The sequence below is a fragment of the Sturnira hondurensis genome, unplaced genomic scaffold, assembly GCF_014824575.4.
Source record: "Sturnira hondurensis isolate 20B ecotype Veracruz unplaced genomic scaffold, ASM1482457v3 Scaffold0003874, whole genome shotgun sequence".
NCBI classification, from domain to species: Eukaryota; Metazoa; Chordata; class Mammalia; order Chiroptera; family Phyllostomidae; genus Sturnira; species Sturnira hondurensis.
In genome coordinates, this window is record NW_028076505.1 from 2,413,632 (window position 1) to 2,555,081 (window position 141,450).

At 53.2% G+C, this 141,450-nt stretch overlaps 3 protein-coding genes and 1 long non-coding RNA gene across 16 annotated transcripts in view; all 4 read right to left on the minus strand.

The window, feature by feature from the left end:
• Positions 1–3,734: 3,734 nt before the first annotated feature.
• On the minus strand, positions 3,735–65,452 carry PRDM15 (PR/SET domain 15). 4 transcript variants are annotated; one of them, XM_037043007.1, is made up of 25 exons: positions 65,389–65,452; positions 50,992–51,037; positions 50,376–50,469; positions 48,767–48,920; positions 46,103–46,355; positions 41,007–41,108; positions 39,508–39,732; positions 38,065–38,194; positions 36,387–36,568; positions 36,152–36,246; positions 35,656–35,743; positions 34,916–34,975; positions 32,366–32,533; positions 30,044–30,138; positions 28,923–29,054; positions 26,903–27,037; positions 25,882–26,045; positions 24,936–25,015; positions 24,523–24,642; positions 14,506–14,637; positions 13,341–13,424; positions 12,797–12,972; positions 9,074–9,154; positions 7,379–7,588; positions 3,735–6,465 (listed from the first exon to the last, which is right to left on the minus strand). In XM_037043007.1, the coding sequence occupies exons 2-25, from the start codon at positions 51,026–51,028 to the stop codon at positions 5,986–5,988; spliced, it is 3,477 nt and encodes a 1,158-aa protein (XP_036898902.1). In that variant the 5' UTR covers positions 51,029–51,037; positions 65,389–65,452; the 3' UTR covers positions 3,735–5,985. The 4 variants fall into 4 exon arrangements, with proteins under 4 accessions (XP_036898902.1, XP_036898903.1, XP_036898901.1 ...); XM_037043008.1 differs by having other exon boundaries at positions 7,397–7,588; positions 65,393–65,451; XM_037043006.1 differs by having other exon boundaries at positions 65,393–65,451.
• A 5,602-nt stretch (positions 65,453–71,054) lies between these two features.
• C2CD2 (C2 calcium dependent domain containing 2) lies at positions 71,055–118,978 on the minus strand. Of its 2 annotated transcripts, XM_037043011.1 has the most exons (15): positions 118,288–118,978; positions 109,510–109,608; positions 97,656–97,775; positions 94,699–94,803; positions 91,717–91,839; positions 90,860–90,986; positions 89,286–89,394; positions 87,825–87,889; positions 85,983–86,107; positions 85,404–85,578; positions 84,230–84,340; positions 82,333–82,460; positions 80,216–80,525; positions 77,723–77,757; positions 74,086–74,183 (listed from the first exon to the last, which is right to left on the minus strand). In XM_037043011.1, exons 1-15 carry the CDS (start codon positions 118,558–118,560, stop codon positions 74,172–74,174), a joined length of 1,917 nt encoding a protein of 638 aa, XP_036898906.1. In that variant the 5' UTR covers positions 118,561–118,978; the 3' UTR covers positions 74,086–74,171. The 2 variants fall into 2 exon arrangements, with proteins under 2 accessions (XP_036898905.1, XP_036898906.1); XM_037043010.1 differs by lacking the exon at positions 77,723–77,757 and having other exon boundaries at positions 71,055–74,183.
• Positions 118,979–125,328: 6,350 nt separating this feature from the next.
• On the minus strand, positions 125,329–130,237 carry LOC118984850 (uncharacterized). Of its 2 annotated transcripts, none has more exons than XR_005066003.1 (3): positions 130,149–130,237; positions 127,522–127,629; positions 125,329–126,861 (listed from the first exon to the last, which is right to left on the minus strand). It is a non-coding gene; the product is annotated as an uncharacterized LOC118984850 (long non-coding RNA). The 2 variants fall into 2 exon arrangements; XR_005066002.1 differs by having other exon boundaries at positions 127,522–127,668; positions 130,149–130,226.
• A 6,648-nt stretch (positions 130,238–136,885) lies between these two features.
• Positions 136,886–141,450, minus strand: part of ZBTB21 (zinc finger and BTB domain containing 21) — a 17,799-nt gene continuing 13,234 nt past the window's right edge. For all 8 annotated transcript variants that reach the window (XM_037043017.1, XM_037043020.1, XM_037043012.1 and 5 more), the window contains one exon: positions 136,886–141,450. This exon is cut by the window's right edge. In XM_037043017.1, coding sequence (XP_036898912.1) covers positions 140,835–141,450 — 616 coding nt within the window. In that variant the 3' untranslated portion in view covers positions 136,886–140,834.

Genomic DNA, 141,450 nt, shown 5'->3' on the forward strand with positions numbered 1-141,450 from the left:
ATCCCCCCGCCCCAGCAGCGAGGCTCCCCGTCAGCTGAGAAAGCCCACGTCATCTCACAAGGAGATGACGGCCACTCAGGACCCGCTGGGGGACTGGCTGAGCTCAAGTCCTCGGAGGCCCTCCCGGATCTATGACTCATCTTACTCTGACCCGAGACGAGCTGGGCATTGAAGGCCGGGTTGTTTCCGTTACAGATTTTTACTGCTGCTTACATGATGCGCCTAAGAGCTGCCGATCTAGTCACACGCATTTCAGCTCTCTCGGAGTCTAAGGAACCAGAACAACCGATGTCCAAACTACAAAAAAATAACCAAGCGCAGTGAAAGAGATCTTCGCTGGGGACACCGGGGTGCTAAGAACACAAGGCACAGGGAACTGCTGTCGCTGTGGCATTGTTTGGAGACTTCCATCGTTCCTTTCTTTCATCCACCAAGACTCTAATAACCTGGTAAGGGAAGTCCCGGGACAGCAGTGCAGGGCAGACGGCTGCCTGGGTGCATCATCACAGGAGGTCAGGATTTCCAAAGGTCTCGGGAAGACTCGGAAATTCCAAGTGCCGATTCCAGCTGGATTTACCAAATGGGGAGCTTTTGGTTTTCAGTGCTTCAAAGCTTCGGGAGCCAAGGAGGTCTGTTTCTCCCGACACTCAGGGAAAACACCGTTAACGCAGATTGACGTCAAAGGTGGCGGGCGCCCTTCCTTTCTGCTGTGCGCCTCAGAGGGATGCACTCTTTTTCCGATTTCCCGAAGCCACGATCTCAGACTTTTAAGTTCTGCCCTTAGACAACAGCAGGAATACATCTCACCACCTCAGCTCCGTAAGATGCTAGTTACGTGGAAAACACAAACCACACGGAGACGACCCGACATCGGCTGTCGGGCTGGTCCACAGCCATTCCCCAGATGAATCCACATACTGACCGTGCAGTCCACTCACCCCACTCATCCTAATGGAAACTTACACCCCCCAAAATGTCAACTCACCAGTGTTCGTAGCAGCTTTTATTCACGACGGCCCCGAACTGGAAACAACTCCAAAAGCCCTTCCTCGGTGGGGGAGGGGCTCTGTTGTGCGGTACCTCGCCCAGCAGACTCCACACTCAGAGGGGCCACACAGCCTGGGCAGACCTCGGGGCTGCTCTGCACACTGAAAGGAAGACCATCTCCAAAAACGGCACACTTAGTGTGCTGACGAGGGGGGCAGACGCACCAACCGACACCAGCGAACTTGTGCGTTTAACACACACTCACGTGCACGCACACTCTCAGTCCCTCGGCCGGGCTGCCGTCACAGACACCATAGACTGGGTGGCTTGTTAAACACCCAAAATGTCTTTCTACACACTTCTGTGGGCTGGAAGTCCAAGATTGAAGTGTTGGCAGACGTCGTGTCTGGTGAGGGCCCACGTTCTTGCTGCCCTCCCCCCCGCGCCCCGGGGCAGGGGCAGAGAGCTTTCTGGGGTGTTCCTCAGAAGAGCGCTGACCCCATTCGTGAGGGCCACCTACTCACTTCCCAAAGGTCCCACTGTTATGGGCGAAACTCAGGACAGGAGAGATGCTCTGGAGTCCAGGCCACGCTCCAGATTGTCACACGAGGTGGTGACTCGACAGCGTTTGGGAGGAGCTGGACATCCCTGAGTGAGACAGGCCTCACGCAGCAGGCACAGAGTGTGCGCGGGTTCTCTGTTCTCCCCCTTCCAGGGAAGTGTGCTGGGCCGGGCTCTCTGTTAGACATAGGTGGGCCTACGTCCTGTGGAAAGGACACCTTTCTCTGTGCGTTTCCTGCTTTCCAGAGCAAACCTGGGAAGCTGACCTGTCTGTTCACTGGAGAGAGCAGGCCTCGTGGCTCCCAGGCAGGTGGGTGCAGAACAAGGCGCTTCAGGTGTCCTCTGGAAACACCAGCCGCCTGCGCCAGGGACTGTGGCATATGCATGCGAAGCCTCAGCTCCATGGAGAGCAGGGCCGGGCGGGGGTCGGGCCCAGCCTGCTCTTTGTCTGGGCAGCCGTGGCCACGTCTGAACAACTGTGCTGACTGCATCACCCCACGAGTCATCGCATCCCTGTCAGTGCAAAACAAGGACCCCTTTGATATTGATGCACTCAAGCCAGACACAAAAACTGAGGAGATGAAGCAGGCAGTGGCCCAGCCACCCCACCCCTTCTCTGTCAAGACTCATTTCCAACGCTTGTGAAGGGACAGTGTGTGGGTGGGTGCGGAGCACGGCTGCCGGCAGAGGGCATCGTTCCCTGGAGACCCGACTTCACCAGCAGCACAGGGTGTGGACGAACCGGGAGCCCACCACCACTCCCTGCGAATGCTCCAGAAGGCTGACCGAGTGCAGGAACCACGCAGGCCTGGCGCGCGAGGAGGCGCTCAGGGTGTGGGATGTGGCCAAATCAGCCGCTACCCGATGCTGTGGACAGCATGACTCAAGTGTCTATGGCAACATTTTGATCTCAGGTCCTTCATAGGTTGGATGACATTTCAGGTGTCTCACTAAACTGGCCATCCCTAACAAATCAGAGTATATAACAATATTTGATCAATAAGGGTTCGTTCCAGACCACGGACCCAAAGAAATGCCTGAACTAAGTTTTTCCCTCTGGCTAATCCTACTTTTTTGTGCCTGTCCTCACTTCTCTTTTTTTATCCTCACCTGAGGATGGGTTTATCAATTTCAGAGCAAGGGGGAGGGAGAGAAACTCTGATTGACTGCCTCTTGGGCGCACCCTGGCCTGGGACCAAACCTGCACCCTAGGCATGTGCCTGAGCTGGGAATCGAACTGCGGGGAAAGCTTCAGAGACCCCACTGAACATTTCAAGTAATCCCAGCATTGTATGGGTTCCAGACTGCAGAGAAGTCAAAATGTCATTATTGGCAATAGGAAATGCAACTGTTCTCCAAATACACAAAATCAATCAACTACTTGGAAAAGGCAGTTTGAGAGAGGGCCAGTGATTGAAAAGCATGCCACCCCTTCTCTGTCAAGACTCATTTCCAACGCAGCACCTTTTGTTTGTCATTAAACAAACTGATAAGACACGAAATATACCCAACTTCTCCAATCTCATCGCCTTTCAAAAGTCACTAACTGCCTGGAGCAAGGAAGCCACGAGCTTTATGCCTTTGGACATGGCAGCCGGAAAAGAAAATGCTCCAAGTCCGCAAACCTGCCTCCCACGCCGGGACCCTCCAAAGCCGTTTCCTATGGCACACAGGGAGGTGGCCCCTGGCCTGGAGAACACACCCCATGGGACAGTCCCCTCCTGGCCACAGAGCTCGGACACACTCAGGCGTCTGAACCGGGGTGCAGCTCGGCAAGCGCCATATCACCGGTGGCCCAGAACTATACAACATTATGAAGTCACAGACCCGAAATACATTCTCATGATTTACTAATTAGAATAACCAAGATGGATTCACAGAGCCCGGTGGTCACCGAGGCTTGATCTTATTTCTTCTCATGGACACAGCTGCGCACCTGGGCTCAGTTAAAAACTTCAACATTTCCATCAGCAAACAGGGACAGAGGCTCGGAAGAACCCAGAGGCAATGACACGTGGCTGAGCAGGACACGTGGCTGAGCAGGACACGTGGCTGAGCAGGACACGGCCTTCTTGCTCCCCGGGTTCTCAAAGGCACCTTCAGAGCAGCACCTGCAGACAACAGGCTGAACCCACTTTGCCCAACACAGTCACCCCATGAAGCCCAGACACATCCACGGGAAATCAGGAGTAAATTTCATTTTTATTTGGAGTTCTCACTTATTGTAACAAGGAGGATTCTTATGCATTCGTTATTTAAATAAACAGTGGTCGTTCACTGGGCCACATAACCTAAATTAGGTTCCTTAAAAACATTTGATGTATTCTTACTCTCGGCATGAAAACAACTTCTTTAAAAAAATAAAACTGTGATTTAAAAGGCCTTATTTCATAGGGAAGAAGAATAAAAATAAATGATAACGGGTGTTTAATCAATCATGTTTGGGGTTTTTTAGTTGGTCATCCGCCCTTTCTTCTCTGCAAATGCAAAAAAGAAATTGTCAGTGATTAAAAAAAAAAACCCTCAGGAACCCTGGCATTCTGGACGATTCCATGGACACCTGGACTCCATACAGTTGGAGAATGGAGACAATATTTTAGAAAATCTATCACCCCTCACCAAAATCCCTTTGATGAATCTATCATGTAAAAAGCAGTTAATTATATACATAAATAACATAAAAATAATTATCATAAATTAAAAAGTCAAACAATGTCCCACAATTAGTTCATCCGAGGTGAGACCGTGAGTGTGTGACTGAGCCGTGTGAGTGACAGGAACTCGGATGCCCCCTCCCGGGCCGCCGGGGGGAGGGGTCTCCTCAGTTCACGAAGGCGTGTATTGCACAAACACATCCTAGCCCTGCCTTCAAATCTTCCCCGCTGGAACAAAGTGAAGTGCTGAGAAAATTCTTTTGTGTAACAAATCGTCCTTAGCCTCGCTGGCAATGTCAGGCAACTCCGGCCTCGTTCACCCACTACTGACTTGTACGCAGTGTTTCTTCAAGATGGCCTCCCATGTCGTGCGGGGTCTGGGACAAAGAGCAATCAAGGATAAAATAAGGCAAATTTATCATTTCATTTTGGACATCGTTATAAAAAACATCAGGGGAGTGGAAAAAATCACACTTCTCTCTGTGTTCCCAGCTGCACAGCAGGCGGCTGGCTGCTGTGTGTTTCGGCCACATGCACACACACACGCACACATGCGCACATGGCAGCGGCGTCCCCAGGGGAGCGGGCTGGCTGCCCCTCCGCACACTCACAGGGGTACCGACGCGCCTCCAGGTGAATGAGCCCCCCTGGCGTCACTGCCCGCGGGACACAGCGGCTCCACCGCGGTTCAGGAAGCAAGGCTCCCCCAGCTTACTCAGCAGCCATGGAACAGAGCTCTGCAGCCACGCCGACCTTTGGGATTAAAGCTGAACCAGAAAGAAGGGTGAATTTCCTCCCTGTTCTTCAGCTCAGAGGACTTTGGCGGAGTCTTGGTCACGACGAGCACACGCGGCGGCAGGGCGTCCACGCCAAAGGTGCCACGGAGCAGAGACAGCACGGCGCCATCCTGCCGCACACAACGGTGGGCCCCTGCGCTCCGGGGCGTTGTGTGGGATGAACACGGACTGCCAGTCCTACAGTGCAAATGACTTCAGCACGTTCAAACGTAGAGACGACATGGCCACTACGGAGTCTCGAATACACTAACATGTGCTCGAAATAAAGTTCCTTAAAAAGTGAAAAAACGGTCCTGAAAATCAATTCATGAATTAAATTCCTAAGACACCTTTACGCCCGAGTCAGCGACTCCTGTGCCCCTCGCCTGTGATGAGCCCGAGGGCAGTGGAGGGCTGCCGGCTCTCACAGCCATCTGCTCACCCCTGGTTTCCCCCCAGAGTTGTGAAACAAAGCCCACTCAACTTGGGTGTGGAAGAAGGGACGCAGCGTGGCTTGAACTTCTGCCGGCTCCCTTGCAGAAGCCATCCCGAGGAGAGAGCCGCCTGTCACCGTAGCTGGCGTGCCACATGGAAGACTGTCTGCGTTCTGACAGGTAACTGAGCTCCTGACAGCACAGTGCTCACATCTGATGCTCCTGCTTCTCTCGAAGTTTCACTTCCCCAAGCCCGTGCATGCCAGACCCAGTCTGGTTGGGGAATGCGAGGGGCAGGGCAGGGCACAGCCCCGGCCAACAAGTGGCCTGGCTGAGCCAGTGACTGCCACCTGCTGGCACCTACGGCCAGCCTGCTAGGGCTCGCTTCCTGAGTCAGGCTGGCAGACCATCACAGTTGCTGGGGGATTTGGAGATAATTCTGCAAAAACTAAGTCCACCTCACCTACATTGCAACGTATGATTTTTCTCTTTGTTTGGTGTCCAGCAAACACATCTCAACCAGGACACGAGGACCTGCCTGAGGTTCCCTCTGCGAGTCCTCTGCCAGGTGCCTCAGTAGCTGTACATCTGCTGCTGCTGCTCAGCCTGCACCTGGGGCTGCGCTGCCGGCGCGGGGGCAGCCTGTGGCTGCGGGGCCGGCAGCACGTCGGTCTGGGGCACCGCCCGCCACGTGAGTGGGTGCTGGTCGCTGAGCTGGTTCCCCAGGGGCGTGATGGAGTTGACCAGGGTGGTCAGGTTGATGAAGTGGGCCACGGACTGCGGGTTCGGAGTTTCTGGCTGGGGGTGCAGCTGGATGTCGTTCTGTCGGTTGTGCAACATGGCGGAGCCACTGACCGTATCGAAGGTCACGGTCAGGATCGAGTTGTCCAGCTGCAGCTGACGTTCTGGGGTGGTAAGGTGTCCAACAGCCACCGGCTGGAGGTTGGTGAACTGGGTCCCGGCTGCCGTGGTGATGGGCGTCATGGTGATGTTGGTCAAGCCAACTGAGCTGGATGGAGTGGTCACGTTTGGGTCACCGAGAGTCACCACCACCTGGAAGAGTCAGAGACAATGTAAAACAGTGGAACAGACGCTGTGAAACAGAGATAGCACGGGCGGTGCTATCACGCTGAGTAATCACACGGCCTAAGGGGAGGGGCAAAGCCCCTTTGAGCGAACGATTAAATCACGTTAATTTTGTCCTGAAACAGCAACTCCAGTGAAAACAGAAACAAGATACAGATGTGATCACAGAGGCCACTGGGTAGGACCAAGAAACAAACTGTTTCACTGGCTAGAGGGGGTCAGAGGAAAGCCACAACGACAAAGACAGAGAGCGTCATCTTCGTTGTACTCTCACTCCTCTGAAGTGACGCTGGCCAGTGACAAGCCTGGAAAGCTGCAAGGCCGATGAACAACTGCAGCGCCAACCGCTGGTGCACCAGGAAGAAAGCGGGTTTCTTCCTCACACACAGGACGGAAGGGCGAGTCAACACGGATGTCTGGGCAGCATCAGACACACACCGATGAACAATTTCGGGGCCCTGAACCAGAGCGATGGCGGCTGAGCCAACGGAAGATTCCATCAGGGGAAGCAGACTGGAAGGCCACGTGTCCTCCCCTTCCTCTGACCCTTCCCCAGACGGCTGCTTCAGTTCACAGGCCCGCTGACCCTGACTGGTCAGCAGATGCAAGGGGACCACGCCCACCACAAAGGGACACACTTAGGCCAGTGACGATCTCCCGGTTCCCAGCTAGAGTGGCCAGCTCTCCTCAACACCCAGAAGGTCATGCTGTCATTCCCCGTGACAGGTGCAATTTCTAGGTCCCCCCGAGGATGCTTAGGTGGACAACAGGATGTGTGCTGGCGGCACCCGCAGGCATGTCAGACGGGGGATAAGCGGCACCCGCGGGCCCTCCCACCCCCCAGCAACGGGGCCCTGACTCCAGCGCAGGAAGCAGTGACCTGCTGGATGCTCTGTACCGCGGAGTCGGTCTCGTCACCCACGCCGCCCGTGAATGCGGGCTCCTTCTCTGAGTACTCGCTGAAGGCCGCGTCCTCGGGCACTGGTGGCCCCGCCTCCTCCTCTGGCTTCTGCTTCCTCTTGTGACCCCTCCTGGTGGCCTTCACTGGCTTCCCTTCTGCCAGGCCCTCCTGCTCCAGACCCAGTTCAGGCTGCAGGGAAAGAAGTGTCGGCAACATTCAGGTCAGTGGGGTCATGACCCCATGGTGACAGTTCTGGTCCCAGCATGGGCCCCGGACATGCTCCGGGGTCAGCAGCGAGGCTCTTGGGTCACTGAGCTGCCACAGGAAACTGAGTGACCACAGCTTATCTGCTTGGTTGCATTTCTAAAGACTGATGTAGTTTCAGGAGTTTTTGTTAAATGGAGCAAATTACCTACTAGTCATATTTTTAAAAGCTGTATTTTGTGCTAAAATATAAACACAAATTAAAAAAAAAATTTAAGCCACCATTTCAACTCTGACAAGCTCGGCCTGAGGCTGAAAATGTCTCCATGTCAGGCTCTCACCCCCTGAATCAATCTTGGATCAAAATGCATTTGACCACAAGAATTGGACTGTTATCTCCTTTGGGGACAGCAAATAGGGCCCAGGTGGTGTCACCCACATTCCTCTGGGAGCTGGGGAACTGTGGCCAGTCTTGTGACCCACACAGGGCTCACTCAGGGTCACAGCAGCCACTAGGCAGTGGTGGCCAGCATTGCACTCCACTCTGGCCATCCAGCCCCCTCCTGGACCTCTGGCGCCACACCACGGGACTTGGTCCGGTGCAGTGGCAGAGAGACCCAGAGGACGCCCGCCAGGCATGGTCATCGCCCGCATCAGGGCTGCTGTGGCCTCCAGGGCACCGCTGGTCTTGTGGTGCCCACACAGCCCAAGCCAGTGCCTGAGCACCACACTGCAAACACCATTTCAAGAGAAAGAGGTTTCACGTGATCTCAAAATAACTCCAAGTGAAACACACTCTCTTTATAGTAAAAGGAAATTTTTATAAGGATGTTGACTGAAAGTCCCTTTAAAAAAGTAAGTTCATCTATTATATTGAAAGTGAGTTTTCTCGTCAATCTAATCAAGCCAAGTTTCTCTGGAAACCATCAGCAATAGTTAACTTCCAGGGTCAGCTCGGCTGGGCCACAGTGCCGCTTGTCTGGTGAAACTGCAGTCCAGATGGGGCTGTGAAGGTGTTCTGTGGATGAGATTAACGTTTAAATCGGTGGACACTGGGTAAAGCATATGCCCGCTACATCCAGGGTGGGCCTGTCCAATCAGGCACAGGCCTTACAAGAATAGACTGTGGTCCCTGGAGGAAGAGGGAACTGTCTCTGTCGGCCTTCAGGCTTGAGTTGCAACATCGACTCTTGCCTGGGTGTCCAGCCTGCATGTTTCAAACTTACAGCCTCCATATCACAGGAGCTGATTCCTTAAAGTTCTAGAAGGTTACAGAAACTACAAGGCTCTTGGGGAGGAGACGGGCCAAAAAGACAGAGTGTGAGACAAAAGCGAGACCACAGGCACGGACCAAGGGCCTTCCCAAAGTGTGCCTGAGGCCCCCCTAACTCCTGGGGGCCCTGCCCTGCCAGTACCTGCGTAGCTGGAAGTCCCAGGGGACACCACCTCGCAGGGCCACTCTGTGCTCACCTGCACAATGCCGATGGAGGAGGCATCGATGGTGGTGGTCTCTGGGAGGTGGTCCAGGTCGTCAATCCTCACGGCCAGGACCTGTGGGAGAGTGCGGGGCGGTGAGCTGGGACGATTCTCCATAGTCCCTCATGGGCATCCCATGTTTCCAAACCGGTTCCACTTGGGACTGACCTTGGGACCTCGCTTCCAGAATCCCACTCTCCGCTCCCACCACGGGCCCTCATTGCGCACATCTGCGATGCTCTTGCATGTGGAGGGTGTTCCCTGAAACTGTCTAAGCCTCACTTCATGCCCACCCACCAATGCCCGAGAGGGGCACACTGTATTTGCTCCCTTTTACTGCCCATACTGTGTTTTCAGTCAGTAAAATTTCAGTGAATCTTGTGGTTTCAAATCTGTGTCCCACAAGGAATCACCAACAATGAGATGTTTACACCTTAAACACTTTACTCTTCAATTTGCCCCATGGGTGGGTACTTTCTCCCCAACCTTCCCTCCGGGAGCCACACTGCCCGGCCCTGAGGGTGCAGACGGCACACTGTGATTGCTCCCACCCATATGCCCACACGTCCCTCCCGCTGGTCACCGAGTCCTGCCCTGATTCTCGTCCCTGCTACTGTGATTAGTTAAGTGAATCAAGTCATACAGGAGGCCATGGAACATGCGAGCAGAGGGAGAATGAACCCTCCGAAGAGGCACAATGAAGGTGAGCTGCTAAAAGGGGAAACGGGCTGTGGAAACTACACGAGACTGGGGAGAACTTCGGCGGTCTGCCTGTAAGTCTCCTCCAAACAGCTTTGCAGGTATCTACATTTCTGCCCAACTAAAGCAAAGATGGAAAATTAAGGACTCCACACTGTGGGTGTGGCTTGCATAAAAAGACAACGGAGAAGCACAGCTTTGGGGTGACAGGCTGGCGCTGCCTCTGACAGGACAGCGAACAAAGGGGTGGGCACGTTTCAGGTGGACCGGAATGCCGATGGTGGCACCGAGGACCCTAGTGTGACTGGGGTGCTGTGAGACTGAGTAAAAGCAGCCAGATGTGGTTCCTACCACTGCCACTACCACCACGACCACCACCACGACCACCACCACAACCGCATCTACCAGCTTCATCATCATCGTTGTCACCATCATCAGGGTCCTAGTCACACAGTCCAGAAACTGATGCCACAGAGCAGCAACCACAGAAGCATTCACTGGCTTTACTCTTCTTAGGAGGTAAGACCATAAACGGAAACTGTTTTTGCATGCCTTAGTTTTTAAAATGTAACCTTCACTCATACCAGAACGATCCCAGGGTGAAGCCGTCACACGGCATCAACTCTGAAAGATCCCGAACACGTGGAAGTCGCACACGCCCAGCACCTAAACCTGAGTCGGCCCCCAGCGAGTGCCCGCAGCCCCGAGCCGGGGCACAGTCCTGGGACCGGCTGTGAGGCCCACCAACACCAGCACCCAGCTGGCCTCACACCACAGCTGAGCACCCCTCCCCCAGGTCCCTGCCCGCCCCTCCATCTGCCTGCCTTATTCTCCATCAGGTGTCGCCTCCTCCCCCATCACCTGTAATTACTTAACGGCTTGCTTACTTCCTTGTTCCCTCTGCTCCCACCCAAGACTGGCACCTCCAGGAGGGCGGGGCTCGCCCTGGTTGGCTGGCCCCGCAGCGCTCACCACTAGTGGGCGTTGACGATGCGTTTGTCTGAACCAATATAGAATGAAAGGACCGCCAAACGACCCAAAAGATGAGCCCAGAGAGGACGGGCTACCGGCTTGAGACCAAAGAGGCCGAGGACGGAGCTGACGACGGAAGAGTCACCGAGGCGCGTTCTTTCTCCTTCCTCATCTGCCTGGCGTCCCCTTCCAGAAGCCAGGTCTGCCCAGCGAGAAGTGGGTGATGGGGAGATGCGGCCCCAAAAGGTGGCCTTGCGGAGTGATCAGTTTGGAAGCGATCATTACCCCCACTGAAGGACTCGGCAGACAGAGACCCCTGCTGAGCCCCTCTGTGTGTGCCAGGCCTCTCTCCACCCAGCAGCGCCCAGCCAGTCGCAAACTCGGACTTGCACACGCTTGTGACACCTGGAACAACAGAGACCCACAGAAGGGTTCCGACTCGGCTCCTGGGATACCACTGGGGGCGTCCGCAGCGCCTGCTTGGAGCCCTCCACCCTGTGCCACCCTGAGTGCTGGCACTTCAGGGTCCTGCTTGGGACTGTTTTTCTGGGTGAAAGCACGGGGAGCTCTGAGGGAAGCCCAGCTCCACACCAGAGGATGCGGGCACCTCCAAGGACTAGAGAGCTGGTGACCCCCCCTGCCATGCCGGCGTGGGCGCCAAGGACACTGCACGTACCCCCCCCCCCCAAAGGGCAGACTGTGCTCCTGTAAGGGCAGAAGTGACTAACGTCCATCAGAGGACAATATCCGCACAGAGTAGAGCATGACCGTAACCTCGCCAGCGGGAGAAAACCGCCCTGTGCCGCTGTTTCCTTCCTGCCCTTGCCCGTGGTCTCACTCACGGTCAAGGTGAGCGTTGCAGACACACGGGCGACCGAAGAGGCACGCTGTGCACACTCGCTCAGCGCATCCTGCTTTTGCTGCAATACCCGTTCCGCAACTTTATTTAGAATTCTCTCTACAGAGTCCAGCGTGTCGCCAAGCTGACACTGATTTAACCCGCTCCTCGTGCGTGGCATGGAGGTGCCAAGAGAATCATTGCTCACGTAGTGGGAACCCGTCACGCTGCCTCCAGAGGACACCCACCACAGAGTGCCCCCACCGCAGAGGGCCTGGCTTGTGCAGCCGCAGGGCCACTTCAAATCTAAACCCTCCCTGATGGGTGGGGACAGCACCTGCTACGTCAGCAGCGCCTGCATCTGTGGGGTTCAATGAGGACAAGTGCTCCTTCCTGCTCCTTCCCCACGCGCGTTCCCTCACAAACTGCCCCTAGTGTACACACGGCATTTCAAGCGGTCTTCTCACCAAAAGCTGCCCTCTCTGCCAGTAAAGGCGGTGCCTGTGAGCAGCAGTGACATCACCCATGTTTCCCAGTCTGCCCTCTGCGTGTTCTTTTAGCTACATCGGTTCCAAGTGTGGTGTTGTTTATGCAGTCAAATCTACTGATGTTTTTGTTTGCGAGGTCCTTTGTTGCTTTTATGCATGGAGACTCTTTCCCTTTCTGTGATCTGAGAGCTGTTTACCTGCGTGTCCTGCTAGTTTTATTTTTCAGTTTGCTTCTCTTTAAAGCAGAATGAATTATTTAATGTCCTGGACCTTCTTTTAGTACGAGCTTCCAGGCAAGCCAGGTCTTCTCGCCTCTACAGTTTCTCCCTCTGGGTCCACAATGCCACCCTGTGATCGGCCCCCAACACCACCTGGACACTCCCTGTTCTGCACATTTTATTCGTCTCTCCAGAGGGAAGAACGGGGGAAACAGGGCAGGGCTGGACTTCTGTCTTGCAGTAACTCCGGGGAAAATTAATTTACAGCCTTAGCAAACGCCAGGCGAGGCTCTTCCGCTCACTCGTTCAGTGCCTCCCTCCTACGTGCGGGCCCTGCGGTCAGAGGGAACATGAGACCCAGGCCCTGTCTCCAGGAGTTCTGGGTCTGCGAAGGGACACAGGTCCACGAGCCGGGTGGCGGAGTCTCGGGGCGGCAGGGGCAGAGGGCAGAGGGGCCAGGCCAGTGTGGGGCAGGGGCAGGGGCGGGGAGAAGCACGCTCACCTCCGGGTGCTTGCGCCGCATGTGTCTGCTCATGGAGGCCCTGGTGGACACTTTGGTCCCGCAGAGCTGGCAGCTCTGTGCCTCCACCTTGTCGTGGGTGAGCTGCACGTGCTTCTGCAGCATGTACTCGGTGACGTATTTCTTGTCACACACGGAGCACGTCCACTGCTTGCCCACTTCACAAGGACACGCACACACACACGAGGAGGAAAAGACAGGCACAGGCCATGAGCGAGGCTGTCCCGAGGCAGGACAAGTGGGGAGGGTGCTTCCCCCACACATGCTGCAGAGATGGCCCCCCAGGTCAGCCCAAGGCCAGGATGACTGGTCTCCTCCCTCCCTGCGTGTGGAGCTGTGTCACTGTGCCAGTGTTTGGAAGTCCCAGACCTGATACCTGGAGGTTGTATCAGGCTGATGCCTAGGGGGCAGTGGGCTACCACTGAGGCAGGATGGCACCAGACATCCCCCAACAGCCGGACACATTACGGGGTCACAGAGCCATCCCCTCCGCCCGCCGGGACTCCCTCTGGCTGCACCCACTCACCTGTGTGGATGAGCTTGTGGGTCTCCATCGTGTTCCTCTCACTGAAAGTCTTCCCGCACAACTCACACATGAAGTCCTTAATTCCTGCGGGAAAAGGCACACTCACTTTTGGGGGTTTCACGGGCTGTAACTAGGCATGGCAGGTGTCTGGTCCCTGGCATTTTGGAGAGGCTGCGGGGGAAGGTGGATTGCCAAGGGTCACGGGCAGTGATCGCTCACTTCTAGTTATCGGAAAACTGAGGCTTGGAAAGGCTGCCCTCTGGGGGCGGCGGCAAGGTCCCTTCCTCAGAAAGGTGGCAGCTGAGTTTTGGCCAGGTACGTACGGAACCGCCAGACACTCCGAATGAGCTTCATTCTGCACAAGTTCACGACAAGGGAAGGCAGATGCCACGTTTGTGGAACTCGGGTGGGTACTGTTGGGGTTCCCATCAGCTCCGACCTAGACCCCAGAGCTTCCACTGGTCCCTCAGTCTGGGCCGATCATCCCACTTGCCTGCAACCTGGTGAGCACGTGGAACCAAGGCAGAGGCTCCCGCCAGATATGGCACTCTCCGGAAAAATCCCCGGCAGGCAAGCCTCCTCCTGTTCTCACGTCTATCTTAACTCCCTCTTACGCACAAAATTACCCACGTGTAAGTGGTTTATGAACAATGGGCGAGTACTTGACCTTGCACAGGCTGCTTTTCCTCCCGCTGTGTCATGACCGCTGTGCAGACTAACCGCATCTCATCACTTTTAATGGGCACATTCTTTCTTAGCCATTGCCCTAATGACAGACACTTAAGACGTCCCAGGATCTGACATCAGCTTGTTTACACCTCTGGACCCCTGTGTGATCACTTCCGGGGCACACACTCCCACAGAGCAATGGCTGAGAGGGGCAAGGGCCCTGCAGAACTGGCAGGTGTCGCCAAACTTGCGCTGGCGAGTAGGCAGTGGCCGGCTCCAGCGTGTATGTGCAATGACGCAAGTGACAAGGTGCCAGCAGGGACTGGAAGTTTCCCTGACGTCAGCTGCTTACCCACGCCTCCTGGAGTTCTGAGCTCGCTGGAACCCAGATTTAAGGGGAGCTAAAGAAAGTGAGAAGCCGTGAGGCGTTCTTATTGGGGTTGTTTCACCATGAGGCACGGCGGTTGCCGCACACGTGCACTCTGGCCGGACTCACCCGTGTGCCGCTTGTAGTGCTTGAGCATGTTGACCTTCTGCGCGAACTTGCGGTGGCACTCCTTGCACTCGTACTCCTTGATGCCCTTGTGCAGCTTCATGTGGTGGCGCAGCGCATGCTTGGTCTTCATGCCTGCGGACACAAGCAGGTGGCCGCCTGCCATGGCTGACCTGCACCACAGACCCCCCACAGCACCCAAGCCCAGGACCACCCCCCACAGCACCCAAGCCCAGGACCACCCCCCCACAGTGCCAGTGCCCAGGACCCTCCCCACAGTGCCAGCGCCCAGGACCCCCCCACAGTGCCAGTGCCCAGGACCCTCCCCACAGTGCCAGCGCCAAGGACCCCCACCCACAGTGCCAGCGCCAAGGACCCCCCCACAGTGCCAGCGCCCAGGACCCCCACACAGTGCCAGCGCCCAGGACCCCCCACAGTGCCAGCGCTCAGGACCCCCCCCATGCCAGCACCCAGGACCCCCCACAGTGNCAGCACTGTGGCAGGGAGGGCGGCCCTGAGGTCAGGCACTGCACAGGGGTCCTGGGACACAGTGCCAGCGCCCAGGACCCTCCCCCACAGTGCCAGCGCCCAGGACCCTCCCCCACAGTGCCAGCACCAAGGACCCCCACCCACAGTGCCAGAGCTCAAGACCCCCACCCACAGTGCCAGTGCTCAGGGTCCCTGTGCAGTGCCTGTGTCCCAGGACCCCTGTGCAGTGCCTGACCTCAGGGCCGCCCTCCCTGCCACAGTGCTGCACACACAGGCCTCAGTGATTGCAGAAAGGGTGAAGGGGAAGGACAGAGCTAGTGGTCCCTCTCGGGAAGGCTCACCCACCAAGAGGGACAGGCAGTCGCACCATTGAAGGTGCTTAAAATTTACTGTCAGCATCTGGACAGCTCATCTCAGCAGTGCCCACCCCACCCTGGCAGTCAGCGCTCAAGACAACGAGAGCTGTTGGTAAACGTGCCTACAGTGTGGTCGTGACGCAGTCAGGTCATTAGGAAAGGGCGGTATGAGCCTCCTGGAGTTTCCTGTAGACACTGGTGTTGTAACAGTAATGCAGATCAGGAATAAAGCCGCTGACGTTCTAGCTTTACAGTCTCAGCCCGAACTTTCAACCCACCCTTAGTTTAACCTCACGAAGTCGACCTTTGCTGAAGGCGGTGACATAAGCTACCACCTGACTTAGGCCAGCAGAGAAGGGACCCCCCGGTTCAGGGTGAATGAGGTGCTGGGGGTCTGAGCCCGGGACACCAACTAGGCAGGCAGTGCCACACAGGCAGGGTCGGCGCGAGGAGCACAGGGCGGCGGGCAGGGCCCCTCTGGAACAGGGGGCAGCCGTTCACAAGCAGCCAGTCGATGCAGCCAGTCCCCTGGCCACAGGCTGACCCGGGACCTGGCCTCTGCAAGGGCGTGGTGGGGACAGACGACTATCACCACCCTCAGCAACAGCCGTGGGAGGACACCTGCGCCCACAGAATCCTCTAGGCTTCATCTGGTCAACGGCGCCCTTCCAGGTTCCCTGGGAAACCCTCAGCCACCACCCACAGGGACGTGAACTTCACCCAGCTCCTGACTGGGCTCTGAACCCTGGACCCAGATGAACCGCCAGGCCGTTCCCCCCTCAGCCCGTCTTGTACGCATAGAAAGGGAGGCTGTGGAGGGGCAAGGTCATGTGTGGGCCTGGCACTGACTGTGGGGCAGCACCTTTCCGTTTAAAAAACCACATGCATTCACAGTGAAAAAAAAACCCAAGAGGTGACAAGAGGTTAACCAGGGGGATGGCTCTCCACACTCCTGGGTACATTCTGGCCACGTACCCCAGGACCCTCCGCTGTCTGGCCACTTCTGGGGGCCTACCATTTGCTGTTGCTTGACATCAGGCCCGGCTGGACCCCCACACTGCTCTCAAAAGTGCACCCCACTCACGGTGCGCATCGTTCGTTACAGACGCCGGAGCCCTTGCTGCCACGGCCCCCAGCACTGCACCAGGGGCCAGAGGCTGAGCAGGAGCCAAGCAAGGCCCCCAGCTCCTCTGGGGAGGGACAGACAAGCAGGGCAGAGTGTTACGTGGGACGGAATGAAGAGAAGGACAAAGCTATGGAGATAGCAGGAGCGCAGACAGCGGGATGCTGGTCATGGAGGGGCGTTACGTGATCTCCCTCAGATGGGCCTCTGAGAGTGGCCTGGGAGAGTGGGAGGGGCCGAGAGCTCCTGGGGGAACAGCACTCCTGGTCCAGGGAACAGCCAGTGCAGAGGCCCTGAGGCCTCTGGAACCAACTGCTCAGTGTTTTACCCCGTCTACCCCACCACAGGCAGTGCGGCAGGGAGCAGGCCTTTGCGCAGCAAGCACCCTCCGTCCTGCACTGGCCGCTCGCCCAGGCCGTGCCATCCTGGCGTGGACCCTTGATGAGGCAGTCGCTGCAGGGTCAGCACCCAGCGGCTGGAAGAACAGAAGGGAGTTGGTCTCTGCTGTTCGCCCCGACTAGCACCTCTCTCCCACGTGCATCCAAAACAAACTCATTCCAAATCACAGAAGTAACACACGGTCATTAAAATACAAAACAGAGCATGGACAGGAGAAAAGGGACGACAAAGCCCCCCGCCCACTCTGACCTCCCCATCCCAGCCAGTGTTGGTGCCGGTCATGTTTCTCTTTCCAGCTACATAAATAATTAAGTAAATAAAAGTCTGAGAACAGCTTTAAAATACACACGACTGCCACCTGGTGGCCATTTCAGGGCAGACATTTTAAGGCTGCATACTGTGGTTTTGATTCAGTCTGCATCACATTTACAACAGTCTTTGGGGAAAATAGATTATTTTTTAAATACTTAGAATTCCCGCCCTGGCTGGTGTGGCTCAATTGGCTGGGCATCACACTGCACACTGAAAGGTTGCAGGTCTAATTACCTACCAGTCAGGGCACATGCTTGGGTAGCGGGTTCGGACGCCAGTGGGGGCACGAGCAACATTTCTCGCTCACATCAATGTTTCTCTCCCCTTCTCCCTCCCTTCCCTTCTCTCTAGGATCAATTAAAAGAGAAAAAAAAAGAATTCCCAAACCTGGAATGGCTCCCTTTTTACATCTCTAAAGGCCTGGTGAGTTGGCGTTCCTGCAGGCTACATGGCTGTCTCACCAGGACTCGTCCTGAGCGTCTCAGGATACATGACATGTTTTTGAACAAGCTATTTTCCTGTGACCCTTGGCTACCACTGCTGCCTGGCCCCCCCACCGGGCCAGGCACAGTGGCCCCGGATGCCAGGTTACGGGACTCTCCTTACCTCTAACAGCCGCTCACCTGAAAGTCCCAGTCAGACCTCGAATTTCTAAGGAAAGTATAAAGGAACGCTGTGCGCGAGCACCCCAGAGACACCTGTGGTGGTAAAAGGCTGTCCACATAGTGCCCCTGATGCATGAGAGAGAGGGTCCGCCTACAGGGTGCCCAGGACCGAATCCGGGCAAGGTTGTGAGGAAAAGCAAAGCAGTATCTACCTGCCCTGAAAACGCAAAGTTGTCTACGGTGGGTTTTAGGTAAGTGAAAAGCAAGAAAGAGCAGGCAGGCATGGCACCTGCAGGGCCGCGCCAGCAGCCATGGGATGACAGCGGAAGGACAGCACCGACACTATGGGCCGCATAAAACGACGTGGCAGCCCGAGAATTTACACCGGTGTTCGCTGAGAGCATGCGGGGCTCAGGAGGGAACTCTTCAGGCTAAACATCCGATACACTTCAAATATAAAAATAGTAGTGTAAGCTGCAGCTCTGATCTCGGTGTCCACCCTGGGCCCCTCTGCCTGTCCTGCCAGGCCGCTAAGCAGCGCTTGGTGGGGAGATGGGGGCCAAGGGCCTGGGTGTGGTTTCTCCCTACCCACCTGGAAGGGACACCCACCCACGCCCGTCTACCTCTGACCCTCCCCACCTCCACACTGCTCTGCAGTCTCTTCCAGACCTGGCGGGGGAGGGCAGGCAGTGGGCAGCAAGTGGGGCAGGGGCCGGGAGAGCTCAGGCACAGGCTGAGGCTGCAGCTGCAATGGGAGCTGAGCCAGCATGGCCCTCACTAAGACAGGCACAGGAACTGCTAGAAACGTCCTCACCGAAAGATTAACAACGCATCTTTTGAAGAGCATAACCAAGGTCTGAGGTGGCAGCAGCAACTGCACCTGACACACCCACTTGTGCATGGTCGGGCGCCTGAGTTACCTCCTCAGTGAAACAGCCTGCAGGCTGCCCGAGCAGGAAGAGATTTTGGGAGACGGGCGAGAGGGCTGGGCAAGAGGAAGGACCCATGGTCTCACGTTTCTCTGCAGTTTGTTCTTTCCCCCTTGTACATGTGATCTAATCCTAAGTGGACCAGAAGGGTTATCCAGTGAGTGGAATTATGGGGCATTTCTGTTATCTTCATACTTTTCTATTTAATTTAAAAAACCAAATAGAGGAAGATGGTTTTACTGGTGATTTCTACCAAACATTTAAAGAATTAACACCAATCCTCTTCCAACTCTGCCAAAAAACCCCGAGAGGAGGCAACACCCCCAAACTCGTGTCACCAGGCCAGCACTAGCCGACACCAACGCCACGCAGCGAGACACCGCCAGGAACCTGCAGAGTGACATCCCTGAGAAACACGAATGTACAACTCTCAGCCAAGTATTAGCAAACTGAATTCGACCACACATTAAAGGGTCGCTCACCATAATCAAGTGGGATTTACCCCTGGGAGCAAGGAGGGCTCAACATCTGCAAATCGACCCGCGTGCTGTGCAGCACAGCAACAGAGAAAGGGTAGAATGGGCATCTCAACAGACGAGAAAAAGCATCTGACAAAACACAACATCCTTGCATGGTGAAAGTGCTCCACAAACTGGGTCCAGAAAGAATGTTCCTCAACACACTAAAGTCGAATCTGACAAACCCACCTCACACTTAATGGTGAAAAGTTAAATGCCTTTCCTTTAAGATCAGGAATAAGACAAGGATGGCCACTCTTACCGGTCCTATTCAACTTAACATTAGAAGTACCAGAGGGAGCAAATGAGCAAGGAAAAAAAACAGTATTCAGATCAAAAAGGAAGAAGTAAAATGATCTCCGTTTGGAGGTGACATGATCTGATGTTCAGAAAACCCCAAGCACCCCACTAAAAAACTGTTAGAATTCATAAAACTCAAGAGGAGGGGAGGCTTCCAAACACTTGTCACCGGGGATAAAGACACTGTGAAGAAAGAAAACTATAGGCCAATATCCCTGATGAACATAGACACTAAAATCCTCAACAAAATATTAGCAAACCGAACACAGCAATGTATCAAAAGGATCACACACCACGATCAAGTGGGATTTGTTCCAGGAATGCAAGGTTGGTACAACATTCACCAATCAATAAATGTGATTCACCACATAAACAAAATGAAGGCTAAAGACCACACGATCATATCTATAGATGCAGAAAAAGCATTTGATAAAATCTAGCACCCATTTATGATCAAAACTCTCAGTAAAGTGGGAACAGAGGGAAGATACCTGAACATAATAAAGGCCATGTACAAGGAACCCACAGCCAGCATCATACTCAATGGGCAAAAACTACAAGCATTCTTCTTAAGATCAGGGACAGACAGGGGTGTCCACTTTCACCTCTCATATTCCATATAATACGCATGGGAAGTCCTAGCTACAGCAATATGACAAGAAGAACTAAAAGGCACCTAAATTGGAAAGGAAGCAGTAAAACTGTCCTTATTTGCAGATGACATGATAATGTACATAGAAAACCCCAAAGATTCCGCCAAGAAACTACTAGAACTGATAAGTGAATTCAGCAAAGTAGCTGGATACTAAATTAATATCCAGAAATCAGTTGCATTTTTATATGCCAATAATGAACTAACAGAAATAGACACTAAGAAAACGATCCCATTCACAATTGCTTCAAAAAAGAATAAAATACCTAGGAATAAACCTAACCAAGGATGTAAAAGACCTGTATTTGGAAAATTAGAAGACACTGAGGAAAGGTGGAAGCGCATACCGTGTTCATGGATAGGATGAATTAACACCACTAAAACGTCCTCACTACCCAAAGCTTCTACAGATTCAACACCATCCCTATCAAGACTCCAATGACATATTTACTAAAACAAATATTTTGAAAATTTATATGGAACCGCAAAAGGCCCCACATAGCAACAGCAATCCTGAGAAAGAAGAACAAAGTTGGAAAAATCATGCCACCTAACGTCAAACTATAAGGCCATAGTGATCAAAACAGCCTGGGACTGGCATAAAATCAGACACATAGATCAATGGAACAGAGTAGAGAGCCCAGAAATAAACCCACACCTTTATAGTCAATTAATAGTCAACAAAGGAAGCAAATACATACAATGGGCTAAAGAAAGTTTATTCAGTAAATAGTGTTGGGAAAATTAGATACGTGCAAAAAAAATTAAACTAGACCTCCTTCTTATATCACACACAAGAATAAATTCAAAATGGATTGAAGACTTAAACATTAGAGTCGAAACCATAAAAATCCCAGAAGAAAACATAGGCAGCAAAATGTTAGACGTTGCTTGTAGCAATTTTTTATTGGATCGATCTCCCCAGGCAAGGGAAACAAAAGAAAAAACAAATGAGACATCAAACTAAAAAGTGTTTGCACAGCAACAGGAATCTTCAGCAAAATAAAAGGACAACCCACGGAATGGGAGAACATATTCGCTGATACATCTGATAGGGGCTTATTATCCAAAATTCATGAAGAACTTACAAGAACCCTTCCACACTGTTGGTGGGAGTGCAGACTGGTGCAGTCGCTGCAGAAAGCAGTGTGGAGATACTTCAAAAAATTCAAAACGAATCTGCCTTTTGATCCAGTGATCCCACTTCTGAGAACGTATCCAAAAGAATCCAAAACACCGATTTGGAAAGAACACAAGACTCCTATGTTCACTGCAGCGTTATTTACAGTCGCCAAGATATGGAAGCAGCCCCAGTGCCCATCAATAGATAAGCAGATAAAACAGCGACGGGACATTTACACAGTAGAATACTACTCGGCTGTAAAAAAGAAGAGACTTTTACCCTTTGTGACAGCATCAATGGACCTGAAGAAGATGATGCTCAGTGAAATAAGCTAGTCAGAGAAAGACAAATACCATATGATTTCACTCATGTGTGGACTCTAAGGAACAAACTGAACTAACAAGGAAAATGGGGAGATCCATAGAGAACAGATGACAGCTAGTGGGGGGCATGGGTATGAGCTGGTGGGACTGAGCAAAACTGAAAAAGGACTCATGGACATGGACACCAGTGTGGTGATTGCTGGGGGAAGGGAGGTCTAAGGGGACTAAATGGTAATGCAAAAAACACAATAAAGATGAAATAAAATACAAAAAAATAAAAAATAAAATACTGTTAGAACTAATAAATGAATTAAGTTGTAAAGTATAAAATCAATATACAGATATCAGTTGCATTTCTATACATTAACAACAAATTATATGGAAAAAGTTAAGAAAGCAATCACATTTACAGTAGTATTGAAAACAATAAAACACTCAGAAATAAATTTAACCAAGGAGGTGGAAAACCTGTATACTGAAAACTAACACATTGAGGAAAGAGATCAAAGAGGACACAAATAAGTGGAAAGGTATCCCATGTTCATGAATTAGAAGAATTAATACGGTCAAAATACCCAGACCAGCCAAAGCAAGCTAGAGATTCAATGCAATCCTGGTAAAAGTTCCAATGACATTTTTCACCGAAATAGACGACTCTAAAATTTGTTTAGAACCACAAAAGGCCCCAAGTAGCCAAAGCAATTCTGAGAAAGAAGAACAAAGTTGGAGATATCACTATACACGATGTATCATATTACATATCACAGAGCTACAGTAATCAAAACAGCATGGTACTGGCATAAAAACAGGCATATAGATCCAAGGAATAGAATAGAGAGCCCACAAATAAACCTTCCCTAAACAGCCAACTAATTTGTGATGAGGGCGCCAAGAACACACAATGGGGAGAAGGCAGTCCTTTGGATAAATGGTGCTGGGGAAACTGGGTTTCCACATGTAGAAAAATAAACGCCCATCTCACACCACTCACAAAGACGAACTCGAATGGATCAAAGATTTCAGTGTAAGACCCCAAACTTTAAACTCCTAAAAGAAAACACAGGCTAAAAGATGACTACTCAGCTAAGTCACAAAAGCACAGACAAAAGAAACTACAGCCAGCATGCGGGTTGGCATTAAAGAGCCCTGCACAGCAAAGGACACCACCACGAAGACAACTTACAGAGCCCGAGACATGGTCACAAACCACACACTGAAGAAGAGACACGATAAGGAACTTGTACAGCTCAATAGCAAAAGAAAGAGAGAGAGAGAGAGAAAGGAGAGAATCCAATTAAAAATGGGCTAAGGACCTGAAAAGGCATTTTTCCAGGCTTACAAACGGCCCACAGGCACATGAAAATGTGCTCAGTGTGACTGAGCACTCAGGAAAGCAAATCTAAACCATAATGAGATATCACCTCACACCAGTTTGAGTGGTTTTATCGAAAAGAGAAGAGATGCTAAATGCCAGTGAGGATGCGGAGAAAGGGAGCCCTGGAGCACTGCAGGTGGGAATGAGAAGCAGCTGGAGCAGACAGAATGGCAGTTCCTCAAAAGATCGCATGGTCCGTGTGGTCCCGCAATCCCTCCTCTGGGTACGTCTCCGAAAGAAACGAAACAGTCTTGAAGACACACTGCATCCCCATGTTCCCCGCTGCATTAGCCACAGTGGCCAAGAAAGAAAACCACCCAAGGGTCCATCACAGATGAATGGAAAAAAAGATGTGATCTACACAACGGGTACTATTCAGCCACGAGAAAGGAAATCCTGCCATTTGCAACAATGTGGATGGATGTTAAAGGTATTGTGTTAAGTGAGGTAAGTCCAACTGAGAAAGACAAATACTATGCACAACTTGTATGCGGATGCTTAAAAAACGAAACTCGTGAACGCAGAGTAGGGTGGTGGTGGTGGCAAGGGGCTGGGTCGGGGGTGGGGGCGGGGGAGGTGGTTTAAGGCACAAGGAGCAGACGAGTCAGTTCTGGAGACAGGACGCTCAGCGTGGCGTCTGCAGTCCACGCAGTCGCACTGGAAACCTCAGAGCCGCTAAGAGCCCAGACCTGAACTGGCCTCCACACAAAACGAAAGGCCAGTAACTATGGGGTGTGATGGGTGCCGACGCACTGTAGCCACTGCACTGTGGTGGCAAATGTATCAGACCGATGGCTGTACATGCCACACCTGCCCCATGTAGGGTGTCAGCGATGTCTCAGCTTAAAAAAGGAAAACATAAAATCTCTGTGGAATACAGAATTTCACCCAGACCCTAAGGGCAGAGTGGGTGACTTTGTCCGGAGGAGGACAGGCCTGCTGCTGTCCACGCTGTGGCCTCCGGAAGGGACCAGAGAGGGCGCCCCTGAGCAAGGCCTCTGGATCCTTGTGGTGGTTTTTTAAAATCAGAAGTGGATTAAAATCTTACCGAGTACTGGGGTTATCTGTTTTTAAATTTCACTTACTGGGAGATATTTTATGAATAGGCTTATTAGTTAACTAATTTCACCCGATTAAACGCAGGTCACGGTGACCACTGGTCAGAGCAAGTCACCGTCTTGGTGCCGAGTGGGTTGTACTCGGCAGTAGTTCACAGCTGAGTCTACACTCAGACCACATGGCGATTCTTAGAATTGTTTTTATTTCAAATAATTACATGTTGTACTATTTCCCCGCTTTTAAAGCAATCTGTGCCTTGAATTCTTCATGTCTGTGTTTGTTTTAGGTCCCTCATTTAATGCTGCCCTCACACCCGGGCTCCCTCTGACGGCCGTGGGGACCCCTCGCGCTGATCTGCCAGGTCTCGCACGCCCTCCGGTTAGAGCTCCACGGCCGGCAGCACACCTGTGACCCAGGTGTCTGCACCTGCGGCCCAGGCGCCCGGCCCCACACCTACCTTTCCCGCACTCGGCACACAGGTACTCCCGGATGTTGTCGTGCACGCGCATGTGTTCCTTCAGCATGTCCTTCCTGGCAAAGGACTTCCCACACTGCTCGCAGGCGTGGCTCTTCACACCTTACAGACAAACGTATCCAGATTTGAAGCCTGTGAGACCCGCATCCTTGGTCACAGCGCAAAGGCAGTAACCGGGAGGGAAGGCAGGCCCCCTGCAGCTGGAAGCAAGGAGGCATCCGAGGACTGCAGGGGTGATGAGCAGGGAGAGGCTGTGCTGGGAGTGGACGAGCTGGCCAGGACGGGAGAAGCCAGGGACGGAAGAATGCGACGGGAGGAGACAATGCAGGACTGCCCCACGGAGGAGGTCAGTGTGCCAGGCTGGCTCTAGGCCTGGGTCCCGAGGGGACACCTACCCGTGTGGATGAGTTTATGCCGCTCCAAGTTCCCGATGCTGTTGAAGATCCGCCCGCAGATCTCGCAAGGGTGAATGTACCTGGAACCAGACCACAGCCTCAGGGCGGCCCACAGCGGTGGGGACCGGCCGCAGCAGGGACCCCTTTGCTGAGCACCACCATCAGCAAAGGTGGGACCAAAAAGGTCCGACGGAGATGCCACAGACACAAAGATCCTCGGGCTATCAGGGGCTTAATGTGACCCCTGCTCAAACCCATATCTGTGCCCTAACCCTGACTCCCCAAAACGTGACTGGATCTGGAGGCTGGGCCTTAACAAGGGAGGAGAAAACAAGGTCACTGGAGTAGGCCCCAATCCAGTATGACTGGCGTCCTCGTGAAAAGGTGAGATTTGGACAGAGACACTTGGGTAACAGGGACGACTATGGGGACACAGGAAGACGGCCAAGTGCGAGGCAAGGAGAGGGCCCTGGAGCAGATGTTCTCTCACAGCCGCCAGAGGGAAGCAGCCCTGCAACGCGGCGATCGCAGACTCCGGCCTCGGGAACTGGAATGGCACGCTCCTGCTGTTCCTGCCGCCCAGTCTGCGGCCCTTTGCTACGGCGCCCATGCTGGCCACCGCAGCCTCTACCCGTCCACTCACTCGCTCGGGCTAGGGGCACCAAGTCTGGGCTGTAGCCAGACACAGGGCTGCCAGTCAGGGACCCTAATCACTGGGGGAAGGGCTTCTTCTGGTGGCTCCACAGGCCTGGAACGTGGCTGGTCACACAGAGTCCTGGCAGGGACGTATGCGGGCCCAGGGCAGGATGAGCGGAGAACAGGATCAATGGGGACCCAGCTGGGGCTCACAGAGCAGACGGACTGGCCCGTTCCAGCGGCGCCTCCCTGCACGGCCCTCGCCCCCCACCCCCGCCAGTGCTGCAGCCCACAGCCCTGGGGTCCTCACTTCTGCACGTTGGGGTCTGGCAGGTTCTCGCGGTGGATGACCATGTGGGCGTGGTAGGTGGCCTTCAGGGCGAAGCGCCGGTTGCAGGTGCTGCAGCCGTAGCCCTTCTCCTTGTGCACCTCCATGATGTGCTTCAGGTACTCCTTCCCACGGCCGAAGGTGAGCTGCGGACAGGCCCACCACAGCTCACCCCACGCACAGCCCGGTCCCCACAGCTCAGCATGCACTGCCACCCACCAGGGCACAGGGATGCCCGTGACAGCCCATCACCCTGACAGGTGCAGAGGGGACTCGCAGGGGCAGGGCCAGCCCGCAGCAGCAGAACCGTGAGGAGTGGACCCCAGCCCCTCCTGGGCCCCCTGGCACATCCTGGCCTCACGGCCTCCTCTCCAGACCCCTGCTCACTGACCCCGCCTCCTTCCACCCACGTGACCTCCCTGTCTCTCACCCCCACCTGAGGCAGGTGGAGGGCCAGGTGCCTGGACAAGTGCACAGGTGCCAGGGCTCACAGGGAACACGGGCATCTGCACTCAACAGGGCGTGCCCTGCATTTTCCTGAGCATCCAAGCCCCGAGCAGGGACCACGGCTTGTATGGCAAGCTGCTGAAAATGGAGCCCAGGGTTCCCTGAGAACAAAACTGCTGCCTCTGAGCAAGGCCCGCCTTCCATGTATGGGGCAGGTGATGGTGAAGGGCCACTGGCCTGAGACAGGGGAAGGAGAGGGGAGGGGAGGCCCCATCTGCAGCCAGCCTTCAGGGAGCCAGACATCCCCTCGGTTAGCCACTGGGCCAGTATGCAAGCCAGTCAGGGAGACTGGTTCTGAGAGGTGGTCCACGTGACAGCTGTGAGACCATGCGCCACCCTTAAGAACCAGTGACATGGGGTGGCCTTTCAGGACACCTGTGACAAGGCCCACGAGAATGGGACCACCACCTGGGCAAGGCTCCCCGAGCCTGAGCCTGAGGGGTTCAGCGGCCCTGTGCCCGAGCTTCCTGTCCTGACGCCCGAGCCGTCGGGTTACCTGACACCTTTTGCAGCTGTACTTGTGCGGCTCTGAATCTGCACTCTCATCGGAGTTGTCATCGTTCTCCTCCGAGGAGATGCCGATCTTGCCAATAAACTCTTCCCGTTGGTGGTCATCCATTAGCGCAATGTCCTGCAAAAGCCACAGGGCCGGCTGCCAACGCGCCCGGCGAAGCTTCAGCGGATTATTTACTCCACAGCCACGGGGAGGTCCCCCCACGGGGAGAAGGCAGCGCCTCCGTGACGGGCAGGCAGCCCTGCGAGCTCTGTGTGGAACAGGCATGGGCCCGATACAGCCGCTGTCCCTCGAGTCACCAGGGCACATCCCACCTCCCTGATGGCAAACCCACGGGGCCCCTGCCTGCATTCGGAGAACTGCCATGCCTGGTGCCAGTGCCCACTGGGGGGTGAGGGTGGCCAACAGCGCACTCCCTGCCCCCTGAACTTGGAAATGCCTAACGCCCCTGGCCTCGACAGTGGCTTCTGTCAGTGGGGGCAACTCTAAGGCCTCTTTCCACGTGACATGACATTTATTGCCCTCGAGTTCCTAAAGTTCCATTTACTTCTCTGAAAAAGAAACACTCCAACAGTTGTTCCAGAAACACCCAGGGAGGGGCAGCTGTGTGTGTGTGGGGGGAGCCTGGGAGCTGAGGGAGTGGCGTTTCAGGGGGTCGGCGGCCACGTCTGGAACAGAGGAGGCTGGCCATGCCTGGTGGTCAGCTCCTCGTCTTAGCCACTCCTTTCGACGACGGCCGCAGGGGCTCCTGGCCACTCTCGCCACCACCGCCGCTTTCAGGCAGTGGCTGCCAGGATGCGCAGCGCCGCTGGCCAAGTCCCATCGGAAAGCAAAACTTAGGGTGCTGGGGCAGTGGGCAGGCGGCAGGGGCGGGGATGGGAACAGCGCCCCAGCAGAAAGCTCGCTATCCTCTCTCCCCTGCTCCCTCCGGCTGAAGCACAGAGGTTTCCACAGGGGCCGCGGTTCCATTTCTTCNCGGCGGCCACGTCTGGAACAGAGGAGGCTGGCCATGCCTGGTGGTCAGCTCCTCGTCTTAGCCACTCCTTTCGACGACGGCCGCAGGGGCTCCTGGCCACTCTCGCCACCACCGCCGCTTTCAGGCAGTGGCTGCCAGGATGCGCAGCGCCGCTGGCCAAGTCCCATCGGAAAGCAAAACTTAGGGTGCTGGGGCGGTGGGCAGGGGGCAGGGGCGGGGATGGGAACAGCGCCCCGGCAGAAAGCTCGCTATCCTCTCTCCCCTGCTCCCTCCGGCTGAAGCACAGAGGTTTCCACAGGGCCCGCGGTTCCATTTCTTCTACGGGAAGTCCTCACGTCCGCACTAGCTGATCGCCTATTTTCCGTGAGTAGAGGAAGGGCAGCTCGAGGAGGAGAGCGAGCCCGAGGAGGACGAGCACCCATTCGAGGGCCACGCGCCGGCAACACTAAGACCTGCCAGGCCCTTCGCCCCCACTGGGTTTGGTCTGACCCCCAGAGAAACCCACCTTCCATGGCAGGGCTCAGGGCCCCGTTTCACAGAGGGAAATGAGGGGGCTCAGAAGGTGGTGGGACTAGCACCCGCAGGTCCCCACTGGGGGCCCCCGCCTGCTCCTGCCTCACCCCCACTGTCTCTCAGACCTGCTCGGTGAGCCCTCAGCCTGTGCCGGGGGCTGGGAACTGCCCCGACCACCATTGAGCTGCCAGCAGGTGAGGGTCTCTGGGGAGGGGGCTCCCAGCTGCAATCGGGTCTCAGCACCCCCATCACCTCTTTGTTTCCCCTGGATCGGCTCTCCTCCCCCCCTTAATGATGGCCCCAGGTGCTCGATGCCCCCCAGCTCCGGGCTCCTCCGCACTTTCCCCACAGGCAGGGAGCAGGGGAGCAAATGCCACCACTCCACCGCCTGGCCGGAGGAAACTTAACAGGGGCCCTGCGTGGGGCTGCACAAATACTCAGGGAGTTCGAATGAGCCCCAAGGGCCCGCCATGCCCCGTGGGAGCTGCCGGGAGAGGGCGCCGCTGCCACCACCTTGAAGTGGACGTGGATGTGGTCCCTGAGCACGTCCACGCGGAAGAACTTGCGGCCGCAGATCTCGCAGGTGTACTTCTTGTCGCCGTGGGTCAGCAGGTGCTTGTTCATGTTGCTCCTGCAGGAGAACACCTGGGGGCCGAGGGACCGGGCGTGAAGGCGCCTCACCCAAACGCCGGGCTTCGCTGGGGGAGCCACAACCACAAACACACAGTTTCCATTTTCTCTGGAAGAGGTCCAAACAATCTGGTAATGTTGCCACACGGCAGCAGGCTGGGCCGAGGTGCCACTGGCTGTCCAGCGGAGGCCATCGCTTCGCTAGTGTCCACATTGGGGCCCCAGCACCCCGTGGCTCACATGGGCTGCACGTGGCTGACTCAGAAACTGGACCCGAACACAGGCCAGTGGACATGCCCCCCAACCCCCCCTGCGTGCGGTGGTGAAGAGCCCCCTGGGGAACCCTCTGGGACCCCCCTCTGCAGCAGGTGCTCAGCATACTGAGGGGGACCCTAGTTCTCGTCCCAGGCACACAGCCGACCTCGGCACATTTGACAGTCGTGGGAGGTGAGTCTAAGACCACATGGAGACCAGGGAGCTCATTCACAAAGAATGCCAGCACTCTCTGTGGCCCAGACAGCAGTGCCAGCATGGGCTCCCGCATGGCAGGACGGGACCTGGGGCCCCGCTGACGGGCGGTGCACTTCTGGACATTTAGGGTCCAGTGTATCTGTGGAGTCGGCCTCTCTGCTGGCCCACCTCAGACGCACCCTGGACGAGTCTGCTCACGAGGGTGACATCACCTCTGCTCACACGGGGAACATGCCACAGAAACCAGTGGCCACGGGGCTGTTGGGCTGTCACTCAGAAATGCCACGGGGAGACCCGCCTCCCTCCTCCTAGAGCCTCGGGCCACCCACTTCTAAGCTCACTCACTGGAGACCCAGCCCAACGGCAAAAGACCAAAGTGACAAGGGGACTGATGAGTGGGCAGTGCAGCCCGGGGCCACCCGAGTGCCCATCTCCCCCGAACGTCACCCTGGAGACTCTGGGCAGGACTCTGAGCTGTAACGTAAGGAAACCTCGAGCACTGGGCCTCAGGCTGCCGGCCGCGCACGCGTTACCTTGCCACACACAGGGCATCCCGACGGCTCCTTCTTGTAGCGGACCGGGCTCTCACCACTGGTCTCCAGGTCTTCTCTCTTCACCCGCCGGACTCCTGAAAAGCCCGCCCGCCCCAGCGAGAGAGTCAACACATGACAGTGGTCAGTTCTGCTTCAGCCCAGCGTCACTTCCAGAGGACAGCAGACAGCTGCCTGCAGCGTGGGGACAAATGAACGAGTGGGTGGTGTCACCTGGGTGTGACAGGGGCCAGCACTGACCGCGGCGCCCACACGGCGAGAGCAGAGATGGTGTGTGCCTCCGGTTCGGTGACACGGTGTTTGCACCCGAAACACCTGGAAACCCGAGAGCAGTGAGCGGTTTCTGTTTCACGTGTGGAGGAGGAGTTACAACGAACGACCACAGTGGGGGGTGTGCACCCGACAGAAAGGTTCAGGGAAAAGCCAGGCTGCTCAGGGTGGCTCTGGGTACGCAGGCTTTTCATTAAAAAGGGGCCAATAGTCATCCTTCCAATTAAATCGGGTCAATCGGGATCGGGGTGCACACTCAGATGATAATAAAATCTGTATGGTTTTAAGGAATAACTGTTCATAAATGGGATCAAAACACTTTTAGAAGTTTGCATGAAGTAGGTTCTTTGAACAGGAGAGAGAAATTCACTTCTCATGGTCTATTTTTCTACACATTCTGGGACATTCCTCTGTAACATGGTGTGAAATGTGGGGCTGGATGTGAGAGCGCCTAAAACTACGTGGTCCCCACAGGCTGCCGTGCCGCGGGCACGCCAGGCCGGAGCGGGGCCTGCACTGACTCTGGTGGAGAAGGGGCCACAGAACGGCCACGGCAGCACTGCTCGCCCAGTGGGAAACAATGAGCGAGGCGTCACATGTAACACCAAGCTGTGACGCAACCCGGCGCAGGCATCTACCTGTCCATCGGGAAACACCAGCGGTGCTGATGGTGGCTGGCACGTAGGGCCGCACTCGGGACGTCACAAGCAGGCGGGGTCTGGCTCGACCACCCACCAGCCTAGGAAGTCCCAAAGCACAGGTCGGGACACAGAGGCCACCCAGGCACGACGCTTGGCTCGAGAGTCCCTGTGTGCACCCCGTCAGGAGTCAGAGGAAGAAGCAGTGCATCTGACGAGGCCACGTGAGGAACCGCCAGGTAAAGCGGCGGAGCAGTGGAGCCGTGACTCTGGGCTGGTTTAAGAAAGGCATGACGCAATGCATGTGCCCCTACACTTGCGTGGCACCGCCAGGCTTCATACACTACTTCCCAACAGGCACACACAGCAAGTCCCCACATAATGACGTCATTTCATCATAAGGTTGATGACGTGCGGAAGGATCTCGTTTCCATCAATTAGTCTGCAGTGGAGCTGGTTCCATGATGGGTCACTTCACTTAAAGCTGCAGAACCTGCCAAGAGCGGTGACTGGGGGCTTAACTGTACTTCATGTGCAATTCTTTAGAAAATGGTTTTTTCCCCCCAAACATTTAAGAAAAGGTGCTTCGCTCTGTGAGGGGCGACCAGCGGGGAGCAGTCTTGTTAGGGTAAAACGCAGGATGGCCAATAGAAACATGCCGCCCTGAAAGAAGGTGCACCGGGGCAGGCTCCTTACGGAGGCCTCTGGGGGAGGGTGCTCTACTCAGTGCTCACGCCCCCCCCTTCGGGGCGTTGCCCACACAGCTCAGGGTCGGACCCACCAGCCCCCAGCCCTTGTTTCCAGTCCTGACACGTTCCCCCGCTCATCCCATCACCGGACCCCTGAAGTCCACTGCTCTCTCCCCTGACCCCATCTTGGGGATCCACCGCCAGGACAGGCAGCCCCTGGGCCCCGAGCCTGCTCCAGATGGCAGGGCCAGGGGCCCCCACAGAGAGCCACGGAGCCAAGGAACATCAGACTCGGGCCCTGCCAGCGGGCCCGCCCGGAACACTGCTCCGTGCACGTGGCAGAAAGCATGTGCCCTGCACGTCTCATACACTGGTTTTCTCCTACCTTCCATCACGTCAAAAGCATTTGCTCACAATGTTAAGAAAAACCTCTGAGAAAAATGCTTTTAATGACTGCGTAACATGCAATCCTGTGAAGAGCCTGGTGTCCTTAACTCTTCCCCCCCTGGATACCTGGGGCACTTCTGAAGGGTCCCATTAGCACACGACTCTGCAGACCCGTCTCCCTGCCTGAGCCGAATTCCCACCACGCGATGACTCCGTTGGAGGGTGACAGAGCCAAACCACATCCAGAGAGCTGGTGACAACGTGGCTGCGGCCCACCCCCCCGCCCCCCAGGAGCCCAGCCCTCGGGCAGGTGTGCTCACCTTCCAGGTGCCTCCTCTGGTGGTCAAGCATGACATCCTTGCGGTAGAACATTTTGTTGCAGACTTCACAAGCAAACTTCTTGTCCCCATGCTTCTTCTTGTGCTTGGAGAGGTTGCTGTTGGTGGAGAAGAATCTGAAACACATCTCACATTGGAACGTCTTGTCATCTGTCCGGGAAGCAAGCAGACACAGCAGCTCTTAGGTGAGCAGTGTCAGATGGAGGCTCCATGTTGCGGCCGTGGCGTGGCAATGGGCGTGGGTGAAGGGCGGAGATGCGTGAGGGCCACCTGGCCAGGGAGCAGTGTCACCAGTGCTGCTGCAGCTTCTCCCCGGCACCAGGCCGGAGCAAACACCTAGCTCACCTCCTCCTACCACCGAACCCTGCCCCACTGCGCCGCCCAATGGCTCCTCGCCAGCGGTCACAGCGCTTCACCAGGGACTCTGTCAGTCCCCACACCTCGGTCCCACTGCACCCTCTCCCCCTCCACGTGCCAAGGACGTCCCTCGGCTCTCCTGGCTCCCCTGAAGGCCTGCTCTGGGTGGGTAAAGCAGCGTGACCATTAGGCACCTGCACCACGTGGCCACCTTTCCAGGTGTCTGTCTTTGCCTGACACACCTGGGCTCTCCCCTCAGCTCAGGGATCTCAGGGCCTCGTGCCCAGCATGAGCGTCCGGCCCTCTCTGCTTGTTCTCTGCTCCGCCCCTGATACCACTCCCACCACACCTCCCCCACAAGGCCAGTCATCTGCAGGCCAGTCACCTGCACAAGCCCTGGATGGCAGCCCTCACTGCCCACGGCCCTCCTGGAGCACCAGCACCAGGACTCTCAGGCCACAGGAACTCCCTGCAGGACCTTGTGCAGGTGGGCCTGCCAGTGTGGGTCACAGGACGCCTCCCCCTCCAGACCCAGACCCTCAGGTCATAGCACGTCACCCTCATTTCTGGGCCCTGGGCTCAGCCTGCTGACCTCTGTGAATGTCAGCAAATACCGCCAAACACGAGGACCCCTGAGGCCACCAGAAACCTGCTGTTTTCTGCAGTGAATCTGATGCAGGTCTCACTCTGCTGCAGTGGAGCCCTGGGTGTGTCAAAAGACCCCACGTCCAGGGCCCCTGACTGGGCTCTGCTGACAGGTGGGCCAGACCCTTTCCTGTGGGGCCGACATGGGCTCTGCGGGTGTCTGCAGCATCCTGTCCTGCCCCCAGCCGGCTGCGACAACCAACACATCCCAGGGGCTCAGGCCACAGTTCCCAGGTGGCCCCAACGCAGTCCAGATGTAGCCCAGGTGCACCGACATGATTGCCTGTACATACTCACTTGTACGCAGTGTATGTGCTTATGCAAACCTGTTCATCACCTTTACTTCGGTGGCTGCGTGACAGTCCACCTAGCTCACTTATCATAGTTGACTTCATTGTTCTGATACTGCAGATAACTCAATGCTCCTTAGCAACCCAGCTTTCCCCCCTTTCTGCTAAATTCCCCTAGCAGACCTTCGCAGGACTGGGACCACCAGACTGAGGGCGCCTGCCACCTGCTTTGTGAGGAGCCGTCTCCACCAGGCTGTGTTGTCAGATCACCTGCTACGCCCCAGTGAGCCCCACTCCGGGCGGCTGCATCCCTCCGCCTGGGGCCGGACAGCATGGGAGGTGCGGTGTGCGCTTGGGCTCTAGCTTTCCCTCTCACGAGTCCCTCCCAGTGCCCTCCCAGCCTGTGGCGAGAAGTCCCTGGTAACTGTCCCTGGCTCGGGCGTGGCCTCTGCCCACTGGGGTGGAGCTGCAGCAGAGCTGCCGGCGCCAGCACCCAGCCCAGGGCGGCTGCTCCCGCCACGGCACCCAGGCACTGTCGGGAATGCAGACTGTCTGGTGCCAACACTCTCTCCCACCAACAAGCCGGTGCCCTCGGGCTCCACGTTTATGATCTTGTGGAGTGAGTGCAGCAACAGAACAGAAGCCTGTTCTCTGGGCTCTGGCAGAGGGTGTGGGTGCAGGGTCACCTGAGACAAGATCGAGGATCTCTTGGGCAGCACCCCCCCCAACCTGCCGGGGGCCCGAAGGGCTATGTTTCGCTTCAGGGCCTGGACGGGAACCCTTGCTATTCTAGAGTCTGATGGCCAAGGGCAGTGCAGGGACAACTCAGAAGAGTTACCCCAAAGCCCTGTCACACCCAGGACAGGGTGTGGTGAGTGAAAGCTTGAGAAAAGCCCACCAGACTGCACATTCCAAAGCTCCTCCCTCACATCACACACGCTCTTGGTTTCACGGTCCATGGAACACACACATTTGCCTACAGTGAACAGGTAAAAAGTGTAAGGGTCTGCAAATACTGTTGTGCAGGAGCCCTCACAGCAGAACAGACAGACAAATGAACCGAACAAGGGGACACAGCAGACGCCCCGGGCCAGATGCTGGCAGAGGCAGGAGAGGCCGTGGAGCTTGTGCTAATGCTGCTAAGGCTCCCCAGAGACCCCCCGTAAGGAGAACCAGCACAGAAATACGAGTGATGCACACAGAGGGGTCGACAGGAAAGGGCTTGGTATCGGAGGCTAACCTGGTAGGTCTCTAAGCCGACTGCCACTGGTCCCCCCCTCTCCCGGGTGTGCTAGGGGTCCTAGAGAGAGGGAGAAGGCAAGTCACCCACGGCGCACAGGGAGAGCGCAGAGGGGACAGAATGGGGCTTTCTCAGCTGGCTGGGCTCCCACACCACTGCCTCCTGGCTGTGCGTGGGGATCTCTGTTTACGTGTGCTCGCCAGTCGCCGGCTCGTCCAGAGACGGTGCTCAGCACGCTTGTCCAGACCCAGGGAGACCCCTCCGCACAGGCTCACCCCAGCACGAGTAAAACAAGGTCCCATACTGGAGACTGGCGGGCAGAAGCGGGCTCACAGCAGCATGGTCTGGACACGGCGCTGCAGCGCCCTCTCCTGGCCGCTGGCGGTTCCACACCGAAGGCTAATGGCTATGGAAGACCCTGCCACAGGGGAGGGACAGGCACCCCGGCAGGCACTCCCCACCCCCTCTTCATTTCTCAGGTGGTCCTGGCACAACCGAAACCCCGCTGCTCAACACGCTTCTCGAGGGTGACGTGGGGCCTCAAATGTGGGGCATGTGCAACAGGAAGTGAGACAAGGAAGCTCCTGTGGACGCAGGGAGTTTCCCCCTGTGCCTTCAAACGAGCCGACGAGTGGTGGGAAAGGCTGGCAGTACGGCTGTTTGGTAACTCCATCTTTGCTCCCTTCTCGTGTCCGCGGGTTCCAGCCCGTCCCCTGGGAACCTGGACGGCGCCCGCTCACCTGTCCGGCAGTTGTGGAATTCCAGCGCGCTCTCGATGCGGAAGGTCTTCTCGCAGGTGCCGCACCGGTACCTGTACTCGCCGTCCACCTGGGCAGAGGGCAGCACGTCAGTGAGCAGAGAAACCCGAGGAGGTTGAAGCAGAACAAGCTTCCTGATGGAACATTCTAGCAACTGTCACGTGTGTGTGGTTTACGACGTTTCTCTATGACTCTCCTACTCAACTTGGGAAAATGACAATTTTTCCCTCTTCCCGACTGCCCTAGAAAGAGCACCCACATCCAGGTGCTGCACAGCCCGCAGCGGCCACCTGCTCCCCACCAACTCCTCCGAGCCTCCTCGTCTGTGCCTGGCCAGGCCACCGGAATGCGTCCCGAACTGCCAGGCCCAGCCATTTCGGTTCTTTCCTCTCTCCCGACTCCGGCTTCTCCCCAGGCCCTATTGGTCGAAGGCCCGTGTCACCCCGCGACCAGGAAGGAGACTCGAGGCTGCGCCCACCTCGTTCCTGCTGTGCTTGTACGAGACGTGCTGCTTCAGACTCTCCTTACGGCTGAACAGCTTCGCACACTCCTCACACTTGAACAGCTTGTCACCTACGCAACCAACAGTGAGAAGCTGACCGGACGGCAGGTGTGACGTGAGACATGTGTGCCCCGGAACCGCTGACCCGCAGGGGACTGGCAGCCCCTCGGCCACACGGCCGACGGCAGGGTGACAGACAGCGGGGACTCACCGTGCGAGCGCACGTGCCGGCTCAGGTTGCTGCTGTTCTGGAAGACCTTGCTGCAGGTGCTGCACTGGTAGACCCGCCGGTGCTCCCCCAGCTGCCGGACCAGCTTCCGCCGGATGCCGTGTCGGCTCGAGAGGATCAGACTCCTCTTGAGTGTGATGCTGCTGCTCTGATGATGGGGGAACCTGACCAGGGAGACAGGTGAACTGTGAGGCACCTGGGGCCCTGGGCTGTTGGGGGCCAGAGTTCAAGGCTACAGCTACCCTGGAAAGGGTCCTTCCAAACTGTCCCAACTTGATGGGAGAAGGCAGGTGACAAGCTCAGGCATCCCCCAGAGGCTGGGCATCCAGAGGAGGGGCACCTGGAACACAGAATGGTGCAGGAAGCGGTCTCTCCACCAGCCACACGCACTGGGCCGTTTAACTCCGGCCACCTGGGAGCCTCGGGCTCAGTCTGGGCTTCAGCTCAAGCAGCCACATCTGTGTGGCTTTCCTCACTGCTTTCTACTTTCCCTGGGCCTGATTTTTAAAATGTCTCCTCCTGTGAGTCACGGAAACCTTCGGGGCACTAAGATAGACCGTAAGTAAATAAACAGGTAACACCATTTCTAATGCGGCTTTGGTTTCAGTATTTCCACAGGTTTTCACCCAGGCACATTTGACAATGGTTAAGAGGAACTCCAAAAAGAGCCAGAGGGGAAAACAACTGCCACCAGCTTATTCAACTTCAGGGGGAAAAAATTACCCAGGAAAAACAACAAAAGACAAAATACACTTTTCTTGTTCACTAAAAGAAAAAGGGCCTGGCTAGTGGGGCTCAGTGGGTTGAGCGCTGGCCTGTGAACCAAAGGGTTGCCAGTTCAATTCCCAGGCGGGCGCATGCCTGGGTTGAAGGCCAGGTCAACTGGTCCATGTATCTCTTATACATCGATCTTTCTCTCCCTCTCTTTCTCCCTCCCTTCCCATCTCTCTAAAAATAAGTAAGTGAAATCTTAAAAAAAAAAAAAAAAGAAAAAGGAAAACACTGAGTAAGGTGCTGAATTTACAGAAGTTGAAATATGAAACTGCTTTATCATTATAGCCGAGAAGTGGAGGCAACCCGAGTGTGTGCCCACTGGAGCTGGAGTGGACAGCGTGGTCTGGCCACGTGGCGGAGTGTCACTCAGCCTTTAACAGAAGACCGCCCGACACAGGCTCCCACATGAGTGGACCTTGGGGGTCGCTCGCTGACTGGCGTAAGCCAGGTACAAAAGGACCATGCTGTGCAACCCCACTTACACGAGGTCCCTCCACTACTCAGATTCATAGACACAGAGAGTAGAAGGGGAGGGAATAATTGTTCAGTAAGTATAGTGTTTCAGTGTAAGGAAGATAAAAAAGTTACGAAGATGGACAATGGGGAATTTATGGGAATGTACTTAAAGACACTGAACTCTACTCTTAAAATGATTACGGGGATAGATGTCATGCTATGCCTATTTTACCAAAATAAAAATCCTTAAAAATTTCTCTCAGTGCCATTCAACTCCTGGGTTCTTGCTGCTTCCCCAGCTTGTCTGTCCCCACAAGACACAAACACCACCCCCGCCCATCATGAGGCCTTCCCACTGGGAGGCGCCCTCCCTCCCAAAAGGAGTCACGGCCACAGCGCTTCCGGTCTCCCATGCTGTGGCCGAACTCACTTGGGCACAGAAGTGGCATCGCTGGGGGTGGTGGCCAGCTTCCCCAGAACCAGCTCCACAATGTGCTCATCCGGGGTCGCAGCTGCAGGCTCATCTGGTGGCACCTCAGTGACGATCTCTGCCACTTGCTCTGTGCAGAAGGAAGGGGAAAGGCCACGTCACTGCCAGGGCGGGGACAGAACACAACCCAACCGAGACAGCACGCCCAAGGGCGCCGTAGCCGGGCCCATGACATGGGTTGCAAGATTTACACGGGTGAAAGGGAAGGAAAAGCAGCACCATTTTAGAACCCACACGTTTACCTGCACATACAGAAACACAAAACCATATTCTTAACTCAAAACCGGAGCTCACACCGCGACGCCTTTTTAAAACCATAGCAGTCATAGCGCCATTTCAATACCTCTCCAGGCCAACCGAAAAGACCACGTTGTGATAGTTTGTGGGATCTTGTAACTTAATACATTAGCCGAGACAGAGACTTAGAGATATTAATTTTATCACTAGATAAGCCACCTTGAGTACGTTCCAAAGCAGATAACCAGTCAGTGCAAGAGTGAGCTACAAAGCAACGGCAGTGGTAGGGGCGCCCAGACCTCTGGACAGACAAGGCGTGGGGAGACCACACAAAACGTGAGCACCGCTCCCACCACTTCGTCCACCGTGCGTCTTCCCAGCGCAACTCCTCACCGGGAAATAATCACATCACAGCTCTGCCCCTTTGCTGGCCCTCCCTGTTCAGACGGGGGGAGGGGGATCAACCTTCTCCCGCCCTACCAGCCCCACGCGGGCCCACAGAGTGGGCTGCGCACCGGCCAGCAGAAGGAACCCTGGAGTGTAACGGCAGCACAAAGAAAGCAGCCCGGGGGTCAGCTGAGAGGGCAGCGAGGGGCCCCATGGCACGAAAGGGTTCAAGGTCCCTCTAAACTCAACTGGGGATGTTGTCACAGAGAATCAGCTTCTGCCGGGGCCGGGAAACACACTATGTGCCCACACCTGCAGGTGACGGAGGAGTGGACGCTGGGGTGTCCACAGAGTGCACAACACTGCCTGGCCACCAAGGGGGAGTGGCTGAAACCCAGCATGGACGAGTCACCCCATATGCCACCTGCGAGACACCTCACACGGAAGGAGATCGTTCACATGAACTCCTGGGTGGGCAAGACCGATTCACAAGAGACAGGACAGAGGGGGGGAGTGGCTGGGAGAGGGAGAAGTTCTTAGGGCCAGGTGCTGCTTCCATAGGCGGACCTACCGGCCCAAGTTCACAACCTGCACACTTTGGAGTACAACTATATCATGTGTAAACCGTACTCCAAAAGAGCTAATTTACAGAAAAAGAGGACTTAGAGTCCATGTCCGTGTAGGCTCCCATTGCCCCATATGCAGGTGACAGGTGACATGGCCGCAGGTCCCTCCCAGTCTCCCAGGACCAGCCCTCACCTGCGGGCTCCTTGCCTTCAATGATGACCAGCGGCTGCTCTGGCTTTGAGGCTCTGGGTTTTCTCCCTCTTCGAGGCTTTTTCTTCAGCTCTTTGGCGGAACCGATGCTCTTGGGAACCGCGGGAGGCTCCCCCTGAGACGTGTCCGGCTCCTTGTCCGGAGCCCCTTCCTGTCGGCTGGCCGGGGCAAGGCTTTTGGTTTGTTCCAGGTGGCCCAGCAGGTGCTCTGCGGCAGAGGGAGGCATGTGCCAGGTGGCGTGAGGACGCCCGTCAGTGTGGCCGCCCCACCCATCGGTCTGTTGCTTTGGTTGTATTTGCCCATTGTGTGCCCTCTGCACAGGTGGGTAAACTTTATTTCCATTGCCTTTGAAAATAAAGCATTCCCGCTGTACCAAACGCGACTAGGACTTTAAAACGTCACCGAGGTGATAGAAACAGAGCAGGTTCACCGCACAAGGGTGTGTGCAAGCTAAAAGTTTGTGTGCACGCGTGTGCAAACAGAAATATCAAAGGATGCGTGAGGACGTGAATAATCTCCAGATGGAAACATGTCAGGCCATTGTAACTTTCTTCTTTCGACTTATCTGTATTTTGTAATTTTTCTACAGTAAGTATATAGTATGATTACTTAAAAATGTAACCTCTAGGAGGAATGAGAAACATTCAAGCAATGTCTTTAAAATCACTGCACAAAAGCAAAAAACCCTTTGCTTTATTTTCAACTGAAAAAATGGACGCCCTCAGAGACGCCCCAAGCCGAGAGACCCGGACGAAACACAGGAAACAGGTGGCAGAGGTGGGTGCAAAGGTGAGCGTGGCCAGGCTCCCAAGGGCAGGTAAGCGCGGTTCAGACTGGCGGGGTCTCAGGGCACCAGCAGGCAGGAGGAGGGAGGACCCACAGGACGATGGGGACTGACGCCCTCAAACGCACTGGGGCCACGGCCGGATTCAACTCAGCCATGTTGAACGGGTTCAACTCCGGCGCCATGTAGGAAGTTCATGGCACTGGTGTTGTACTTGGGGACACTGTGCTGGCAGAGTGCCCACACAGAACGAGTGAGAAAGAGAAACTCCACAACAAACGTGACACCGGTGGGAGAGAGGGTTTGGCAGCCGGGCGGGCCCCACGCAGCAGAGCAAGCTAACACTTGCCCAGCGGAAAACACTCGGAAAGACGAAATCCAATCAGAGCCTCCCCGGACTGTAACACACCGCTGAGCTTAATAAGCAAAAGACCGAGTGACGCCAGACGCCCAGAGGGCACCTTCAAGCCAGAGCACAAAAACACAAGCTGAGGGGGGCACTGGGCGGAGGGCCTGGTTTCCTCGCACGCAGATCTCGGGGCACAGGCCGTGGAGCCGAACTGCTCCGGGAGGCTGGGGAGCTCCCAGCAGCCGTGCGTCTTGCAGTCTAAAAGCGTGGTATGCAAATGACAGCACATATCTCAGGGACCAACCCAGGACTCTGAAAAGCCTGACGCCCGCCCCACGCCGCCCTTACCGTTCAGGAGCGGCAGCCCCAGGAAGGTGGAGGAACACACCTTGCACGCCCACTGGCTCGGCTCCGACTCCACCGGGGCGCTGTTCTCCGGGGCGCCTGCAGCTTCCAAACAGAGACAAGGCAATCCACAGTGGCTCCTCTGCCCCCGAGGGCCCCGCCCCGCAGAGGGTGCACCTGTCCTCCCAGGTGACAGCCACAGCGGCCATTGCTCACAAGCACTTTCAAGGGTCCAGCTGCCACTCTGTGCTGAGTTTTACACGCACGGACTGACTGGGTCCTCGTGAATCTCCCCATTTCTCAGATGAGGAGACTGGGTACAGAGAGGCGGAGCCACAGCAGCCTCAGGCAGGGTCTGTCTCCTGTCACAGAAGCCTGTCTTCCTCCGACAAGCCAGCCCCGTGGGGCCAGGCGGACCCTTCAAACGACCTCAAGGAAAAAATGCATCCTAAAGACGAAATCAAACTCCTCCGTCTCTTATCAGCTCACCACGAGAGAGTGGGACCCAAATAGGGGCCAGTGAGCCCTGAGGCCAGTGTGGCCATAGCTTCAGCCCGGCTCTGTCCACCACACTGGGCAATGACAGGAATTCTGTGCGACTGTGCAGTCCCAGATGGCGATGACATGTGCTAGTGCCCCAGGGGACTGAATTTTTAATTCTATTCCACTTGAATTTAGATTTAAATAGCCCCCTGGGGCAGGTGGCTGCTGTCTAGGGCAAGCCTCCGGTCCTTCTTCCTCGAAGAACCACAGGGGCCAAAGGAGGGAGAAGGTGACCAGGGTCCACGGAAGACAGAGGGAGACCCTGGCTGGGAGGAGGGAACTGCAGCCTCCTTTAAAAAATGCCTGAGGAGACCACCTGGAGGGTTATCAGCGGGGAGGGGGCGGAGGGAGGATGGGGGAAAAGGTGCAGGGGGTAAGTACCATAAATGGTAAGTAGAAAATAGGGGGAGGGTAAGAATAGTATAGGAAATGGAGAAGCCAAAGAACTTATATGTACGGCCCATGGACATGAACTAAAGGTGGGGGGGGGATGCTGGTGGGAGGGGGGTTGCAGGGTGGAGGGGAATAAAGGGGGGGAAATGGGACAACTGTAGTAGCATAATCAATAAACTACATTTAAAAATACTACTGATGCTCTTATGGGACCTAAATGTTGGGGATGGGACCTCTTGTCCCAGCCTGGTTTCTCTGAACCCCGCCTAGCAGCTTGCCCACGCTGGCCTGGGGCCCCAAAAGCCATCACCACCATGTCCAGCCCTGTCACTGTATAGCCTGTGTTGACACTCACAGGCCACGTACGAAGCAAACTCCTGGGTCCTTAATTATATCATCCAGAAATACAACTGCACAGGCTTTCAGTTTGGGGGGTGGGGGTGGGGCGGAAGCACAGCCCTTTCTGTATCAAAAATGAGCAACTAGGTCCCAAAGAATGGAAGAAAAAGATGTCAACCTTTGCTATAACTGTTTACATGCCCTTTCTGAGTCCTTACAAGATTTAAAAAAGAAGAAACACAAATGCACTATGAAAGTTTTGTTATACTAAGAACAAAGAGCCCACAGAGGGTTGGGAGTGAGCGGTAGGGGAGGCAGGAGGCTGTGATGGGCGGCCCCGCCCTGGCCTCTGCACGGCCCTCTGGGAATCCCCGCTCAGAGTATCGAGTATCGGGACATCAAGACAAACAGGGGTCAGAGCCAAATTCCCGTTTCTCACTCACCTTCTCAAACACACAGGCTTCTAAAAGGAAAACCACCCTTGCCCAGGAGAGTCCCAGAAAATGACGGGACACGGGTTGGCTGGAAGGTGACCCACGTGTACCAAGGCTCATCTCCTGAACAACGTCACTACCGTGAACGTGAGTTCAACTGACATGAAGCAAGAAACCCCTGAAGCTGGGTCAGCAGGACTAACGAGAAGAACTGGCCATGACGACTGTCCCCTCACCAGGGGAAGGGCTTCATGTCCCCAAAGGTAAGCATTTTTAAGGAAGAAAATAACCAACAGCCAGAAGGCAATGCCTAATGGCCAACAAAAGAGCAGTGTCTCCCCAAAGTGTGACACCGTGGCCATGAAGCAATGCCACAGAGACAGTGACAACAGGGACGTGCTCACACCAGGGGCGAGGAGAAGGTGTGCGGGCAAGTAAGAGTGAGCAGCACAATGGCACGTACGGCAGGACCCACCTGGGCAAAAACGCACGGCTTTTTAAAGCAGAAAAAGAAACGGCGGAACACGGCGGGCAGAAAGGAGCTCGCCAGTCTCCAGGGCGCTGCGGAGAAGCCGTCTCCGGGGGAGGAGCAGGTCCTGCCTGCCGACCATGGTGGGGCTCGCTCAGCTGCACCCACCTGGCAAAGCTCTCGGACCTGCACCCTCGAAGTCGCCAAGTTACTGTACGTCAACTACTCGTCCCCGGTGCTGCTTTAAAGAATACTGGACAAACCAGTCAAAAACGCCAAGCCACGGAGTTCGAATGTTCTGTGTGATTTAAAACACACGCCCACATGCACATGTGTGCACGCCTCACCTTTTTCTTCACAAAGGCAGTTTTGGAGGTCCAATGTTGGTGGCTGACCCTGAGCCCTATAGCCGTCTGCTCAGACCCACTATGGTGGCCAGTAACTTTCGCTATGTTCAAAATATGCTTGTCATTTGTCCCAAAACAGAAATCCATAAACGGTATGGCCAAAATTTCAGAGCACCTAAGTTCACTGTTCTGGGGTGACCATGCCTCCCAGCCTACGCTGGCTGTGCCATCACTAACAGCGTCCCACATTCTCAGAAGCCTGCAGGAGGGACCATAGTCGCCCTCGTAATCCTGACTGCCAGTGCTTGGACAACACAGCACCGGGCTCACATCCTCACAGTCTGTTCTCTCAATAATCAGCTCCAGGTGAAACATCTCTCCGGCAGGCAAAAGCAAATGGAACAACTGTAACTCGAATAAGTGGCACCAGCCTTTGCTTTGACCTTGACTTTGAACATCATGAGGGATGGACCATCATCCAGGACATAAGAGACAAGGTCAGCCTCTAATACCCCAAATCCTGACGTGCAGTCTGGGCTGCTTTCAGGCACACACGGTGTCAGCTGCTTGGGCCGTGAGGCATCAGGGACATGAGGAAACCAGGTCAGAAAGAGCCCAGCAGCCCTGGCTGGTGTAGCTCAGTGGATTGAGCATGGGCCTACGAACCAGAGGATCGCGGTTCGATTCCCAGTCAGGGCACATGCCTGGATTGCAGGCCAGTTCCTGGCAGGGGACACACGACACATTGTGTGTCCTCGGCAGAGGCAAACATACATTGATATTTCTCTCCCTCTCTCCTTCCCTTCCCCTCTAAAGACAAACAAATAAAATATTTAAAAAGAAAGAAAGAAAGAAAGAGCCCAGCAGTTGTGGGGAGTGCCTGGGGAGGACAGCGTGGCATGCTGGGAAGTGCCGTCTGACCCAGTGCAGTGCCACAGCGGTGCCTCCCTTGGGGGCCAGGTGCCTGGTTGTAGCAAATCCTAGAGGGTGGTGGAAAGCCATCGGTCTCTCCAAATTCTTTCTGTCCAGTTCACTGTTGAAGTAGGAACACCCCACAGAGCCCAGTCTTCCTGTGATACCTCTGGGCAGGGGTTTACCCCCCCTGCCACACTTCCTTTATCTCCCTGCTGCCACCAGACTGGCAGGGGGCCCTCTGGTGCCCCCAACATTCCCATGGACACCCTGGGGGCTCCCCACTCCACCAGTGCCCACCCAGCCTGCAGTGGGCTGGAGCGGGACCCCCCCATACTCAGGTCCACCGGAAGCTTTGGATAGAGCCTCTGCAGTCGTCATTAGAGGTGAGATCAGGCTGGTGTAGGGTGGGCCCCACACCCAGTGACTGTTGTCCTTATAAGAACACAGGGACACAGGGAGAGGCCTTGTGAAGCCACAGCAGGGACCAGAGTGATGGAGCCACAAGCCATAGAACACCAAGGGATGCCCGCAGCCCCAGAACCAGGAGAGAGGCTGGAAAGGATGGTCCCTGGGCCTCGGGAAGGAACCAGCCCCGCCCCCACCTGGATCCCGGACTCCTGGCCTCCAGGCCGTGGGACAATCTCTTCCTGTTGTTTGGGCAGCGTCACAGAGTCCTCCCCTCACACAGTGCCGGGCGTGTCACCCAGGGCAGCTCACCAGACCTCAGCCACATGAACACACACAGGACAGACAGACCTTCTGAATGAGGAGGCTCTTGCTCTGGAGCCCTTGCCTATCACACTGGTTTTGTGACAAAAAGGAAACAAGTCATTCACTGCGGCAGTCCTGCCACTAGGGGGCGTTGGGGCAATAATCTTCCTGGCAACCAGAAACAGGTCTCCCCGATGGCACCAGGTGGAGTGTGTGCCAGTGCAGCTAGGACGGGTGAAAGACGTCCAGCGTCAGCCATGTCCCCGGTCTCTCCAGGGGGTCTGTGGAGAGGGCCCACGCCACCAGCCACCAAGACCCACAGGCAGGAGAGATTTAAACTCAATGAATGGGTCTCCTTCACGAAGTGATGCCAGGACCCTGGTTCTCCAGACAGGACTGATTCGCTTTTCCAATAGGAAGGCTGGGTTTGGGCCAATTGCACATGTGATTCTCACCAGGTCTTTCTCTGAATGCACACACATACATGCTTGCACACAGATACACGTACCCCACATTCTGGAGACGGCTGTAAGGGGGACTGCACAGCCCCAGAGCCAGACCCTCCATCTCCTGCACTGTGATGGGGCAGGCTCCTCGCCCTCTCTGTGACTGGTTTCCTCTGCCCCAAACCAGAACAGCACCCAGCCTCAGAGGACCAGGAGGAGCTGCCGTGTGGGGAACCTGGAGGGGGCGGGGGGAGGAAGGACTGGTACACAGCTGGCCGTGTCCAAGGTTGGGGCTTATGGCAGCAGAGCCGAGAGGCATGACTCCCCACCAGCAAGCGTCTGGCTTAGGGGCGAGCTCTTCCGCTACCGGCCTAGACACTTTCCAAGCAGAACAGCAGACCCAGCCACGTGGGATCAAGACCGCCCCTTTGCCCTTCCCACACCCAGCCAGCACAGCCCCTCACTGACGTCAGGCCCCAGCCCGCATGAGGCCACCACATACCATGGGCCGCAGAGCAGGCCTGCTTCAGCATGGGCTTGTCCATCTTCTTGGCGTAGAAGGCTGCGTACCACACACGCAGCTCGGTGCCTGGTGGGATGTCCCTGGAGGTGGTGAAGTACACGTCACTGCCGTGCTGGTAGGCCGTCAGGTTCTGGTGCGCAGGTTCCGCCGCCGGCCGCACCAGCATCATCCAGTTGCAGTCGTCCTCGTTGGAGGTGTCGAAGCACACAGGGTGCCCGTCCTTCTGGAACACCTGGGAGGCACCCACCGAGGAGGGTCTGGTTACCACCAGTCTGCAAGTCAGCGTCTGTGTGTGTGTGTGTGTGTGTGTTGGGGGGCGGGGCTGAGCAACCAGTCCAGATGGTGCTACATTGGGGGCCAAGTCAGGCCCCATACCCATCCCATTTGGAGGGTTTATAGTAGTTCGGAGGGTCTCAGACAGGTCAGGCTGGTTGTGGGCGAGAGGGAAGTGGCAGATACAGGGAAAGACCCAGGTATCGCTGCGGAACCTGAGCTCCGTGCCTGGCCCAGGTGTCGCTGGTACACTTGAGTTCCATGCACGGTTCAGCTGGGGATCAGGATGCCTGATTTTGACCTGTGGTCCCGATGGGTGGCTGAGTAGTTCTACTCGTGGTTCAGGGGACAGCAGGACACCTGAGGCACACTCCAAGTCCCAGAGTTCCCGGGAGACCCGAGTTCAATGCTTGGCCGAGCTGGGCAGGGGGACATCTGAGGTCTCAAGGTCCACTCATGGACAAACTAATCAGCTGTCCAGAAGGCATGAAAACACCTGAGTTCACACTTGGTCTAGTGGCATTAGGACACCTGAGTTCTCTTCCTGGTCCACGTGCCGCTGGATGTCTGAGCTCTACACCTTGTCCAGGTGTCAACGGGACACCTGAGTTCCACGCACACCCTCGCTGGGAACTAGAATCACTGAGTTCTACTCCTCACCCAGGTGGGAAATGGACACCTGAGCTCGACCCCTGCCCATGCCCCAGCTGGGAATCGGGACGCCTGAGTTGTACTCAAGGTGCAGGTGTCATTGGGATGACATCCTTGGGATGACATCCTTGGGATACCTGGGCTCTACAGCTGGGCCAGGTGTCATCGATTCTCCCGAGCTCTATGCATGGCCCAGGTGGGAACTAGGGTGCCAGGTCGTACTCGTGGTCCTGATGGGCATCAAGACGACTGAGTTCTCCCGGTTCTGTTACAGGGTATTCAGTGACTTAAGCAAAGTCCCCTGTCTTTCTAAGATGTGCCCTCCTCTCTAATACAGCACTGTTCATTATGGATTCAATGCAAGCAGGGATCAGGGGGAGAAACAAGTGTTTTGAAGTTCAAAGCAAACACACAAGTACAGGGTTCCCGTGCCCTACTTTCTGATGCAAGTGTTCCTCCCTCACTGCAGGAGAAAACTCTCTCCCTTCTCCTGAGCTTTCCCCACAGGGGCTCCCCACTGCTACTGAGCTGGAGGCCCCTCTGAGGAGGGAGCCCTCAGAAACTAGGGAGAGGGCAAGAGGGCCACTGGGTACCTGGAGACCCCAGCTGCTGTGGGGGTGTGCTCCCAGTGGGCCTCTGCCCTCCCTGCAGGGGGCAGAAAGACGCCCCGGCACACAGGGCTAGGCACTGAGCTGGGGCCGGCAACAACTTGTGCCAGATGCGGTCCTTCAGCATCAAGTCACCAAAAGAAACCAAGAGGCACACAAAGGATGGTTCCAAGGGGCCTCGGCCCACGGAGACGGTCCCGTGTGGCCCGGGTGCCCTGCAGGCCAGTGGCCAGCAGCCTCGCTTTCCTCCTCTCTCTGGTAAATAAATCAAGTGCCCTTCCTTTTCCCTTGCTTTGCTGACATCGGCCTCGCAAGTTCCATTTTCCAAGGACTGCCCCAAACCTGAGGTCATCGACTTCGTCTCCGTCCCAAAACGTGGTTTCCCGCTCAGGGTCTCCAAGGCAAGTCCACCTCTGCAGGTAGCTGCGGCCCGACCAGTGCCCTGCCCTGTTCCCCGTGGTTCCTTCTCAGGCTTGCTCGGGGCTGGTACTGCACTGGGCATAAGGACAGCCCGCGAACAACACCTGTGTCCCCTGGCCTTGAGGGTGCCCACGGGCCACACTTTCAGTGTTGTAAGCCATCCCTGTGACTCTATTTCACTTTTCTCCATTTCACATAAGAGCTGCCCCATCCCAGTCTGCCGGGTTTTCAGAGCTGCCACACTCTGTGTCGGGGTCCATCATGATCTTCCCTTTGGGAAGAGCCGGGCAAAGGACATGCACTCCGCACAGGTGTGGTGGCAGCTGTACCAGCGCACTGCTGCAAGAAACCACAGAACTGCCCACCCCTACAGCCTGTCACATCCTCCTGGGTCATAACAGAAGTGAGGGCAGCATCTGGGTCTCCTGGTGCCTACGTTTTAAATACACTCTCTTCAGCGTTAGCGAGCTGGAAAATGACAAAATGCTGACTTGACTTTGATGCTCTGGTGTCATGAAAAATGAACTGAAAGAAAAAAGGGGGAGATTCTGCTGGAAAGTAAGCAGAACTGCACTAGTCGGAGCTGTTTCCAGGACACCTGAAGGCCACCAGCACTCTGGCCACGGTGCCCACTCGCACGGAAGATGGTCACGAAGCACCCGGTTCCTCGCACCATCGGCACGGCCTTTACCTTCAGTGGAAACGCGGACTCCTTCTCCCATTTGGCGACTCTCCGTGACTCGAAGGGACCAAACTGGGTCCGCTTGACGAGCTGTGTCACAGCAAACACGCCTTCAGCTCCATCTTCCAGTCGTCTGATCTCCAAGTTGGAAGGAAGGGACGACCTGAAAATGGAATGAAGTGAGTCCCTGAGCGCCACTGGCTGGAGCCAGGCCCGCACCCAGACACAGGCAGCGAAGCTAAATGAAAAGATCACTGTCACCCACCACCCAGGACACTCCACAGAGGGCCATTTGCTAAAGGACGGCCCCAGTCCCCACCCGTCCGAGGCAGAGCCAGCATACTCATGTCTGGGTGCGGGGTGCAATGAGCCAACAGGCACAGCGCAGACAGCCCTCGCCCACAGAAGCACACAGTCCGGGAAGGAGAAAGACCACAGCAGCCCCAAGACCAGGTGCCACATGGAAAGTTCCACAAGAAAGACAGGAAAAGCCAGGGCATTCCAAAGGCCGGAAAAGGGCTCCCACTGGGCTGAACAGGCTGCTTTCGTGGGAGATGCAGCCTTTTTGAGTGAACTAGGAGAACATCAAGGGTGCGGCGCCGGAGGAGAGGGCACGGGGCCGAGATGCTAGCGTGTGCCAAAGCCCCAGCGAGGGACCCAATCACGGACGGTCCTGCTGTGGGACTAAGCGTCCCCAGTGAGTTCTGAGGGCAGCAGCAGGCAGCTCTCTTTGGGGGAGAGCTGATCCAATCTCTACGAAAAGATAGGAATCTCTTTGTTTTGAGAAGGTAAGTCACAGTGAGAAAAAGTAAATAAAGAGGCTGGATGACCAGTTGGGAGGCTTCTAGAAATAACACTGATAAGTACACGTCTCCACGTGCCAGGCACTAGACCGCGTATGACACAGTGATTTTACAGGGGCACCGTTACTCTGCTTGCTCCACAGACGAGACAAGGCAACTGAGGTACAGAGAGAACACCTCATCCAAGCACAGAGAGTCAGACATAGCCGACCTGGGCCATGAACAAGCGGCCACTCAGCCCTTGCTCCCGCCCACCGGATGACCCGGCCCCCACAGGGACACACGGGGTGGCAGAGCCACCGAGCCCCCTGACGGGATCTGCAGGTACTAATCCGCAAGCTGCCTGCACTCACTGCCACGCCCGCCCCACTCCACCCAGCCAGGCCCACAGTGGACATCTGTCAGCAGGAGGGCAGGCCCAGATCGGGCCACAGGGGCACCCTGCGGGCAGACCCGCCACGTGGCCATCGCTCCTCAACCCGTAAACCAGTCCGACCAATCGGTCCTTCCGTGGTGCTGGTCCGGGTCTCGCCTGGCCCCTCAGAGGCACCAACCAGCTACGAGCCACCCGCTCTGCAGCCTCAGAAACATGCCTGGCTCCTCCTGGGGATGCACGACGCGGCCCCCAGGGGGACAGAAGTCACAGACGCCGTGCGAAGCCGAGGGCAGCCCTCCTCACTAGCGTCTGCCCTCCCCCTTCGGCGGCGTCCTCCCTGCTGGTGGACGTGGAGGCCGCCAGCCCCTCACTGCAGCCGCCACACAGACTGCCCCGTTGGCCAGGCGGAACTGTAGGAGCAGCCAAGGCAGTCACTCACCTGGCCCTGCTCAGCACAAAGGAGTCCTTGACCATGACCACGGGGCCCAGCTCAGGACACTCGGAGTCGTGGTACTGACTGCAGTCTTCACACCCTGCGGAGAGACGTCCAGCATCAGGGCAAGACACCACACAGACACCGCTCGGCTCCAAGCCCTGTTGGGACACTCGGACTCCCCGCCCATCGGGGGGACTGACCTGCCCCCCACATGGGACACGCTCCCCAGGGAAAGGCCCAGCTCTGTGATAGACCCATTCCAATGGGTCTTCCCAAGGAACTGTGATAAACGAAAACTCACCCACGTCACCCGTTTACGGTAAGTCTAACGCACTGTAAGTCGCTTTCCATAGCCCTGGGTTACTTTTCTAGATGAACCGCTGCCCCCTGCGAAGTGCCCTTTGCTGGGGATTCTGGGAAAGACGAACCTCTTACAACTACACCCCTGCCACGTGTCTCTCATGTAATAAATCATGTTTCTTAAGGCAAGTAAAGTCATTTCAACCAAAAAAGAAGCAGCGCTTCTGCACTGGAAAGACAGTGTGGACCCGAGGACCCGACTTTGCCCCGACAGCCAGCGCCACACCGCCGGCGCCGGAGGGCAGGCTCGGCCACTCACAGATGAACATGATCTCCTCGCTGCCATCCTCGGCCATCGCTGCCACCTGTCAGGACACGAGACAGTGTTGTTAATGACGGGCTTTTTGACAAAGCGCTTCTGAAGGAAGTCCCTGTGCACCGCCTCCGGCGCCCGCGGGTCCCAGTGGCCTGCAGTGGGTCCCCATATGGCAGGACGGGGCAGAGGGCCTTCGTGAATTCAGATTTTCACCTTTTTAGATTAGCCATGCTTCCACTTGTAAAATAAATACATCACCATGTTTTAAGAGCCAGTTTTCACACTGCCACTCCCCCCCTCCCCCGCCACATTGGACAGTGAATTCTTCCAGGACAACCGTGTCTACAGCACCCTCTGTCCTCCTTCAGCTGCCGGGTGCTGCCTGAAACCCATGGGCCTAAAGCAACCACGACATCGCGGAGGAGGGCCCCCTGCTCACCACAAAACCTCGAGTCCGACCCGGTCACCCCGAGTTCCTGATCATCCTTTGAGGTACAGCTCAAGAGCCACCTCCACCTCGGGCAGCTGAGCTTACGCCCCCTGCATACTGCAGGGTGGTCTGGACATGTTAACTCTGGAGCCTGGAAATAAGAAGGCTCACCTCACGCAGCTCTCGGGGAGCAGAAAGGGCGACACGGCCAGCACGTGCCGCTCCATAATGATCCCCCCTCCCACACCCTCCATCCCCAGAGGGGCCAACCCAGCACACCATCCCACATCCCTTCTCGTCCCAGCACCTGTGATGTGGACACCTTTTGGGGAAGGGGTGCAGGCTGGCGCTTCCTGAAGGCTATTCCACAAGGCACCCCTCTCCTAGGAGCTCAAAGCATGACACACAGACAAAGCTAAATCCAACGAAAACTGGGATTTGCCCAACACAGGTCTGCATCGGCAGAGACGAGAGCAGGGTGGAAAAGCTCCTGGTGGCAATGAGTTAATTAGGAAACAAGGCAGAGACAGGAATGCCGATTTGCCCTCAAGGTGCCGAAGACAAATAACCAGGGGGCATTTTGTCCTGCAGTGTCTATCTCCCCTGGCCACACCCCGCCTTCTCCCACCTGGATGGTGGCTCTCACACCCTGCCCTGGCGGGCCCAGAACACGAGCCCAAGCGAGTAACTTGCCAAACGGAATCTGAAGGCCTTCCCGCTGTTCCTGGGAGCAAACCCAAACCCAAACCCACCAGCCTCCTGTGCCCACCTCCCCAGCACTGACCCTCTCCGGCCACAGCGGCCTTGGTTTATTTAAATAGTTCTAGCTCCTTCCTGCCTCCAGGCTTCCCCCATGCTGCTCCCTGTGCCTGCAACCTCTGCCCTCTCTGCCATGGGCGGACACCCACTCCTTCTTGTCTCAGTTTGTCACTTCTCTGCGCAGTGCTTTCTGATCCACCTGCCCCAATTAGGGCCCTTGTAACTTCCTGAAAGCAGCCCGCAATTTCCCTTCACCACGGTTTTCACCGCGGAGACCATCACTGTGTGTGCTGCTTATCTGGTGTCTCCTCCCACACTGGACCTGGGGGCCAAGAGGCAGGGTGTGGTGTGACCAGGGTGTGACCAGCTGCAGGTGTGGGCCCCACCCCCGAGCAGGCCAGGCCTGGAGCCGAGGTCCTGCTCCTCTGTGGCCTCCTGGGGGGCGGCTGAACTGGCCTGTCCTGGCTTTCTCAGGGCTCCTGCCTCCCCTCCCTTGGACCCTAAGATTGGTTATGGGTTTTCGGCTCCACAAACTGGAAAGAAAGTTTAAACAGAAAATCCCTGCTACCATACAAGTCAAGAAATCTTGCAACCCAGTAATGCTGCTGCAGGCAAGGGCAGCTTTTCAGGAAAGCGCCTGGTGTTCACTTCATCGGCTCTAATAAGATGGCATCCCTTCCTCACCCAAGCATTCCCAGGACACCCGCTGCCACCACCAGGCTGTGCTAACGGGTCACTTTAGCTGGGACAGCATGCCAAGTATGAGCCTCTCCTCCCACAGACACTGCAGGACGAGGGGCCATCAGGACCAGCTGGAAGGACAAGGGGGCTTGGGAACGATCCAGATTTGGCCCAAAAAATGAGTCCTCGTCTTCCGCTTCTGAAGAGAAGCTGGCAAATGCTTCATCTCCCCACAGAAACACTACGCATTCAACAAGGGGCAAAGATGCAGAACAATGAGCTGTCCCGCGGTCACCAGGCGGGTTCAACATCGTGGCATGTCTGTACGGGGTGGAGGCAGGAGCATGAGAGTGCTGAGCCCGTGCCATCCCCCCAGCCATGGCCCAGTCCTCCAGTGGCCACGGGGACCACAGTGCCAGAGCCCGGCCTCGAGGAGGCAGCAAGGGGGCCGGTTCCTCTCTAGGCTGCTGAGATGTAAAGACACCCCACCACTGCTCCAGCGTGGCAAACACAGAAACCTCATCACACTACTTCGAGTTCTGCACACACTTTCTGCAAAAAGCACAGCATTTCTGCACCACCACGTGGCGTTCTAAAGCCTGCCGCTCTTCAAGTGCCAGCCTGAGAGGGTCAGGGGGCAGCCCTTCACCCAGCACAGGCCCCGCACTCAGGCTCCAGGCAAGTGGGGCCCGGCGAGGGCCCTGGGGAAGTGGAGGAAGTGCAGGCTCGGTCTGTAGTGGCAGAAGAGCTCAGGACGTTTTTTAAGACTATTTAATAGGGCGGTGACTACTCTCGTCCCTCGAACACACGGAGTCCTACAGCAGGTCTCGCTGGCCTGGCTGACCTCACTCAGCACGGTGTCCTGACAGTTCACCCACGTGGCAGCTGGGGTCAGAACGTCCTTCCTTTTCACTCCTGAAAAGTGTTCCATGGTCTGGATGGACCACGTTTTGTTTAGGTTTGTTTGCTGTCGGACACTTGGGCTGCTTCCCCGGTTTCCCTGCTGTGACCAACTGTGGCTGGGAGAGGAAGTGCGCAAATCCCTCCTGAAAACCCTGCTTTCAGCACTTTGCGGTGATGCCCTGGGTTGGCTGAAAGTCCGCTTAGTTTCTTTAGTAAAACAAAAGACACGTTTTTCATTTTCACCAATAACTTCCTTGATTGGGATATTCTGAGTATGTGGGCTATCTCCCATGTGATATAACCTTGATTATTCTCAATTAAATGTCTCGACTGGATCGCTATCAACTTCAACTGGTCTCCCCGACTGCGGAGCACCCACCGCCCAGCGAGAAATCCCCGCCGGAACTTCGCAAACCACTTTTGACGTGCCTGCCCAGCCCCAGTGCCTTCGCCACACCCTGCCCAGGTCTTCTCTCGTGTCTCAGCTGCAGCTTTACCTTTCTTGAAATAATAAAGCACCATACGCTGAAAATGCTGCTTATTTTCTTCCATCTTCAACATTAAAATGGCTACATAAAAATTCACCGATTTGGTAAGATTTTTTAAATGCACGCCGATAAGACAGCTGTCACAGTGTGATCTACCAAAATCATTTTGAATGAAGTTAAAGACAACTAAGTGGTACTAGAGACCATCGCATGGAAAAAAAAACAAAGGAACTTTTTGGCCAACCCAATGCTCAGAAAGGGGACTGCTGGACCGCGTGACTGCTCCGCGGGCAGTTTTCTGAGGCACCCCCTGCTGGTTTCCACGGCGGCTGCACCGCTTCACATTCACACCCACGTCTCCACATCCTCTCCAACACGTGTTATTTTCTGATTTTCAAAAATATAGTAGCCCTCCCAATGGATGTGAGGTGGCAAAAGATTTTAAAATATTTTTTTCATATTTTAATAATCTATGAAGGCTGGGTTTTAGGAAAAGTAATCAGCTTTGAAACAGTGGAAAATAAAAACTTTGTAATGTTAAAACACAGGTAGTAAAAATAACTCAGAGAAAAAGGCATTTTCGGGGAGGCAGCCCACGGGAATGTGAAATGAAGATTATCTTGTCTGTGACCCTGGTGGGACATGCCTGGCCATCTCCACCTACTCACATGACAGAGGGGGACAGATAAAGGAGGGACAACGAAGGCTGAGGCACCAGGAGACTGCTCCCGGCCTAGATGATTTCCCACAGCCTCGTCAGAACCAAAGCAGCCCTCTCCGAGGGACCCAGAAGGCGAGCCACACTTGTAGCATGGTTTTGGCTGCTGTTTGGTTTTGAACTATTATAGATTCACAGGAAGTTTCAACTACAACATGGAGAGGTCCCGTGTACCTTTCACTCGGTTCTTCCCCATGGCTTATATCTTATAACTATACACAATACCCAGACTCTCATGTAACTGTAGCACTAAGAACTGCACGCTATCGAAACCAGGGAACTGACCTTGGCCTCGCACATGTGCACATAATTCGAAGTCATTTTCTCACAGGTGTAGGTTCACACACTCACCACCGCAACCAAGACTCAGGACTGTTGCATCACTAAGAAGACCTCGATTGTGGGTCCCCTTTACAGCCACCTCCCATCCCTCACACCATCCCTAACTGCATCTCTGTAATTTCTCATTTCAGGAATGCCATATAAATGGAATCATACAGTGTGTGGTCTTTGGAAACAAGCATTAAAAAAAAACAACTCTGCATAATGCCTTTGAGATCCATCCAGGTTGCTGCATGTATTGACAGTTCGTTCCTCTTTCCCGCTGTATAATATTCCACAACACAGCTGGACCATACATTCACCGAAGAACGCTGGGGTCTCTCCCCGTTTTTGCTTATGACAAATAAAGCTGCTATAAAAAAACAACGTTCCAGTTTTTCCGTGGACATGAGTGGCCATCCCTCTGGGATAAATGCCCAGGAGTCCACTGCCTGGGCTGTGTGCTAAGTGGACACTGGGAAAATGGAAGGCAGCAGGAAAAGAGGAAGACCACGCACGAGATGAAGTGACTCCGTAACAGAAGCCATAGGCACGAGACTTCGGGAGCTGGTGAAAATAGCAAACTGTGGGTGTCAAGCTGGGCTGGTGACATAGGACACACCCAGCTTCTCCCCCTGTGCCAGCACAGGGCTCACAATCATCACTGCGGCCATTCTCACAGGTTACAGCGGCTCTTGCGGGAGCTTTTGTTTGCATTTCCTTCCGTAACGACCAATGAGATTGAGCATCTTCTCACAAATTATCACAAATAATAATCCCAGTGATTATTTGCCCATTGTCAACCTTCAGTGAAGTGTCCCTCTGTGTCTTTGCCCATGTTCTAGTCGGACTATATGGTGCTTGGACCGCTGAGATTCCAAAATTCCTTATATTCAGATCCTTTCTCAAAGAGGCAGTTCGCAAATATTTTCTCCCTGCTCACAGCTTTGCATCCTCTTCACAAGGCCTTTGCAGGACAAAGGTGTTTGATTGGGGAAGTTCAACTTCTCCGTTTTTCCTTTTACGGATCGCGCTTTTGGCGCTGAGACCTCTGCACTTGGCCCTAAGTCCCAAAGATGTTCTCCACACTTCTTGGAAAAGACTTACAGTTTTACATTGAAGTCTAGTTTCCAGTTTGAGTTCATTTTTATGTAAGACGTGAGGTTGTGGTCCAAGTTCATTTTCATGCTCATAGGGCTGCATCAGCACCGTTCAATTGCTTTTGCACCTTTATCCAAAACCAGCTGACCACGTTTGTGCAGGTCTATTTCTGGGTTCTCGCTTCTGTCTTATTGATTCCTGTCTCTCCTTCCGCCAACACCACACTGGGCAGAGAGTAATCAATACCATCCTGATTGCCATCATCGCTTTATAGCAAATCCTGTAATTGGGCTCTATTTCCGAATTCTCTCAGCCATTCTAGTTCCTTGGTCCCTCCACATAAAGTTTAGGACAGTCTTGTCTACACTGACAAAAATCGTTGCCAGGACTCACATATGTAAGTTTGGTGACATTTTATTTAATTGAATATATCCCAAATACTATCATTTCAACATACAATTATTATTAAAAGTCATTCGTAACTTTTTTCATCCTAAGTCTTGGAAATCCAGTCTGTATATAATACTGCAGTATTATATACAAACATCCCATCCTAATTCTGATCAGTCACATCGCAAGTGCTCGGCAGCCAGCGCTAGTCCAGGGGCACAGAATACTTTTTTAAGCAAGAGGGACATTTCCCACAGGATATGCCGTCATGACAACACTAAAAGCATTAAGGAAGAAATCGTGAAAGGAAAAAAGCTAACAGAAAACAAGCGATTTGCACTAACATGCTGCAGACTATTCTGAAAGGTGCCCTGGGGGGCCAAGATGGGGGTAGCCCGTGGGCAGAGAGCAGTTTTGTGACCAGCAAGTTCGTGACATGTTGCAATCCCCATTCTGGAGTCATGACACAGAAGGGCACATCGAAGGCCCTGAGAGGCCCCGCAATAAAATCTGTGAGAATGTGTGCAGTTCCTGGACTTACCTGGACCAGAATCCCGCCCCCCCCCCCCCCCCCCCCCNACCCCCCCCCCCCCCCCCCCCCCCCCCCGCAGCCAACGATTCACGTGCTAGAACCGCGGTCCGGGGCACAGACTCCGGGCTGTCAGTGTGAGGGGAGGGGCTGGGCCTCTTGTGACAGGACAGGCAGCAGGGACAGGCAGTGAGCCTGGCTCTGCCATTTTCTGGATGCGAGGCCTCCAGTTAGTTTTCCCTCCACAGGCCTGTTTCCTCACCTGTGCAAGGAGAGGGTTAGAATATCCACTCTGAGCCCCCTCCCAGCCTGCAGAGGCACACACCGTTTCTAATTCCAGTTCATTGTTAGGACTTCATGCAACGGCGGCTCTCAAGGACTTCCATCCCATAATCCTGGACCCAGCATCACTGCTGTGCTACAGATGTGTTTCTCAGAAGCCAGCTTTCGTGTTCTAAAGCAATGGCATACAGAGCAACCACTCCTGGATGCATATTAACCAAGTTCAGACTCATGAACTTGGCACTGACAATTCTGTAAACTGGCTCGTACCTCCCCCTCTTTCTAATCTTACTTCACATGATACATGACGCGCCGCTCCAGCCACACAAAGTGACTTCCCTGCCCCAACAACTTTCATTTCTGGATTTTCTCCCCCCACCCCCCATTACACCCCTCCAACTGCACCACTGCCTCGTTCTGGTCCCTTTCTCCCTCTGTCTTGGTCTGTCTGTGGCCTTAAGTGCCACTGGTAAAACCCCAGGCTGCCACTGTTTAGCCCACGTCCTTTCTCGCTGCCACAGTGAGCCCACCACGAGGGCAGAATCAGACTCTGCCACAGCCAGGCCCAGCCCCAGGCTTGGTGACTGTATCTAGAACATTCACCGCTTTAGAGACTAATTTCCCAGAGCCACGCCATGTGCCCCGCCAGCTCCCACTGCAGGATCTGCAGGCGTCTGACAGAGGGTCATGACAGCAGGCGGGGGAAGCCCAGAGACCCTCTGCACGTAACTTAACAGGATGGAAACGAATCAGTGGTCTCCACTGTGACCGCAGACAACCCGCCAGCAGCTGTCTAACTTCAGATGTGGGAATCGGGGGCAGCAGGGGCACCCGAGTGACATGACCCATGCCTACATGACCTACATGGTCAAAGCCAGCCCCCCGGCCAACTCTAGCCACCCCTCAGGGCAAGGCTCTTCGGTACTACAGAGCGGCGGGGTGTCTCACCTCCACTGCTTGCTTTTGCTCCAATGTAAGATCATCTTTACTCTAAAGCGAATGGCTTTAATGCACATGCAGAGCCCTAGAAGCTAAAGAGCGCCCCCTCCTGCCCCCCCTTTCTCATCCCATTCCCAGGTCGACCCCTCTCGAGTCCTTGGGTTTTCCTGCTAAATCTACTTCCACATCTTGAAATAGGAGGCTTCTTCTGGGATCCCCAGAACTCTCAACCTCGGGGGTTGCAGTTTCAGCTCTTGGTACACCAAAGGCGAGCTTTCTCACACGCTCTCCCCTCCCGTCACTCCCCAGTGTAAGGTGGTTAAACCAGAGTGCGCAGTGTGTCAGCTCTGGGGGCACTACTGAGGGCCCGAGAAGCAGCCCCACGGTCACCTCTGAAGTCCCTCACGAACACACTGCTTTTCTAGAGGCAACTGACTTAGTGTTTTATTTGTCTAGTGTGTCAATTTTATGTTGTTTTATGTTATGTTAGTGTTGATGTGATCTGCCCAGGTCTCGTGTTGCTGTCTGTGTGTAGATCTTGTTGTGTGTTGATTCTGTGCTGTTTCATGGCGGTCTTGTTGGGTGCAGATTTGGCATGTGCTGTTTCTGCTGTTTGTGGGGAGGTTCCGCTGCTCCGTGTGGGCCTTCTTGTGCTGTGTGTAGGTTTTGTGTGGCGCTGTGTACAGATTTTGTTGTATGCTGCTTGTTGTTTGTGTGGGGGTTTATTGTACTGTTTTTGTGTAAGTCTTGTGTTGTTTGTGTGTAGATTTTGTTGTGCTGTTTTGTGTAGGTTTTTACGTTGTGTGTGATTGTCGTGCTGTTTTGCTGGTTGTGTGGAGGTTACGTAGTGCGTATGTGTGTGGAGTCTGGCAGTAGAGGCAGCAGTGTGGTGGGCAGGGTACCCAGGGCTGCATCCTTGCCCATCCTGCAAGAGCTCCTCCTACAGCTTGTTTTTTACTGGGTCTGGCCAATGGCGGACCAGGGGTTCGTGGAGCCCTCCCTTCCCGTCCCGGCTGCCCATCAGGTCTGACGCAGGCCGGGTGCTGGGCCTTCCCTTCACCATCACCTGGATTTGTCTGTTCTCTTGGTGTGTCTGGAGCTCCTGTTCCGAGGCCTCCTGCTTCCATTTGCTTGTTTAGTCCTTTAGTCTGGGGAGCACATTTTTCTGTAGTTCCCTTAGAATGGGGACTAGGAGGCACATCTTTTGAAGGGGCTTATCATATCTGCACAGGTCTTTATTCTAATCCCACGTGACAGCTGGTTTGCCTGGGCGCACGGTCATTCTCACACAGAACACTGAAAGTGGGACTCCATCGCCCTTCAGCTTCCAGTGTTACGGCTGATGAGTCCGGCGTCTTTCTGGCCAGCAACCTTTTGTATGTGACTCCCAGCCTCTGAATCTTTCAGGACTTTTGTTTTAGCTGCAGGGACCTCAAGTTTCATGACCTACTTCAATGCTGGGCACAGGTTGGCCCTTTTACCCTGGCACTCGTGTCTTTCAGCCTGAAAATCTTCTTGTATTATTTCTTGAATAATTCCTTCTGTTCTCTCTTTCCTAGCCTCTTAGTTTCATCGGATGACATCTGTGTTTCTGACTTTCACATCTGTTTCTTTGAGAGGGATTTCTCAGTGAAAAGGTGAGAGAGAGATCTTTATTCTGTCATCTTAAGAACAGAAAGAAACCGAGGTAGCATTAACATTATCACGTTGGTTAGAGCTTTAACTGGCAGTCATCTTTTTACTTAACAAAAAAAGGGGGTACGTGAGTACTGAGTCTTATTACATAATGGGCCTGGTGTGACAGACAAGAAAGTTTCAAACTAGGCACCCTGGGACCTCTGAGAGACCCTCATGCACCCTGTGCATAAGGTTGGGGAGCACTGTAGAGAGAACGAGTCGCGTCAGAGAACCAAGTGCAGGGGAGGCGGGTGTGCTGGGGGAAGGGGACCAAGAGGGACATCAGGAAGCCAGACCATAGGATCAGTCAACAGAACTGAAGTGGCCTGGTCGGATAGGGATTTCCATAAACCTCTTGACTAAAAAGGTGCTAAAAGTTATTTTGTTTTTAGTCACAATAAAAAGCATACTTACTGTAACTAATTAGCATCCATATCTTTTAAACTTACAACAGGCCAAAGGCCTTGAGAGTTACTAAACACTCGGAATACTCCTTCTCAAAGACAGACTCTTCGTCCGGCAGGTACAGTCCCCTCTCCCCAGAGACCAAGTGACCGTCCTCTTGCAGGAAGCATGACCGAAGGACACCCCACTTCTAACGAGTTTGCTTCCCGTGCACCGCGGGCGGAAGGCCCGTTGATGAGGGTGTTCTGATGACACCGACGGCACATCGACGCTCGCAACTGTGAGGTGGACACCGCGGGCGGAAGGCCCGTTGATGAGGGTGTTCTGATGACACCGACGGCACATCGACGCTCGCAACTGTGAGGTGGAGACGCCGACCGCGCTGGACGTCAGCAAGTCACACAGAGCCCAAAACAGAGGGCGCCTCTCAGGTAAGGAGGGGAGGTGTCATATCTGAGAAATACAACTTTCAATTTTATGGAAGTTCATGGAAATAGGACACCATGGGCTCCGGGAGACTCAAGGGGAAGATTCGGAGACGGGCTTCCTCAGATCTTGCCAGGAAGAGCGGCCTCGACAAGGACCCCACGACAACCCTGAGCCACCTGCCCAGCCGGTCCAAGGGCTCCTCCCCACCCCAAATCATCCAGGACCGGCCTCCACACCCCCTTCTTTTCATTTCCTCTTCCAGAAACTCTCCCTCTCTCCAACTCCCACCTAATCTTTATGACCTCATTTGAATGGCCCTCTTCCCTGAAGCCCTCTTGGCCACATTTGTCACATACCACGCAGGCACGCCACACTCGCCTTCCCCAAGGAGGCCCAACCCTTGTTGTCACACACCCCTCTCTGCAGCAGTGAGTCACGCCCCCCTGGGTTATTCACGCCAAATTCCAACAGCACCCACGCATGCCTCCCGTCTCCACTCCACTGCCCCATTTCTGCTTTCTCCCATTGCGAAGGTCCTGGGAAGGGCTTTCCCACCTTCCATTCTCTCGTCAACGGGAAAACCTTCCCCCACCACTCCGCCTGGCCACCCGCCCCTCCATCAGCTCTGGTCCCAGGGCAGCATTCCACGGGGGAGCCCCTCACCCTCCCTTTGGGAAACTGTTCTTCTGTGGTCTCCATCCTTTTCTTCTTTCTGACCTGCTGGGCGCTCCTTCTTAAGCCCTTCTTTGTTCTCATCTCATCTCCTGCCAAAGCTGCGAAACAGGCAAACCGAGCTAGCCCCTTGGTCCTCTCTCCCCCTGCACACAGCACTTCCATTACCCCCCCAAGCCCGTGGTCCAGTCCAGCATTGCCCCCCACCCCCAGCCCAGGCTCCAGACCCTGCCTGAGGCCTGGTTCCAGGCACCAGCAAGTATTTTGCTAATATTTCTGCAGAAGTGTTTTTACCAGGTGCTATTCTCTGCACTGGAGCCAACAGCGTAAACTGGCATCCCTGGTTTAAACAGCTGCAAGGGACGTAAATTTCCAGTATGTTATAAATATTGACTTCTTAAAATAAAAGCGTCATGTCACTCTTCTAAGTGTGTCTGCCTGACTCTACGGGGTGATGCCCACTGCCATCTATTTACGAAGCACACGAGCAAGCGCCTCTTGGGCTGCCAGGAAGCTCCTGGCACTTCCTTCTCTGGCATCTCCTATCCCCGTCACTAGAGTCGCTAAACCCAGTGTCACATATTCATGCCCGAAACAGCTCTATCGATCACACTACAAATGTGCATAGAAACCAAGTTAGTCCTGACTTTCTATGGCCTCGAGGGCGTGCTGACTGATTCTGGACTGAGTCATTGATGCCGTCATCGAGACCCCCCCTGATCAGCACAGAGAGGCAGCATCTGCTCCAGTAAACAGTCACAAACACAGAAGCCGTGGGGTCCCTAACCCAGGCAGGCGGGGCTTTCCCCACAATCGCTTCACAGATCATGGGCAAACGTTCAGCCGGGCCCGCTCTTCATTTTTATATGTGTGGGTGCAGAAAACCCTGTTCCGCAGACACACATGGGACTGGAAGAGCTTGGTTGTGGCCCCAGGCCCACAGCCACTTACCCACAACCACTGTCAATGCCAGTGGGTCCCCACTTCCTCTGTCAGCAGGAGGGCCCCTTCCATCTGCCAAAAGTCTGAGGTCATATCCCACAGTGGGCGCACTCCCCACTTACCCACACATCTGTGGGCACCCTCAGGTTTCCACACCCCAGGGCCACGGCCCACACCAAGACTGGGGACTACAGGTTGCGGTCTCCTGGACAATACAAGGGACCCTTTCTCAGGAGGGCAAGGGACCTGGACTCTGGGCAAAGGTTTACCCCACCCCAGTGGGGCAGTCAGAAGATTCTGCTCCTCTGCAGGGCCCTGAATCCCCCCAGTCATGTCTCACCTGGGCACACCTGTCATCCTCACCTTAGTAAATGGCACCTCCTGCCACCTATCGTACATTCCCCAACCAAACCAGCAGCAATGTCTGCCTGGGTCCAGAAATACACATTGTCCCCACTCCTCATTTCCCCTTCTGCTTCTCCCCATTTCTAGTAGAATCTTTGGGGCCAGCATTTCCCACATGTCAGCCACGGGGTCATCAGTGGAGACACAGGTTCTGTCCTTCCCCGCCCAAAGCCCCCAGTGTCATCCACTTGGCACTCAGGACAGCCTGTGCTGCCCTCCTGTGCTTTCTCCCCTGGGCGATAAAGCTTGTTTCCACCCCAGGGCCTTTGCACTCACCATTGGTCTGCTAGTGACACCCTTACCCTAGATCTCCACTGAGCACCCCCAGCACTGGTCTCCAGCTCAGACAAACCAACTGGTCCCAACTGGCCAGGTGTAGCCACCCCTACTTGAACCACAGCTTCCACTGGCTCTACCCACCCTCAACCTGACACAGCCTACTGTCTTATCCTCCTCCCTCCAGACCATTGGTCTGCCAGCCAGGATATTTCTCTTGTTCTCGGTAGTGCCAGGCACACAGCAGTTGCCCAGGGAATAAACACTTGTTGAATGAACAAACGAATGAACGCACGCATTCGGGAACCAGGAGGTGAACCGAACAGGGATCCCCCACACTTTACACATGTGAAAAGGAAGAGGAAGCTGAGAAAGCACTTAAGTCGCTGCTTATAATCTTAAGCTCTGAAATCACCTGTCAAAAAGAGTTGCTTTAAATCTCCCTTCAACCTGCAAAATGGCAGAGTGGTCTTCTCTTGGCCTTCTACGCAGATATTATCAAAAGAACTATACAAGGGGTACGCCCTAAGGAAAAGGAGTCCTTTCTCAAATACAATTGCTCCGAGAATAGCTATTTACCCCATTGGTGTTCATTTATTTGTCTCCACAAAAAATATAACAGAATGTCCCTGCTGCTTCCAAAAGCAAACATTACTATAGGCCTTGTTGGCAACGTTTCTGTACAAGTATGAATCAAAGCTGTCAGGGTAATGGATAAATTTTACTATGTTTCCCTTTCAAAATCCAAACTGTAGTTCTCCTATTTCTTAACCATTCACCATAAGGCAGTGATGTCAAGGAAATGCAGAGGTGCCGAGTGGAGCAGTGAAAATGTGGAGAATGTGGAAATGTCCAGGTTTTGAAACAAAATATGGTGTAGTGTGTGTGAATGGGGGGAAGAATCTCATTTATAAAAACAAAGTGCACTGGTGCACTCTCTGGAGAGAGTTCTCATTCTTGCCTTTTAAGGTTTATCACAAAACCAGTTGCTCATTTACTTTTCATCCTTAAAAACACCCTCAGGAACCACACTGGGATCTCCGGACTCATCAGGTGAGTGGGGATTGTATGAGAGAGGCTTACGCAAACGTGGTTTTTGTGCATTGGCATCTTTACATACACAGACGGTGTCCACCTGCCTTGGTCACACCCTTGTTTCTACCATTTTAATCCGCCCTCCAGGGTAGAGGGAAGTAGGCAATTTCCGAGCATTTGTGGGAAAAAAACCTCATCCACTCCATTAAGAGCTTAATAAAGGTAAACACATAATAGCTATAACCATCGGGTAGACCTATATTTCCATAATGAGTTCCCACTTCTAAAGCTGACCTCACCCAGAATACCTGTCCCTCTCATCAGAGGCCACATGGCCAGCTCCTCCACCTGTCTGCGCCAGGGCGCGCCCTTCCCAGCCCAGCCACCCACTCGAAGGCGGGCACATGTCACCTGCTCACGGATTTGACTACCTTCCCTCTGCCACCCTGGGGTTTACAGAAACAAGATGCAGGGTGCTCTTGGGGGGCCTGGGCAGCCCCATCGCCCAGGCGCCTGCTTCTCTAACCGAGGTAACAGAGGTCCAGGGGACCTCTCGCGCGCCCCAGGGGCTGTGCCCCGGTAAGGAGAGAGTGACACCACGGGGGGTGCCGTCGGCGACCAAAGCACTGGGGGCGGGGACGGCGGGCCGGGGGCGGAGGAGCCCCCGGCCCCGCGCCCGCGGGCCGCGCTGGCCGGGGATGGTGGACGCCGGCCAGTGGGCGGCGAGCGGCGGGCCAGGAGCGCCCCGGCGGCGGGGCAGGCGGCGGGCGGCACTCAGGGCGATCCCGGAGCGGCTCCGAGAAATCCAGCCGGGTTTTGACTCTGATCGCCCACGGTGCCCACAGCCGGCGAATGTAACAAAGAACAGTCGGCATGGCGGATGGACCGGGGCGGCGGCGGCAGCAGGCCCAGCGGGGCTGGGACGGCGGACGGGCGGACGCGCGGAGGAAGCAAGCGCGGGCCTGGCGGGGGCGGTGCGCGCGGGGACGACCGGCGGGCGCGGGGCCCCGGGCTTTACCTGCCTTTGGAATGTGCAGAGCGGGATCGGATCCGGACTCCGGGTTGCGATCCGCTCCGGAAACTGCGCAGCACCGGAAGCCGGGGGGCGGTGGCGTGGCATTGTGGGAGTTGTAGTTCCCCGCGGGTCGCGGGCGGCGTGGCCCGGGAGCAGGCAGCGTGGGAGCTGGCGGCCTGGTTGCGGTGGTTGCGGTGGCTTGGACTGGGAGCGGGCAGTATGGATGGAGCGGCGGGCAGTGTGGTCCCATAGCAAGAGGCGTGGACTGGGGAGCAGGGGGTACGGGTGAGCGGGCCGCGTGGATCTGGAGCGCCCGGAAGAAGAGGGCCGAGTTCCAACTGCCCTTTCCCCGGAGCAGGAGGAGGTGTCTGGCGGCCACGCACTACCCCTTACTGAGTGGCTGGGCCGGGTCCCGCGTTCCCGACTGAGACGTGCACTGACGACCCTTGTGGTGGCTACGCCGAGTCTTGACTTCTTTGGGGGCTTAGATGGAAGAAGGGGTCGAACTTTTCATTAAATTGGGCCTGGGGTGTGCTGCCCAATCATAACTTCAGAACTTAGCGGATGGGCTGCTGCGCTTCTTGTCCCGGTAACCACAGCGCTTGCTCTGCTCCTAACAAGCTCTTTAAGTATTAGTTGCCCAGCAGTTGGCTGGCGAGTGGCACAGCGCGGGCTGCTAAGTGGTCAGTCCCAGAAAACGCACCTCTGACCCTGGGCACAGGCAGGTTGAGGCCAGATCCTGGCACTGAGTGTTTCTTCCTCCCCTTTATCAGCTTGGGGGCTTGTGTCGCCTCTTGACCCCAACCATCCAAAGGAGCACGGAAACAAAATATTAGAAATGGAAGGGACTGTAGGGTCTTTTCACCTAGTCCTGGCCTTTTAGAGTCAGAGAAGTAAACTGCCTTGTTCACGTCTGCCTGGTCAAAACCCCCTGAGTAATGTCAAAGAGAGCTGATGAACTGGGGGGACATTGTTTGAAATTGACGGGCAGGGATTCATTTGCGTGGTACGTATAAAACTCTTATGAGTTCAATTTTTTTAAGTATAAATAATCCAATAGGAAAAAAAAACAATCTAAGGACAGTTCACAGTAAAATACTGGGGCTCTTAAGGTTATGAGAAGCTGTTCCAATACTGTAATAACAGAAAAAATGAAGCGTAGTGAGATCGTTTTTATCTGTTATATTAGCAATGATTTTTTAAAGTATAATAGCATTGTTTTGAAGAGACCAAGAAAACTACTGTCTCGTCCTTTAAATTGGTATAGAGGGTTTTTTTTTTATCCCACCGCCAGGTTCACTGGTACATGTGTAAGGTTAGTCCTGAGTCCCCATCGGAAGGACGCACCCACAGGTGGAAGGCTGACTGCTAGACGGGCAAGTGTGGGCGGTGTGGAGTGTCCTGCTGCTAAAGACGCCTTTGCCCACCCTCCCTGACGCCCTGCAGTGGCTTCCCAGTGGTCTGGACCACAGCCTACCAGACCTGTCTTGTTCCTCACCCCTCTGCCTCTCCCCTCTGCCGGGCTCACACTAGCCAAGCCTGCCTCTGCTCTGCAGGCAACACAGTCTCAGAGTCCTTCGTACCCACTCCTTCCATGTTGGAACACTTTCCCAGGTCTTTGCATGAATGCTCCCCAACCTCTAAAGGCACAAACTGACCACTATTGCTAATGTGCACCCCTCCCTGCCCCCACACACCCTTCTAGTGGCCTTACAATTCCCAAATGCCCAGATGGCTAGTTCTCTGGGCCTCCGCGTACTACCTAGGTACCAGCACACAAAAACAAAGGTCATTCCCAGAAAAAGTGACAGATCACAGCAGGGCTGAAAAAGTAGATGAGCTCAACCCACGTAAAGGCATTTCTCACAGGAGTGCATGGGGCACAGGGCTGGGGCTCCCAATGTCGTCATCTCCTTGAAAGGGTTCTCAGTGCATTTAGCGCATTCCTCTGTGAAGGCTGGAAATGGTGTCTTTTTAAGACAGATAGACATCCAAAATTTTTAAGGTAAAAGATTTTGTTGCTCAAAGTTTCAAATGTTCAATGATTACAGCTGATGCAATGAATGTACAATCTTTGAGCCCAAGGCAGAAAAAAAGAAAAGCCATCTATAAAAAATCTTATTGGGGAAATTTGAATATGGACTTGATATTCGATAATAGCATTGAGTCGATGAAAAGTTTTCCAAGCACAGAAATTGTGCCGGATATAATAGGCAGATGCTATCATAGAAAATGCATTCTTAGAGAGTGCATTCTGAAGAAATTTAGGGTGAAATACCATACCGCAATATGTTACAGAATTGGTGAATCTAGGTAAAGGATCATTCTGTAGGTTTGAAATTTTTAAAAATAACCTGGGGTAATTAAAAAAATAAACAGAATAGCTTCCATTATTATCAGTGGGTTTTCCTAAGAACACCATCTTCTCCCCAAGCAAAGACCAGCTGTGGCATGAAGAAGTAACTGCTTTTCCATCAACTGCTATGATCCTGGGTTGGGGGTGATGCTCCTGGCCCTGCTGTTGGCCTGATCCATCTCATCAGCTCTGGTTATTGATTTCAGTATAAAACTCCGTTAGTACCTTGTGGACATACTGAATCCTAAGCCACTTCTTTGCATCCTAGCTTGTGGTTTCAATCTGGCTAATTTGCCCCATGGAGGTAAAGAAGCCATTAGCAGATAATTTAAATCCTACTATGTGCAAAGCATTGCATCACACTTCATATTATTCTCACCCATAACAGGGAGCATTCATTCCACTTACAGTCCAGAAAAGACCACATGAGGCTGTAAGTCCTGTTCTCCCCTTTGACACAAGGTAGCAGAGACTCGTGACTTGGAGCATGGACTCTCCAACCAGACAGCCTGGGCTCAGATTCTCCTTCTGACACTTACCTGCTGTGTGATCTTCAGCAAGTTACTTAACCTGTCTGTGCTCCATTTCCCAGTCTGTAAAACTGGGCCAGATCAAACTCACGGGGTTATCTCAAAGAGTACAGGAGCCACTATGTGTAAAACACTGGAAATAATTCCTGGTACATACTAAGCGTTCAATTAGTATTAGCTAGTATCACTGTGATCTCAAGTTTTTCTCTATTTTTTGTAAAAAATATCAAGTAGACACGTTATATGGAAGGCACCTAAGCATCTTACTTTACCTCATCAATATTGAGGACATGAACAGAATCACAATGGCTTTGAATGTCTGGTACCTGCTAGGCACAATCTGGCAGTTTGCATTTTGGGCAGTGAGGGTAGAGAGCCCGGGTGAGTGGGGATTTGTGGAAAAGCTGATGCTTCTAGGTCACCGTGGGAAGTGTTTGGCCTGGCCCTCTCTCCTCTGGGCGGGGGTGGGGCACTGCACTGGGTCATCTGTCTGGTATGCAGCCCTCTGTGGAGAGTGACCTGCCTTCTCTTTTAAATAAATGACTCCTTGACCTGTACACACAGCACCCTGAATTCGCAAAGGTGACTGAGGTCAAAAACAGCGTGTTTTTCATCACATGCATCCCCTCTGTGTCTGGCCCTGCCCCCTGACCCTGGTCAGATGGACACTGGCTGTGTGCGCTCACCTGGTGCCACCAACTGGCTTTGGTCAGGTGGGCACTGTTCTCAGCCCAGGGGGCCTGGGCACTTGCATTCTCTCTGGGGCGTGAGCACAAGAGAGAGTGTGCAGGGCCATGAGACAGGGCCTGGGGCGTGCCGACAGACGAGCCAGGTCACCCTTGGTGGAGAAGCCCCTTCATGGAGAAGTCAGGGCCTGAGTGCATTTAGAACATCAGAAAAGTAAGGGGTGTGTGCTGGGTGCACCTCCCGGAAGGGCCACAGGAAAGGCAGACTCATTTGGGCCATGTAGCCGGGATTGGTGGAACTCGGTGCCCATGGGAGGTGACAAGTAGGAGGAGATCAGGTTAGGGAAGCTGGTAAATTAGGATAAACCCATCCAGGCTCCTCTGGGGGTGTCAGCCCCAAGTGGACTTCAGGTCACACAGGAAGCAGTTCAATCCCAAGCCCGGAGCACCTCAGTCCCAAATAAGACATGGTGCCGTCGCTCCGTGAAGGTCCAGAATCTGAGCCTTGTAATGGCTGGGGCTTTCCACAGGCAAACTCTTACCCGAAATGCAAAGCTGGGGCTCCATCCAGACTCTCAAGCAAGCACTATACATCCAATGGGCAGGTGGGCTCAGAACAGCTGAGAAGAAGGTTGCGGGGTGGGGGGGCAGTCCAGGGGCATCTGGTCATTCCACCAGTGCACCCGTTCTCCAAATGCTCCCCTACTTGGACACAGCAGGGGGAGCAAAGCAGAAGGAAGTAAGGAACTGATAATGGCGTGGAGAGGTGCCAGCCTGGGTTGCATGGGATGTGGCTGTCTGCCTATGGTTCTGGACCCAGCTGCCCTGCCCCACCCAGTGACTGCCAAGAGGCCCGCCTCAGTGCAGGTGCCACCCGCCCTGTGACCCCGCCAGGCATCTGCTCCTCTGACCCCACATGCTCTGCACTCACCACAGGGACAGGCCACCACTGGGCACAGCGCGAATGACGGCGGGTGATGGACGGATAAAAACGTGCACCCAGGGGGAGAGCACCCCTCAAAACTCTGGGGATCACAGAGGACCTCCCAGGCACCTTGTGCCAGGTTGTGCCTCTAGGGGGCAGTCCAGAGAGACAGACCCTGACCGGCAGCACCCAGGATGCACCATGACCCAAGAGTTCATTGCTAACACTGACTCCCTAGTACATGGTTTGGCTCCAGACCTAAAGCAGGGTGCTAAGTGACTTAGAAGTCAAATAAAAAGGATGTTAGGAGGAAGTCTCTTTGCCAAGAACCGGCAAGGAGGAAGCATCTTCCCCTACCCCAGGGACCAGGCTGGTTGTGTGCAGTGGCTGCTGACACACTTGACTGAGGAAAGCCCAGGTCTGAGGCCCTCAGAGAAACCCTCCAGGCCACCACAGGCTCGGCAAAAATGACACAGTTTTAGTGTTCCACATGTACATTTATTTCTTTAAAGACTGTTCACATTCCAGCCCCATCGTCCCCAAACGTGCCCACCGCACAGAGCTGGTGTGGGGCTGGAATTGGGTTTTTTAAAGTGCCAACAAGGAATACAATCATTGTCATGTAAATTCATCAACACACTGGATCACAAGCCAAACCTTTCCACATGCCTAGAAAACCTTTTAGTTTCTTAAAAAAAAAAAAGTAGCTTTAGTGTGACATCGGACAAAAAAAAGTACGAGCCTAAATTATAAACGGTACATCGCTGATCAGCGGGAGTGCTAAGCCGACCTGCCTCTTCACACGTGTTGCACGTGTGCTGAAGACAAAGAACCAGAGGTGACCTGAGTTTGCTTCGCAGGACTGAGCCGCTTGCTTTGGTAATCACACCGCGGCAGTTCGGGCCAGTGCGCTGCCTCGGAGTCGGTGCCCACGCGAGACCCGCTTCCCATCTGGGAGAGGTAAGTGGTCTGACCGCCAACGTCCACCAGCTTGAACTCCGGGTTTCCAAGGGCCGTGAGATTATTCACTCAGAAAGCACCCGCATTTGGTGGCAGCAGTGAAAATTCGTCTTTCCCTTCTGCTCAAGAAGAAAATTTGCCACTTTCCTCTATAGCTGTGGCTAGAAGAACCAGTCAAAAATCTAGACAGGCTTCTAACTTGGGACTGGTTGGCAGTGACTGGCCAGGTAGCCATCCCCAGGAATCAAGGGCTGGTTTTGAACTTCAACTTGCGACTTGACTTAAATAAAGTACGCCGTCTAAGCAGCTGGTTTTGAATAGAACAATGAGACAGACACCCAATGCTACCTTACTTAAAGCCCCATTCCCTTCCTGCACAAAGCCCAGGGACACCCTCTGCAAAGCGCACAGAAGTGTGCCAGCTCATTAACTGCCCCCCCCAACTCCTGGTCCCAGACACACATTGGATGAGTGTGCACGAGGAATCGAGATTACAATGCCATCCTGAAAAAATTTCACCTCTACCGAAAAAGAAAAGGGAAAGCCCTGGAGCTACTACAGCATGTCGGAAGGTCAGGGAATCGGTAGTTCACAAATTAGTGTGTTTTGTATCTGGTGCGTAATTGTAATTGATATTTCACCGTAATGACACTGACTTTAACATAATAACCCTATGCCATGAAAAACCACACCTGGACACACAGCTTGGAAAAGAAGCATTCACAGTATGGACTCAGCACATTGTCTCACGGCGCTCCCCCGATGTCCTTTTCTTCTGCTGCGCCCTGCTCTGTTCCATGTCTTCCGTGACTTCAGAAAAGGCCATTGTGGAGACAGAGTGTATGTACCCGGAGGACGGGCTCCTGGGTCATTGTCATATAGGGTCTCATGTCTACGCCAGAGACACAAAGAAACATGGATCTCCATGACCACATCCTCCACACCCAAGGTAACAGACTCGCTTCACAGACAGGGAGGGATGAGTCCCCAGGGCACTTTCCCAGCATCCGGGAGAGGTTTCCAGTCACAGAGAAGCTGAGAGAGCAGCTTCTTGACGAACACATCCAGCAGGGAACAGGGCACTTCTGGGGTCAATCTGCGAGTGGCAATGGCTAAAAAGTTTTTGGGTTTTTTTGTGTGTGTTTTTTCCCCCGGGGGGGAGAACAAGAAAAACTCAATTTAAAATTCTGATAAAATCACACGGGAATAAATTGAGTCCACTTGAATTTCAACACTAAAGAAACACAAAACTGCACTAAAAACTTCTGACCAGTGTCTTATTTTTGGACACATAATGTCCTCTTCGAATTACTCCTTGCGTGTTGCACGTCTGCCTACTGCGAGAACGAACAGAAATCCATCAAGTAGAACAAAACATTAAAGTGGCCATTGTCCCAAAAAGACCTGTAGTGACGACTGCCCTGTGGGGACTGAATTGGTATTAATGTATTTTGTAATGCCAGGTGCTGTTTTACAACAATTAAAACTCGAATATAACCTATAAAAACGGCAAAAAAGTCCTCTTACCCTTGCTTGGTAGTTCCTAGGACACCAAAGAATTTTTAAATGTGCCTTTTAAGATAAAATTCTTAATGTAGTCCTCTAATTTCTGCCTCCAAGTAAAAAAAAGGAACAAAGTCTATAATTTTGTTTTTTATAAAAGTTTTTGCTCACCAATGGCTCCACTGCCCCTGAAATATATGTTTAAGAATTAACAAAAGCGCCTGAACAAAGGAGAGCCCCCAATTTCACACCCGTGACAAAAAGCCACGTTTTCGTAAGAGCCTTTGAAATCTTGTTGGAGGAAAATGAACCTTACTAAACCATCAAAGCTGCTCGCCCTAACGAGAGATGCGGTTTCACAAGCTCATCTCCAAAGAGCGGCACGTCCGGGAGGGGCTGGCAAGGTGATTGGGAACGAGCGGCAGCAGCGTGCGGACCAGGGAAAAGTGCTTTGAAAGACACGCGGGGACCGTCAAGTCATACGCCACGCTGTTTTCCACTGGGAATCAAAACACCCAAAGTCGGTCACGCACTGTTCAAAGTAGAATTCAGACGAGCTCCTGAAAGGAAGTTGATGCCAGCTTGGGCAACTTTTTATTCACCTTCCATTCCTGAGACATCAAAGAATTTCCTTTTTTGCCCTAAAAGTACTTTGTTTCAGCTACTGGCAATATGTGGCAAACCAACCTCGGACTAGGGAAAACCCAGGCACGCACGTGTGGGTGCCATGTCCTCTCAGCTGTCACTTATGGCCCCTAAGTGCCCTGGAGAGCCTTGCGACGTTCCTGTCTTGCAGGAGCCCGACGGGGACACGCCCTCGTGTAGACAGCTCCATGACCGTGCAATCGTTGGACGCCAGAGCGAAAATGCAAAAACCATGTTAAGAATTTATATACATAGTTCCCACTTGCAAACAGGCTCCAAGTAAACTTAAAAAAAGTGTTCAGCGTAATATGCATAGGATATGTTTAGTATTTGCATCCTTTTTCAAGTTCTATGGCTAATAGCAAAGGCAAATGTCTTCCCCCCTTGGTTGTCATGTCTCCATTCCCGGTGGTGTTCCTGTCACAAAAGTCTGCCTAGGTCCCACCTCTGCCCTCGGGGCCAGCCTCACTGTTCGTCCCGAGCAGCCACATGGAAGAGATGGAAGAGGTGACCTGTGCATTCCAGTCACAGTGACAGCACAGAGGGTCGTCTCCTCCTGGTGGCGTGATCCAGGCGTAGACCCAAAACAATGCCTGTTAGAGCGCAGAGGGGGTGAAACCGAGGCCCTACACCTGCCCCATCCACGCCTGCTGTAGTGTGTTCCCTGGTTCGCATGGAACTTTCCTTCTAGTGTTGAACTTCAGCTCTTAGGTTCAAGCACAGCCCATGTGGCGGAGGCCCCCGGTCCACCTTGATGACTGGTGGCAAATAGGTTTAGTCCATTCTCTCTGGGGGACACTCCCAGCTAGAGACTTGGATCTTTCTTTCCCTTTAAAAGATGGCACTGCCGGGAAAACCGGGCTACAAAAGACGGGCGCCTGGCAGCTCACTGGCACTCCCTGCTCCGTACGGGCAGGTCGTCTGGGGGTCCACATCTCCAGCATTGCTGTGAAGGAGGCTGCCCCCCTCGGCCTACACACCGGGGTCCCCAGGGGCACCGTTCATGGTGATCTTGCTTCGGTGCTTGGACAGCAGCTTCCTGTTGAGGATCCTGGCGAGCGTGGCCCCCTTCCGGCGGGGCCCCTCCGGCTGCTGCAGGAACACCAGGTCGTTGTGGGACTGGCTCAGGCTGGGGTCCTTCTGCTGATGCCGCCGGCGGAAGAACAGCTTTGCGCTTTTCTTTAAAATGCCTCCTGGAAGAGCAAAGCACAGGGGGCTGGTCAGCGGGGCTTCGGAGGCGAAGAGACAGTGAATGTGTCTAGGCCAAGTTGAAAAAGAAAAGAGGAAACTCGAATGGCTCTTAATAAGAAGCAGCTTACTCCTCTCGTGGGCCGCCGCTGTTTGCGTGAGGAGAAAGCACTGCAGTCTGGCTGGTGCGAAGCGCTCGAGTTTTCAAGACGAAACAGAAACGGGGTCACAAAAGCAGAAGCGGTGGGCTGGGCTACCCCTCCGCATCCCTTCCAGGCCAGGTATTTAAATCACCGACTCTGGTCACACCAGGTGGTGGCTGGCTGTCCTTGGCTTGGCTCCCTGGGTCCCCTCAGCACTCCACCCCCTGACACCCCTTTATTAGGAGGGCTGAAGACGGCAGAGCAGTCCTCGGTCCTCCCAAAGGATGGTCCTGTTACCAAAACCAAACAAAGGATTCTGAGAACAATGGTGCTCACTTTCCTAGAAAAGTTAAATATTTACCATATTTTGCTGTGTATAATGTGCACTTTTTTGCCCAACTTTTTTAGGGAAAAATAAGGCTGTACATTCTACATGGGTACAATGGCTACATACCATGGGTATGATAATCCTGTATATAATGCTCACAAAACGTGGGTGCACATTGTACACGGCAAAACATGGCGTTTTGGGGGGAACGGAGATGTTTTTATGGCTCCGCATCAGGCTAATCCCTGAGGGGTATCTGTCGCTTGACCATTTTTGACCTACCAAAGCTCAGTTTCAGATGGCCTGACCCATGTGTACATAAGGTCAGGTAGTGGAATATGGAATGCAAAGCAAATTAACAGCAGCAACAGTAATTTCGATCGTAAAGACTCCTTAAAGGTCAAATGCAAGCTCACATAGCAGAGAACTCATTGATCTTACACTTTCACTTTCATAGCTCAACATCCTGGAAGCACGGTCCGGCCTGGTCCTGCCCGGGAACCTGTCCAGGCAGCCTGTGAAATTCATTACCACTTGCATGTGGGCGTTAGGGACTTTGAAAGAAGAGAGACTTGCAGACCACAGAGGGAGCTTTATAGTGAATTTGGCAAGTCATTCTTTTCCTGATAGACAGATCTGACAAATTCTCCAACGGCCTTGACCTACGAAAATACCCACCACATCCATTCAAACGAGTGGGGAGGGGAGGAGCATCAGATTCCTTCTGCCCCGGCCCTGCCTGCAGACTTTGGATAATCAACACCCACCCACGGGAGAGCGGCACGCCCATGACTTTAACAGGCCACTTTCTGGACCTGATATTGAGGATGAACCCCATGTTTGTGCTCTGCCCAGGCTAAGCAGCAGAACAGAGCGGCTTGAGAACGCCAAGAAGTGGACTGATTTAATCTGCTTGGAGCTGCTGAAAAGACTTAAAAAAAATGTTTTTTTCCTCTTTGGATCCAACCAGGTAGTCAATTCTGAAAAATCATTGGGGCACTTTTTACAATGATCTCAAGTTGAGAGCCATGTGCAGGGTTCAAGGACAGCTGGGAAGGTGCTGGAGCAGGAGGGTGAGTATAGGTGTGCCAGTGGCTCTGCTCGGGTCCCCGGGCCTGAGGTGTGACATCTGTGCTGTCTGTGTCTGCTCCTGCAGCCATTCAAACCCCTAGGACAGGCAGCGTTACAGGAGGTCTCCGGTTGGGGTGTGTTAGGATGCAGATCACCACCACCAACTGCACTTGACCTTGCAGTCTGGCTGGTGGGGTGCATGCAGTGGTGCCCCCTGGTTAATTGCCTGGTGCATCAAATGCCCAAGTGCAGTGAGGGGACTCCCAGCCTGACCAGGCAACCTCAGGCTGGGGGGCGTACAACCCACTCCTGATCTGTAGGCCCTTGCTTTTGGTTAAGCTTGGCATTCCAGAAGGACATCCAGTGCGGGGCTCTCACGCCAGGGTGGGGGAGAGGGAGAGGGGCTGAGGGGCCCGCTCAGTGAGCCTGGACTCTCCAATCCCACAGCCCAGTCCGGTCTCCCCAGGGGATGGAAGTGTGGGGAGGGGAGCAGATCGGTCCACCCGCAGGCCAGCTGGAGGCCTGGAGTCTCAGCAGTCAGAGCATCTCTCCCAGAGGCCCCATCTCCAAGGCCCATTTCCCTTGTGTCCCTGCACTGAGATTGCTCTGGGGTCTGGAGCCGGGCCCGGGACATGAGCAGGCAGTATTATGCACTGGGCCGAATCTCTGCAAATTTCCTTGGTAGAAGTGATTCCATGATTTCCAAATACAAAAAGGGAGCGTGTGTAAGCTCGGTCACTACACCACAGCGACTTTAGGGGTAAACAGTGCCGGAGGGACTCCACACTGCACAGTGGGCGTGGGCTCGAAGTGCAGGCAGGTGAGCGTGCGCCCTTGTCAGCAGGGAAGCCCCACTGAACAGAGCTGCCTGGACGAACGACCCTGTGTGGTCAGTTTTCTGTGTCGACTTGGCCGGAGCACCCAGTAACTCAACCAAGCCTGACCTCGGTCTTGCTGCGAAGGCACTCAGTGGACGTGGTTACCATCCACACCAGGTGACCCTGGAAACTTCGGCTGGGCTTCATCCAATCGACTCGACGCCGAAAGAGAGACACCAAGGCTTCCTGGAGAAGAAGTTCTGCCCCAAGGCCTGCATCGCCAGCTCCTGGCTGCCCATCAGCCCCCCAAGGCACGTGAGCCAGGTCCCCAAAATATGGGGCCAATTGGTTCTGGCTCTTGGAGAGAGCCCCAACTGCAGACCCAGACAATAACCAATGGTCTGGTGTGTCGCACCTGAACTTGGGCCCATAGACTCTGCCACCTTCGCTGACAAGAGAGGCCTCAAGGAGGGGAGCCGGGCTGTCTGGGCTCTGTAAGTCCGACCCCGCTATTCCAGCCTCCCCCCTGTGCACCAGCAGGCGAGAAGCAAGGCTCGGGTTATGTGACATTTGAGGCAAATAACCAACACCTTAAATAGGGGACAGGAAGAGAGAAAAGAAATCTTCCCCTGGTTTTAGCCAAGTTAAAAAAAATCACAAAAAAGGCTGAAGAATAAACAATATATGAAACAATTAGAAAATTCTTCTAAATTCAGCTTAAATGAATGTATCTCTTTGTCTCCAGAGAGTGGAACAGTCATAAACAGCTCACTGAAGAACCTGCCGTGAAACCTGACGGGGAGGAAGCAGGACCAACGGCAACCTTACAAACTGTTGTCGGCCGCCCAGAGAGTGGCTTGGATTTCAGGCTGAGCCACGGACGGGCCGGTGCTAACAGGGACCGGTGGGGACAATCAGAGATCGGTCTGCATGTATGTCACAGTGAGGTTGTCTTGTCCCATCGGCTAACAGAGGCACACCCTCCCCAGACAGGCCGAGACGAAGCTGCTGCACTGATCTGCCCGGGCCCTTTTCTGGAGGGCGGTGGGAAGACCAGAGCCCTGGAGTAAAATTAGACAGGGGGCAGGGATCAATTCCTGCTACGTTATATCGCATGTGCTTTCCCTATAGCAAGACCACACTTAGTTTTTTTTAGAAAAATAGAGAAGACAAAAATAACTTACTGTGTAGGTAATTAATTCTGGCTGCCAGAGCGATCCTCTTAGGTAAAAGGAAATGAGCAGGAGATGAGGAGAGGAGGTAACAAGTATGCGAGAGCAAAATAAGAATGAAAGACAGTAAGTTTTGAAGCACGACATCGTACACGCACACGAAGTTACTGAGCAGGACATTTGGCGAGCCCCTGCTGACTCCCCGACACTCCTGTCTGCACCGCGGTGAGGCCCCGAGCACGGACAGGCCGGCCCAGCCTGTCCTAAGGGGGCGGCTGCGTCGCGTGTGGTTCATTTGCGTGGCTGTGCGGCCACATCAGTATTTAGTTGAGCTAAAAGTAAGCCTAACTGCGGGGAGTCTGTTTCCTGTATTGGCTGTAGCCTTATCGACCTGTCCATTTGCAAACAGCAAAACTCCAGGATTGCTACCTGGGCAGCCAGGCTCGGAAAGCTGGCACAGAGCTGGCTAAGAGGGCTCTGAAGCCAACACTGTAAGCTTGAGTTGCAAAACGGGCGCACACGCCACAGAGCTGCTCCCTGGACCACCAGTTCAAAACACGTGGGGTGGAAAGGAGAAATGATTCGGCACCCGCGTAACACGTGACTGGCAAGGACTCTGACACCGTCTCACAGAGAGGCCTCGTGCAAATCGCTTGGAAACCACTGGAATGGAGAAGCCATTTCAAAAGGCCGCCGGATCTGTCCCTTCTAAAGCCTTGGGTCTGCAGCTCCCCAGGCCTGACACCTCTCGGTGGCCCCAGATGCCAACCCTTGATGGGGGGGGGCGGAGTTGGAGCAAGAGCTGGAAGAGCCCCGACCACACCCACCTGGCAGCTCGGTCCCCAAAGGTACCTTTCTGGAGGGGTGTCACCCACCGGGCTGGTGGCAGGAAAAGGGGGGAATGGCCATGACACAGCAAGGACGAAACCCAAGGGAAGGAAAAGCAGAGGGGAAGGGGGATGAGTGCCCCTGATGGATGAGGGTCAGCGAGGTGTGGCCTTTCCAATGAACCAGGAAGGCAGGGTGGGAAGTTTGGGTTCAGTGAGAAGTAAAAATGAAGAGAGGGACGGGGAACCCCACCTTGTTTTCTACCTTGCCGGGCACCCACCTGCCTGCCTGGGGTCCAGGTGAGCTCCCTGGGGCTGCCCTGACCCTGGATAAAAACCAGGCTAGAGAAGGGGTGTGCTGTCCTGTGGGCCAGCAGCTGGGCTGCCTCTTCCAAAACCTGGGCCCAGAGGTCACTGTGCAGGTCACAGCTCCCCACGCTGCTCCAGGTCATCGGACTTGGTCCATGGAATGACACCCCCCAGAGCACGAGCGGGTGTGGAGGCCTGCAGTCCCCTCGTCTTCATGGGGTCTGGACACCGTGCCCAGGAGTCATCCTCCTCTCTCTCTTCTTCCGACTTACAACTCCTTACCTATCTGTCCCTGTTCTGCTACGGCCAGAGGGTGGGTCACAAGGGAGAGACCTGAAGCAGACCGGAGGGAGGGGGCTGAGGAGGGACACAGGTTCCCAAGCTCGACCCTTCAGACACGGGGCCACAGGCTGCTGCTGGGGGTGCCCTGTACTGCGGGAGGGTGGGGGAGCAACACCCCTGACACAGCAGCACTCCCACGCTCAGTCCTGGCCTCGGGAACTGTCTCCAGACCCTGCTGATGCCCCTGCGGTGCAACTGCCCGTCCGAGGGCCGCTGGTCCAGGGCACCAAGAACACAGGGAGCAGAGCGGCAGGGGCAGGACGGCTGACCAGGGAGGGTCTGACTGGGATTTCCTGACATCTACAGGCTCGGGGAGCTAGTCACACCTCACTTCCAGCTTGGCTCAGGTCCCCAGCGCCGTCTCCCTCGCTGGGCTCCCCTCCCTGCCTGGCAGGCGGGGTTTGGTGGGAGGAAGGCATCACACCCCCATTTACGGGGGGTGGGGGGGTGGCCGCGCCTCTGTGAGTCCCCAAGTTTCACCTCTGGAACCCACCTGGCCCCGATGTGCCGCTCCCTCAGTAAGTGAGGGAATCCGAAGATTTAAAGCTCTGATTCGGAGGATGGAAAACCAGGGACAAGTCTAATGAAGCGATCACGTCAGCACCAGACACACCCTGAGCTCATCGGCTAACTCTGCGGGGGTGTCTCTCCGTGTGGAGCTGTTCAGGTCCCGGTGGGGCGGGGTGGTGCAGTTTCAGGTTGGAAGGGGGAGTCTGAGAGGCACAAACGAGTGGGTAGAAGGGCCTGTCTCCACACTGTGGGACCCAGCCTCTGCCTGGCTTTGTTCTGGATAGTTCCACTCCGGAAGGAGTGGAAGGACTCTGAAGCCCCTGCCCCGCTCACAGTGGGCTCAGACCTTCAGCACGGGGTCTCGGGTTTGTGCCGGGTGGGGACACTGCAGTGGATGGGCCACACAGAAGGGGAAGGGAGCCGACCGGGAGACAGACAGCTTGGAGACTGGCACAGGAGCAAAGCCATCGGCTGGGAGGCGGGGGTGTGGGGGTGTGGGGGTGCGGGGGCCGGGTACCTTTATGCTTTTTGGGAGCACCTGGCTCCCAGGCACTCAGGGAGCTCTCCGACAGCCCGTCCCCGTCGGGGTCCAGCGAGGCTTGGCCGTCCCATGCCTCGGCCTGTGACTCCTTCTCTGAGTCCCAGGAGGACAGCTCGCAACCCAGGGGCTCCAGGGCCAGCGGGGCCTGGGCTGAGGCCTCCTCCTCGGGCGGGGCAGCGGCCAAGGCCATCTCTGGCTGGGGCGAGGCATCCGCCTCGTGGGTGCTGTCCGTGGAGGCTGCATAGTCCAGCATCAGGGCAGCGTCGCTGTCCTGAGATAGGGAGGTCTGTCCAGGGAGAGAGAAACAGTCGGCATGAGGGAAGAGGGCAAAGATTCAGGGGAGGAAGCCCCACTCAACACCTCCTGCCCCCCCGCCCACCAATGATTTCAAATTGTCGGAAGAGGCCCCGTCCCCCACAGAACGGTCACTTAACATGGCAGCTGCAAGGCAGGGGGCGCTGAAACTCAGCCAACACCAGAGTAGAGGCCCAGCCTCAGTTTGCAGTGGTGGTGGGGGAGTAGCAGGGGGAACTGAGGAATTGACATCCTTCCCCCAGCAGACAGGCCACCTAGGGGACCTGTGGGAAGTCCTGGATCGATGTGAGTGTGGGATGGAAAAGCGAGCTCTTCCTCCTGAGCCTTGGAGACAACACAGGGTGACCCAGGACGAGCCCTCAGAAGCCTGGATTCAGCGCATCTTTGAATCTTTGTTTCTATGGCATCTTCACATTTTCTGCAGGAGACACTAATCAGCACACGCCATGTACTCTAAGAATGACACTTGTGCATAAAACCTGTGTAGGTGCTAAGCTAACCAGCAGGGCTGGCAGCCAGGAAAGCGGCCCATTGTGAAGTGGGAAGTGACCATGGGGGACACCAGGGAGGGGGGCTCTGCTGGGGCTGGTCTGGGGTTCTTGACCTTCAGGCAGCTGCATGGCGGCATCTGCTTGGTGACAATGGGCAGCTGTTCTTTTCTGACTCGAGTGCTGCCCAGCAGAAGTGACACCTGACTCAGGGTGGACAGTTAGAGCACCAGGGGAAGCAAGAACTACGTTAAATGCTAAGACCCATGAGTTCCTAATGATTCCGAAATACATCCTTAAAGGAGATGGCCACAAGTCTCATCCTTATTTCATTCACATGCATTCAGAACTTTTTTTAAAAAACCCTGAAAATACAACCTTTGGGTCCGGGAGCTTCCAGAGATGCCATCGCCGCCTGCTGGCTGTTGCTGGAAGTGCATGCAGGAAACAGGCATGCACGACCTGGCTCTTTGGGTGATGTTTGCCTGCACAGTTGGGACTCTGGCCACCCACACCCTAGGTTAATGGCCACACCGGTGATCCACCTCTGGCACCCCCGCCCCGTGATCCATTCTGGCCTTTCTCCTGGTAGCTGAAAGGTCCATTTTCAACCTGCCTGCACACTCCTGCCCCACCCTCTGGGGGCCCTCAAAGACTCAATTTGCCCTCAGGGTCCAGCGATCTTCTTCCCACTATCAAATCTCCCAGCTGCCGCCCCCCCCATCGCCTACATTCTCCTCCTTCATTCCGGGATGTGTAAAAAGAGTAAGGGACGGTCACAGGGCCCCTCACCCCAAGGGGCGGGCCTCACACCCACCTTCAGCTCTGGACAAACATCACAGAGCAGAAGGAAGGAGGTCAGAACACGTTCGAAAACAAGCTTGTTTCTCTCGGATTGCAGGAGGCATAAAACATTCATTGCAACCAAGTTAAAGTGGTTTGGAAATGCGTAATGTGGAAAGTGAGAGTCCCCCATAATCGGGTGGTGCTTCCGTCCCCAAGGGGAGTCTTACATCATGCCTGCCTTTCTGTTTCAGTAACGATTCTTCAAATGATTCACCAAGGCCTTGCCAACCACAGCGCCCCAGTCAGAAACGGTCACGTTTCCTTCGTAAACAGGATAAGCCTCGTGCATGAAACGCCACAAATCGCCCCCTGGCTGGGTGAGGGGCGTGCCCTGACTTTCGTACACAGAACTTTCCGGGTGACAGTGGAGAGCGCTCGGGCCGACTCCTGCAAGGGAGGGCCAGCAGGTGCGGACAGACACAGGCCCGGCACAGACGGACGCACCTTGGAGACCCCTGATATGATGATGGTGCTCTTCTTCCGCGGCGAGTTCAGCTTCAGCTTCGAGGACTCACGCAGCTGCCGGATGGCGACCTCAGCCACTGGGTCCGAGCCATTCAACACCAGCAGTTCTGTGGGGGGAGGGCAGTGTTGACACCTTACAAAAATCGAAACTGTTTGCGGACCCTCAGTGTGCAGATGATGCCCTGCGTGTGTGTGCTTTTCCTTGATGGGGGGATGATGACGACCGCTGGTAAACAGACAGAAGACCTCTCACCTTTGGGGGGGATTTTGAGCTTTGAGGGGCAGTGCCGTCCCCTCCCCCTCCCTAGTGAGACTGGGGAAGCACACACTAGTGTTCAGGCTACGAAGGGCCAGGGCGTACAAGCAGCTCCTTCTCTTGGTGACTGCCACCCGAGGCCACCATCTGGGGGCGCGGAACCTATACCAGGCACAGAGCCACACGCTCTGTGCACGTTACTCCATTCAATTGTCCCCCAAACCCCAAAACAAGTACTTTCTAAATCCTCGCTTGAGAAATGGGGACACTGTCAGGCAACCAGGTGGCGGCAGAGCAGAAAGGCCCAGCCAGGTGTCTCAGGCACAGAGCTGACGCCAAGAATTCACACTGTGCCACTCAAGTAAAATTAAAATGACAACGTGTTCCAGGCCTGCAGACAACAGATGCTGCCTTTTCAAAGGGTGTGGCGACAGAACGCATAGAGCCCAAAACTGCCCTGGTGGGAAGAGAGAAGGGTCACGAGAAACGGTGTGGGGAGGACGCTCTGGGGTAGAGCAGTGCCGTGAGCCCCAGAGACCCCGAGGGGCAGGTGTGGGAGTGCCACCTACGCACGTCAAGCCCAGTGCTGTCCTCAGAAGGCCCTGCCAAGGTGGCCGGTGGCCTGAAGAAGCTGCTGCGGCCCTGGCTTCATGGTGTGGGAGCTGCCGCTGGGGGCTGGCTCCACTGCGCACGAAACCAATGAGGAACTAGCAGTGGGAATGCCAGCCCCAGGTTCTGCCCAGGGGAAGGGACCCTGCGGTACGGGGCGGTGGGGTATTCTGCCACGGGCAGGAGCTGAGAGACAGCCCTGGGGACTTTGCCTGTGTCTAGGAGGATGCAGCTCGGGGGGAACCCTGCAGGGCTGTATCCCAAGAATCATGGACGTTCCCACAGGGGCAGGGACCATTTTGAACTCCCACCAGGCTGAGGGGCTGCAGAACCATCCTAAGACAGTACCTGTCAAATGAGAATTCCCACCACCCCCTGCCCTGCCAGCTCCTCCTTGCCCCATCCTTGACCTTGGCAAGATCAGAAACAGACTCCGTGAACAGGGAGCAGAGCCAGAATAAAGATGCCCACGGGCCCCTTCTCTGTCCACAGGTCCCCAAAGTGGGGGGCAGTGGGTGAGGTGGGGGGCAGACTTAATGTCCGCATTTAGATTGTGATGTGATTTAAAGAGACAGTAACATCTCTTCAAAGTCATTTAGTACCTGAAAGTGACCATAAACAAGGGGAAGTGGGACCCAGGATTCTGGGGAAAAACCACTCCCACTCGGCAGGAGTCGTGGGACTGTGGAGACAAAAATGGAGGTGGCTTTAGGATGGTGTCTCCTGAGTCCCACTTACTGTGTGATACTCATGGAACTGGTATGCTGAGCAACAGAGAAAAACTACGTCCAGGAATTTCAGAAAGCGAGGCGGAAGCGGGGTTTTATGTTTATTTTGCTACAGCATCCGCTTAGCCACAGCAGGGTCCCCGACCAACTTCTATTTCCCTCTCCTCCTGCCAGGTTTTTCCTTGTTACTGAGGAAAACTCCCCAAGCTCCCAAAGGGAAGGCTCACCCCTCCCCAGGTGAGAGATGCACCCAGAGGGCCTCAGCGGGTCGCCTTCCCGTTACCTGTGTCCGAAGACGACAGCGTCTTGCTGACGGGAGCGCTGTGGCAGGGGACAGCTTGGACGGAGATGTCTCTCTCGATGACCTTCACCTTGACTGGTGTCCGCAAGGCATCTGCCAGGGACAAGTCCTGATTACAATGGCCCCCCTCGCCATCCGAATCCAGGTAAGGGAAGCAAGCGCACACCTGACTTGGGCTCCATCTCATGTCATTGGGAAAGGCACGGGCCGGGCCCCAAGAGTTTTTAACAATCTCTCTTATTCTTTTCTTTTGCTTTTTTGGTGAGGGAGGGAGTGCCAAAAAGGAAGCTCACATTTAAATAAAATTTCAGAAATGTTTTAATGAAGGGAGAATTTCACGTTCTGTTTTGCATTCAAGAACTGTGTCAGGCGATCTATTCTGGAAAGATAATACTTTGGCATGGGCAGATAGACAGTGTGCATTTTAAAAATAATAAAAAAACAGCCCTGGCTGGTGTGGCTCAGTGGATTGAGTGCCAGCCTGTGAACCAAAAGGTTGCTGGTCCAGTTCCCAGTCAGGGCACAGGCCTGGTTTGCAGGCCAGGTCCCCAGTAGGGGGCATAAGAGCCAACCACATATTGATGTTTCTCTCCCTCTCTCTTTCCCTTCCCCTCCCTAAAAATAAATTCTTTTAAAAAATAAATTATATATATATATATGTATATGTATATGTATATGTATATGTACAAATAAGAAGAAATCACACGGCATACAGACGTGTGGCCAAGGCGGTGGCTGTGGGGACAGGCACAGACTTTGGCCGCGTCTGACGGGACCACACATCAAGCCTTCTGATCCACGACTCGTAACGTGAGACACTGCACACTGACCACCACGTCCCACGTTTCAAGCACACATGCATGCTGTCCCCACATAAACGTGATGGAGTTCTTAATTTAACCAGCTGTTTCATCCGATTATCTCAATTTTAGCTTCAAACTATACTACAGCGTTGACACTGGCTTCAGCTTGTCATTTACTTGACAAAATAGGAAGATAATTTTCTCAAAAACAAAAAAACGGTACACGAACGTCTTCCCAACCACTACGTTCCCCTGTGCCGCAAGATGACCTCAACAACGACACCACAGCCAGGGCGGACGTCCTTGGGCAGCGGGTGTGAGGGGCGTGTCGCAGGGACAGTTTCTCTTCTCACCAGAGCTCAGTGGGGACGCCCTCCCAGTGTCGAAGCGAGGCTTGGTTTTCACGGCAGTGACGGTCGTGACCACGGTCCCACAGGGCATCACTGTGCGGTCTTTTTCTATCCTGGCAGCAGGCGCGGGCGGAGGGGTCTGCCCGGACTTCGCTTCGGTGGGTTCCACGTAGCAGAACTGCGGGGAAGGCAGGTCGTGTGTCGGTGGGGGTGCGAGGGCCACCCCTGACCCCCTCAGTGAGTGTCAGGGTGAACTGCAGTTAGTATTAGAGCGAACCCAGGGCTCCCCAGAACCGACAAAGCACAATGAGACCCATGCTCAAACCCAGCCACACAGCACGTGTGTGATGGGGACACGCGCTGAAGGGACAAATGAAATGACATCCCTTTCCGGGTTAGGCCTCAGGAAGTTATTTCTCATGGCAGACAATCTGACCAGGTCATGGGCAGCAAGGGTCACGGTCAAGTCCAGAAATGTACAACTCTTCTCAGACAAGCTTCTCGTTTCACACTCGAGCCCCAGCAAGATGGATGGACACAAATGGAGAACTCCTCATCTGAAGGGGGCACTTGGGCACCTACCTCTGCAGTGACCGATCCCAGCACCGAACCGCCCGCCGAGGGCCCGCTGGTCAGCATAAAGCTCTGTGGCCCGGAAGGCTGCTTCTTAAACAAATCTAAAGGGACAGTTGTCGTCGCCAGCAGGGCTGAAAAGACAGGACACAAGCAATGGGCGCTGTGCACGTTTCCATGACAGCAAAGCGGTTGGCGTGAGCTGCTGCCACCAGACCAACTCTTGATTGCAACCTGTTCACGTGAAAACATCTGACAAATGTCAAGGTCAAAATGACAGAGGAGAAGAGGCATGATAATTCTGGGCAACATCAGAACATGTGCCGGGGTGGAAGACAGCTGCTGTGAACATTAGCAGTGGGTCCCAAGACAAAGATCGGGGACACTGGGTCAAAGAAGTGGACCAGTGTCGATTCGGGAAGCCGGTCTCAGTACGCCATGGACTCGTGAGCATGTCCCATTCGTAAGAAAATCACACTGAAGAATTTAGGGATGAAAGGACCAAGATGCAGAGAAGTCCCCTCCAGGGGTCCCCACGTTTACCCAAATATGTGTGTGTGTGAGTGTGCTGACAGAGACCACGTGCACAAGCAAGAGTGACCGAGTGTGAGCACAAATAATAAAGGAAACGGGGCAAGTGTTAAAATGTGTGTCTGAGTAAAGGCCATATGTTTGTTCTCTGTCCTGTGTGTGTGTTTGTCTAAGTTTGGGGTTTCAGTCCCCATCCAGCAGGACCGGGGCCTGGGTGAACTCGGAGGCACTGTCTCCAGGCAAACAGCAGCCCCCTCTTATCTCCGGAGCAGCCCAGCCCAGTTATCTCAAGACTGCAGGCCACAGGGGCTGCCCCAGAATGCTCTGGAAGCAGCAGAGGCCTGAATGGCTTTTCCCTGATTGTCTGTGCTGTTCGGAGATAAGCAAACGGCTTGGCGGCACCCCGGGATAAGCCAGGTAAGGCCTCCCCACTTCTTGAGTTTGGTGTGTTCATGGGGATTTTTAAAAAATCTAATAAATATTAAAACTACTGATCTGTACACAGACTCGTTTCCTTCACACAGGTTTGCATTCACTCTAGTGATTTTTTTTTACCTCTAATTGCTGCTGTCTTTTATCTAAAACAGGTGGTCCACTCGAGCTACTGTAGGTTGTTTTACTAGAAAAAGGCAGGTGAGACAGCTGGAAAGTAGATGGTGGCGCCAGCGGCCGGGGGAGGGGTGGGGAGCTGGAGGGTGGTGGGGACAGGGTTTCAGTTTGGGAGGATGGACAACTTCTGGCGACAGAGGGTGGCGATGCCCGCACCATCACATGACCGGAGTTAGGCCACTGAGCTACGCTAAAAGCGGTTGAGAGGATACATTTTGTTACATGTATTTCATCACACTTAAAAGGTTTTCTTAAGAAGGTCTACTGAGGCTAAAAGGGTCGAGAACTGATTCTCTGAGCCAAGAATCGTTAAATAAAAAATTTGGGTTATTTGTTAAAAAAACAAACAAGCCAAAATAAAAAACCAAACCAGATGACCATACCGTATTTTCCCATGTATAACGCACAAGTTTTTGTCCAAATTTTTGAGGGAAAAATAAGGGTGCACGTTATACATAGATAATAGTAGAATGTAGGTGGGCATTATATGCAGCAAAATATGGTACTCTTTCCCAAAATGCACAACTTTGTTAATAACTGAAATGGACTTTTGACTAAACATTCCCTTGGGAAGTCCCAGATGGTTTGGGGGAGGGGCGGGCCCCCTCTGGGTCTCCCGCCCTCCCCGGCTTCCCACGGCCCTGGCCCGGACGCTGGGTGACCCTCCCAGAGAGCCGGGCCTCCGCCTCCATCCACCTGCTCACCACCCACCTTCAGAGGGAGGCCCATCCTCTGAAATCTGCAGGTGCAACTCCTTCGACTTGGCGTTCAGCTCGCTGTGCAAAGGAAAAACAGCTGTGAGTCCTTAAAGTGCTTTCTTTTTTTTTGAAATAGTGTTTCTTCAGTCATCATCAGTATTTTAACCAAAAATACAAAGATTGCCAGCAACCTCACTATCCAGAAATGGCTACGTGTCAATACGTGTCTAATATTCCACCATTTGGCCCTAAAAGAGCTCACTTAGACAACTGACAACCAACCCTTAATGAGGGGTGGGTTGTTTTAATTTTTCGTCATCATAAACCAGCTGAGCTAAACACCGTCCTACACGCATGTTCATACAACTGTGTGATCACTTCCTTAAAAAGCAGTAATTGTCAAATGGCATGTGCATTTGAGATTTTCTTTAGTTTACACACATTGGTGACTGCCCAGGTGGTTATTCCAACTGACACCTCCACCGGCCATTCTCCCTCTCTTATTCTTTTGACACCTGAAAGGTGCAAACCAGTCTCTCTGGTGTAAGTTTGCGTTACTTTCACTAGTTCTGAGATTAAACATACTTTCTTAAGTTTCTGTCTCCAGTTCTTGCTTTTTTCTTTCTAGTCTGAAAATTCTGCCCCATTTTCTAAGCGAGTGTTACAATTTTGTTAATGATGTATAAAAGCTCTTTATATTATACATGGAATATTTTCTTCTATGTTTGTACTTGTCCATTGTTCAAGCATCAGAAAGTGATTTTTACATTTTTATATTTTAAAAATATAAAATACTTTAAGATATATTTTAAAATATATAAAACAATATTTTTCACTTTAGTGAAATATTGTTTATAGTAGTTTTTACATTATTATTTCTATCCTATGTGCACTATTACTTCTAATGGTTTTCATTGCTTTTCCTGAGTTGTCTAGACATGCGGTAACAGCTCCAGGTAAGGGTTAGTTTTGCCTCTTCCCTGCTGGGGGTTGCGTAGTGTCTTTATCTTATCGAATTGCAGAGCTTCTAGAACAAACGGTGGGTATCTTCTCTTGACTTTAGTGACACAGCTTCTGGTATTTATCACTTTCGGTGACTTCTTAAAAATCTCTTTAAAAACACGCCCATATATCTTGTTCTAATCAAGATTTTTAACACTAGAAATGGATATTAAATGTCCCTGAATAACTTTCGGCCATATACAGAGCTGTCTTCAGAAAGGAATCTATGTGTGGGGTGGGGCGGGGGGGGGGGGGAGAATGGGGACATCTGGAATAGTGCCAACAATAAAAATAAAGAAAAAAAGAAAAGAAATCTATGTGTGACTTAGAGCTACCTCGGATGCTTAATACACTTTTTTTAAATTAAAGAAAAAACACTTTTTTTGGTGCTACAAAATGATCGCAGGAGTTGGCAGTCTTGAGTAGGTGTCACCATGGAAACCCAGGCCCATGGCAACGGAGCTGCACGCACAAGGTGAATTCTCCTTCCCAAGTGAGGTCCGCAGTGTTTGTCAGGAGGGTGCTGGAGAACCTCTGAACAGGCTCGTTCAGGAGAGCTGCGCAGCGGAGGTCGCGGTTGCCTGGAACCAAGCAAAGGGGCCTCGCGTTGCCTTTTACTCTTGTTTGCGAATTAAGACACTTTGTGCTCTAAGACGCTTTCGCAGATAAAAAGGAAGGCTCTGTGAAAATGCCTCAGGTCTCGGCTCAGTCACACTTCTGCGGGGCCATTTTATCTTTCATTTGCCATTTACAAGCTCTCAAAGCACTCTGCTTCATTTGGGGTTAAAGATTTTGCACCCCCACTTCATACGCAGAGCCCCGGACTGACCCCAAGTGCCTGCTCACCCCTCGGTTCTGGCTGCAGGCACCGCCTTGCAGTGGGGGACCCTTCCTGGAGGCGGCCTGACTGCAGCAGGGATGTGGTCCCCACTTCCGGACAAGACTCAGCACTCACCAAAGGCAGGGCACCCGGGATGACTCACACAGATCTCACAGCCCTGCGTACAAAGTGCAATGGGTGTGTTTTTCACACCTGACTCTGCTCACGTCAAACCTTTCCTGGGGTGCTGTTCCAGGTAATGAGGCAGTCCACGCTGGGGCAGCGGATTCTGCCTCCGGGCAAGGCCTGCCCATCACCACGTGGCCCTAAACACAATGTGTGATTGGCAGTCACCGGAATCTACTGATCCTTTACCACATGCCTGGAGGCGGGAGGTGTTCCACACACAGCACCTTACTCATCAGTCTTCGCAGCCAGCTTCCAAGGGAGACTCAGACCCCGACAGGGTGACAGGGACCCCAACCCGGGCCAACCGACTCCCAAGAAGTCCCCTCTTAGTCAGTAAGCGCAGGGCCTCAGAGGGCAGCTCACAACCGCTTTAACCCAAACCACCCGCCGCACCAGCTCTGCAGAGCCTTGGTTGTCAGACACGCCTGTCTGCACTTGCCCCGGAAAGCGACTCCTTGCAGACAAAGATAAGTAACCCCAACAGTGTCGACAAGAGAAAAGAAGTCACTCCTGCTCTTGGCAAAACTGAATCGGAGGGGAGAGCCGAGTCCTGTCCTGGGCTACCACACTTTTGGGGTCTCAGCAGCAGTGCAGAACGCCCTGAAAAGTCGTCCCTTCGGGGATCACTTTTGTCCTCACTCAGACAGCAGCCTTCAGCACCCATAAACCACTCACGTGGCACCTCACCTTCCAGGACAGCAGATAGGTCAGGGATGCTTAACATGCATTTTCAGGTTTGATTGTGGTGGAAAAAGAAAAGAAGGACAGTGCCTTCCAGACTCAAGGAAAAGGGTGAAGCTACCACTGCGTTCCTTCCTCCCTTCAGGTATCCAAAATCCAGGTCGGATTTTAGTGGACTTGAACTATTAGTTTTGGGGGCTCTTTACTCAGAGGCAGGATCACTCTGTAGACCCAACTGGAGGGAGCCACCAAGAACCCTCAGGTCACCCCTCCCTCTGCTCATGCTGTGGGAGAGTCCCTTCTACGGCTTGGCAGGCACCTGACGTCACCCCGAGCTCCGGCCGACTGCCACCCACCTGAAGAAGCACCAGGATCGTTTAGCAGTGAGGCTCGAATGTTCTTCACCAGTAACTTGAGATCATGAGCCCTTGGAGGTTTGGGAGGGCAGGGTTCCTGAGAGGCAGACGGAGCGCGTTGGAGACTCTGCAGGGAGAGAAGGAGACGTGACCTGTGAGTGACCTGAAGGCGGGGTGGTGTCAAGAGCCTGAACAGCGGGGTCTGCCCGGTGACAGTTTCCCTTCTCATGGGAGGGTCGGGCACCATCAACCAAAGCTGCGCCCCTGCCTGAGAGCCATCTATATCCCCAAAGCAGCAACGCATTCAGCCAGACAGGGCTCCCAGAACCGAGCTGTGGATGGACACTGGAGCGAACACATGGGCCCAGGGCTGACCCAGGCCAGGTACTGAAGGGGCAGTGGGCTGCCTTCCCCAGGCTGCGGGTCCCCAGGCTGTCCTCAGCCTGGACCAGACATCGTGCCTATCCAGTGCACTTTGCTCTGCCTGCTTCAGGGCACCTTCTCATGGCTAAGTAGTTTTCCCAGGTACCTCAGTCCTGGAAGAATGAGGTCTTCGATCCAGGCTCTGAACAGAGAGTAAAGAGTCAAGTTTGGGCTCCTACAAGGTGGGGGGTCAGGCCTAATCAGGGTCAGACGATGCTGAGTGGCCCTCCTCCTGCCACCCCATGGGGCTTTGCAAGCCTGTGCCCTGAACACAAACCTTCCCCAGGGCATGGTTACTACTGACCAGCAGGCGGGCACTGGCGCAATCCCACTCCACCACCTCGAGGCGGAGGAGTGTGGCAAACGCACACTGTCTCTCCAGAGAGGCAGACCACAATCCCTACCGGGGGCGCACACCCGGTGAATAGGTTTACCTGAACTTCCCTCACATCCACAGGTTTGGTGCTCAGAACCACGGACGGGGAGGCGGAACTAACTAGGCACTTCAAGATGTCCTTGAGAGTTTCACAGACCACGTTCACCTCAGCTGCCTGGGCCTGCCAAAAGAGGAGGAAGTCACTGAATCATGTCAGAGCCACGCGTGCACACAACAGGACAGGCAGACAGTAGCTCTCCTTGCTGTGTCCCCAAGATGAACACGCTTGGTGTCGCCAGCTGGGGCTCCAGGAGGTCAGATCAGGACCCAGGAGGCATCTGGGGAAAAGGGTCCTTGTCACTGACCTCAGAAGCAATTCGTTCACCTTAAAAAATGCAATCACGTGCATCATGGAAATTTTAATATTTCCATGTATGTCCTTTCCAGTCCTTTTCCCCAGACATACAGACATGTGGTTTCTCTCTCTTGGACACTTGATTTTTTTTAAATTAAAAAGTATTCAAACACATGGAAAGGCCTGGTAAGAATGAAGATAAGCTTCTAGAAGAACAACCAAATTGGCAACTTACACAGCCAGATGTCAAGAGCCGTAAATCTACAATAATTAATAGTCAACAGAATTATGTCCACACATTCCAGAATGTTCACAGTGCCACTATTCATAGCAGCCCCAAACTGGAAACCACCGAAGTGTCCATCCACAGCTAAAAGGACCCACAAACTGTGGGGCTACCACAGAACGGAATGCTTCAGGGTGATGGGCACAAACAGAATAAACCACCCACGAGACACACCGCTCCCGAGGACGTGAGGTGGGGGGAGAGGTGCCAAACACAGAAAAGCCCTACTGTGTGCTTCCTATACATAAAGTACAGAAAGAGGCACAATCAGTCTGTGCTGTTTGCAGCAGGCAGGCTGGATTCTAAGATGACCCCTCACCTTGAGGGGATGACCCCTCACCTTGAGGACCCGAGGATTGCCATCTGCTGGTGGGTATGGCACAGGTGATGCAATGCCAACATGTACGTTGTATAAGACTTCCTCTTAGCACACTGGAGAGGAGATTTTTCCCACTGGCCTTGAGGAAGTCAGCTTCCACGTGTGAGGAGGCCCCAGGGCAGGGACTTGGGAGCTGAGAGCAGCCCACAGCTGACGGCCAGCAAAGAATTGGGACCTCAGTCCTACAGCCAAAAGGAACCGACTTTTGCCAACAACCACGGGAGCCGAAGGAGGATCCTGAGCTCCGGAGAGATGCAGTGTGGCCAAGTCTGTGATTACCGCCTGTGAGACCTTTTTCAGCCCTGCCCAGACTGATGGACAAAAACCAGGAGATAACACACTCATGTTTTTGCTGCCAGTTCTGTGGTAATTAGTTACACACACAGATAACCCATACACAGTGGAGTCAGGAGGACGGTTTTCCCTTGGTGGGGGCCGGAGACAGTGAGTAGAAGGGGGCAGAGAAGGTCCCCAGGGAGCTGCCCCTGTCGTTATTGAGCTGGGTGCTGGGCACCCAGGAGCGTGCGGGTCATGAAAGCCCCAAGCTGGGCTCAGACAACACGGGCACTTTTCTGTATATAGTATCTCAGGAACAATCTTTTTTTTAAAACAAAAAAATATTTTACTTACTTTGTTTTTTAGAGTAGGGAAGGAAGAGGGAAAGAGTGGGAGAGAAACATCGATGTGTGGTTGCCTGCCGTGCGCTCCTCACTGGGGACCTGGCCCGCAACCCAGGCCTGCGTTCTAACTGGGAATGGAACCCGTGACCCTTTGGTTCGCAGGCCAGTACTCAACCACTGAGCCACACCAGCCAGGGCTCTCAGGAACAATCTTTAAGCAGCAGGATATATTTTTAAAAACTTCGATTAAATTCCTGTTTAAATATTAATTAAAGCTTTTGTTTTGAGCTCTTAGAAATTGGCTCTGGTTGGAACAGAATGCAGCTGGCTGTGCGGTGTCCACGCCGTTGCTCGTGGTTTCGGGACAGCAGCTGCGGGGCAGCGTTTGCCGACGCCTGGCAGTCCTGGTGCTGAACCCAGCTCCGCCCCTGAAGACTCCAGGGCTCCCGTGCCCCTTGTCACCTCTGGCATAAACACCTTCGATGTGGGGCTGCAGCCCATCCCCACCTGCTCAGGACTACAGACCTGGAAACCTCACAATGCATGCGGCTGGAAGTGACTTCAGAGACGGGTCAGCAGTGTCCAAAGGACAACGGGCTGGCCAGGCCTTGTTACGCCAACCTGGGCCAAGTCAGCCAGTTACCAAAAATCTACTCTCTGAACTAGTAAGAATTAAAATAGCTAATACTGACATCACCCTTAGGACGTGTCAGGCTTGCTCTTACACACTTACAACTACTAATTTAATCTTCACAACCACCTTGAATATCACTCACTGTCTCTACTTCACAGACGAGGAAACTGAGGCACAGAGAGGTGAATTAGCAGGGGAGGGTCACACAACTCAGAAGTGGCCGCGCATCCCTGTCGGATCCCTAACATCAGACCCAGATGCTAAGGCTCCGGGGTCTGCACCTCCCAACCACTCTGCCGTCCCCTTTCTCTTGGACCGGCCCTCGACACCTTACTTTTTAATTGAGGTGAAATTCACATACCGTAAAATTAACCATTTTACATTTAGTGGCACTTACTGCATTCAAGGTGTGTACCACCATTATGTCTGTGTGGTTCCAAAACATAGTCATCGCCCCCCGTGGAGGTGGCTGGGCTCGGCCCCAGCGGCAGCAGCAGAACAGGTCTAACGACCAGGTGTGATAGAATGCCAAGGGAAACCGAGGTTTCACCACATCAGTGGTTCGAAACCTGGGCCACACACGTGCGCTTGCAAACTTCCCCGCCCAGTTACACCCGCATGGGGGTGGCAGGCAGCCTGCAGGATCCTGAACGGCTGCCAGGTGATTCCAGGTGCAGCCTGGGGTGAGAGCAGGCACGGAGCCCACCCCAACGCGTACATGTTCGCGACACACAGTTGGAGCCCCGGCAGAAATGTATGGACTGACCTCCCCCAGTGCTCTGGGCTGAACCGTAATGGCCATCTCTGGCACGCTGATGAACGACCACCGGATCTGAATGTCTTCCTTCTTCTCTTTCATGTGCAGCTCCAGCTTGAAAAAGAAAGTGACAGGGGTTATCAGTGCACTGTGTCTGCCCCAGGGCCTCACTGTGCAACTTCCTGTGCGTGCATCTGGGTGTGCTCCCTGTTTCCTAGGTAACCGCGTCGCCTCCCTGTGCCATACCAGGTGCTTTCGCCATAAAGAGGGTTCCACTCTCCAACCTTCCCCTTCACTACTAGCTCTTTCCTCTGCCTCCACCTACCACTCCCCAAGGAACCTCAGGGTTGGCGGTTGAAGGCCAGAAGTCACTGAAGCGCTGCAGTCCACTTCGAAGTCTCTGCACTCTGCATTTCTCTTCTGGGATCACCAAGAGATAAAGGGGAAGGAACCAGGCTGCCTGCACCAGCCACAGGCCCTGAGGGCTGTGTTCACAGCACACTGACATTCTGGTCCTCTCTTGCTTGGGCCACCACACAACTTCTACCTGGACTCTGATCTCTCCCAGTGTCCCATCCCACCCTCCCCATCTGCAGTGGCAGAGACATGGCCTCCCAAAGATGTCCACGCCCCAATCCTTGCAACCTAGGAATCTGTGACCTCACACAGCCAAAGGGACTTTGCAGGTGCAATTCGGGGAAGAACCCTGAGATGGGCAGTTGGTCACAGGTTCTCCTGGTGAGCCCAGGGGATCATATGAGCCCTTAAAAATGGATCAGGAAGGCAGCAGAGCATGCCAGAGATGTGACTTGAGGATGGAGGATGGATGCCCGGAGCCCAGTGATGAGACTGCCTCCGGAAGCTGGGAACTGCCCACGGCTGACGGCCTGCAATGAGCTGGCTCTCGGTCCTACCACCATAAGGAGCTGAATTCTGCCGACAACCCGAATGAGCAAGGAACAGGTTCTCCCCTGGAGCTTCCAGAAAGCCTGCCAACACCTGGATTTTAGCCTGTGTTGGAACCAGATGCCCAGAACAGCAACATCATAAATCTGGGCTGTGTTAAGCTGCTGAGTTTTGTGGTAATCTGTTTTCACGGCGGCCGCAAACTCAAACACCAGCCTTCACTTTTCAGCCAGAGACAAAAAATCTCAGCTCTTCCCATCTCCAACCTCTGCCACACCCCCCAACCAAAGGGAGGAAAGGATGGCTTCAGTATTCTGAATACTCGGGACCCTCACCTGGTGCTAGGGAGAGGGAAACAGAGCGGCTGCCCTCCCTCGTAGCTCCAGAACAGGCGCACTTGCATTTCATCAACGCAGGTCCCTGAGTCAGGCGAGGGAGGGGTGGCAGCAGGCCTGACGGTGGGCCCCTACGTGCCCTTTTCATTTGGAGAATGAAGAGAGGCAGGAACCAGCGGCCTTGAGCATTCATTAATAATGGACCGATCTCAGGCAGCCATCTCTGCCTGGGGACCAACCCATAGGTGGCTTTGACCGTGCTAAGGGATCAGAGGTACATTTGTGCTACTATTTGTGTCTGAGCTGCTCCAACGCCACATAAACCCATCTCAGAAACCACACTTGCTCTGCCAGTGTCTCGGGGCCTTGGGGACTCCCTCAGTCCTGAAACGCGTCAGAGGCCCTGTTCATGGAAGTTCCTTGCTAGACACACTGTCCAAAAATCTGGGGGGAGTGGGGGGCACCAATAGCTGACAAGCCCATGAGGCTAACAGTTAACCTCTTCACCGCCAAGAGGGGGTGTTATTGTGGGGGTGGGGGGCTAGATTCCAGAAAATAAAGCGATTTAGGTGGCCAGAAAATCTTGTTCCCCCGGCGTATTTAAAACCGTGGCTCCATAAGAAAAGCCTATGGAGTGTGGTCTTCCTTCCGGTTGAGAATCCTGTGTGACCGGGGCTCAGCCCCCCAAATTAGCAGCCAACCACAAGGACAGAGGGGAGGAAACACAGGGTTGAATCGGCAGGGGCTCTTAAAAACACCCAGAAATTCACAATCATCACACACGGCTACACAGGGGCTTCCGTGGTCTTCTGTTTCACTCAGGGACGCACAGTTATGTGGATGCTCAGCAGTCCGGAAGCATCACCAGTAAGTCTATTATAGCTATTCTATTGTAATTATAATAGTAAGTCTATCATAGTTATTATATATGTCTCTCAACATGAGTGCCATCTGTAATTATAAATATTCATAGACTTTAGGTGAATGTATGATTCATATATAAATATACATGAATACAAATATATAAATATAATTCAGCATGTAATTCATATATAATTACATATTTGATTATATATTGAATTATATATATTTGAAACTGAATTCTATAGTTCAATTATATATTGAATTATATGAATTCTATAATTCAATTATATAGACTATTCAATTCCTAGACTATGAGTAGACATATAGAATAGTTATATGTCTATGATAATAATTACAATGTCTATTATCTGAATTATAATGGTAACCCTCAGTTTTTAACTTACAAAAATAATAAGGGGTCTTTTAAAGTGGACGTTTTCTGAATCTAGAACGAGGAAGCCCCAGCCCAGCCCCCAAGCTGTTTTCCCGAGTTGCAGCCGACTGCAGGGCCCGGAGCTGGTTCTGAACAGAGCCACCCCCTGACCCTGAGGGTCGGCACCCTGGTCTGTTCAGTGCCTTGAACAACGCCGTCCCTCCCATTCTGAGAGGTGAGCAACCTCAAAATTCATCACACACGTGTGTGTGTATATCTGTACATGTGTGTATGTGTGAGTGTATACATGTGTGTGAATGTGTGTGTGTATATAATACACGTATCACACGTACTTTTGTATTTCAATAGAGACAATATGGGAGGTGGGGGACAGCTGGGAAATTAGGAAGTGAATGGCAACGAATAAACAGGCCCTACCGGTTTCTGAGAACTGTTTCCTATGATCGGCACAGCCCACCCAGCCTCACCTGCAAATGAAGGGGGGCAAGCTGCACCCTGTACTGCTGGCACCCCGCATCCTCGGGCGTGGCTGGCCCCGTGCTGACCAGGAACTGGATGGTCTTGCCCACCACGTGACAAGACACCACCTGAGGAGGACAAGATACGTTTAACAGAACTCTACGTGCCAGAGAGAGAGAGATGAGCAAGGATGAGAGTTCAGAGTTTCACAGCTGGAACAATACTCAGATTCGCATCTTTTCTGTTATTCAGAAAACTGGGGAAAATACTTCAAATCTTTTCTTCCTGATGGATTTCTCAGGAGCTAAAGTCTTTCTTCCCCAAATCTAGCTATTGAGCTCTCTCCACATGTAAAGATTCTTTTCTCTAAATCTTACTCTGTCCTATTTCTCCATGCAGGCTGATTTTAAATTCCCCAGACGGCTCCACATTCATAAAAGTGAAACCTATTAGCCATCAGCTCTCACTAAGAAAATGAACCTTAAAAAGAAAATAAATTATAGATGTGACAAGTAAAAAAAAATTTTTAAATGTATCCAGAACACAAGAAATTGTTTCTATCTAAATCAATTTTAACCTATCATGGTTTTCAAAGATGTGGGAATAATTCAAGAAACATATGAAATATTAAATAGTTATGAAATTATAGAGCTTTAAATGAGTTATAGAGTTATCAAATGAGCTCATTTAGGAAGACAAGTAATTACACCAGGAATAAACCAGGCTACACTCCCGACATAAATCACAAAGCATTTGCCCTGGCTGGTGTAGCTGAGTGGACTGAGCTCCAGCCTGCAAACTGAGGGGGTCGGTCACCAGTTCGATTCCCAGTCAGGGCACATGCCTGGGTTGCGGGCCAGGTCCCTGGTTTAGGAGGTGCAAGAGGCAGCTGATTAATGTACTTCTCACACATCAATATGTCTCTCCCTCTCCTTCTCCCTCCTCCGCCTCTGAAAATAAAATCTAAAAAAAAGAAATCACAAAATGTTTTAGAGGGATGATTCCGACAGTGGTTACATATCCAGCTCCTGCCCTAGAGTTCCTCCACAGAAGCAGCTCTGGTAGGATGAGGGGTCAGCCAGCCTGCCGGCAGAACGTCAAGTAAGCCCAGGGTGGGATGACTTCCAGGCCAGGTGCAGGTGCCCAGTGTGCACCCGCTGGCAGACGGGGCAGTGGTGGGGGACAGAGGGAAGCTAAGAGGTGACCGGCACATCTGGCCAAAGCCAGGCCATCAGGAGGCTGAGAGTAAAACAGGACAGGCCCCCCCACCCACATCCCAAGGGAACTGCTGACCCCATGTGGGAGGGTGCTACTTGGGAAGAAAGAGCACATTTTTTAATTCTCTGATGGGTTTATCAGAATTGAAAATGCCAGTGGAAAGATGATCAAAATAGTCCCTTGGTCAGGGCCTGCTCATTCCCGAAGTCCAGGCTAAAACGTCCCCCCTTTCCTTGTTTTAGTCCCTGGCTTCTTCCTCCCAACGTCCAGCGTCCCTCTGCCCCCACCTGCCCCCGACAACAACACACCTGTATCCCAGGATCCCCAGCTAGGGGTCAACTTCCAGTGGCCACCACAGAAGACCTCCAGGCACAGGCCCAGAAGAAGGAAATCTCGCCCATTCTTAACACTGGCAGAAAATTGCCAACCCTTATTGTCATCTATCCTTGGAAGGTCACTTTCCGAAGACTAATTTACGTGGATTAGCTGCAAATCCTCCTCACGTTATGGCATCTCCAGAGTTCACAAGAGGTTGGGACAAGAAAATGTTTGCATAAGACACGTCATCTATTCATTTTTTAAAAATAAATGCTCCATAAACAATCCTTTTTGGAGGCACATGGTTCAATGCCAAATGAGTTCTACACACAAATGATATGACGCAGAGAAAACTCACTGTCCCTTGTCTCAGCAGCCCACGCCTTTTTTCTATATAAAGTAAAAAACCAGATAACTGGCTGGTTTACTTCTCCCATAGCTTTGGGATCTTCTATACTAAGCCAACTAGAATTTTACCAAAGAAACTGATAACTTTAGCCCTGGCTGGTGTGACTCGGTTGGAATGTCCTTCTGTAACTGAAAAGTTGTGGGTTCGATTCCGGGTCAGGGTACATGCCTGGACTGCAGGTTCAATCCCTGGTCTGGGTGCTCATGGGAGGTGACGGATTGATGCTTCCCTCCCCCATCGATGTCTCTCTCTCTCTCACAATATCTCTTTCTCTCTTCCTCTCTTTCTAAAAGCAATGAAAAAATGTCCTTGGGTGAGGATAAAAAAATAAAACTAGAAAAAAAAACTGACACCTTTATTAGTGCCCTGGCTCAATCAAGAGAAGGTTTTCTTCGATCCAGTTCTACAGGCGGCCTCCCTACAGCTCCGTTCCTTGATACACAGACAGCTCAGGCCCTTGATTAAAACCAGATAAATACACAAACACACACCCAAACAGAGACTCTAAAAGACATTAGAGCCCTGGCTGGTGTGGCTCAATCAAGTGAGTATGGGCCTCCGAACCAAAGGGTTACCAGTTCGATGCCTAGTCAGGGCACATGCCTGAGTTGCGGGCAAGGTCCCCAGTTGATGGCACATGAGGGGCAACCACACATTGATGTTCCTCTCCCTCCCTTTCTCCTTCCCTTCCCCTCTCTTTAAAAATAAACAAATGAAACCTTAAAAAAAAAAGACACTAGAATTTCTGGATAGGCCCTGAAGACCTCAATCACCACACCAGTTGTGTCAAGGACTTGTGCCGTCACCGAAGAAAGTAAGGTATCCATGGGGCCGAATGGCTCTTCCCAGAGACCCCGCTGGACGACCCTCCCAGCTGACAGCCTCCGACCCTCCAAATAAAACCACGTCCCGCAGAGCAACCGTTTCCCGGCCTCCTGGCAGCTCTCTGCTCGGAACGCTAATGAAAACCACCATCGATCCTGCCTCGACAGTTACACATGTCCAAACAAAACGCTACCACTGTTCCCATGAGGCCAGGTGCAGGGACAACAAGTGGGCCGCATCCTTTCCAGGCCATCCTCCGCCCCCACCACCCGGAGAATAACAACAGCCCATTTGTCAAATGGACGAGAACAAAACGCAAAGGAGCTTTTAAAAATGAAGTAATCTCCTTTCAGTGCGTTACGGTGTTATCCACAGTGGGGATTAAATTCCATTAACCCAGGGGACAGGGGCAAGGCCTCGTCACCTGGAGGGTCCCTCTCCTGGAACAGCAGAAGGCAGGGTCCCTGGGGAACAGATCCCAACTAGTCAGCCTCCCAGAGTGGCCAGACGTCCAGGGCTGACTGCCACTACAGATAGAGACCCTGGTCTTTGCTGACCCCACCTGCCGCAGTTTCCCGGTTAGCTCCTCCGAGAGTCCCAATGGCCCGGAGCTCCTCCACCCTCGAGGCTTGGCTTCCCCACGGAGCGGTCTGATAGTGACCCTGGATCTTTCAAGCTAAAGAGAATCAAAGTCTCATATGGGCGGGGGGACCAAGGCCCTGTCCGAGAACAGAAGTGAGCCCACAGGCCCCAGAGCCAGACTCCCCAGAGCCGAGAGCACAGGAATGAGGGCCCATGAAAACAGGCGCCGCGAACACACTGCGCTATTCCTGAGATCATTCTTCCAAAGCCAGCAAGGAACTGCTGGACTCCATAAACCACTCCAAAGTCAAGTACCAGCAGGCTGAGCTGTGTTTCCCAGAAAAATCCCCTTCCTCCCCACTCGGGAAGGCATTGAAGGGACGGTGGGCAACACATGGGAAGGTCCCACAGGCAGAAGCCTTGAACTCAAGGAGCATGTTGACATAAAAACATACAAACCTGCAGAGAGTTTGTATAAAAGTACATTTGAGCCAAACAGAGGATACACCTGGAAGCAAGATCTCAACAGGCTCAGAAAAATGCTTCCTAGAACAGCAGCCAGCAGCTTCTTTTATGCATTTGGACATGAGGAGAGACCAGAAGGAAGAGTACAGGATGGTGGGAGAAAGCAAGGCAGGGACCAGGTTACTGGACAGTGAAGATTACGTGCTTGCTTGAGGGTGGCCGAGCTTTAGAAGGAGTGGTCTGAAAGGGCGCTTTTCCAAGGTGTGTGAACCTAGAGCTACAGACAGCGAGCAGGGCTTTATTAAGGCAAAGATGACCCTTCCACTAAAGAAGCTACATACCTGGGGTGTGATTACTCAGGATGACCCAACCAGTTAGGAATTTAAGATCAGACCGCCCTAGAAGGTTACTTCCTACAGAACAGTTTTTGTTTGTTTGTTTTTTGTCCACAAACACCCGGCCTGACAGGTGAAGGCCAGGGCATCCCTGGTCCACTCCAGGGATGAAGAGCGAAGGCAGCAGACATGGCGCCACCAGAATGTGAAAGAGAGCACATTTCATTCCCCCCGACCCGCACAACAGGATCCCGCTTCAAGACCTGAACGCTCACATACCCGCACAAACAGTTCTTGTGTTGAAACCGGGGTCCTTTGTTCAGCGTGGGGCCACAGATGGCCAGGCCGGGGGCTCCCGAGTCTGGCTGCTGCCCACCAGCCAGAAAGCCCCCAGCGCCTTCGCCCTGGACCCTCTCCACTTGCCCTTCCAACTCAGCCTTCTGTGCAGTTGCCTCAGCTTCTTCTCTTAGAGAACTTTGGAGAACTGGGGACAATTTAATTACTTTTGTCTCCAAGAGAACTAGGAACACGGCCGAGAAAAATGCATCCAGGAAGGTTTATGTCACCCAATATTTTTCACCTGAATCACCCTGTGTAAACATCCTGAGAACTCTGAAATAAAATGGAAGGAAAAATCCTTCGCTAATTATTTGGAGTTCCCAATCAGATTTCATTCCCAGCTCTGCAACTGAGTTCCTGTAAATATGCCTCTGTAAAAATTCCTTCAGACAGCATGGATCGAGCCTTGACAGGTATGGCTCAGTTGGTTGGGTGCCATCCTTCGAAGTAAAAGGTCGCAGGTTCAATTCCCAGTCAGGACCTATGCCTAGGTTGTGGGTTCAGTTCCTGGTAGGGGTGCGTGTAAGAGGCTCACACAGATGTTTCTTTTGTCTCCCTTTCTTTCTCCCTCCCTTCCCTTCTTGCTAAAAAATAAATTTTTTTTCAAAAGACAGCATGGATCTGATACAAAATATTGTTTCTACTCTGGAACAGAGGCTCCATTTTAAAAGTAAAATCCAGGAGAGCTAAATATTATCAGAAAATCTATAAAGTTAATCCTACTTGTTCACTATATCTGGCTGAAGGTGGATTTTTGTATGAAACTCACCCAGTGGACAGATAGAAAATGCTGGACAGCCCTGCCTGGTGTAGCTCAGTGGATTGAGCACAGGCTTGCGAACCAGAGGATTGCGGTTCAATTCCCAGTCAGGGCACATGCCTGGGTTGCAGGCCAGTTCCCAGCGGGGGACACACGATACATTGTGTGTCCTCAGCAGAGGCAACCATACATTGATATTTCTCTCCCTCTCTCCTTCCCTTCCCCTCTAAAGATAAATAAATAAAATATTTAAAAAAAAATAAAGAAAATGCTGGACAGAAGAGGGCAACCAAGCCCCAGGAATGCTGGGTCCATGCTCAAGGGGCATGCCTTGGACCACCCGGGCTCCGCCGACACTCTGCCCCCAACAACAGTCTCCCTCTCTTCTCTTGCTGGGGCACTTAAAGTGCACTGGGTGGCTTTCAGCAAGGGTCCGCTTCCAGGAGGTATTCTTGCAACAGAACGGAGTTTAATGCGCACGTTTTTTAGCCTCAAAATCTGAACATAAAGTTCTCTTCCACTGACAGCCGTGGCTGATGTGGCTCAGTGGACTGAGCGCCACACTGTGACCCAAAGGGTGGCCAGCTCATTGTCGTCGGCCCCCCATCCCTCCGTCAGGGCACATGCCTGGGTTGCAAGCCAGGTCCCCAGTAGGGGGCCTTTGAGAGGCAACCACATATTGATGTTTTCTCTCCCTCCCTTCCCCTCTCTAAAAATAAATAAATAATGTCTTCAAAAGAAAACTTATTAAAAAAAAGAAATGCATGCAATACATTTCCTTTAAGATGAAGGGCAAGAAACTGGTTCTTTTCCAGGCTGGCTGTCAGCGCGCTGGTCTGGGGCCAGGTCACTCCGACACATCCAGCCCTAACACTCATGCTCTGTTTCAACACCCAGACAAAACCTCTGCTCGCCTGAGGCCCTTCTCACCCTGTCCTCTCCGGGCGGAGTGAGGCGACACCCTCCGGTTCCTGAGCCCAAACAAACAGGTGGCCCCCCAGGAGGAAGCTGTCCCTGCCTTGGAAAGACCCAGTTCAGAACGATTTCACAACTGGTTAGCATTTTAGCATAAATGCCAGGTTAATGGAGTACCTGGAATTTCAAGTCATGCAAAGCAAAAAAAAAAAATCAACAAACATCCTCTTTGCAATAGAGACACAAACATGATCAACTTTGAACAGGCAACCTTTGCAAACCAGGGGACCCGCTGAGGTTTGGAAAGAGCAGTGGAGATTCCAGAAGCTCGCAGAGTATATTTCAGTATATAAATGTGTAACTGGGAGCCTAAGAAAGAAACCATGTGTCCATGATACAGGATACACACCAACCATCGACCGCCGGCTCTGGGATTCCCCAACACACAGCGCGAAACGATCTGGGGGAATCCCAGGCAATTGCCCAATTCTGTGTCACTTGGCCTTATGGAAAGGAAAGCTGATTAGTGCCTTTCAGTTCTCTTTTCCTATCTTCATTACCTCTTTCCTGGGGAGGGTGGGAGTGAGGGCTTCAGTGAAATAACGCTATAAAAATGCAAAAATAATAGTCTCAGGGCTGCTTATGGTGTGCGGTAGTGGGAACTCATTTCTGGGGGCCAAGTGCAGTTCAAATCCAGCCTCTGCTGTTTAATCGCTCCTGGCCACGCTGGCCAAGTGCCTTAGACTCTCTTTGCCTTAGTTTCCCCCTCTGTACAGTGGGCACGACACTCATTCGGGCAGAGGAGTGTTTCGGCCCCATAAGCGTGGGCTGGAGCCCATTGCCCAGGGCAGGCCACACCTTAGAACATCAGGAGTGGAGACGTGGCGGCATCCGGCCTGAGCACGGCGCAGGCTGCTGCCCTCACATGCCCGCCGGGCGGGTTAACACTTCGCACACACAGCAGCCGAGGTTCAGGAGAGAAGGACGCACCCAAAACAAGCCCAGATCCGACCAGCGTCTCCCTGGCCTCACAGCTGGCCCCTGCGCTGCTGGGTTACTACGTCTACCTAAAACTTTGACCCCCAGCTGACCATTCATTAGAAGCCTCTACTTATTTATGAATGGTGCTGAAGTCCAAGATACATAATGCTTTTCACACGACACCTGGCCTCACACGAAGAAAGCCAGCAACACTGCCAATCTCTAAAGATTGCTCCCAGCGTGTTAACTGACAAGCTTTCCAAATAGACGTTATTTCAAAGAGACATTTAGTTGCTTCCAAAACAAAAGAAGTCCATGGCTACTTCAGCAGAGTGCCCGTCACAGGGTGGGCCCCCAAACCCTGGTGCACATCGAGAAGTTTCCACACCACGCTCCTGGACCTCACACCTGCACGGAGTTGTGCGTAGGACTTGCAGCCCAGAGACGTGACTCAGTGGCCCAGGGACAAGCCAGGAAGGGCTGTTGCTGCATCGTGCAGAGGAAGAGCTGGCTCGTAAGCTACTGGCAATAGTGAAACCCGGGTTTCCTTTTTCTGGGTCACACATTCTCGAGTGAGCCTCTCCCTGGACGTGGGGGAAGAGAATGCAGGTGGAAAGTCACTGCTCCGTGTGAGGACGTAATTACCGCCTGGGACAGAGGAGAGTGCTCAGTGCTTGTGGGGACTGGACGGGGCAGAGGGAGCCCCTGGAGGGGAGTGCAAAGGTGGCGGCTTCCTGCGGTGGCCCCGGGGTGGAGGGGCAGCCTCCCCATACAGCCCTCGCAGGTCCCCGGGCCTGGGCAGCCTGGGCAGAGAGTGGGCCCGTGCGTGATGAGCCCAGGTGACAGGGATGCTTGAGGCCTTCTGAAGAGACGCCCAGCCGGCCGGTCGGGCCGGCACGGGCTCCCCCCAGGGGAGCCTTTTCTTAGGAAAATGCCACAGGCTGCTGTTTGTAACAAATATTTGGTCTTTGTCCCCAGTTCCTGGCACCCTGGTCCAAAAACCCTTGGAATCCTGAGCGATGTGTTTTGTGTGCTGGTGGCTGGGGCCACTGGACAGCTCAGGAGGAGGGCTGGTCACCAGCAAGACCAAGACAGGACTGGAAGGGCAGAAAGTTCCAGCCCCACACCCAACCTCCCCGGAGGGGTGAGAGGCCGGAGACTGGATTCTCACCAGTGGCTGGTGATTTCACCCACCCTGCCCACATCACGGAGCCTCCATAAGATGCCCTCGACGAGGGGATCAGAGGCTGTGGGCTGGTCAGCATGAGAAGCGCCCAGAGGGCACTGCCCGGAGAGAGGGCTGGAGGCCGACCCCTGCCCCACCCGGCCCCGCATGTCTCCTCCACACGGCTGCTCCTGAGCCCGTGTCCAGCACTACAAACTGGTGGCAGTGAGCAAACGGGTGCCCTGAGTTCTGGGAGCTGTTCTGGCAAATTATCGACCCTGCGGAGGCATGGGAAACCCTGGGTTTACAGCCAGTCACTCAGAGTAGGGGTGGCCCTGCCTGGGGGTTGGCCTCTTCTGTGGGGACAGACGTGTGGGGCAGAGCCCTCAACTGAGGGCCTGTGCTAGTCCCCGTGTGAGTCCAGCTGAGTTGCTGAATGCCCTCAGGTGTCCAGGGGGCTGGAGGCTCGTTGCTGGGCAGAAGGGAAAACCCACCCACGTGGCAGCAGGAGCATTGTGAGCGTGCAGCTCGGCCCGCCGACTCAGCCAGGCTGCAGGTGCACTGCTCCAAGCGAGACCCCACTTTCTGTGCAGGACACCGAGGTGGGTTTGCCGAGAAACTGGGTGTCTGCAAAGGCCATGACTTTGGCACAGGGGGGGTCTTCAGGGGTTGCAGGAGGAAAGTCCAAGTGTAGGGCACCCAGAGAGCAAGGCAGGGCAGGTTCTGACCCTTGGGGGCTGCAGGGAGACTCAAGACCGAGCGCAAGTCAGGAAGAGGCTCCCAAAGGCAGAACAGAGACCCCACTCTCAGCTAAGGGAGCAGAGACCTGGCTACACAACAGACCCCTCGGCCCAGGCAGGCTTGTTTCTGCCATTAGCTCAAATGTCATCCACGTGTGTCGGGGCTACGTCAGAGATGCGACAGATGCAGCCTGACTCTGTGGAGGGAACTGAAAAGGGGAGGCCATGTCCTTCACGTCCTCGTATTCCTTCTGTAACAGCTATTTGAGGGCCTCAGGTTCTGTCAGTCCTTCTCAGGAGTTAGGCCGAACAGCGAGGACACACGACGACACGGACATAGGCTTCAAAGCCCATCTGGGGTCCAGTCGGGGGGAGGGAGTCAGCGGTGCAGGTCAGAGCCTAGAAGGCGGAGGCGGATGGCGCTGTCGGCGTCCTGCCCGGCAGGCAGCGCAGGCATGCGAGCTGCTGTGGACTCACCTTCATCTAATGCAGGGATGTGAAGGGACCTCCCCCCACAGACTATTACAGGAGGAACCTGGAGTAGCCTGGCTGGATCCCCTTGCCAAAGGTCACCCTGAAGTATGCCATGGTCAGCCAAGATGCTGGTCCAAGGGTGGAGAAGGCCATGGACAGGGTCCAAGCACCCAGGTGGGTCTTGCTCCCAGCTTCCCAGAAGCCAGGCAGATCCCGGCAGGGTGTCCCCACTGGTGGGCGTGCACAGGACCAGGGCTGCCCAGCGCTCCCACCACACACCACACCGCCAGACCCTTTCCCAGGCTGTGCAGGGCCCAGGGCCTGTCCACCAGCTGGCCGGCCAGCTTGTCCGAGGGAGGCAGCATGAGCCACAGCACAAGGTAATGACAAGGTCTCATGTCTTCATCTGGCCGAGAACACATAAAAGTCAAGAGCTATGAAGAAACTTGTAAAACAAAAACAGAACCGTGTGTACACTTCACCCTCTGCCCACGGAAGGTTAAGAGTCTCCGGGGAGCCGAGGAAGGAGGGCTCAGTGCAGACATTACAAAAGGAAAGTTTCTACCCTCCTGAACTGTCTGTCTGTGACTTTTTCATGGGTGGGCGGCAGTTCTGTGACTGTGTTCCAACAAGCGCACACTGACCGCCCACTTTCCGTGGCACTGCCTACACAGTGACACCTCAGAAATGGCCTACTGTTGTTTCCGGTGTCTGCTCCCTCCTCCTCACCTCCGGACCAGCCCGGAACACCCTGACCCTCTCTTAATTGGCACAGTGGCAGGAAACACCAAACAGAAACGGCCCACCCCAAAGGGACTCGGTCCCTAAGCTCCTGTAGCAAAGAGAGCCTGCTCGCATCACCAGGGGCAGGGGTGGGGTGGGGCACTGCCCACGCAGGGGCCTCAGGTAGGTCAGGCCTGCGGGGGTCTGCACCTCGGTCCCCCACCTGTGAAACTCGGGCATGAGAACCCCTGCTCGCCAGCCCCTTCCAGCTCTATCAGCTGTGCCAGACTCAGCACCCTGCATCGTTGCCACCGGTTCTTCCTGGGACCCCAAGGACCTCCAGAGACCCCCCCCCCCCACACACACATACTGGTTGTGGAACACCCAGTGAGGCTGAAGCGTGCACACCTACAGCCTCGTCTACCCTCGCACAGTCTAGTGCTTGCACCCAAGGGGTTAGGACACTGTATACATTCAAGTTCACTACAGCTGTGTTGCACTTGTGAAAGAGAGAGAACAGCCTAACCACCCACAGGCAGAGGATGGAGAAAGGTGCGCTGGTCCACCCAGATCCCTGACGGTGGTTAAAGCAAACGGTCAGAGCACCGCAAACCGGCCCTGGTAAGTCTCTGAACTGCCACGTCCAACACAGATAAAGCTCACGGTGAAACTGTACACACAAAACGATAAACGTTTTAAATGCACAAGTGACACTCTAGCTGGGACAGGGAGGAGACACACAGCGGGCAGGGGTCTGGGACTAGCACCGCTCTGCCTCTGTGACCCAGGGTCACGGAGGGGCCCCTGCCTCACCATCTGGTAATGTGTGCTTCTAACTGAATAATAACATGTAGAAAAACACAGGGGTAAGTCTTCTATTTAAGAGAAAGTTTTTTAGGATCTTTTGCAGATACTTTCCATTTTAAGAAAATCAGTAAAATTATTTATGGTATCTGACTACTAAAAAGTAATTTCAGCTTGTGAATAGTTAGCAACTATAAAGTGAATTCTACATAATATCTGAATGGCTTAAATCAATATACCATATTATAGAATATATACATATATACTCACATACATGTGAATGTATATTTTTATTGAGATAATTCACATACCATACAATTCACCCTTTTAAGCTGTAGAATTAAATGTTTTGAAGCTACACTTCACTGAGGTGTCGTAGAACAGTTTCATTGCCCCCAGAAGAAGCCCTGAACCCACAGTGGACACCACCCTTTCCCCTTAACCCTAACCCCCAGCAACCACCAGTCTGCTTTCCGTGTCTGCTGATTTATCTGCTCTGGACATTTCAGATCAGTGGAATCCTACAATACGTGGCCTTTTATGTCTGGCTTCTTTCACTGAGCATGTATTCAAGGCTCATCCATGTTGTAGCGTAGGTCAGAATTTCGTTCCTTTTATGGCTGAATGATGGTCTATTGTACGGATATACCACCTTTCATTTATCCATTCACCAGCTGGTGAAGCAGATTTTGTTAATGTAAGGAGCCTGCATTTTCCATAATTCTAAGGCAGAATAAACCACCCCCACCGGCTTTACATGCACTTCCTGGGGAAGGAAAGGCCCACGCAGGCGACCGCCCCCGGCTCACCTTCTCCTGGGCAGACCTGGCCGCACTCCAGACCTGCTGCACCGCCAGCTCCAGGGGCTGCTGCTGGGGATCCGCCTCGAAGGAGAGGGGCAGTGGGCCCTGGGGCAGAAAAGCACAGTAAGCAGATGCACGATGGTGATGCCTGCTTTTCAGAAAAAAAAAAAAAAACCAACTATGCGTTTCCTATAAAGCTCTACAAATCTAAGAAAATATAATACGGCTTGTTTTTGCTAAACCCATGCTTCTAAGGGGCAGCAATGGTCAAAAATCAGTAAGTGCACATCCCTGGGGACCGGCTCAGGCTGGATTGGTTATGGGACAAGGATGGGAGGTAGGGAGACACAGGAACGAGAGCAAAGCTGTCAGAGTCAAGGCCAGGAAGGGCGTCCTGAACGCTCGCATTCACAGTGCGAGAACGCAGGCTCTCTCGGGAGGTGCTCGTGCCAGTCGGTAGGCTCGTGGGTGCAGCACCGTCTCTGTGTCCTCCCCTTCTCCTGGTGAAAGCCCTCTGTTTGGAGAGCACCCCCTCTCCCTGGTCCCTGGTCGCTGGCACTGTGCTTAAGGTAACCCCCCTTCTCTTTTCCCACTGCCCCAGAGGTGGGTGGGCAGGAGTCCCCCAGGGCCGGCCCCTCTTCCTGGGATTGGGACCCGTGGCTGGAAAAGAGCCAAAGAGCAGCATGTCTCTGAGCTCCTGCCCCCACGGCCTCCTGGTCCCACCCGGCTTCGGCCCTGTCCATCCTCCTGCACCCCTTCCCGTAAACTCCCCCGTGGCTCCTCAGCCTGTGTCCACTCAGGTTCTCGCCATTAAAAACCTCCAAGTGCAAGAGATGTGCCATTAAATTAATAGGACCCCCAAGGCAACACGACTGCCGCCTTATGAAAGAACAAACCAGGGCTGGGGTAGCCAACTGGGTCTTGTCTGTTTTAAAATAAATTCTCTTGAGAGGCCAAACACTTAGGCCAACAGCCCGACCCTGCAATGAAAACTCTTCTCAAAACGCTTCCTGATGGGCACTGTGGTCAAGCAGGCTCGGACTGGGGGCTGCGAGGAGAACGTCTGCCCGCAGCTTCCCACCACTCCCCACCCCCTCGGAGGCTCCCCGCTGTGGTGAGCTGGTCCCGACTACAAGACATGATCGGGACGGGAAAATGAAATTCTGCAAGAGGCACACGAGCTCTTCTGGCAGACACGGCACAAACGGGCAGGTGAGGGCGTCACCACGGGCTACTTCTTAAGAGTTCCCGGTGGTCCGAAGGAGAGCGAACAGGCACAGAACACTTTCAATCACGCCTCACCCTGTGCCAGCCCCCCGACTTCGCTGCCCCAAAATCATCAGGAGAGAAGTAAATCCACTCCCCGAGAGCAATAAAGTCACAGTTTGGGGCTGCTGTGCCGCATTCTCCAAGGCTGGTGCTTGCTCGGCTATGACCTGCTGGCAAGGGGTATGCCATGAGCCTGGTGAGGACACGGTCCAAGTACCAGGCCGGCTGGCTGAGAGAGCAGCCCCCACCACGAAGCCAGTGCCAGGCAGGGAACTGACTCACCAGCAGGAGCTGCAACAGCTGGCGACAGCATGGTGTAACAATGCACTTTCTGTCCCAGCCTCAAGAGCCACCGGTGCTGTGAGCAGCTGCGTGCAGCCTCCGGCCCTGGGCTTGGGTGGGTGCAGCCCACGCCCTCTTCCTTACCTTGCTACCTTGAGGATTTAAACCCCGGAAAGATACTGCCAGGAAAGCTCGGCAAGATCCTGGAAAGATCCCCGGAAACCCCGGAAAGATTCTTCCTCTGTGAAACCACGTCCATGGGTGGTCTCACAGAGGAAATACATCAGTAAATTAAAAGGAGGATGCAGGTTCCCTTTCCCCTTCTGATTGCCTGTCAAGTTTCAGGAAGCCTAGCGTGTGCACAGCACCCAACCTCGAACTCACATTCCAGGTGCTACCTACCCTTCTTAGATGAAAGCCAGACTCGATGTCCACCTGGGAAAGCGACACACACGAATCGCCAGGTAAACACTAAGAAAGGAAAACCGTGAGGGGGACTACCCCTGCCAGACATTAGCACCCCCTATAGACTCTCTACATTTCAGACGGGTGGGCAGGGCATGGATGGACACACAGATGGACCACGGGACAGGAGCAGAAAGTCCCAAACTAGACCTCGATTCCTAGGCAAACTTAGCTTGGGACAAGAATGGCATCCCAGGTCACTGGGTAAATATAGATTCTCTCTTTAATCAGGATGGGGGAGGAACCGCACATGGAAGGCAAACACTAATAAATGAACCTAATGCATCACAAATGAATACCATGACCGCCCGAGGAGGTGGAGAAACCCAGGTCTAACAGGCCTAACCTAAGACACTTTGGGAAACAGCACCCTGACCGCACACAGATGCCGTGATCTGGGCAGTAAGTGCGCTTCTCGCAGGGGTGCGGGTCAGCAGTTCCATGGTGAATGCTAGACTCCACCAGATAAGTAAACACGTACCAGATGACAAGTACCCGATGCCTCCCCCCCCTGGAGAAGGAAGTTCGAAACTCAGCACAGGGCCAGAACTCTGTGCTGTTGACCTGGAGGCCATGCAAGCAGCCTCGAGCCGTGGTTTTGAAAGTACAGACAGAAGCATGGAGAAATACAGACATGTGCATGAGTGTATTGTATACACACCCATGCTTCCCAGCTCTGTCCACTAAAAAAGTGCAAAAGCAATGAGACCCCAGCAGAAATGAGCACACCTGATGCCCAGACCTTGGTTTCTAAAGGCCTCGCCAGTAGAAGGGATCAGGAGTGCCCTGAGAAGAGGCTGAACCCTCAGCTGAACCCACAGCACAGGACCAAAAGATGGAAAAACACAAGAGGAGTCTAGAAAATTCACCTGTGGGACCAGGAAGTAAGGAAGTGCTACACACACACACACACACACACATGACCTACCTTGATGAAAGAACACAACGGCCTGTACCACCGAAGCAACAAGACAAATAGTGACAGTGTTGGATGTAGTGCACCGAATAAAATATCCATGAGTCCACGCTGATGTGAACAATCAACTAAATACATAGATAGAGGAGAAGTGACAGGTCTTTCTTGCAGCCGAACTCCAATGAATAAATGTGGGAGAGATGAAAACAAAAAAAAAGAATCATCACCATTGAACAAACTCCAAAGAAGTATTTGTTGCAAACTCATCACACAGAGGGATGCTGAAATCCATCCACAAAGAATAAGGATAACAAGATGTGTACAGTCGTAAAGTATCTGCATCCGCAAGGCACCTTCAACTCCAGAGGGGATGGTACAAGAGGGGACATAAGACAGAAGAAGAGAAACCACCTTTACCAAGGGATTCATGCCAATGTCCCCGGCGGCAAATTATAATGACATCATGAACCCCGTGACAAAGTACATGGAAAGGGGCACATCAATTCTGTGGTGTGAACCTCAGGCCAGTTGTGTAAAAACACAAAATTGAGGGACATTTGGCAAAAGACTAACCGACACTCTTCAGAGTTGCCACGGTTGTGGAAATCAAGGAGAGACCACACAGACCTGTCCCAGACTTCCGGAGACTAGGACTAAGAAGAAGCAACAACTTCACGTCATGGGGACCTGAATGGGACCTGGAACAAGGAAAGGATACTGGCGGAAAAATCCGTGAATTCACATCAGGTCTTCAGTTTAGTTAAAGACTATTGTCAATGTTAATATCTCATATTGTTACAATGTTAATGTCAGTGTACCATGGATTATACTAACATTGTGCCAATGTTAATTTCTTGTCCTGTTACATTAATATCATTGTACCATGAATGATAGTAACTTGGTGCCAATACTAATGTCTTACACTGTTACAATGCTAATATCATTATACTGTGAATTATAGTTACATTGGGCCAATGTAACTATTTCTTGTCCTGTTACAATGTTAATATCATTTTACTATAAATTAAAGTAACATTGTGCTACAGTTATAGGGCACTGGGTAAGAGATATATGGAAACTCTCTGAGTGACTTTGCGACTTTTCTATAAATCTAAGAGCAAGAAGAAATAAGGTTTTCTTTAAAGGGAACTTAGAAGAAATCAGCCCATCTTTACTGACTCTATTTGCTAAATGCCTCACAGAGATACCCTCTGACCCAGAGTGGATTCTCTTTTCCATATTGAATCACACTTATCCTCTTTTACAAATGAAGCACAGAGAGGTCAGGTTTTGCCCAAAGTCACACAGCCCCAGAGCTTTCAGCCTGAGCAGTGAACACAGCTCTTCCAAGCGGCTCAAGAAGTCCCCTCCCAACTGAACAGTCCAAGGGGAGCAGACAGGAGTCCAGTTAGCTTTGGCTGCATCTTAGTCACACACTGCGCCCACCTTTCCTTTTTGAGAGTGCAAAAAACAACCTGACCTGGTGCCTGATCCCAGGTTTCATATGGACAATTTGCAAAGTCATCAGTGAGCCAGCCTCCTTTAATGTTGATCCTTTAGAAGTGAACACAAAGCACATTAAACAGCTTGTGTTCCCCAGGCTTGGCTGGCTCCCAAGCGGGGAAGGCCTGTGTCCAGCTGGGGTGATGCACACAGCCGCCATGTCTCCTCCTTGCCATTACAAGTCTCTAACAGGCCCCACCATTCATCCCACCCCCCACCCTCACCCCACCCCCACCCACCACTGCCTGCTCTGAAACAGCCTTACACTGGGCACCAGGTAGACTGTGCCCAGACAGACAGGGCTCTGGCCTAACTCGCAATCCTGTGAGACACAAGTGACCGAAAGGTACTATTTGGTCCAGGCTGCTGGGGTGGGGGTGGGGCAGCATCCTGGAAGTGTGGAAGGACCAGGGACCCCTTTCCGAAAGGTTTACAGACGTTAGATGAGGACAAAGGTGACATCAGTGTTCCGGACGAAAGGAACCCAACAGAAGGCCCCACGGGCAGAACCCTGAATGTTTGAACAACAGAAATGAGACCAGTTTGGGGTGTGGGGGTCACGGTGAAAGGTGCCCCCCTATTCAGTTGGCTTCATATTCTTGCCAACTGACTTCTTACACTGTGGACACTGTGGACGGTACTGTGTCACCAGAAGGAGAGCTCTGAAGGCTTGTCACTTTGTTGGCACGTTAAATGGCTGAAGCTCATCCGCAAGTCAGAGCGACGAATAATCTGCTCAACGTTTGCACAGCATCTTTCCTGTTTTTTCCCCTGAAAACCACAAATTGCCCCGTCTTGGTCATTTGCATTTAGAACAGCCATGTCCCGAGGCAAAGCACTGAAGAAACAAACAGCCCAGGGCGGCCCGTGGCTGGACAAGTCCGAGACACGGTCCCCACTCTGGGGTCAGGACTCCCCATGTGTGGGCACAGCCTAGAGAGGGAAGCGCGGCCCAGCTTACCCGCAAGGGTCTCCGGGCCACAAGGCCTGGCTTCCGCAGCCAGGGGGCTGCTGTGGACATGGCAACCCGGAGGCCCCCGGGGGGTGGCGGGAGCGTGGACCATCACTGGGTGGCCTGACCAGCACTGGCAAACCCTTTTGCAGACGTCCGTGGACACAGGGGAACTAAAGGGAAACCCTCCGCTGCTGCTTTCAGGTAACAGGGCATTCGTTCCAAATCTAGTGACAGAGAGAGAGGCAGGTCTGAGGTCTCTGTTCTCCATGACGGCACTGTGGGCGGACAGACTGGAGTTCGGTGTTTTTGCAGCACAGGAGCGGAGAGGCAGGGGTGTTGGGCGCCCCCACCAGCCTACTGAGTCCGAACTGCAGGGACGAAGAAGGCATGTCTGTTTTTTCAAAGCTCTCCAGACAAGTCACCTGTGCTCCCAAACACCTGGCATCGGCCCGGCCGGCTGGCACAGCAGCCGTGGTTCCCTCCCAAGCCTCTCCGACTCGCCACCCTGTCTAATTTAAAAATAATTTCGGAGTGAGGGGTGGGAATCATGGGGCTGCCCGACCGACACGAGGAATTTGCGCTGCCCCAGTCACAGGTCACCCAGCGTCAAAGGGTTATCGCTTAATCCTCAGGTCCCAGGGGAAAGGGGCCCCGTAGTTGGGGGTGATAAGTTAAACAATAGAACACTTTGTATCCTTTCTTTTTAAAAAAGGATTTTATTTACTTATTTTTTAGACAGAGGGGAAGGGAGGAAGAAAGAGAGGGAGAGAAACACTGATCGGCTGCCTCTCACACACCCCGACCAGGGACTTGGCCTGCAACCCAGGCATGTGCCCTGACCAGGAATCGAAACAGTGACCTTTCGGTTTGTGGGACAGCATCCAACCCACTGAGCAACCACGGTCAGGGCCCCTTTGTATCTTTTCTTGCTGGACCTCAGTTAAGGGGGACACATGGGTCTCCAAGTCAAATTTGCTGCCCACAGGGTAATGTGAGCAAATGTGCATGGACTGTGATGTCCCAGACCAGGGTCTAGGTCAACCCGGCAAGTCTCCCCAGCTCAGGGACCTCAGTCTCCCTCCCCTCTGGAGAAGGAAGGGGCTTTTCTAGAAGAGTTTAGGGTTCCTTTTGCTCTCAAAATACAAAGCTGGGTTAGACTTAGAATGAGAGTTACTGTCTCCACTCAGTAGAGAATGCCACCTTTCACAACGATGCTGGGTATGATTAATGATGCCCAATGTGTCCCCAACCTCCCCAGGGACAGGCTGAGAAGTGGTCCCTTCCCCAGCCAGGGCAGAGAGGTAACAGGACAGGCTGGGAGGTTGGGCAGGGGGGTGGCACTAAGCTGTGGCTCTCTGGGCCTAGTGGACATGGAACGTCACCCCTAATCCGGGATTAGTGGGGATTGCATTGGAGGGAGGGCACAGAGAAACTGCAGAGCTGGCTGCCGGGGTCAGGACACCCAGAGAATCACCAGCCTGCACAGCCATACTGCCATTGGTGCTGCGACAGTGACAGCCTCGGATGGGGTGCGGGGGTGGGGGGGTTGGGGGGGTAATGTGACAAGTCAGTAGGAAGGGGCCGAGTTCCCCAGACCCTATCTGCCTGCAGAACCTTCCATTTGAATTCAAATCAAGCAACACATCCAGGCACTGGGGAGCACAATAAAATCCAATCCACAGCCACCCAAGGCTTTTAGGGATGCCTCTGCACAGCTTTGAGCTTGAACCCTGTGCACTATAGCCCCTTCCAGGCAGGAGTCTGCAGACACTGATGTCTCCGACTGCAGTGCGTGGTCAAGAGCAGACAGAGAACAGAAAAAGCAGAGTCACGGACAAGCCCAATCTCTCTCCACTCCCTAAACACAGAGCCATCCCTGCTCCCACAAAGTCAAGCGAGTGCATGAAAGGTTTTCTTTCACAACCTTCAGTTCCTTTAGATTCTCAGCTTCACCTGACCAAACAAACATTCTAGAGAAGACTTTCCGACACCCCAGGGCAATCTGGGAGCGGTGTCTAGGGCAATCCCATTTCCTGAAGTGAATAGAGAAATGGCAGGAAATGAGAGCAGAATGGGTGAAGCAAGGCTATCCCAACTCACACACAGAAAGTAGGGCCCTGCCTGTGCACCCGAAACTTCATTAGGGGGCCCAGGGTTGGAGTGACGGACCCTGCAGCTCACTCACCCGATACTCCCTTGAATTGAGAGCGAGCAGGGACAAGGCTCATACACACTCACACCATCAGCCAAGGTGGGCTTGGCCCCAGAACCTGGCCTGTGACACCAGGTCAATCAAGAGTCAATGACAGCAGCCTGGTCGGGAGACAATTCTGTGTTTGGCCCCTGTGTGAGGCCACATGGCTTTAGGGCTCCCACAAGAGATGGGGCGGTTCCCCTGACCAGGAAATGTCCAGCTCTGGACAACAGGGACATGGATTGTAGGCGCCAGGACAGACGGCAGTCAACTGACCTTGAAGCATTTATTTTTCATTTATATGCACCACTTTGTTTTTCAAACCCACAGCCCTGTGAGTCAAGGCCGTGGCCCCTAGACCAGGCACAGGGCCCACTCAGGGTCACTTCGAAAGCTGGTGGGCCTGGGAGCACCACATTCGCTGTTTCCACAGCCAGAAGCACAGAGTTTGTCATTAGACTAAGATGTCTTAAAAGTAAAAATAAGTCGCTATGTCATTAATTCCGGAAGAAACAAAACCACAGGAATGTGCAGCACCGGGGCATCGGTTAGGTCACAAGGCCCTGAACTTCGTTTGGGGCAGGAGGCAGCTGGACTCCAATCCCAGCTCTGCCCAGAGTGAGCTGCACGACCGTGGGCGGGTCACTTGACCTCTCCAGACCTCCCTTCCTCACCTGGGAAGTGTCGACAGTTCCAGGAGTTGTGAGGATTCACATGAGTGCGCCAAAAGCCCTCAACACAGTGTCTGGCAAGTGGCTGGCTCTCAACGAATGGCCACCCATTTCATAGGCCAGGAAATGCAGGCACAGCTTGTTGAAACGCATTCTTGGTGAGATACAGCCCTATTGATGCGAGCATTTTGGGGTCACAGTTATTCATGCATCAGATGCAAAAGCAGAAAGTGTCCAGCTGGGAGCCAGAACCCACCCGGGACTCTAGAAGGGCGGGCAGTAGCCAGAAGGGAATGGGCCCTTCTGACGAGTCTCTCCAACAGCCAGTACCTGACACACCTCACGTGTGGTGAATAGGGTCTTGTCTTTCTCCTAACTTTCAAGGATGCTATCCCTGGGGAAGGCTCACTTAGGATCAGTCCAGGGCTAAGTGAGGAGCCCTACAGACGAGGCTCAGCACCCAGGGCCCGCACCCCGCCGTCAGCCGCACCCGGCCCGCAGCACCACCACCGCCCTCCCAGAAACTCACCCCCTTCCGTCTGGCCTCCTGATTCAGGGCGGCCACCCAGGCGGCCTGCCACTGGCTCCTCCAGCTGTTCAGCGTCAGAATCCAGGAGAGCAGCACGTCTGACTCGGGGCGCAGGTCCTCTCCATGCTCCGCTGCCCGCCTCGGGGACCGGGATCGCACCCTGGCCAGCGCCCACTGCGCCAAGTACAGGCCCACCGTGCCCAAGGCCACAACGAAAAGCGACACCAAGACCAGCCACTGGACTTCACCGAGCCACGAGTCCAGGCGGGACATGGTGATGGCGCATACCCGGCGCGCCTCGCCCCACAACTTCCCAGGGCAGCCCCTGGCGGGGCGCGCAGCCCGCGGTGGCGAGCTCAGGACATCAGCCAGCGGCGGGCGGGGGGCGTGGAGGGGCGCGGCGGGCTAGATCTGGGAGGCTGACGGCGTGGGCCTGGGGCCCTGGACGCGGGTCTCGGAGTCCGGAGCCGGGAGCCGGGAGACCAGGCGGGGCAAGCTGGAGGAAAAGCCGACCCGCGCACAGTGGCCACAGTTCGGGACTGCGCCCCAACCCCGCACACCTGGCAATGGTGACGCGGAGACCTGCGTTCCTGACTCCGCGTCAGGGTAGTTCCCGGGGCCGCAGCCCGGCGCGCTTCCTCCTGCGCGCACCGCCCCCGTCATTCGGCTTGCTGCCCAGCAGTGGCCGGAGAGACTCGAGCGGGGGGGCGGGGCAGTGGGGTGGGGCGGGGCCGGGCCCGAGGGGGAGGGGCCTGGGTCACCAGCGCCCCGGCCACCCCCGCCCCCTTAAAGGCCCCGCGCGTCCAACCCCTGTGGGCGCCTCCCCCGCCACCGCTCTGGGCTCTGGTCTGGACACGCGCGCGCGCCACCCGACCCCTCCCGCGACTTCCCGCGGGCAGCCGCAGCGCGGTGGTCCTGCTGCGGGAGCCAGGGGCGGCTTTCTCCCCTGCAGACATGCTCCTGGCGTGGCAACGCTACGCGGCCGCGCGGTGCGCGGGACTTTCCAATTAGCTGGATTCCAGGGATGCTGTGGGGCTGGTGACTCGGCTTCCCTGCGCGTGTGCGCGTGCATGCGCATGTGTGTGCACGCCTATTTGAGCCTGTGCTAGTGGAAAGGTAATTTCTAGGATCACCAGGTGCCCTCCACCGTGACAGTGTCTGGTTTTGACATAGGTGGAAAGTCCCTGGGAATCCAGGACTCGCACCCCGGAGTCAGGAGGGCCTGAAGACGCTTCATCTGCGCGCTGATATGTTATCTGTTGAGAAGCATGTGGGCACTCCGGTGTCTGGCAGCCCCACCCTGTGCCCCTCACCTTGCAGTCAGGCCCTGTCATTAGGAAATGCCACAAAATACTAGTCTAAAATTCTCCAAGGCCTAAATCATAAAAGTGATTGTGATATTTTTCTGCAGCTGTATTGAGGGGATTTGACCTTGGATCGGGTTGGCTAGATCTGATATTTAGCCTTTCGTTACCTGGCCGGAGTCTACTGATGGGCGGGTGTCAGGAGTAAGCCCAGTGGTAATTCTGGCTGTGCCCCGCATCCCAGGGCAGCTCACTGGTTCTGCCTCAGCCCCTCCCAGCCACTGCACAAGATGCCTTAGAACTCAGCCGGGGGAGTTTGCAAAGAAGATAGGCAAGCTGGGCAGATCTGAGACTAGGATCCAAGTCTAGTTCCCAGGCTAGTGGCATTTATTGTCACCTATTATGCAAAATCTCTGGAACAGCCTCGCAAAGAGAACCACAGGTACTGTGATGGCTCTGCCCTGGACACCAAGTACTAAAGATGGGGAGTGAGGTACCTGCTAAAAAGAAGAGGGTAGTGTAATGACATATGCAGAAGTGTGTGTGCATGCTTGTGCATGTGCAAAGGCCCTGAGGCCTGTGTGTAGCTCCCTACCCCTGAGGCAGAGTGCAAGGGGGTGGTGTGAGGGCTGGAGGCAGTCAGAGGTGGCCTGGGGGGCTGCCACTGAAATACGGGGTAGCAATACAAAGAGAAGCAATACACTGTTGGAAGCACAGAGTTACAAAAATTGCACTTTACAAAGATCACTCCCAGCAACAGGTAAAGGAGGCTGGGTTGAAAAAAGTGCAGGGGGAAGAAAGCCCATCTAGGGGGTGACCCCAGGGTCCACGAGAAGGGTTTCAGTAGGCTAGAGTGTGGCAGGGGGGAGAGGGTGGGCCTGCACAGGACGGGGTGTTCCTTGCCTAGAGGCTGGAAGCCAGGAGGTGAGAGTGAGTTTGAAATTGTGGGATAGAGAGCAGCAGGAGGGTGAAAGAAGTTTAGAGGGTTCTGATTTTCTTTGAGCAAAGGAAAGAATTGGGAGGCAGCTGGACCAAGCACCCTTTGTGAGAAACAGAACAGGAAGCTGGCAGGGAGCTGAAATCATCGGATTGCCCAGGTGAACTGGGCAGAGGGCAACCAGCCCTTACCAGGCAGGTCTGATCATAGAAAGTGGAACTAGAATGGTCCTCTGAGCTTTCCGTAAGTCATCTGGTCCTTCAACACTAGCTTTCCCTTCATCCCACGGTCTCTGAAAGGTTGGGGGCATGGCTCTCCCTTGCCCAGAAATCTCTTCTTTGGAGCAGGCCTCTGATTATTTCTTGATCTGCAGTTGAATGACTAGAGCCCTGCTGACCCCCTTGCCCGCACACCAGGGGTCACCAGACACCTCGGCTCCCCATCTCCCTACTTGGGCATGTGTCCACAGCCACGCATGCGCACTGGCTGTAGCCAGGGTGGCAGTTAGGAGAGGGCCCGTCCTGTCCTGTGTGACTGGTGGAACCGGTCTCGTTCTTCACAGCCACTTTCCGAGGGATGAGCACCCTCTTGGCTCATCCAGAGGCTTGTAACAAACTGTGAACTAACAACCACCCCTGGTTTGGCATTTTTACAAAGGACTGTACACACTTAGGTACTGAATCACCTCTGTGTAGAACCAAATGGAGGGAGAATAAGGAACCACCTGGGCTTACCGGAAAATGCAGTTGACCAAAACATGCAACAGTAACGTCTTGTAAATCTGTGAAAAAGCCAGGCCGCCTCCACGTTTGCTCCCAGCGCGGCATCACGGTCTCCCAGTGCCATCCATCCAGGGCTCGGAGGACACTGGATGACTCAGCTCTCTGTAAGGGCAGCATTATCCCCTCAGGTGGTGACATTCCCTGTCCCCAGCAACGCAGCCCTCTCCTCCACTCCGCATCCCTCCAACCCAAGGGGCCAGACTGCTGCTCCGCCCGAGAAGGACGCTGGTTCTGTCCCACTGCACCTTCTGATGGGTCAGGTCCTCCACGCTCTGCTCTGCAGAGGTCGTTTGCTGGCTTTGGCACTCCTAGAAGGAAACCCCTGTTTTTTAAATCCTGCATCTCGTACCCATTGAGCGTCTGTGAGCAGATGGGGAGGGCCTGGGGATCTGGCCACTGGCCACTGCCCCCAAGCCTGGGTCTTACACCTGGGGGGGGCGGTGCGGAGTGGTGCTGAAAGCAGCTCACAGGGGCCCTAGGGAACCCAACTTCACATCAACCTGCAGGACTCATCAGAAGCAGCCACCTTCCTGGAATATTCTGGAACCTCAGACCAGGTGGGTCCCATGGGGACAGAGAGGAAACAGCAGAAACTGTATTTCCAAATTTCTCTTAAGAATATTCTATGGTAACTGGTTGTAAGACTGGAGCACAAGACACAGGAATAAATGCTCCATTGTTCTACTTTTCATTTTTAAAATGCTTCTGGCCCTGGCTGGTGTGGCTCAGTGGATTGAGCACCAGCCTGCGAACCAAAAGGCTGCTGGTTTGATTCCCAGTCAGGGCACAAGCCTGGGTTGCAGGCCAGGTCCCCAGTTGGGGGCGTGCAAGAGGCAACCGATAGATAGATGTATCTCTCACATACCAATGTTTCTCTTCCTCTTTCTCCCTCCCTCCCTCCCTCCCCACTCTGTAAGCATAAATATATAAAATCTTTTAAAAAATAAATAAAATGTTTCTAACGTGCTCTTCATGGAGACAAGTATTGCTTGCTGGGTGATCTTCACCCAGTCACCCCATCTCTGGGCGACTCTTACATGCATCCAAGATGGAGTGTTTTAACGTCTTCCCCAACTTGGCCCAAGAGATTCTGTGATAATGTTACATTTTTTAAAACCAAGAAATATGCTCAGTGTCATCTAGGCTTCATATCTATAATTAAAATTATACTTATTAATACTAGAAATTAGTCACCATTGAATCAGGTATTCTTACAGGTTTATAAAATGCTGAACAAAAATTGGGATGTATACATAAATACTTGTCCAAAATTTTGCTAGATTTCCAGTGAATTATTGTAAATTTCTAGAAGAGGAAAGGAGGATGTCAGGATAGTTTTCCATGTGTCTCTCTAACTTTGCAGAGAAGGTTCTTTGCACTGTAGCAGTTTGCTCGATGACGCTGGTGATGATGGTGGGGGGTGGGTAGCTTGAGTTACCCGGTCATTCCCTGCACCCCGATGGACCAGTGTCCCAGGCCCCAACAGGGCTCGGGTGAATGACCTGAGATGGACGACCCGTGAATACAAATGGCCAGCTTCCCCCAGTGGCCTCGGAGGGAAGACATTCCGAGAATTCCGTTAGCAGAATGCTGCGAAGACTTGGCTGCAAGCCCTCCCTCGCTCCGCAGTGGGGTCTGTGTAGAGGCAGCAGCCCATCTCCTTGACGACAATCGCACGGGCTTAGTCATTTCCACTGTCCGGAGGCCCGGGTGTGCTTTGGGCCAGTTTCCTGCCGCGCCTGTGGGTGGATTCCCAGAGCCTTAAACCGGGTCAGAGGCCACCTGTGGCCAGAGCCGGAGCAGCAGTAGGCTCTAGGAGAGGCCCTGAGAGACCCCACTGACCATTCCCATGACCGACTGAGACCTCGCTCATGGCGCCTTCCTCGGAGAGAAGCAGCCATCCCTCATAACTGCGGAAACTCCACAGGCACAGCCTCAGAAGGGCTGGAAGGCCCTGCGCCTGAGGGCTGGACCACAAGCCAGCTGACCCTGGCACCAGTACTATGATAGAGACGGCGGTCACCAACCAGCAAGCTCCTTCCAGTGGCATCGCCGCACATCCCTGGGATGGGGTTCCCCACAGGCACACCCCGCGTGGCAGGCACGGAGGTCATGGCTGTGTGTACCAACAGACACAAGGGACGTCTGGACTTGATGGGCTCACCTCATTTTTATGGCAACACTCAGAGGATGACATTATCTATTTTAAAAATGAGGAAGCTGAGTTCAGAGACGCTGAGTCACTTGTCCAAAGCCACACAGTGAGAAAGTGGCAGAGACAGGGTTTGACCCCAGGGGACACTGACCCCAAAGCCCTCATTGTTTTCCATTAAGTTTTATAAAGCAAACAAACTCTACTAAAAAGAGAAACATGTGAAAAGGGGGAAATGAAGGGGTCCCATTTCTCATGTCCTTGAGCAGAGATCTGTCAAAAGAAGACGAATTGCCCTTTGTGTTCTGAAGTCTGAGAGTCTTTCAAACCCAGAGGGGAAGGAAGTTCACTTAGTTCCCTGGAGGGACTTGGATAAGGCAGCTGCTGTGTCCTAAGCCCTGTCTGGGGAAGACAGAGATGACTCCACCCCCCCCCCCCCCCCCGCCTGCTGTGGAGATGGCTGGGCAATCAGAGGACCATCCTGCAGGTGCCCACTAAGCAGGACCACCCAGGCTGGCCCTGCCCACCCTGAGAGTAGACAGCTAGCAGGCCATGCTCCCCCCACCCCCCCGCCCTGAGTCATGCCTCGCTGCGGGGAGGCTGGGCAGGGTCAGAGGCAGGGCCGCCAGCCTGCTGCAGCCCAGCCAGCCTGCCAAGGACCTGCCCTGGGCCACCCGATGACGCAGCCCCTGCAACTCAGCACCCACGCCAGGCAGACGGAGGAATGTGACCCAGATGACAGCCTCTGTCCCCTCCAGGTGGCTCAGTGAACCCTCCCGAATGATTGCCCAAGGGCAGGGTGGTGTGGCAATGCTGCCAGCGCCCAAGGCTGGCACCAGCCTTATGAATGAGAATATTTAACCTTGTGTTTTCTATATGCCAAAAAAGTGCCTTCGAGGAGGCTGGCACCTAAATTGTGTGTTTTCCCAACACAAAGGAACGCGGACCACGCCCTTTGTCCACTGATGTCTAAATGCACACTGCTGGAGGCACATGTGTCCACTGTATGGCACAGAAGTTCATGTCCTGGGGCTCCTCCAGTGGCGGTAGGATCCTGGCGAGAGAGCACGAGGAGGAAGACAGAGATGAAGGCACTGAAGACGGGCCCCTGCCCGGCCCCTGCCCTTGCTGGGACTTTGCTGTGGCCACATCAGAGGCTCCAACTGGGGGTGGCTGCTGTGGGGCCTTGTTGCTGGGGGTGGATCCGGGGCCACACCAAGGGGCACCACTCCGAGCTTCTTAGAACCTGCTGGCTGCATACACCTGTTCACTCCCATTGATCTGGCCATTCGGGTGCTGACTTCAGAATAACACAGATGTGATGGATGTCTCAGCTAGAGCAGGGCATGCTCCCTGCGGGTCAAGCACGAGGGAAGGTCACGTCTCAGTAGCCAGTGGAGGCCCTGGCAGGGTACCTTCTGTGTGAGTAGCATTTTTCCTGCATTTTGACCTAAAATTGTCCGTTGTGTTATGTGTTGTTTTTTTTAAAGCCTTGCTGGGCACAAGGACAGAAACGACAATATCTGGAGGGATATCCGTCTCTTTAAGAGTTAAAGGAAATGACTATTAAAGGGCTTTAAAAATAGCCTGGCAGGAGCGCCTTCCTACAAATAATTAATGTGCTCGTTAGGAATGACTGCTGTCTACTGCTGTGGCTCCCCAACACATCCAGTGAGACAGAGGGGCCAATCCAGCTGGTTTGGAAAGTACCGAAGAGACAACTGGGGCAGTGAGGAAGAGTGGAGACTCAGTGCCTTCTGGGTGCCTAGCACCCGGTAAGATTCCTGGAATAGAAACTCACCAGAGACATGCGGCTTCCGGGGGGCAGAGCCAGACCTGAGCCCAGGTGCTGCCTGCATAATCCCCGCTACAGTGAGTTGGCATGACGTCCCTATGGAATGAAATGACGCCCTTGCGGAAGTAAAGTGCAAGTGTACACACGAATATACTGCCGAGTTCTATTTTTCACTGATTCTGATGAGCATCAGCCCCCAGGCCACTCAGGGCAGAGGGTGTGACTGTACCTGTGAACCCCTGAGGTCATCCCAGGCATTCTCTTCATGCATCACTTCCTGGCACAGTCACCTTTGGAAGTTCTGCCAGCTCCCGGCTCAGGGAGCCCCGGGGAGGGAGGAGCCAGCAGAGCAGGGGACCCCACCTGGGACCCCAGATCCATCCCCGTCCATTCCACTCTGGTTCTCCTCAAGCTAAAGGGCCAGAGAGGAGGAGGGGAGCTCTCGGGAGGAAAGCAGCCCAGCTCTGGCCCTCCAGGCTCTTCTGCAAGTGACAGAATGAAGGCGGAAGGGTCCTGGTGGGAGAAAAAGTCCCTCTTTGTCCCCACCCTTGCAGTTTGTGTGAGCACCTGATGACCCTGCCTCCTGGGTCTTCTAAATGCCGAGCATCTGATAACTCCTGTGCATTGTTTTAGCATCACACTTCTCTGTCCAGCAAGAGGGAGACAAAGCACCCGGTGGGCACAGGCCTGTGAGAACCACTAAGAAGGCCGCAGGGAACGGCCTTTCACCCACACAGCCAGGCCGCGCCGAGTGGCAGGGGTCGCCGAGCGGCAGGGGTCTCCGGGCCAGCCTAGCCAGAACAGGAAAGAGAAGTCCAGATGATTTCCTGGTATGGATGGGCCTCCGTAGCTCTGGGGCAGGACTGGGTGGGCAGGCTGGGTGGTCTCAGTCACCAAGGAGCAGCATTTAAAGCCACAGGGAGCAGAAGAGTGGGGAACAGGTGAAAATGAGACCCACCCCCGCACGGAACAGGGCCTTCAAGGGAACCCGGGAGAGAATGTTCCAGGAGTCAGGGAAGCCGGTCTGCATTGGTACCAGCTGCACGGTCTTGGGAATTCATGCAAACCTTCCCATAAAAGGGGGTGTCACACGGGGGACACCTGGTGCACCCTCAGAAGCCCCTCTGCCCGGCAATGTCATTCATCTCCGAGTCTCTTTCAACTGTCACTCCTGGCCAGCCTTCCCGGCACACTGCCAGGCGTTGTTTCCCACACGATGCCTTGACCCAGGGGGGTCAGTGGGATTCTAGAATCTCCTGGACCCATCCTCATGCCCCACCCGCTGCATAACGTGATGCCGACACATAACGTGGTTCCGACAGGGCCCTTCTTGTTCCTGCTCCTGCTAAGTTTATTTCTTCCTAATTTTAGCCTTGCCCATGGTCGATTCCATATTCTTCCAGCTTTGATTCGGACTGCAAATTTGATCCATACCAGAACGCTGTCAAAGGCTTGGTTCTAGAACTGGCAGCAAGCACTGGCCAGGGCCTGGGAGAGTCAATCAGGGCCAGAGTCCGCACGCAGCCTCCGTTCCTGAGGCTGGTCCTCCAAATGGCAATGGGGCACAGAGTTGTCTTCCCTTGAATATTTATCGGGTTATCACTCTGACAACAAGATCCACAATTAAAACGAGGTTGCTTACTTTCATTCACTCACTCACCCACCCATTCACTGGTTCGCTCATTCATTCACTCAGCGTGCATTGGGCTCCCCGCCCACACTGTGCCAGGAGCTACCGTCCTGTCCTGGGCCACACCTGAAGAGATGCGGTCCCCACCTGGTGTCAGATGCTTTGGGCCCCACCCCCGATCCTCCTGACCTACTTCTTGCCTCAGCTCCACTCTGGCAGCCAGCTGTGCCCAGGTGGAGCCTGGCAGCCCTTTGCCTCAGTGGCCCCAGGTGTCTCTGCCCTGAATTTCTTCGTCACCTCTGCAAGGGGCTGTCACAACCATCTAGAACACACATAAACCTTCAAATGACAGACCACTCACATGCCCTAGGACAAGCCTTGACCAGCGGTGACAGGAGGTGAAGGGCATACCCTCCCTTCTTGGCGTCTCCCCTCTCAGACGCCCCTCCACCTGTCCACAAAGGGTCCCAGCAGAGCGTCTTTCCCATCTCGCTTTTCCATCTGTTCCCCATAACTGCCTCCAAGAATAAATCACAGGGGAGCAAACTCTTGCTCTTTAGGGAGATGGCTAAGGCCTCCCCAAAGGGCTCACAGCCTAGTGGGATGGACAGAGTTACCCCAAACCATTACTTACCAAACATGTGCTGACCGGAGTGTTTTTATTTGTGACGTGGAGGCACAGAGGAAAGAGACTCCAGCTCCATCAGGGGTGGTCGAAGGGCAGGGGAAGGTTGACCTGCATCTTGGGTGGGAGCGGAAGCAAAGCTGAAGAGGAAGCGGGCTGGGAGGGACAGACATTCTAGACCGAGTGTTCAAAGGCCAGGAAACAGGCCCCACGGTGCCAGAGGTCTTGGCTGGGCCCAGACCCACGCGAAAGGGTTTGCTGGACCTGGCTGATGTGAGTTTGGGAATAGAAGGCAGGGCCTGGCCCAAAGTGACCATGAAGGAGTGTGGTTTCATGCAAAGGGGGACTAACTGCCTGAGGATTTGGGCACAGAGGAGGCACCACCAAGTTTGTATGTCACTCGGACGGAGCCTTGCTCTTCAGTGTGGTCCAGGCCAGGGAGCTTTGGTGCCACGGGGGAGCTGGTTAGAAATGCAGACTCTCAGGCCTCATTCGCCCCAGACTCAAGGGACCAAAACCTGCATTTTAATCAGGGCCCAGGGAGTTTCAGTCCACGTTACAATGTGAGCAGTCCCATCCCAGCCACTCGGCAGGGGGTGCTTCTGACTGGGGTGCTTCTGACTGGGGTGGGGTGGGGGTGGGGCACTGGAGTTCTGCCAGGGCTCTGCTGGGAGACGTGAGGGGGCAGAAGGTTCGGTAGCACCTGCTAAGGAATCTGGCAGGGTGACATGGAGGAAAGAATCCAGGACACCTTGCCAGTCTCATCAAGGGCGGGGTGACATAACTCAGGGAAACGCAGGGTGAGTCCAGCTTGGAGGGGTGGGTGGTGAGTTCTCCTGGGATGAGCCACATTCAAGGTGCCTAGTGATGATGGGTCTGGGACTTGAAAACCAGAGGGGTTCTTTGGGGGCGGGCCCATTTGGGCCAACTGCTGGCTTGGGGTCCTGGCTGTGCTCTAAGTCTTCACAAACGACCTGCTGACTGACCCGACCTAAACTGGGGTCAGGGATCAAGGTCCGCATGACAAGACTGAAATTTCTAGAAAAAAAATGCTCCTTTCATTTGTGCCTTATATCAGGACTTCAGAGCGCTCCCCGCAAATAGCTCCCCTTTCGCTAGCCAGGCGCTGAGTTGGGAGTTAAGCAGTGAGAAAAAGAGGGCGCAGGCTGTCGCCATCAGGGCGGGGGAGCTGGGCTGAGAGCTGGGCTGAGGGCTCGGCCTGAGGTCCCTCAGCCCAGTCGGTTTGTTAATGCTGGGCCCTCGGATCAGGCAGATCTGGGCACCCAAACCCACAGCTCCGCCCACAGGGCAGGCCCCCTTCCAGCAGGCCGCTCCCGCTTAGTTCCGCACCTGCTCCTCCGAATCTGCCAATCACAGGGCCACGCCCCCTTCCCAGGGGCAGCGTGGGAAAGATAAGGAGTAAAGGAGGGGGCTCTTGCGATGCCCCATCTCAGGAGGGACACAAAGGTTAGGTCACCACACAGCTCACTCTGCTTCCCTGCAGGCCCCGGGCATCTTCGTGTTGGCTCACCTGGGCCTGGAGACCTGACGCCCTTCCCCACCCCAGCGCAGTTGCAAGACCACGCCCCTTCCCGTCCGTGGTGCTGAGTGAGGTGAGGTCCCAGAGCCGCAGCGCCCCCAGCTCCAGGCCTCACTTAGGGCTATGCTGGAGGTTCCAGTCTGTCTCCCACTGGTAGTGTGTTCCCAGAAGCGCTGTGGAACCCTCCTGGAGATGGGGGGGTGGGCGGTGGGCGGGCCTCAGGGGTCCTGATGTCCACTTCCCCATCCCGGCTGGGGCTCTCGGGTAAGTCTGAGCCACCTCCCCGAGTGGAGTAGATGGTTCCTGCCCTAGCTGATTTCTTCTCCCATCTTTTTTTAAATTAATTTTTTAATGTTTTAATTTTTTATCTCTTTTATTGTTGTTCACTGAAAAAGCAGCTTCTGAGATTCCTTATGCCAGCCGTCTCATTGGAAGAAAAACAGTGGATTCTATGGACCTCCTCATCTGAACAGAATACTGGGACATTGATCAGTGGTTTCCAAACTTGCCTAAGGATCTCGGGTGCTTGTTTAAATGCAGGTTTCCAGGCTCTCTCAGGGACTAACACAGATTAGTTTACAGTCTTGCTGCTCCTGTGTTGGAAGGCGTCCGCCTAGGCTGAGAGCTTATTCTTATGAGCCAAGAATGCAGAGCCCTGGGTCCTGCCCAGCCCTGGGAAGGCAGAACCTGCCTTTTCTCGAGATGTCCCTGGGACTTGCCCTCCGCCAACAGTCTGGGAGGCGCTGCCCTCCAGCAGCGGTTCTGGGGCGTGGCTGCACCTTTGCACTTTGGGATCCCGCCAAGTCCTCAGAAGAGAGAGCAAACCCCCTCACGCCTGGGGCTCAGGGAGGCTTCCGGGTGGTCTGCGGCGGCCCCGGTGTTGTGTACCATGTTTACTTTCAGATGTCTGCTAAAGTTTAATAAACGCAAAGAAAAGTGTGCACATCGCGGTCAGCTCCCTGGGCTTTCCCCAATGGGCCCCACCCCTGTGACCCAGACCAGGGATCAAAGCATGATCTGTACCCAGGACCGTGTAGACTCCCTGCCTGTCATCACCCCTCACCCCTCACCCTTCCAAAGGTAACCAAATACTGACTTCTCACAGCTGGGTTTGGCCTGCGTTGTTCTTGCTGTAAGCAGGTCAGACGATCTGTCCTCTTCCATGTGTGGGTCTGTCGTTGGCTGGTGTGCACTCCTGCGGCATTGGGTGTGCTGTGGTTGATCCAACCCCACCGCTGGACAGAAGTCCCTGGTGTGGACACGCCACCTCTACCCTTCCGCTGCCCGTGGGCCTCGGGTTGCTTCCCGTTTGGCTCCATCGTGAACGTGGCACCTGTGTTTCTGAACAGTTCCCATGGCGATTTTAATGTCCAGCCAGGTTTGAGAGCCACCGGCCCACACGATGCCACCACACCTGTTGGGCTGGAAACAAGTGTGACCTTGGCCACGAAGCAGCTGGTAGGCACCTCCACCTGGACCTTCAGGGCAGTGAGTGCTCAGCATACACTGTGTGGCCTGTACACAGCGTAGGCACAGCGAGCCCCTCTTACCAGGGAATAGCAAGGACCCTCCCCGCACGTCCAGGCTCCCAGATGCAAGCTGGAGGCCGACCTTGCAGACTTTCTAGGAGAGCAGTCTGGTTGTGGTGACACTCTTCTGCACACGGTGTCAGCCCCGACCCTGCAGAGGCCCAGCGCAGTGTGAAAGCCGCGCTCAGTTCCCAGACACTTCTCACTGACCCGAGGCTCTGTGTCCTCAGTGCTGCCTGAATGCTCTGCCCTCAGGCAACCCAGCTGTCCCTGCTCTTGCTCAGCGTTTGTTAGCTTCCTGGGGGTGGGCTATGATGGGGGGCGGGTGGTCAGAAAATCCCCGTCCTTCTTACCACTCTGGTAATTCATCAGAAAATGTATCTTATTCGGAATCCAAGTGCTCCCAAAGTAGGAAATCTTGGAGCAACTAACTCATCATGTGTCAGAAATGAAAGTACTCCCTATTCATTTTTAAAGAATTTTCGAAAACCCCACTAGAATTCCTAACCACAGCCATCAGGCTAAAAAACACACATACACGTTGGGAGGTTGTCACACACCGAATAGCTGGCCTAGCAGAGGTTCGGAAGCCCACACTCCCCTCTCTCTGTCCCGGGTCTGTTTCTCCTGACTGGTGTGCACGGCTGCCTGCCTCGTGTCTTCCTTTAATCGGGGCTGACTTACCCACTAAACACCGTGTTTAGGGCCTATGGTCCTTTCAGAGAACCACAGAAATGTTTTTCTTGGGGGAGACCACAAGAGAATTTTAATTTCTTTAAAAACCAGAAAGAAGAAACTGTGCTTTTAGGGTCAAAGAAAATGTTCTCATTTTTAATTCAGTCAGGGTTATATTTTTCTTTAGGTCAATGCAGTTGTAAAATAGAATTAATGTATATATTTTTGTGGAAGAAAATTCCTCCTGAAGTTCTAGGGCCCACAAGAATTATAACATGGCCCTGCCTCTCGCGCATTTTAAAAAACACCACTTATCAGTAACATAACACGTTTAGTGCTGTGTCCTAGCAATGGCATTAGAAACACGGCTGTTCCAGTGAACAGCATCCCCCCCCCACCGTGCACGGCGTGAGGCTGCTCCTCGGCTCTGGAACTCACTGTCACCCTCGGGACCCATCAGCTCAGGTTTCCAGGGAAAGAGCTTCAGCTCCTGAACTGTGCAAAGCCTTTCTTTAGTGAAACAAAACAAATAAACAAACACACAAACAACCCTCAGGAAACATGCCCTAGACGTTTCTAAAACAGGGGTGTGAGGGGCTAGAAGCAGAGGCCAGCCCTTCAAGGAGACCCAGCAGCACTTGGTGTAAATTTTTTTGTTTTAATTCTCACCCAAGGGTACGTTTTTATTGATTTAGAGAGAGAGGAAGGAAGGAAGGAAGGAAGATGTGAGAGAAAGAAACATCAGCGGGCTGCCCCCCATGCACATCCTGAGTGGAGGTCAGACCTAGGTGTGTGCTCTGACTAGGGATCGAACCTGTAACCTTTCGGTGCACGGGATGATGCTCCAACCAACTGAGCAAACTGGCCTGGGCTAAATTATTTTATTTTGAATGAAAGGGCCAGTAGGGTATTTTTCCACCTTATGTTCTTATTTTTTTTTTCCTGAGCAATCAGACAAAAATAACATCAAACATCACACTCTGTCCAATCATCTGTCATGATTGGTCTTCGATTTTGTGAACAGAGCTGGTCTTAATAAGCTCCACGAACTCAACCTGAGGTCCCACTTTAATGCCTGCAAAAACCTCCTTTTCATCACTCAGACCATCAGAAGCAAACCTCTGCTTCCTTACGCACCTGACTTCTGTTTCTAGTATGAAACGAGGTCTCTTCCTGATTTCCCAACATCTTTATCACATGCGAGAGAAAAATGGGTCTAGTGTGTCTGCCATTTTGACTACACGCTCTCTGTCACCCAGAACGTCGAGAATCAACAACCATGGCTCCCCATCTGGCCAGCAAGTCGGAGGCCACTCAGCCTGTCTTTCAGAGCACGTCCTTGCTGCCCAGGTGGCCTGAGGACCAGGATAAAGTAAAAGCCAATGACAGGGTGTGGCCAAGGCTTTCCACCATAAATGAGCAAAGCAGACAGAGGTCAGTCTACTGTGAAGCTGATGGAGCTTAGGCCCCAGGGCCCTCTCCGGTACAAACCACCTCCGAGTCAGAGACCTCTTACTGGGGCGAATTCGATGCAAATGTGACGGAACGCAAGTGGAACAGAGAGACGGGTCTGACTCTTCCCATGCTGACGTCCCCTCCACCATTATTTCTTTCGTGATGGTTGGTATTGAGGTGAATGCAGCCTTTTTTAGACCTGACTACAGGTGAGTAGAGGAGGGGATACGTTTAATTTGGATTTAGTGAGATGCGTATGTGATTTTTTGGTCATGATTGAGAAAATCTCTAAGGGCTCCTGCCATGCTTGGAATTGGGACATTTTTCCACAGGCCAGTTTGTGTGTGTGTGTTTAACATCCACGAACGTCCAGTGCTTGGTGCTTAGGACCTGTTAGCTAACCTGTTGGTGATAAAATAAGTTTCAGTTCCACTCCTGACCAAGACAGAGTCATAAGGGCTGGATTTACTTACTATCTTGCAGGAAACTGCTAAATGCCAGGCAAAATACATGGAAGAATGATTTTCAAGTCACTGAACTTCAGACAACAAAGAACAGTGAGTGCAGAGAGATGAGGAAGGAAGGAAGCCCCTTGGTAGGGCAGCAGCGTCCCCTACCAAGGGGCTGAGCTGGACGGCCTGAGAGGGGGAGGGCGCTGCTTGGAAGAACGGCCCCTGGACTCTTCGGCAGAGGACTGATCAGCACATGCGCGCGAGGAGACTTCCTGAGGCCAGGAAAAGGACCGCCTGCAAGCATTTAGAATGAACAATCCCCGGAGCTCACACAGTGCTTGAAATAATTCATGGGACATGGGTAGAAGGATTGTTTTTTGCCTCAGCAATGGAGCAATACTAGCTCTAGATTAAATGTTGCTTTAATCCCACTTAACACAGTTTGAAAGCAAAACCTAGTCCTGGCCAGGTGGCTCTTTTGATTGGAGTGTCGTCCTGTACACGGAAAGGTTCGCAGGTTTGGTTCCTGGTCAGGGCACGTGTCTGGTTTGTGGGTTTGGTCCCGGGTCAAGGTGCATACCAGAGGCAACCGATGGATGTTTCTTTCTCTCTCTCCCTTCCCCTCTCTCTCTAAAACCAATGAATATATCCCCGGGTGAGGACCAATAAATAAATAAATAAACAAACATATAAATAAATAATAAAAGCAAAAAGACAACCTAAAAGTACAGAGCTGGTTCCCAGTGAGTTAATTATGCCACGTAAACAAACCTCCAAAACATTTATAGGGATACAGAAGTAGCCAGCACCACAAGGTAGAGTTTACAATGTTTGCCATCCAACAAAAAATGATTACCAGATATGCCAAGAGGCAGGCGAATGTTACCCAGAATGAGGAGGAAAAGAAATTGAAGGCAACTGAGGAATGGAATTGTAACCGTATTCCCTGTGTTCAGGAAGCTAGAGGGAAGATCGAGTGTGATGATTTTAGGCATAGAAGATACAAATAAGTTCCAAACCAAACTTGTGGTGATGGGGTCTAGGCAATTCAAATAAATCCAGGTGTGTGTGTGCCTGTCTGTCTGTCTGTTTGCTGTTCACTGTCCATCTAAGTCTGTTCCTGTAGGGACTGGGAGCACACTTCATGCCCATACGTTAGTTTTCAAACAACACTTTGCACTGAAAGAAATCTGATTCCTTGGAGAAAGGGCTTATGTCAGGGCTCTTGCAGAGAACAAACAAGAGAAGCCGAGAGCATGTTATTGTGTGAGAAAGTAAGAAAATACTCAAAGAATAAAGGGGACCTGTCAGATGTCAGAGAAGCCAGTTAAATGCTCTCACTGGATAAATCTGGGAGAGTTTGAGAATCAAAACTTAAAAACAATGGCAACTGATTACAAGCTATGGAACAGACCAGGGTTCCAGGACCCACAACACTCAACCAAATGAATAAACCAATGAGAATGACAGAATACTTTTCGGTTGCAGTAGAAAGCCCACAAATAAGTGAAGACAGAATGGAGGTGTGAGAGAAATCTCCACTAGGCAACAATTATAAAAATAATTCAGCCACGAAACATCACCAAATGCTAAAGTTCATGGATAAAATTGAAATGAGGAATGGATAGTCTCAAAAATATCTCCCCACAAAATATTTATTAACTGCAAAGGGCAAAAAGTGTAGTGGAGAAACCGGACAGAAACGGTTTTAGTCAAATGACAGGCACCGCTCACACGGGGACCATCAGGGGCCACATGCTGCCCACGGGGGAGGAAAAGAACACGGCCTGGTACAGAAACCCATGACTTGGATCTAATCATGAGGAAACAGTGGGCAACCTGAAATTGAGGGACACTCTACACGGTGAGTTGTCCATAATCTTCAAAAGTATGGGGGCCATAAAAGTTAAGGGAAGACTGAGGGTGGTCCAGACTGCAGGGAGAAGGGATCCCGGAGCTGTGAGCAGGGAAGGTGTGGGGAGAGGAAGGTGAAAAATAATGTGAAACTAGCCTGTTGCTACTTTACAGATACGGCATACGCACATGCCCGATGCCTCGTGTCACAGTAAATCACTGTTAGCTAGCACTGTGACACTAGTAGTGACTAGTACTTAGCCATTACTATTCTTAGGTTGACTGATGAGTTCATTGAGAAAACCCGCCACACTGGGGTGACGTAATGGGCACTTAAGTAGCACCAGCAGCAGCGCACGCACACACCCAGAATGAGTGTGTGGCACTTGCAGTCCAAGGGACTTGCCCAAACAAGACCAGCCACCCGGACATTCCCATTCCTCCCCGAGCTCACTGAGAACCACATAAAAATCAAACCACTGTGGGTCTCTTACTGAGCAGCTGACTCAAAGTCTGGGAAAACACTAGGCCCCTTCCCTCTGCCTGGCCACAGAAACACAAGGCTGAGTACCAGGCCCTGCCCCTGGGCCCATTCCGTTCTTGTTTAGACCACACATTGGTAGAGCAGTGACCTGGCTGTGCCAGGGATTTCTGGGAACGCATGGTCGGGGTCATTACTCTGGGGTGGGGTGAGAAGCGAGCGAATGGGAGTTGGGGAAGTGTTTCCTAGAAGATGCCACCATGTTAAGACATTCAACTGGGCAAAACACAGGTTTGCATCATCGGGAGATTGACTAACCAACCAAAGGACCGCACTGCCAAGGACGGGACCCATGGCCGAGCATGACACCCGGATTCAGGCAGAGCAGGGCTGCAGCTGTCCTTTATTTTCTAAGTGCTTCTATGACAACCAGGGGAACATTTTCCTCCTGACAGCAGCTTTATACAAAGAATACCTGCCACTGAACTGGGCCAAGAGCTGATGTCAACGGGCCAAGGCAGCCTCTCTGGCTGGTAAAAATATCACACCTCGAACACATTGTCTTGTGGGCTTGTCTGACACCAATGAAGATGCACCAGGAACACAACAATCCCAAACCTCACAAAGCTTGTTACTCAGAAGAAAGGGCAGATGTACACTTTCAGAACAAAATTATTTGGTGGCAAATTGAATAGAAGGGCTAAAAGAGATTCAAATAAAGATTTTTGCCATTTATTCCTGGTGCAGTGTTTCCAAGAAACTTTTAGCCAGGGGATCCCCAGAAAGACTAGTTTAGGGTGTCGGGCAACCGTCTGAAGAGGCAAACGCAAACCGGGGGGCAGGATTCGGAATGACTGTCCCAGCCCGTCTTTGCTTCCCCAGTTCCCAGCCAGCTTGCTGGTGGCGATCTGCAACCCATAGCTCTGTGCCTCACTTCACAGGGCAGGCTGGTCCACTGGACCCAAGTCAACGTGTGCTGGGGTTACGGAAAAGCCACTGAGAAGGGAGAAAGATGCTGCAACACGAAGCCTTGACATTATGAAAGAAAACCAGTTTATCAATTCGCTATGCCGAAATGTCGGTGTAGGGTGCTTAAAAACTTTATGCATTTACCTCACCGTCATTTAAAAAAAATACTAATTTGAACAGTAAAGAAAAGAGTGGCTAGGCAGAGTGCTGCTTCTGTGGGTTTAGTCATATTTGTGGTGCCCACATCAGTGAAGCCAAACAGTTCTATGAGCACCCCCGACGTGTTGGGGGAAAATCACATTTCTAAAGCTTGTGCCTGGCTCTTCCTATTAGCCAAGTAGGTTTTATCTTCACATTCATAAATTTCAATGCTATTAGTCGTTATTATCAAAGTATAAAACATTCCAATCAGACAGACTCAAAACAAAATACAGTACAAATTTATTGACTCCCATCATTTTTAGTCAAGATTTAAGCAAAGGAAACAGACAACAGAATTGGATACAAATAAGCAATGGATTAACATTCCACAGAAACCCTATCTGACTATGAGTCTTCAGTCCAAAAAAGCTTATTTCTAAATAAAACCAAGTGATTTATTTTGCTAAAGGTATAACAACAAAATACACACAATTATAAAACCACATTTTTCCTTTTTATCAATAAACATTTACTTAATGAAAATTTTGAAATGGTCTTGAATTAATCTCAATTAAGAAATTATCACTTTTGGAAATCAGTATCAACCAAGTATAACTGTGGAAAATCTGGACAACACTAATAAATGACCAAAAGCACTGAATTCAATTATATTACAGATTTACACTAAAATACTTTGGTTCCCAAATGACTGTCTCTAAAAGGCATTTTTTAAAAGCCTGACATTAATTCACTGTTCAGTTTCCTCCTGGTCGCGTGGAAGTGCCACAACCAGGGACACTGAGAAACAGTGAACACACTAAAAAGTAGGCAAACCGCAAACTTCTTAAAGTGCTAAAGCCACAAGAGAAAAACCTATCTTTAAAACTTAAAAAGACCAGTGTTAAAGAGCTTATTAAAGAATGTGTACTATTTAAAACAATGTCTTTCACAATTATTAAAAACACTTGAGATATCAGAAACTGATGAAACTGACTTGTAATATTCTGGTATTAGTGCAATTTATAGAGAAACTTGTTATGAATGACATCTAATTATTTCGTAGTAAGAACATTCAAATAATTTTATTTCCTGGAGTTCCAGATCACAGTGGCACACGTGCACACACACACATCCGAGGGCACAAAGGCAGACTTTAGAATTTCCTCTCTTGCGCACTGTCCTGTGGGAACACCCCTAGCCTCCGTGAGAGGGCATGCTTTGCTCTTGCTGCTGTTCTCCGCACCAGCGGGTGCTGCGTGAGGATTACAGCAGCCCCAGTTAAGTGTGGGGGCCTATATTTAAAGGCTATTACGGTCCATAATAGCGCGGAAAACCAGGAACGTCATCTTCCCACAAATGTACATGACCTCACTGTTGAAGTGTTAGTTGTGTCATTTGGTAAAATTATAAATGCGTACTAACCCTACCAGTTTTTAAAGGCAAATATTCTGTTAATCTTGAGATACTACTATAAAAAAATGTGCACCACTTGTTAGCTCCATTGCTTACCTTGATAATGACATGTGTTTTATGGTGTTCCTTCCTCCCTCCCTCCCCAACGTGAAGAAAATGATTCAATAACAAGTTCTCAGATTAACAAATATATTAAAACATTTTACATTCTTTCCACGACTGCGTAAAAAAGCAGGCATCCTGAACACTTACAAGGAATAGTGAATTTTCTACACTTTCAAAAATTACAATCAGAAAAAACCTTTTCAAGAATATATTTGCTAGCTAAAGAGCTGCAATGAAAGACCAAGTTGTCTTACACCAAGTATTTGTCTGAGATAGTTTTTAAAAACCTGTTTGCTGAACAAAGCAATTAACTTTTCATTATTTTACTTCTTCACATTTAAAATAGTTACACAAATGGAAGCTTATTTTATTTTTTGACCACCAAAATAAACTCTCAGCCTAATGCTTTTAAGGTACAGTATAAAAAGTAATAGAAAAACCAGAACTGCATTATAAATGTTTTTGGTTCAAAATTTTATTTGAAGTCTTATATTCCTTGCCTAGACAAAAATGTGAACTAACCAGATGAACCACTGGTAACTTTTGAAATCTAACAGATTTGTAGAGCCTACATTTAGATCAAAAATATTTTACTAATTAACTTTATTTAAAAACCTCAAAAAAGTAGAGTAAAGGTTCAAGCCCTGGGATACTAAATTTACAATGCCAAGACACTGTCTACCATGGAATTATTACGATACTTGAACAGTCGTAAGTAATGATTACTCCAAGGGAAACTCCTGAAGTGAACAGCTACCAAGGTGTCAGAGTAAGAAATACCAAATGACAAAGGAAATGAACTCAATGGACACTAATCCATCCTAACGTTTGACATTAAATCATATGCTTCAGTCTTGTCTTTAAAATGCACATATTTTTTCAACAAAATATAAAGATGATAATAATCATTCACTGTAACTTTATTTTCTCCATCAAATTTAGGTAAGAACAGAAATAGGAAGTAACCACAAATATTTGGGGACTCTTAAGTTTTCAAATGAAAGAATAAGAGGGAAAATGTCCAATGTAATTTCTATGATGTACACAGTATTTTATAAAAACACTTGTATTTCAAGTAAAAAATAAGCGTGTCTTTCCTAGCACTGGTATGGAATGTGGGTACTGGGACGACAAGGACAGTTCTGTTCTGCTGGAGCACGCAATTTAAGTGCTCAGATAACTCTTTCTTAGTCACAATAGTTGATTTTTTGGAGAAAAGTTTGTAAAAAAAAAAAAAAGTAAACTTGGGAGTCTTTACCCATATCGCTACCTTAAAAGGCATTTGTAATTTCAATATTTCTACTTTTATATATCTAACTACCCCCCAGAAGTGAAATAAAAATTTTACCTTTTGAAACAGCTCCTTGAACTGTGGATAACACCTACTGAAAGGCTTTCGATTACAATTTAATTTCAAATGCAAAGTAGAAAAAAAAGCCCAAACCCTCTGGGCCAGAAGAAAAGCCGAAGTGGACCCTGGACTGTGCTCTCACACCTATTTGGGAAACACTAAGCACGGACTGAAAGCAGGATGGCTCCACTAGGGGTGTTTTACCACAGTAAACACCAACAAATTCTAACAGAACTTTTCACGAGAAAGAGAGGTAGGAAACTGTATACTGTAAATATTGTTTTCGAAAAGCACGAGACTGCAGTGTGGCATTGCTCTCTGCCTCAAGTCTCCAGAAGTGAATGGTAACGTGGGATTCAGGGCAGCTACGCTGGCTCTGTAAATATAGGTCCTGACCTTATTTGTTATACTAATGTTGTTAATTTCAAAATTAGTGCCATGTTATCTTCGTCCCAGATGCACTCAGATTCTCAATTTGTGGCAGCGTAAACCAGAGGGAACCCAACATTCAGTCCGTCCGATGCTGGACTGAACTTGGAACTGTGATGCGCACACAGCACGATGTGCAGTTTGGACACAATGCCCGTCGCTGCCGAAGCTCTCATAAATGGACTCTAGGGGACCTCCAAAAATCTTAACATTTTCACTTCCCATCCTCTACCAATAATTATATTAAATGGCCCAAGAACAAGTTTTTATTTTAGAGAAATCCAAGTATTATTACTATTGCTGATTTAAATTTCTCACAAATCTCATACAAAAAAGTTCTATGTGACCACAAAATGCCAATATTTTTATCAAGTGTCAGGATAACTTATTAAAGTTGAGGTTTATTTTTTTTTATTGCTAGAGTTTTCTAAAGACCTAAATTAATGCTGCAAACTACTCCACTTGTTCCTGATAAGTTTTGGACTTAAGAGCATGGCTAAGATTTAACTAAAACTTAGGTGTCTTGATATAATCAAAACAGAAATCTTTTAATAGTATTTTACTAGCTGCAAATCAGTGAAAAAACAAAACCACCTTGAGTAAAAGATTATACTGACACTGGAATGAGGAAACATGCAAACAACCAAAAGCAATCAAATGTCAACATTAATGAAGTAAAAATGTCCTGTGACTGTAAGGTCAGAAGCACTGTACTTTTTACAATTTTCCTAAGTAAAGGAGTAAAGTTTTGGGTAAAGACATTACTAATTAACATCAGTTTACCTCAAACTTATATTCCAACATAACAATTTCCAACCTTTATTATTCTTTTGTAAAAAATATTTTCCCTCTTATACGACACACTTTACCATGTCGGCTGCAAGTCGGAGACCTTCCCCACTTTGTTACAGGGGAAAGGGTAGGTCTCTTAATTGTGGGTTTGTTCATGGCTCCAAAGACTGAATGCAGTTTTGAATGTCCTATGGCAAAGTTTACACATAAACTGTCTTTTAAATGTAATTGCTGAAAGGGGCGGGGCGTGGTAGAAAAGTGTGTCTGATTCTTGGGGCACAAACAGTTTCTCCGTGGCGGGAGCCGCGTTTTCAGACAGACCTGTTGGGCTGTCAGGCTCTAGGGGCTGGATCTTGGGCAGCGGTGGTGGCGGGGGCAGCGGTGGTGGTGACGGAGAGTTTGTGGGAACAGGGCCCACTTCAGATTCTTTGTGTGCTGAGTTCTCTGTAGCCTGAGACATATGGGACTGGAAGTGACTCCAGAGCCGGAAATTGGTACGAAAAGCTTTGTTGCAAACATGGCAGATGAATGGTTTCACGGAACACAAGAGCTCCTGGTGCCGCTCCAGCTGCTTGTGTGCTGTGAATGTCTTGCCGCATTTCTCACAGGGCCACAGGCTGGAGTCCTTGCTCGGAGCTGCCTCTTTGGGAGCTGTGCTGGCTTCGGGCGCCACCTCCTCAGCTTCCTCCAAAGGCTCCTCTTTGACTTGGATCTTCAGTGGCTTCGAAAGGCTAAGGTCTTCTGGGAGACAG

Excerpts from the sequence above, each read along its gene's own strand:
- C2CD2 (XM_037043010.1), bottom strand. The coding sequence starts at position 118,560 with ATGTCCCGCCTGGACTCGTGGCTCGGTGAAGTCCAGTGGCTGGTCTTG. Across the intron at positions 94,804-97,655 it reads TTGCCCCCCTTCATTTGCAG|CTGGAGCTGCACATGAAAGA; the intron begins GTGAGGCTGGGT and ends TTCTTTTTCAAG. Across the intron at positions 80,526-82,332 it reads TCATATCAGGGGTCTCCAAG|ACCTCCCTATCTCAGGACAG; the intron begins GTGCGTCCGTCT and ends CTCCCTGGACAG.
- PRDM15 (XM_037043007.1), bottom strand. The coding sequence starts at position 51,028 with ATGGCCGAGGATGGCAGCGAGGAGATCATGTTCATCT. Across the intron at positions 50,470-50,991 it reads CGAGGAGATCATGTTCATCT|GGTGTGAAGACTGCAGTCAG; the intron begins GTGAGTGGCCGA and ends GTCTCTCCGCAG. Across the intron at positions 12,973-13,340 it reads CCACAAGCTCATCCACACAG|TGGGCAAGCAGTGGACGTGC; the intron begins GTGAGTGGGTGC and ends GTCCTTGTGAAG.